Source organism: Schistosoma mansoni (assembly GCF_000237925.1).
Source record: "Schistosoma mansoni, WGS project CABG00000000 data, chromosome 1 unplaced supercontig 0010, strain Puerto Rico, whole genome shotgun sequence".
Taxonomy (NCBI): Eukaryota; Metazoa; Platyhelminthes; class Trematoda; order Strigeidida; family Schistosomatidae; genus Schistosoma; species Schistosoma mansoni.
This window is the reverse complement of record NW_017385987.1, coordinates 3210179-3336399: the sequence shown is the minus strand read 5'-3', so window position 1 is coordinate 3336399 and position 126221 is coordinate 3210179. Positions and strand designations below refer to the sequence as shown.

General features: G+C 34.0%; 3 protein-coding genes and 2 non-coding genes across 5 annotated transcripts in view; 3 read left to right on the top strand and 2 right to left on the bottom strand.

The window, feature by feature from the left end:
* Positions 1-12881: 12881 nt before the first annotated feature.
* On the bottom strand, positions 12882-12953 carry Smp_tRNA_01956_Pseudo_CGA.1.1. Its single transcript has one exon. It is a non-coding gene (tRNA).
* Positions 12954-15681: 2728 nt separating this feature from the next.
* Positions 15682-63473, top strand: Smp_127420 (unnamed protein product; the record flags this gene model as incomplete). The annotated part of the gene is made up of 11 exons (XM_018792027.1): positions 15682-16563; positions 17589-17634; positions 31907-32322; positions 42910-42949; positions 45178-45275; positions 47191-47404; positions 52366-53054; positions 56161-56337; positions 58644-58712; positions 59676-59780; positions 62781-63473. 11 exons carry the CDS (start codon positions 15682-15684, stop codon positions 63471-63473), a joined length of 3429 nt encoding a protein of 1142 aa, XP_018644929.1.
* Smp_tRNA_01272_Gln_TTG.1.1 lies at positions 40571-40636 on the top strand. The gene has a single exon. It is a non-coding gene (tRNA).
* A 9143-nt stretch (positions 63474-72616) lies between the features above and the next one.
* On the bottom strand, positions 72617-88174 carry Smp_127430 (unnamed protein product; the record flags this gene model as incomplete). Its single annotated transcript, XM_018792026.1, has 8 exons — positions 72617-72880; positions 74287-74548; positions 77158-77448; positions 80698-81016; positions 83196-83617; positions 84886-85042; positions 85815-86277; positions 88034-88174. 8 exons carry the CDS (start codon positions 88172-88174, stop codon positions 72617-72619), a joined length of 2319 nt encoding a protein of 772 aa, XP_018644928.1.
* A 27191-nt stretch (positions 88175-115365) lies between these two features.
* Smp_127440 (unnamed protein product) overlaps positions 115366-126221 on the top strand; it is a gene marked incomplete at both ends in the record, with an annotated part of 36203 nt that continues 25347 nt past the window's right edge. Inside the window, 6 exons of the mRNA XM_018792025.1 lie at positions 115366-115417; positions 119605-119742; positions 121377-121634; positions 123286-123537; positions 124293-124576; positions 126059-126221. The exon at positions 126059-126221 is cut by the window's right edge and continues 105 nt beyond it. Coding sequence (XP_018644927.1) covers positions 115366-115417; positions 119605-119742; positions 121377-121634; positions 123286-123537; positions 124293-124576; positions 126059-126221 — 1147 coding nt within the window. The remainder of the gene's footprint in view (positions 115418-119604; positions 119743-121376; positions 121635-123285; positions 123538-124292; positions 124577-126058) is intronic.

Genomic DNA, 126221 nt, shown 5'->3' with positions numbered 1-126221 from the left:
TTTCATTAGTGTTTTCATTAACACTCATGTAAACAAAGTATAACAAATGGTTGTGAATTGTTTACAAAATGTTTCACAAGATACATTGATGATGTATTTTTTCTAAACACCAGATGTTTGTTATGATATTGTTTACTTGAAAAAAATATACATGAAATCGATTCATAATCAATCCAATTCAGGTTTAAGAATGTTACTAGTGCGCAAACGATTTTCGTTAAACCAGAGGCTGCTGCGTTTGTAAAGATTGCGAGATTAACCAAAATCGGCGATCAGAACGAAGAATAAACAACACAACGACAGTACGAGTTAAACTGTTCCAATACGCCTCAGCCCTACTAACTAGAAGGAGAAGACCAGGTGCAGGAGAGGGAAGGGTATATTTTAAAATCAGTGAGTAACGTGAACAAACAGGCACATAACTCGAACGTATATATACAGTATAAAAGTCTCCTTGCGAACCGTCACAAAGAGGCGTACTAAAACAGGGAACGAACCAATGGCATTTAGGGTCCTGCCAAGTGGGAAATACAATCTGAAGGTAAAAAAAGAGCGCTTTTGGAGCGAAAATGAGGAATTCACATTTTCAAAATAAAATTATAAAAATAAGACGTTTACCGTGTGATTTCTGGAAATCTAACATTTCCAACAGTGGCTTAATCTGAAGAACTAAAAGAATTGCAACAGTAAAATATTATTTCATATTAGTTTGAGACTATTTAACATACTGAATTGTTAACACCACTTAGTCGATCACTAAACTTCCGGTCTCATAATTAATATATGTTAACTGTGGAGCAATATGTAAGAACTATTAATAGATTTAAAATTTCAGTGAAATAGCTTTTTATTAAATTTTAATTTTCAATATTCATTAGGTGACATCAATCTCGACAGTCATTTAATAAATAGTATGTTACTTTTTGAAAAATCGTATAAGTGAACCAAATGAAGTGGTATTAGTAGTAAGATGTTTACATGCCAGTGGTATTTGTTAAACATAATTACGACAGATTAATAACTGTATTATAGAAACCCGTATACATTGAGTTAATTCTAGTATGACTGTTTCTTAATTACTGAATCAGATTATTATACATTCTATTTTATCTAAAAGTAATTATTGATGGTAATTTATTGAATGGGTATAGCAAATAAATAACATAATGTTCATAATTAACTTACATTATATAATGCATTAGAAATTCGAAGCTCTGAACAATTCCTTTAGGACTTCAAGAGAGCATAGACTGTACAAGGCATCGAACTCAGGCTTTCCAAGTCTTGGTGTGAGCATGATCATTACAAATTATTGAGCTACAACTTACCAACTCACATTTTAAGCTTGGTGTTTGCTCGATATTACGTTTACTATCGAATCTGACATCTATCTAATTCAAAATATGAGTTAACTTTACAAGCAACTAATCCTCGGTAAACCTTCCTGTTTGCCATGTAGCACGGCATTAATAAATATGATTCCTTGCAGGGAAACAAAGCTCACAGAAGTGCAAAGTTCGCAATTCTGAAGAAACGTATGATCATTGCTGCTTGATTTCTAGACGATCTCCAGTTGATATAAATTTTTGGAAAAAAAACTGTTTTCAGATTGAATGAATATCAACTACTTACTTAAAAAAGCTAACAAACCGTCTTTGTGATAAACTGTATTAGGGTCAGAGATTCCGCTTAGGTGATTGATTATCCAAAATTTCAGTAGTTATTGTCAAGCTTCCAGCTATTTTGTCAGTATAAAAAGTTTTTTGGCAAACACAATGCTTATTGTGGGACTCCTCAGCAGTGCGCATACACGATCTCACCCCACGAGATTCGAACCCAGGGACTATCAGTCTCGCGCGCGAGCTCTTAGCCCCTAGACCACTGAGCTGGCTGGCATCCAACGGTGTTAATGTCAAACTTCAACCAACACACGAAGTTGAACAACCATTCACCAATGTTTTCAATGAGTTGATATCTCACAAAAGACCTGGTTGAACTTCACTGGTCACTGCGCACTGCTGAGGAGTCCCACAATAAGACGAAACGGCCGTCCAGTGCTTTCACGTTTTCCATGGTGGTCTAGCTTCAGTTGACTTATAATTTCAACTATATAAAATTACTAAAACCTTCACAAAACCCTCTTCTAACAATGCTTATTGATAGCTTTTTAAATATTTTAAATATTCCATGGTAAGTTTAGTTCTTTAAATAGTTGTGTGTAGAGTTTACAAACAAATGAATGAAAATGAGTACCATTCTTCGTTTCATAGTATTTCAATAAATGCTACGAGTACTAGAAGAAAACGCGAATTTCTAAATAAATGTAAATAAATGCTTAAACAAAATAGGCTAATTAGTCGCAAAGTGAAAATAAACAAGCTCTCTGTTTGAAAAATAAAGCGTTTATATTTTCATAATATTCAAATTATCTCCGATTAAAATTCATTTTGTGTTCATAAAAACAATTTTGGAATTAGTGAGTTTTTTCCTGTATTCCAACGAGTCTTTACAGTACCATCAACAATATTTAATACTATGGTGAAATGTTAGCAAGATAAATAACTTAATCTCTTTATTGATTTGTATTTACAAAACAATATATATCCTTGAATAAATGATGTCACTTTAGAAGAACAAAGGGATATACAGTTATTACTGTATGAGTTCTCTGTAGACATTTTGTTCAATCTACTTCAAACGTTTTAGATACTGTCAACGATAGTGTACAAACATTCACGTATGAATTCATATAAACGTTCAGTGTTTTTTTTATCAGGCCTACAAAATTATAAGCTATAAAGATATTTTATACGGTTGATAGCTATGATAATTATCCAATAGGTAATTTGAATAACATAATAATTTCCAAAAAAATAGGTCGTTAATACATTTTTCGTTGATAATAAACACATGGACGTAGGTTTTAATCAATTAACAAATCATAGATGAGATATACTTAGAACTTTGATTTCCATTATTCAATTCGGTGATTACTCTCAAACTTAACTTATCCTAACTTTGGAAGATAAATTCTAAATTTATGGTTTATATAATGCTTAATAATTCATATGAGAAACAAAGAGAAATTATCATGGTTGAAAGCATGAATTAGTTGAACTTAGACCACCGTGTGAAACCTGGAAGCACTGGACGGCCGTTTCGTCCTATTTTGGGACTCCTCAGAAGTGCGCATCCACGAACTCACCTGATGAGATTCGAACCCAGGACCTATCAGTCTCGCGCCAGAGGACTTAACCGATAGACCGCTGAGCCGTCATCCGATGGTGTTTATGTCTAACTTCAACCAATCCAGGAAGTCGAGCAACCGTTCACTAATTGTCTTCAGTAAGTTCCTATCTCACAACAGACGTGGTTTGAACTCCAGGAATTGCCTCTTGAAGCAAGTCACTAGTGAGCATATGATTATAATCAGAAGGGGATTTTTTTGAAGATTTAGTATTTTCATAGTTGAATGAGATATTAATTAAGATAACTAAAAATCTTTACTATATATGAATAAGCAACAGGGTTGATATGGTTTTTAAACTAATTATTGGAAAATACAAACCTAATGATCATTATCTTGTAATTCTTCTATTTTAGTATTATACATGCTACACCAGTTTATTTATTCCCATTTCATGCCATTTAATAATTGGTTTATTTCTAAAATAGGCAATATTAAATGAACCAATCATATGACTGAAAGCTTTGGTCACTATTTTATATTGATCTTTTGTCAGCCCATTTACTTGTGCGCCCAAAAATTTTTTTTTATATTTTAAAAGCCTGTCTGTACTGCTGTCAAATAAGATTAGTATAAGACACTTGTTTAGTTATTCTGTTTACTAAAATCTTGAACGAATTAACGATCCATAAACCATACTCAAGAGGAATACATTGGAAATAAACATCTTTGATATTTCAATTATGAAAGATACATATGAAAATATATAATCCGTTGATTTCTGTAACATAATAATCAATAATTTATTGTAAATATATGTAAGTAATTTATAATTATGAATATATGTTTATTTATTTATAAACTTGATTGTTGAATTTGTTTTTTATTTTAAAAATATGTTTATAATCAGAAGGGGTTTTGTGGAGATTTCAGTATTTTCATAGTTAGACATTAACACCATCGGATGACGGCTCAGTGGTCTATCGGTTAAGTTCTCTGGCACGACACTGGTAGGTTCTGGGTTCAAATCTTGCGATGCGAGATCGTGTATGCGTACTGCTGAGGAGTCCCGCAATAGGACGAAACGGCCGTCCAATGCTTCAAAATTTTCTATGGTGCTCTAGCTTCAATTGACTCATGATTTCAACTATAAAATTACTAAAATCTCCACAAAAGCCTCTTCTGATTATACAACTTAAATAAAAAAGCAAACAACACAAATATACAAATTCAATAGGGCTATAATGTAATCAACATAATAATGCAACATTGGTAATTAGTTTATATAGAATATATATATGTATATATACAAACCATTAAAATGTCATATATATAACATGTAAAAAATATACCATCAGTTTGATTGATTACATTTTGTTCACTTTAAGGTTGGTTATAAATACATACAAATGAATGGTAATAATTTAATTTTTTTAAAAATGCAAAATAAACTATGTTTCTAAGAGCGAATAAAAATAATTTTCATCCATTTTGTTATTTAATAAATATGATTAAAAATGATATGAAATCTAAAATTGTAAAAGTTTTTGTTCAAGATTTTAATAAATAAATAAATAGTGTTTTATACAGTTGAGATCATGAGTCAATTGAAGCTAGAGGCGGAATCGTTGATGCGCACTGATGAGGAGTCCTACAATAGGACAAAACGGTCGTTCAGTGCTTCCAGGTTTTCCATGGTGGTCTTGCTTCAATTGACTCATGATCTCAACTATATAAAATTATTAAAATCTCCACAAAACCTCTTTCTGAAAATGAATAAATAGTTAACTAACAGTATTAATTACAGTTAACTAGTAATAATTACAAAATAATTAATGAAAGTATGCTATAGAATTACTAAATGACACCTATACCTTTTTTGTTCATACAGTTTGAATTTGCTTTGATATTATTTTTAATTCAGTTATTGAACAGAAATTACAAATTCGAACTCTTCTTATTAATGCAGTTTGCTCAACAATGTAGATTATTATTAAAATGGTGATGTACAATAATATATTAGATGAATTGTTCGGATGGTTAGGCATTTGAGTAGCATTAAAGTGTGATAGTTTAAGTCAAATAATATCCTCCATTTCGAGAGTTTAACCTGTGTTTCTCACTATTCGAGCAAAATCTTCTTCATTAGAGTTGAGAGTCATCAAGTTTGCGTCTGAAATCATCTATTTTTGTCAATGATAAATATCTTAATGCATAGTTAAATAGTTGGCCGAATACTCAAAATTTATTAAACATATTTCTATAAAGACTCCTCATCGTTTCCAATGATGGTTGCCCTTTTGAAAGACTGTTTCTGAATATATATGGGTAGGACTACTCAAAGCGTTCCCTTACTTAGCAAGTTCATTTTCTTATTCCGAAACTATCATCCTACATATAAAAACGAAAATTCACTCTGTGCCGGTCGTGTAATTAATGGTTTGTGGTGGTATCTGATGGCTTAAATCTATGTACGTCTAGTTATTCAAAAAACATGTTTGTTTTAATCATGTTGCTTATATGATATATACTTTAAAAACAACAAAAGTTTGAGCTATCATGGGAAAACAATTTTACAATACTAATCAGTGGTGCTCACCCTGTAATTAATAGAAATTTATTAAGTTCTTGTAGATGGGACGTTTTTTCGAGTTACCTTTTATTGATTTTCTGAATTTCTTTTAAGATGACATACTTTAGCCTAATTCATGTACATTTCGAGATGACACTTTGAGATGACATTAGATACAGGTGTATATGAAACACCAACAGTCTTGTTAAAAAAAAATGTGTTCACCTGCTAACTTCAGTAGACCGTAGCCCTTTCCGCTTGATACCTTCAATTCAATTGAGTTAAATAAGCCATTACTTCATTATACTACATATTTAAAGTTTTCGTCACAGAATATTCAAACGATTCTTCTTTACTAAAACAAACTTGTTGATTTTGACAATAAAAGTTAAAAGAAATCCTGATAGAATTGTTCATCTCTATCTTATGGATATATTCCCTTACATATGAAATATTGGTTTATTTTTGGGATATTGTAATGAAATGTATACATCGTGGTCTATAAGCATTTCGTTCATATAGTAGAACGAGTAAATACCCATCTCATCACGCTTTTCCCTCGCATTATTCACTAATTGTGTTAATGAACTTAGTTATTGGTAAAGTGGTTTCAATTTTATTCACTTTTTTTAGCAAAACAATAACATATGAAGTTTTAATTTTAAAATTTCTGCAAAATACCGTTACAGGAAATTCAGCAGGTGAAAGTGTTTATCCTACTTTTACTAATCATATTGATCAGTAGAATATAACGGAAAAAATCCTCTCCTTCTCAATATCTATAAAAAGATGAGTTAGAAACTAACATTTCTATAAAATAACATTTATGGACAAACAGGAAACCACAGTGTTACAAACAGGTTTGAACTCTACCATAAGTTATGGAAATGGGTACAATTCTCATCGATTGTGGTCTCTACTGACAACAATCGGTAAAAGTAAACATATAGGAATAACTTCATACTTGTTTAAAAAGTTAATGTTTTTCCGGACGCGGTAGCTTAGTAAATGACTCTGTGGAATTTGATGCTAGAAGAACTGGGTCTCAGTTTGAACACTTATATTGGGACGGAGATATATCATGTTGACGAGTACTAAATCAAATGAGAATCACTTATTGGATTAAACTGCTCCAAACTACACATTGAAGCCTTCAACGTACTCACCCTATGTCAAATCGGCCAGCAGGCCTCCTTGACTAAAACTCTAGAATGTCGTTCGATTAATGTATGCTGTGTCTCCGAAACATGCATATAGGATCCTCATGTGGTCATTCACTTGACCTCACCTCGCCAAAACGGAAAGCCGACGAGATACACCCTCCATGTATCTGGCTCCTCGATGGCCAGTTCTCGTGAACTTGCAGATGTATACATAGCACTGAATACGAGAGCAGAACAAGTGTAGTGAATGAGAACACGAGTGTGGACAATCGAATGTATTTGAGCACAAAATAACAGAATATCTCAGTAAAATCTGACAACCATACGGTTAACAGTTAATTCGCAAACTATTATTCAATTGTCTCAATTTTGACTTGTCCATCGTCTCTGATTTCATTGTTCATGCATTTTAATACTAATTGCGTTCCGTTCCTGTTCGATCTTCTACTAAAATACATTCTATGCCTGACCACCATCATATACTACTTATGTGTATATGTAACTCACACCACACAGGCACTATTAGAATGGATACTCGTGAACAGTCTCCCGTGTGCTGTCCGGCTAAATGGCTCCGTAAGAACTCGGAAGGATAGGGACACACGTCGTTGCCTTTTCGTCGTTTCTGCTTACGCTCCCACTGACTGCAGCCCGGATGAAATGAAAGATGACTTTTATAGAAAACTCTCTGAACTTCTTCAAAAAGCTAGACGCTCAGACATAGTACTAGTAGCAGGTGGATTTAATGCCTAGTTAGGTAGCTAAATCGAACAGAAAGACATTTAGGTGAGTATTTTAGTATCACAACCCAGCGAACAGATAATGGTGACAGTCTGCTACTACTGTGCTCAGACAATCGTTTGTTTTTAGCAAGCACTAATTTTAAACATAAGGAGAGACATCGTATAACATTGCGACCCTCTGCACCAAACCAAAGATGAGCTCAAATAGAACATATTGCCATCAGTCATCGTTGAAGAGGCTCGATAGAAGATTGTCGCTCGTACTGGAATACATGTTTAGACTCTGATCCTGCTTTAATACGAGCAAGAATTAGCTTGCGCCTCACTGGACGCAGAAAAACCACACTAAGAAGATCCATTAGAATTGAACTCAGTGACGAGAAAGCCAAAAGTAAGTTCCAGGAACAACCGAGTTCACATTTAGGTAGTTCTGTAAACGAGGCTGACCCAGATGTTGTTTGGAAAGATATACGAACAGCTGTGGAAAAAACAGTAGCATCTATTAGTAATTTAGACCGAAGGGTTCCAAAAAACCGATGGATTTCTTCTAAGTCTATTGAACTGATCGATTCTCGTAAACTCATCCCATCAGGCTCTGAACACGATGAAGAGCGAAAGAAAATCAGGTCTAGGTTAACCAATAGTCTACGAAACGATCGTGAGCAGTAGTGGGTAACGAAAGCGAAAGGAATGGAAAAGACAGCGGCTGTAGGCAACGCCAGATAACTCTTCATACTAATAAAAGAAACCGGAATTAAGAAGTCAATTGTAAGCGAGACAATCTCGTAAAAAGATGAGACTCTTATCTGTTCTTAGCTCAGATGTTTAGAACGATGGGCGGAACATTTAGGAGAACAGTTTAGCTGGCCTTCAGCTACTCTACAGTTACCTACCATTCCAAGACAGTCTGAATGGAACATTGAAGTAGGCACCCCGACCCTAGTTGAAGTTCAACAAGCTATAGGTAATCTGAAACGAGGAAGAGCAACTGGTTCAGATGGAGTGGTTCCAGAGGTCCTTAAGCATGACGGTCCAGTTTTAGCGATTAAGTTGATTAGTATTTTAACTAAAATCTGGGAGTTGGACGTAATTCCATCTTACTGGTCACAATCATTGGTTGTTCCAATATATAAGAAGAGGTTAGAATCATCTTGTGATAATCATAGAGGGATTAGTTTGACTATTATAGCATCTAAAATACTAGCTTCAATAATTATTGGGCGTCTAACTATGACTGGTGAACTACAAACACGAGGAAATCATGCTGGCTTCAGACCTGGTCATGGCTGCATCGATCATATGTTCACCATTCGTCAGATTTTAGAACACAGGCATGCTTATCGGTGTCCGACAATTATGGTTTTTCTTAACCTAAATGTAGCATTTGACTCTGTGTCATTTGATTTTGGAACCTCAAGGGGTGTCCGACAAGGCTGTCGACTATCTCCATTTCTGTTTAGTTTCATCATAGACATACTGCTGGAAATAACGTTCTCGTTGTCTGAATTTTCAGGAATTGATCTCCTACCAGGAGGTTCACTTATCGACTTAGAATACTCAATTGACATAGTCCTGTTTGGTGAAGACGCTGATGAAATGCAGAGTGTTTTGGTAGCACTGAGCAACAATTCCAGGATGTTTGGAATGCGTTCCTCCTTCTCTAAATGTAAATTGTTGCTTCAGGACTTGCCTGCGTCAACACCTGTAAAGGAAATCCATTCAGAATGTATATATGCCAACTGATCATTTGCATTCCTGAATACTAACTACAGGAAAAATGCAAGCCCTTGTGAATTCTATTCAGCTTTTTCTTAATTTAGAAGAGCAATGCTATTTCAATTTGATTTTCCAGGATTTTATAAAATAATCATATTGTTTTGTTTCATTGACTAATTCTATTAGTGAGGTGTAAAGCAAGAAATTTAGATAAAAATTTATTCTTCATTTAAACTTTATGTTAATGATCAGCTAGTTGAAAGTGTGGTTTATATCAATAATGATAATAATAAAGAATAACACTTGACATCTGAACTGATAAATACACTTGCAAATCAATATTAATAATACTTATCCATGCAACATCATTTTTTGAGCAAACTGATTGTATGTTAAAGATTTCCTTAAATGAATGACGATGATGATGATGATGATGATGATGATGATGATGATGATGATGATGATGAAATGAATATAGGTTAACTATTTAGAAAAAGTTTATTTCTGAGACAAAATAAGCTATCATTATTTGATACCTAAACCTCTTATTAGTAATGTAAATTTGTCAACTAAAGTATTCATCGAAGCTTATAAACTAAAATTCACAGTGAATTATATAATGAGTTATGTTTACCTTAATATATGTAGTGATTCAATACAAAAAATTAACTTTTAAACTACAATGGGTTTATACGTTTTAGTACAGTTTTAGTATAGAAGTGGAAATAACAGTAAAAATACACCTATTACATATTAATATTGACTTTATAAAGAATAATGGATAAGTTATAAGTTGATTAGGTAATACTTCGACAATTATAAACATTCAGCTTGTTTGTATATCAGTTAAAAAATTAATTTTATTTAAAAAGCCAATATCAACATGTGATTACCATTAAGAAAGTTGGCTTCAAATTGTATTAACTTTGTTATGATTGATCTGTGGTATAAATATATCTGCTTCACGATAAATATCAAACACTTACCTTCATAGGGTATTTTTCAAGGTTACTCTACCTTGATGATTATCAATGAATATGTTAATTGCTTGGAAGTATTATAATAACGAAACACATTTTCATATGATAGTAAGGTCATCTAAGCTTTGATAACACAGCAGAACATGACTGAATAGTATTTGTTTTCTTGAATATTTGACCTTAATTGGCTAGAAACAGATAGACGAGAATATGCTATTTTTTGTATTATATGTTTCAAAGAGTGCTAGTGACATATCATTGTTTATTATTTCTAATCATATTTATCAGTTTTCGTGTGATCTGTAAATAAATTACATGAACCTATTTGAAATGTTTCTAATAGTTACACCAGTAAGAATGATTAGTCCTTTTTTATCAATTTTACTCGGATCAATATATTGATTTTTAGGCACTAGAAAATGTTTTCAGTTCATTTATGCTGTAAACACGAGTGAGTTACAATGAAATTGAACTTGACAATATTGACTACAATTTCGTTTATTTTAATGCAACATATCAGATGATCTTTTTACAGTATTAGTTGGAAAGTGAATTGTCATATGAGTTAAAAGATTATTATTATTATTCGAAATACATTCCTATAATATTAATAACTAACTGAAAATACAAACAAACTAACCACAGTAAAAATTTGTTTGACATTATCATGGAATTTTGTAACAATCAATTAATTTCATTTTGAGAAACAAAATAACAATCTTCATAGTTTACGAATCACGAACCAATATTAGTTAGATCACCATTTAAAACCTGGAGTCTATAGACAGACGTTTCAACTGCAGTAGTCCGCATTTGACGAATTGGCATACAGTCTTCACATTCACGACCTTCAATCTCACGCGTAAACGCCTAAACTTTAAACTATTAAGTTGTCATGCAGCGGTGTTAATGTCTAACTTTAATAGATTCAAGATGTTGTCTTACAATCTTGGTATTAATTGCAGCAAGAACAGTGATTACATTTTTCAAAGTCAGTACCATTTATTCTCGTTATTCGAATAGTAGTATATATGATAGTATTTAAATGAGTAGAATAATAAATTTATATTATGCTTTTGGCATATCCATAAACAAATAACTTTTTGAAAAGTAAATGGAACTAGTTGAATGTCAAAATATTGAAAATCTTGTTACTCTGATTAAAACTTAAAATTTTGTTTTAATATCGAACATACTCATTAGAATTTATTGAATGTGTTTTTAAATAAAATGGTGTGATTTATCACTTTTTAAAGTAGTTATCCAGTGTCATCTAAATAACTTGAAATAATGTGAAAACAAAGATGGATAGTGGCTAGTAGTGAAATCCAGAGTACATCCAGCTAACACGTCCCAAATAGAACCACTAGCCACTATCCATCTTTGTTTATAATGCTTGTGACTTAAGGCAATATTTAGACAATATGCACAGTATGCACATGTGCCAATAAGAGACCGATCAATTACAGTCCTAAACATCAATGGGAAGATTCAAATAAACAATACCAAGTGAATTTAATGTGAAAATAGTTAATTATGAGAATAACTATGTATCAACTATATGTTAGTAAGACTAATACACTACTTATAATAATTTCAATTCTAGGCAACTTACCATTATCACATAAATAAGTTTTACTACTGTTGTTTCTTTTGTTTATTTCTAATACCTACATTTAGTTTTTTGTCGCCTCCTGTAGTGTTGAAAAATATTTGTGATGATTTATAAATGAATTTACTCCTGTTAGAGATCAAATAAACATTGTTTCCGGCGCTAATTTTCAAATAATAATTGAAACTTATCAGACTTGAAGGTATCATAAAACCGAACTTATTTTGGATTATTTGAAAATTATTTTCTTTGAAAAAATGTACGAATTATTGCTAACATTGTAGTGAACGCGAACATAGTAGGGGGGGGGGAAACCAAATGTGTTTGAATACAAAATTACAGAATTTTTTAGTAAAATCTGGGATCCATACAGTAAGTACTTCATTTTCAAAATATCCATCAATTGTCCGAGACTTTGTTGTTCTATCGTTTCCATACCAATCACTCTCTATTCTCGTTCTCTTCCCCTCGATGTTTTCAACCTTATATCGTCAGGTATTCCACTTTCGATTGGTGATACTTGCTACTTATATCTATTGATTTCAGTAGCACACATTACAATATAATGTTTGAAGAGTAACTTTCTGAACTTCAACAATTTAAGAATTCCCTTAGAAAATTTGGGGACAAATAGTACTATGGGGAACGATCGTTTTTCATAAGTTCTTTAGGCTCTACAATTATAATTTTTACTCAATCAAGGTGAAATTTACCATCTTCGGTACCAGTGTACAACGGATTAATTCAATATTATCTTATTTTCAGAAGGGGTTTTGTGGAGATTTTAGTAATTTATAGAATTGAGATCATGAGTCAATTGAAGCTAGACCACCATCGAAAACCTGGAAGCACTGGACGGCCGTTTCGTCCTATTATGGGACTCCTCAGCAGTGCGCATCCACGAACCCACTCTCGCGGGATTCGAACCCAGGACCTACCAGTCTCGAGCCGGAGCCCTTAACCGATAGACCACTGAGCATGGCATCCAACGGTGTTAATGTCTAACTTCAACTGATTCACGAAATTGAGCAACCATTCACCAATGTCATCAGTGAGTTACTATCTCACAACAGACCTGGGTGGGTTCGTGGATGCGCACTGCTGAGGAGTCCCATAATAGGACGAAACGGCCGTCCAGTGCTTCCAGGTTTTCCATGGTGGTCTAGCTTCAATTGACTCATGATCTCAACTCTATAAATTATCTTATTTATTGTGAAACAATAATAATTTTAGATCTGTAACTGTAGATGACTGTATAGAAGTTAGTGAAAATGATTGTTTCCTCTAATGTTTTTTTGTTCTTGAACATAATTATATTTTGAAATTAGGTAAAATGAATTTTAGAATAATGTAAGTTATATATTACATGAATGGAAACGTAGAAACTGTAATTTTTGTTGATGTTAACGTTTTATAAGCTTTGCACTGTTACTTACGTTTTTTCACATGGAACGTATGTAGTTTATTTGTGTTCAGTTCTATGATGATTTTTTTCTCATCCTATTCACTTTAAGTTTATTTTGATCTAGATAAGAAAAATGATATACGTGTATCATTCTAAATAGTGATACTTTTGCTTTTATTATATGGCATTTGTTTGGAAATCCCCATCACATTAAAATACAGACGAAAAGAACAAAAAATAAATTACCTAGACTAACCATTTTTTAAGACTTTACATTTCCGTTCTCCCAAACTCCTTTCAAGTTGATTAAAGAGTGTAGTTAGTTCTATCAACGGTTCTGTCCTGATCCATTTGATTCAAATGGTCATATAGTCAAATTGAATTAATTGTTTACAATAATCTATTATATTATTACATATTTACCAAAATCTTTTAATCTCAGAATCCTTCCTACTGAGTAGTTGGTCGAATGGAAGACAGAAAATTTTAGTTCGAAATAAACATCTACAGAAGTTTCTTTTACCTTGGTCGACTTCAAACCATATAAGTTGGTATTCAACTCATTTATAAAATGATATAACTTATATTTCCGTAACTTTATTTTCTTAAAATATCCAGATATCTTTACATTGTTGTTATTACTGCTAGTCGTATGAAGAATTTAATTAACATTTATTCCATTTTAATTAATTTATAATACCTTGTACATTATTTAGTCATCGGTCAAAAAATGTGGTCTGATTTGTTATTCTAGTATTATTTCTCTTACTCTATGTTGTAGATATTTCTTCTGTTTATTATTCTCATAATTCAGTTGTTCTATAAATTTATTTAAGTCATGCAAAAATTCATATTTTATAATTTTAAACAATTTATTTGCCTGAAACGTAGTCATTCTTTTGAATGATCAATATGAATGTATAATTGTAAGACAGGTTGACATTGAAAATAAGAAAACAAAATCCAATCGTTTATTTTTGTAAAAATCATTTTGATACTAAGGAATAACAAATTACTATCTATTTATCATCAATCAAAATAACTAAACAAACATATTGATAACCAAATAGTTCACTATTTTATTTTATAAACAAAATATTTCTTTAAACATTTTATTGGTTACACTTGTTGTCAGTTGTGTATACACTGTAATTTAGTACTTAGAACACGTGATCAACCCATTGAAAGTAAAAAAATGATTAATCTATAATATAGTTGAAATCATGAATCAATTGAAGCTAGACCATCATGGAAAACCTTGAAGTATGATTTCAACTATATAAAATTACTAAAATCACAAACCCCCCTTCTAATAATGATCAAATACTCACTAGTGACTGGCTTCAAGAGATATTTCCTGGAGTTCTAGTGAGAAGCAGTAACCAGTGGAGTTCAGCCAGGTCTGTTAGGAGATATCAACTCACTGAAAACATTGATGAATGGTTTTTCAACTTCGTGGATTGGTTGAAGTTAGACATGAAGGCCGTTAGATGCCGGCCGGCTCAGTGGTCTAGTGGTCAAGCGCTCGCGCGCGTGACCGATAGGTCATAGGTTCGAGGATGCGCATTGCTGAGGAGTCCCACAATAGGACGAAACGACCGTCCAGTGCTGCCACGTTTTCCATGGTGGTCTAGCTTCAATTGACTCATGATTTTAACTATAAAATTACTAAAATCTCCACAAAACCCCCTCCTAATAAAAATCTATAATAATAATAACAACCAAATGAAATCATTCATTCTAATTTTGACGAAAAGATGCTATTTTCGTAATATTACTGGTAAGCTCATTATCGTTCATTGGTTTTATTTTCTCTATGTTCACTCTCATTTCTTAGTTGGTTTACTAAAACAACTTGTAACAAGTGGGTTCCGTTACCGTTTGTTCCAATTCTCTAACTGTTTCTATCAAAATTTCTATCAAATAAATCAAAATAGTTTATTATGAAAAAACCAGTACATAAAGACTACAGCAAAAAGCAATAGTAAATTTAGGTTTGGATAAAAAATGAACGCTTAAAAACTGTTGAAGGTTTACATATTTGAAAAAAAACCGATCAAATTACTAAGGCCATTAAAATTATACTTTCTTCAAAAGACTGTTACATTTTTGAGTTTAATTAGGATTGTGGATGCTTTACTTGATGAAAATCTTCATGTAAATTAAAACTTCCAGCTTAGTAAGTAATGATATTTAATTTAACTTCCAGGAAACTGGTTAGGAACACTAGGTTCGTTAAATCTCACTACAAACCAGACAATTTAATATATGACAGATTTAATTTCATCTTGTTTTAATAGGCTATGTGGGGTCGTGGATCTGGTTCAGCCAACCTAGGACTGAGTACGACAGCTACAGCAAGCCGTAAAACTCATCCTCATACCGTGGTTGATTCAAAGGATAAAGCTTCTGGAAACCGGGGAGATATATCCTCAGCATCGAATTCCGGAGCAAGTGGACAAAGTAGCGTTCATTCGACTGTTCAAAGACCAAGTCACTCTCCTTTCTTTGTAAGTGGAAATGCAACACCAAGTTGTGAACCCCCGGTAGTCATATCATTAGAAGGACCAGCGAGTCCAAATGCGTATGGACAGCAGAGTTCCGAGCCGAAAACCGTACAAACAGTACATTCACGTTTTAGACAGTTTTGGGTGGAGACGTTTGTTGGGGGACGTTCCAGAACGAAATCTGAAAATCAAACTCCTTTGCAAGCTGAGAGTCATAAAGTGAGATTTTCTGATCGCCTAAATGGACCATTAGATCCAGAAATGGACGTCTTACCGCCTCATGCATATACAATAACTGGAGGTTCAAGTCAAGCTGCTTCAATCCTACGACCTTTGGCCGTGTATACTAACCTTTCTGGTCCTCATTCAGATCAAGTATCCCCAGGATTTATCTCGTCTGGTACTGGTAGTCTTCGGCGACTAGTATCTAAAAATCATCGGGGTGGGGTAAATGGAATGTCAATTACACCCCCGGCATTTTCGCTATCCCATCAAAACGATAAATTTTGGTGGTCAAAATCTCCTATTGGACGAAAAGAACGTTTTGTTTCTACCGGTAATATAACAGGGAAAAGTTCGGATGACCTTTATATACATCCAAAACCTTCTAAACTACCTCGTGAACAACCAGTCAGTAGTTTGGAATTTACGACTTCACGATTGAAAAATCCGAAGAAGGTAATTTTAAGACATTTTTATTGAAATAAATCAGCAATTACGTAAATACTATTCGTTTAATATTGATTAAGTTGAAAATATATTCAAATTCCTTTCAGCCAAAAGATAAGTATTATGTTGAAAAATTGCAATGAACTACATTACGGATCGAAAACAGAAAAATAGTACTAGTTATGATAATTACTTAATATTTATGAGTTTATGCCTCCACTTTTTAGTGTTCAATGAGTGTGCGTTATCCAGCATTTTCAGTCACTTTTCTGTCAATTTAATAAAGAGGTGTTGCATATCAGAGTGTGATTTTGACTGCTGATTTGAGCTTCAGATTTACTAGATTTTTCTCTCAGTATGTCAGGATGCGCTACACAAAGGGTGTTCATGGCATACTGATATAGAAAACCTTAGATTGTTGAAAGGAAATCTCCAGTGAGAGTTATGCATTTGAGTCGAACATTTTCTTCCTTCATGGTATGCTCACTTCATTGCGAAAATTTGGTGCTTGGTGCTGATGATAAACCCATCAACGCATAAACATTCACATATCCTGAAATACCAACTCGTACATTGACAACAGCACTAAAATGATGTAAATAGTGAATTTTAATATTTCCTAATAGTGAGTTTTTTCGATTTTCCCTATCATTAATCTTGGATTACTGAGTTTGTCATTATCTTAAGTTCACAGCAAGAAACAAAATGTGGATACTCACTGTTGAAGAGTTCCATACTAAGACGAAACGCCTTTTCATTGCTTCTAGCTTTTCAGTGGTAGTCTAGCTTAGATAAACTAATGAATTCAACTATCAAAATTTTTACGATCTCCACAAACCCTCATTCTAGTAGTTTAGATTTTCATTGAAAAATAAATGTAGCATTACCTTAATACAAGTATTTTTTACCTTTTTTTTTACCTTTGATGCTTGAAGATCTATCATTATCAAATGCAACATATACCTATTGATTTTAAATTCCAATGAAATTGACAGTGAAATTCTTTTTTTCTTTGACACTATTTTTGTTTACAGAACTTTCCTTTGAAAACTAGTTTGGATGTATTACGCAGGAAAAGAGGTTAGTCAAGTTTTTAAAGTACAAGTGAAATCCCAAAAGATATTTTATAGTTTGATTAATCTTTTTTTATCTAAAAATCACTAAGGTCTAAATCAAGCTATTTATCTTATTCAATGTATAAAACAGACAACAATCAAAAAAATGAGGAAGGTAATAAGTTTAATAATACGTTTAAATTGTTTTCAATAATATTAAAATTTGAAAACTGCTAGCTAGTTAATACACATAATTCAATAGTTAATTGAACGTAATCTAATAATTCTTTTGTAAATTTTAAATGTTTACCTTATTTTATAGTTGACATCATGAGTCAATTGAAGCCAGACCACCATAGAAAACCTGGAAGCACTGGATGGTCGTTTCGCCCTATTGTAGGACTCCTCAGCAATGCTCATCCACGGTCCCACCTCACGAGATTCGAACCCAGGACCTATTAGTCTCGCGCGCGAGCGCTTAACCTCCAGTCCGCTGAGGTGGCTGGCATTCAACGGTGTTAATGTCCAACTTCAACCAATCCGCGAAATTGAGCAACCATCCACCATTGTCTTCAGTGAGTTTTTATCTCACGACAGACCCGGTCGAACTCCACTGGTCACTGCTTCTCACTAGAACTCTAGGAAATACCTCTTGGAACCAGACACCGTCCAGTGCTGCCACGTTTTCCATAGTGGTCTAGCTTCAATTGGCTCATGATTTCAATTATAAAAATTCATAATTTTCCATAGTCGACTCACGCTTTCAACTATGAAAATACTAAATCTCCACAAAAACCCCTTCTGATAATCATAATTTTTATTATTTAGAATATTTTTAAAATGTACGCTATTTTTCTATTTGTCATAATCAAAGTTACAACTAAAGTAAAAAATTAGTGGAATTTTAGCATATGCATGAACCAATGGTTTGTCCTATGACCTAGCTGGTTACAGACAAGAATGTCGTGGTAACTCAGTAGGAGAGTACGAATAATAAATGTAGTTTTTTAGATAACTCAACCATATACATTATATGCAGAAAAGATGGAATTTGTCTGGCAATGGAATACAGGACGCTCGTTTCGTCCCTTTCCGGACTCCACAGCTGGATGTACACGCATTCTAGAGCCAGTATTCAATTCGGGATCAGACCCAGTACCATTCACTCCAAAAGCCATCATGTTATTCACGAGTTCTTAAATAAACGAAACGGGCGTTATTGAATCCACTTTTAGCTAAATTCCATCTATTATATGCTAAATTATGCCGTGATGGCTCTATGGAAGCAATTTTCACAGTACCCACATATGCTGACCAAGACCAATCAAATTTCAGTCAAAAATATTAAGAGCGGGATGATCCAATCCATTTCAAATTGAAATAAAACACATGTATTATAATTACAACTCATAACTGTAAAATAAGACATTTATTATAGCTTCATATACTGGTGGGAAACAAGTTTAATTTTATTGAAATTGTGACTCGTTTAGAGACCGACACTTAAGATGACGAGACTTTTCACCACGAACTAGTTCCGTACCATATTGTTTAGCCATTATCATCCATTTTATTAAAAGTATTTTCTGCTTACTATGTTTTCATTTTATTTTTTACTAGTCTTCGTACAAATTCGCTACAGGTTTCAGTCATATTGATATAATTTACCTTAAATCGACCTAATTTCTATACCTTGACTATCCTTATACCATTATCTTCTTACACCTTTTCTTAACCAATCAAAATATCAACAAGCTAATTTCTGGCAAAATGTATTAATTTGTAAATTATATTTATGTATGTCCTCGTCAAAAGTCTAACATTTTGTTATATTGACATACATGATATGTATTCCAAGAATCTAGGGTAAACTATAGCAGAACATTTTATTGATTTACACTTCAACATGTAAAGGTGTATTATACATAAGTTTTAAATTCAAACAATAAAAATAGAATTACATCTCTTTTTACTTAAAGAATCTCGTCAGAATTGTAATTTTAAATTTAATAAACATGTACGTACTGGTTTTTCCATCATGTTCAATATTACTATTGACTGGAATTGATCTTGCTAACGTAAATTTAAGAGTTTATGGCATTCAATGAGAGAGTTCATATGGGTTATTCTAGCTTTCAGACAGACCAATTCATTTATCTTTCTTCAGTCACATTTTGACCTTGTAACTTGTTCACTCATTAACCTTGATTGTTATTATATGATCTTATGTGTGCCAAGTGTTTACCTTGTTAAATAAGTGTCTGTAGCTTATTTTTGTCTGGCTACAAATATTGAATCACGCTTTACCACAAGAAGTTGGCTCACTCTCCTTTCTCACTCCGCTTCGCTTTCCAGCTTTTCATTTTCAATATCTGTCTGGAAAAACGAATTATTTACTTATTTACACCTGTTACCCCTTGTAGAGGAGCATAAGCAGCCCGACTCTGTCCTGGGATGGAAAGACGAATGTTTGAAATAAATTCCTTCAACACAACCCGTGTTCGGCTTCGTATCACCGCCGTCACACAAACGGGTTTGGCATAAGTAATATACGGAGTTAAACGGAACATTTTTGTTCATAGCATATGGTACCAAACATTACAACGGAATTCAAATTTCACTATACCATGTATATTACTTACATGTTTACATTTTTACTAATCAATTATTGTTTACTAAAACTATAAGTGAAAGTCATTATGTCATTTAGGAATTGTAAAGACAGTTTAGAGACCTCATCCCTAAATAAATCATTTATTCTTATTTTTGATTGTTCAATGCATGTCAGTCTGAAGCAAATTTGATAGATGTTGAGCTATGAACAGAACTTTTCAGTTTTTATATTTCAGAAAAAATACTGTATAATAGTCGAAATAGTAGTTAAAAAACTGTATAGTGGAGATAGTTTATAGTCTAGTAGCATGAAAATTGATTGTCCATTTGATGAATATAGAGAAATATAAAAAACAGATGATAATACAGAACTGTGAAGTAAGGTAAGTAGAGAGAGGTGCGAACAGTTATTAAAGGAATGACTAAATATGTTACTTTTAGACATGCGATTGATGGATTATCAACGCATCTGGTGCACATAGATTCCCGATTACGGATTACGTGAATAATCATAATAAGTCATGTGCACAAATTAATAGTGTGATGATAGGTTCAGTAATAAATATTGGAAGAACAAACATTATGATAACATGAACAAATATAATAATATTATAGGTAGGCCAAAACTTGAAAACATAGACTTATAAAAATATCGATCATCAAAATTAAATAATACTAAATGTGTAAATAGTCAGTTCAAGTATACAGATAGTGGAAAGTAAGTAAAAAACTAAAGGGTAGGAACAATTGGTGGTATCATCCATTAGGATTCCCATTGTAAAGGGTGAAATGAAGTTCATGCAAACCTCTTTTAAATACAATATTTGTTCGCTTGAATTTCTACACATTCTACTATATGTAAGGGGCGAGATGGAATTCCATTCAGAAAACTCAAAGATATTTAAAAAATACGAAATATTTCGGTTACACCTACCATATGACTAATATCGATTAGTTGTGACAAAACTGAGCTGCGTATTAGTTATCTGACCCTTCTGATTTTCTTTAACTTGATATTCGACACCAATGTATTCGAAACCTATGTGTTTTGCTTGAGTTACAACTTCAGTTAGTAAAATCAAGGATCTGGACACAAATTTGTGAGCCGATTGCCAAATAAGTGATAAAATGATATCAGAAGGAGGCTTTGTGGAGATTTTAGTAATTTTGTAGTTGAAATCATTAGTCAATTGAAGCTAGACCACCATGAAAAACCTGGAAGCACTGGACGGCCGTTTCGTCCCGTTGTGGAACTCCTCATCATTGTGCATCCACGATCCCGCCCCTGGAGATTTAAACCCAGGACCTATCAGTCTCACGCGCGAGCACTTAACCTCTAGAACCACTGTTAAAATAATAGACAACAAATTTAATTAAAATTCTGATTAGTGAAACACTTGTTTAAAATTGAATATAAAATATTTACAGTTAGTTTTAGATCTTTTGTATGGTAACAGTCAATTTAATCAATACAGAAATTATAAACTCAAATATTTTTAATTTCGCAATCATTAAGATATCCGAAAATTAGTTGCGAAAATCGCGAAAATACCGATGATGGTGATGATGAGACTGAGTTAAAATTAACCTCAAAAATATCTCAATGATTTATAAGTGAGCAGAATTTTCATACTATCATGTACATCGGATTGATTTTCAAAATGAAAACATGATTAGACTTTTCCCTAAATGTTTGTAAAAATCAGTAGTGTATTCACTTAGTATTGTTTGTTTGAATCTTCCCATCAGGACTCAGTAGCTGAGTGGATAACGCAATGGTGTTTGATGCGAAAGGTACTGGGTTCAAGTCGCAGAGTGAATATCAACTCTGAGATTCAGGTACATCCAACTGACGAGTCCCGAATAGGACGAAACATGCGTTCTAGATTCCACTACTAGCCACTATCTATCTTTGCTTATCAGTGGTGTATGTTATTATATATAGTTAAATATATCCCTGAAATTGTTTATTTAAAATTCATGTAATTAAACAATGGTTTTATTCTGATTATTATTTGTTATGTTGTCACGACATTGTTTTATTTTGATTGATATTATATGGGGTTAAATATTTTGTTCATTTTTTAAGGTCATCTAGTTAACAACAAATCATTCACTCTAACAGATATAAGTTATTTCCTTATACAACTAAACAATAATATAGACACTTAGTTATACGGTGACCTTCATGATATGTGTACAAAAAAATTCAGTTTTTCATTTTATTTATCACCGGATATATTGAATTGTATACTTGATTATCCTAGAATGACGTAACCATATAACTATGATTGAATATTTTATTCTTATTTTGATTGAAACAACTAGATATTGTCTGTTACAATATTTTTTTTGAAAAAAATATTGTTTTATTCACTTAGTATTGCTTGTTTAAATCTTCCCATTGATGTTTAGGACTGCAACTGGTCAGTTTCTAATTGGCATATGTGCATACTGTAAGTATTGCTTCGATATAGCTTTAATTCACAAGCATTATAAGCAAAGATGGATAGTGGATGGCAGTAGAATCCAGGACGCGCGTTTCGTCCTACTCGGGACTCGTCACCTGGATGTACCTTCATCTCAAAGTTGATGTTCACTCTGGGACTCGAACCCAGTACCTTTCGCTTCAAACGCTATCGCGTTATCCACTTAGTTCCTGAGTCTTGATAGCCACTTGCTTGTGCAATAGGGTGAAGTTTAAATTCACTTAGTATTGTTTGTTTGAATCACCCCATTGATGTTTAGGATTCCACTGCTAGTCACTATCTATCTCTGCTTACAATTGTGTTTTATGTCGTAAAACTACTAAATAATCTCGATAGTGTAGTAATAAGACGACGATTATCAGAACTATGTGATATATTAGCACAATACATTAGCTTATTATTCAGAGTGATTAGTTGCCAAATTGTTTTCACATTATTTTTATTATTATTATTATCCTTGTCTACTCTAACCCCCCATTTCTAGTCTAATTGACCTTTTAATTTTCATATATAAATGTTCTTAAGAAGTATATGTGTGATCAAGTTGTTCGAAATGTATTGCGCCAATATATGACATAGTTCTGATAATCTTCGACTTCTTATTACACTATCCAAACTTATCAAAGGGACTAATTACTGAATAATCATTTTTTTCTGAATCCAAATGAACATAAAGTTTACATTAAAAAATATATAGAAATTACAAGGATATAAACATTCGTTAAAAAATAATTTTGAATTGATCCATATTCTTGATACGAATTGTACTTTACGTAGAAATTCGTTTTTTTTTGTTATTGTTGTTGTTTTGTTCAGTAACTAACTCCATATTCACTGAACACCGACTCTTTTTTTTATGAAGATGTGATTGACAGATTAGCCGCCATTTTGAAATAAATTAGTTTAAAATCTTTCGTTATCCTATTAAATTGTTTAGAAGAAAAAGGATTCATTATATATTTTATTTAAATTAACATGAAATCAACGGGGTAGTAATATTACATCAGGTGACTATTGAGATAAAAATATTTCATAATAGGCATAACTATTATTTTTATTGTTCCGTGATAATAATCATAACAATGAAACTGTACTATAAAAATGTTCAAACTGTGTGTTCAGCTGACTGATTCCAACTATCACTTATCAGTTATTGTTAAGTAATTTTATTTGAGTTTTATGTTATATCCTGATAAGAATTATGAATGGTAACTTTTATGAACTATTTATGGACAAATATTATACGTACATTCCTAATGTGTAACTATTCAGTAGCCAGACTATATTTATCTATACTGCTCTTATTATAAGGTTTATTTTGACCTATGAACCATTATTATACGACTTGATATTCTTGAGTTACGTCCAATTACTGTTTCACTTATTCACAGCCTTTTTTGGTTAGATCTTGTACAAACGTTACTTTCTATTTTATTGATAGAATGTGGTCTGTTTCTTTTGTAAATAAACCCAGTATGTTTGAAATATATGATTCATATTGTAGAGGCTGTTATTGGTGTTCTGGACTTAACAGTCAGGGTTAATCAGGAAGCAGGATAGATAAAAACTCTAGACTGCTAATACGGGCTATATGTGTCACTGGTCCAGTCGATAATTCACTGTTCCTTAATTGGAGGTATCATTATATCATAGATTGATAGGAGCACAAGACCAAAAGTTATAACATATTATCAAAAAATATTGAATATTAGAAAAAGGTAAACTGAATGGTGCAGTCAGTGTCATTTGGAACTTCAGTTATTGCTCTTATAGAAATATATTGTTTTCACGATCATGTATTAGTTAAACTTCTCAGGGACTTGATAAGTTATGAAATGAGATTATGATTTTTTTAAAATTAGATTTGATTGACGTAAACAGTAAAAATAAGGAGGTTCTTAGGTCATTTGATTAAATTTCATTATGTACTTTATGGGTAAAATAACTCTTAGTAATATAACTGTAGTTACTGTTGATAAAAGTCATTACTATTATCATTATTGTTATTATACCCATAATATGCACAATATTCATTATGGTATGTGTTAGCTAACAGTATACACTCACTCGATTGAAATCATAAAGTAAAAGAAGAGTAACATAGGAAATTCAATTCATGAAATACTTTTTTCATATTGTATCAACTAAATTCCATAAATCAATATCACATGATTCCAAAAATTTGTATAAGAATGAATTTTGTTTTACGTTTCCCATATTAATAATAGAATAACAATAAATTATATATTTCACTGTTATTATTACTATTATTATCATTAACAAATAACAACAAATTTTCTGTTTGTATAAGACTTTATTGAAATTAACTTTTCAATAAACATAATCCATGAATAAATATCACCTGATAGGAAAGTTGGTACTTTTATGTAAGACTACCAAGTTATATTGATAGGATAATCTTATGATCAATAGAATGAAATTGTTTTCAGTTATTTGAAAAAAAAAGATTTTGAATGTGATTTATTGTAATTCATTTAAAGAATCATTGTGTTTAGTTAAAATAAACAGACAATCTCTTTATTAATTAGTGAATAATGAGTAATTATTCATCAGGACTTAATAGCTGAATGGATAACTTGTTGGTGTTTGAAGTGAAAAGTACTGGGTTCGAGTCCCAGAGTGAATATCAACTCTCAGATGAAGGTAAATCCAGCTGACGAGTCCCAAATAGGAAGAAACGTGAGTCTTAGATTCCACTGTTAGCCACTATCCATCTTTGCTTATAAAGCTTGTAACTTAAGACAAAATTGAGGCAGTCCGTACAAGATGGAGACATGCCAACAATCGCAATCGAAAACAACAATGGAAAGATACAAGTAAACAACAATAAGTGAATATATTTTCATCTAGATTGTTTGAAAATATCCATCGCGACAGAATAAATTCATATTTAAGCTTTAAACATTTAAAGACTGATTTATTACATTAAACTAAATAAAGAATCAGATAAATTACTATCATTATGCTAAAAATAACTTGTTCTAGTGAATGGAAACAAAAATCATATTCAATTGATTAACATTTCGCTTTCTGTTGATAATACGTTTATTAAAGTATTAGTAAACTAGTATACACAAAACAAATGTTAATTAACATTTAGATCTTGTTAATTCACGGGATTCTGTTATACACTCAGACTGAATGACTCTTCAAATGATTTAAAATCTACAATATGAATGACCCTGATTTCATTGAATCAATTACGCTTATAACCGATATAGATTTTAATTTTTCTTATTTCTATAAATAATTTGAACTGTTTAACGATTGACGAGTTTTGATATTTTAACTAGCAAGCCGATAATCACATCAGAACTCAACTAATTAAACAATTTGCGTTTTTGTATTTTTCATCTTACCACAATTATCATTAATTATTATATGCCACTAAAAAATGTAACTAAATCATAAGAAAGTATCATTGTCAAGTTCTAACTGACCTTATAAATATTCTTACTCTTCTATTAAACCATATTTTCTTCTTAAATATTATCTTTTGTGACAGATCTTTCCTGTTACCATCCATGCTGTTATTATAATCATTAGTCTGTTATTTGCCACGACAAATTCATCTAGATGTGGTAAAAGGTTGTGGAAACGTGAATCGATGTATACTTTGCCAGATTCAACTTTGAATATGACTGACTAACTGTCATTGTCAGCATATATTTATATGTATTTGAATAAAAGAACTTCATACAGATCCATTAATAATATAAGCAAAGCTTGTTGAATGCTTATTACTATTCAACAATTACTTTTTATTATCATTTTTTCCATTGGAATGTTAGCTGTTTGTGGAGGATCTTTGATCATATAGAAAAGAAGGTAACCTAATATTTACCTGTTTCATTTATTTACTTACTTACGCCTGTTACATCCAGTGGAGCATAGGCCAACGACCAGCATTTTCCAACCCACTCTGTCCTGAGTTTTCCTTTCTAGTTCTAGTTCTTTTTAATTCTTCTCATGTTTGTCTCCATTTCTCGGCGTAATGTGTTCCTTGATCTTCCTCTTCTTCTTTGGCCTTTAGGAATTCAAGTGAGGGCTTGCCTTGTGACGCAGTTGGGTGCTTTCCTCAATATGTGTCCCATCCACCCGAATTGCATGATAAAATCCCTGCCATGGTTGGACTCGATAATTTCAAATAAATTGAACATTGGGTAGAAAGTTAATAATAAATATATTTTTTTGTTATACCCCAATGAGTAGAAAAATTGCATTTCCGACATTTCGTGACCTGATGTAAGCTGCTTCTTCAGAATAAATAAATAACCGAACCAAATTAACATATTTAAATATTACTAAATATTACTTCCTTAAGTTACGAAATGTCAGAAATACAATTTTTCTGCTCAGTGGGATAGAACAAAAAATTTATTTATTATTAAATGAGCAAACGTATCCATCCATTGATTGTGAGTTCAAACCATACGAAGCTAATTGTTTTGATTTTCTGGAAATCGTATAGTGTTGTAGAGCTTTAAATATGGTGTAGTTACGGATCATATAGTATATATATATGGCTTATCCAGATATTCTATATAATTAATGCTTAAATATATATGGAATAGATAGAACTTTATCAATCCGTTTAAAGAAAAGACAACTACACAGGGATGGATAGTGTCTAACAGTGGAATCCAGGACGCACGTTTCCTCCTATTTGGGACACGTCAGCTGGATATACCTTCATCTCAGAGTTGGTGTTGACTCTGCGACTCGAACTCAGTACCGTTCTCTTTAAACGCCATAGCGTTATCCACATAGTATACACAGTACGCACAGTATGCACATATGCCAATAAGAGACTGATCAATTGCAGTCCTAAACATCAATGAGAAGATCCAAGTAAACAGTGCCAAGTGAATTTAAAAGACATGTACATTATTTTGCCTACGCATTGTATATGGTTTCCTCAAAATGAAACGTTTCTGTTTCCCAGAGTATATAAGCATTTAAATTGTTTAATCACTAGTTTAAGTTTCCTATAGAATTGAAATTTAACAATGAAAGCTAGGCGTTATACATATATTAAATACGACAGGATAAGAATAATTAATGCCTACTGGTTATTTCCTAACAAATGACCTTGGGTCGGTCTATTGATTTGTTATTTATGTTTCTCTATTCATTTCGGTTAAAAATAAAAATAAGATTATCAGCGGCGACAATTGACAATTTAATGAGGCGTATTATAAGATCCCTCCCTTTTATTTTTAAGTAACCCTGAAAATCTCTTCTCCTAATATAGTTCGGTGATGTAAATATTATTCCTATCATTCAATAAGCATGACTATCTTTCACCTGATTAATGTCATTGATTTTGCAATATCCAAATATTCTCTACAAAGTGTAGATCCAGTTAGTTCTATCATATTACTAGTTGATTTATAAAAGCATTATGAAAGCTTGTGCATGTCCTAATTGCCTACTTGATAACCTATTCTTTTAATGACTAAACATTCATAATTGAACTACCGTCATAAAATATGAAAATAGATTAGCATAGATTTTAAATTATGCTGTTAACAATGCTTTGAAATTCCATATTCTCATTTCATTCAATTATAAGCCAAATTTTATATTTCGCTAAAAACTTTAAAAGTTTATGCAGCAGTTATTATACTTTGTTGAGATTTCTGTTATATATTCAGTCTCATATTCATACAATAGTAAAATATCTATCGTAAAATACTACTGACGATGTAAACTATCCAACTAAAGTAATTTATAACAAAACGATTGTCAAAATATTTACCATAACATTCTTAATGATATTACTTATATGTTTAGGATACATTCACAGTGTATAATCTAATTCTTCTATGGGACTGGATTAATACGTTTTCCTCATATATCTTTAGATAACATTATTCCGAATACTTCTTCGATTAAAAAAACTCATTCAATTTATTTATTAGACTGATATTTTAGTATGAAGTGAATTGCTTTACTCTAAGACAAATATGAATCAAAAACTACCTTCTAGTTCAATAAGAATTCAAACTAGTAGAATCACGACAGAAAGGATCTGTTGTAAGATGATAGAAAACTTCCAAATACTATCTTATAGCTTATGTGAAAATTTTATTTTATTTTCTTTCTAAATCATCAATTTTATTTTAAATTTCTAAGTGATTTAAAAAAATAATTAACATTTTAATTTAATTTTTTTTGGTTGATCACTTCCGAATTTATTTATTTTATAATAGATTATTTTAAGGAACAACTTTTTGTTGTTGGTTTAATCTTATATAAGTTGATGTTATTTAGTCATGCAAATAATAATTTTATATCATGTGTAAAATTTAACCTTTCTGATTTGATCTAGTCATAAAATATTGGAAAGTTACTAATTAAAATTACTATTTTATGCATCATATGAGATTTGAAATTGTTGTTACAATTATGGATAATGGCTAGCAGTGAAATCCAAGACGGGCGTTTCATTTTATTTTGGACTCGTCAGATGAATGTACCTGCATCTTAGAGTTGATGTTCACTCTGGGGCTCGAATCCAGTACCGTAACCACTATCCATCATTGTTTATAAAGTTTGTGACTTCAGGTAATATCGAGGCAGTCCTCATAGGATGGACATATGTCAATAAGAGACTGATCAATTCCAGTCCAAAATAATAATGGGAAAATACAGTAAACGATACCAAGTGAATGTTGTTACAAGTATTCTTGATTTATTATTTATTAATAATGGCTTTATTCAATACTATATTTAGCGTACAATATAGAATTCTAAACACAAGTTTGCTTTTCTTATTTCTTCATTGATATTGACGATAAATATTAAGTGATCACCATTTAGATATTAATATTTCAGAAGACGACTTCTAAGTAATATTCATTCTTTACAATCCATATTGCCAGCCATCATGATGTCTTTAAAATTGTACATTTTTGTAATTTATATTGTGAAGGGTTGTAAACTTTTCACAAACTAATCTGAATAGATTATACAATTAATTAGCATAATGATGTGTTAAAACAAATAAGAAAACAGATAACTTGTTGAAATATCTAAATGATAGGAACAGGTAACCCAGATATTCAAACAGTCCGCTATGTTATGTTATGTACGAAATTTAATTTTAATTAATGAATCATTCAATAAAATAATTTTATTAACATTTGTTTTAAATTTCGATAATGTAATGAGAAGACGAAGATTATTAGAACTATATGATATATATTAGTGCAATACATTTCGAACAATCTGATCACACATATACTTGTTAAGAACATTTATATATAAAAATAAAAGGTCAACTAGACTGGAAATAGGGGGTAAGAATAGACAAGGATAATAATAATAATAGTAATAATAATGTGAAAACAATTTGACACCTAATCACTTTGGATAATAAGTTAATATTACCAGGGTAGGTTTCTGGAGAGAACAAACTGTTTTTGAATACACAAAGGGGGTTTAAATTTTCTTATTTGAAATTTTTCTATATAAATTTAAATGTTATTAATGATTACATTTTGTAATATTTTATCATTTTTTTGTTTTGATAAATAAGAAATTTTGAAAAAAGTTTTACGAAATCGAAAATTTTTATTATTTTTTATGACTTGTGAGAGCTTTCTTGACTTTATTTTCTTTTCTTTCTGATTTCTTCTCTTATAAGATATACACTGAAATAAACAAAGAATTAATTATACAGAAGGTTAAATCACATTCTGTAGATAATAGTTTAAATGAACAAACCAAAATAAAAATTTCATGCATATTGTGCAAATATGAAACTTAATTATTCCTGTGCTTGTGTTGACATTCATTGTACTTGTTAAATTGAGAGATGTTGAACGTTGCTGAATAGATTGGGTTAAGAAAATATTTAACAACATGAACACTTTTTTATAGTTGAAATCATGAATCCATTGAAGCTAGACCACCATGGAAAACCTGAAAGCACTGGATGGCCGTTTCGTCCTATTATGGGACTCCTCAGCAGTGCGTATCCACGATCCCGTCAGACAAGATTTGAACCCAGGACCTATTAGTCTCGCGCATGAGCGCATCTAACTTCAACCAATCCACGAAATTGAGCAACCATTCACCAATTGTTTTCAGTGAGTTGATATCTCCCAACAGACCTGGTTGAACTCCTCTGGTCACTGCTTCTCGGAAGAATTCATAATTTCAACTATATAAAAAATTACTAAAATCTCCACAAAACCTCCTTCGAACATGAACATTTATCACATATAGAAGAGAAATATTTCGTGGTCGTGTACTAGAAGCATTCAAATCATTCAGTATTTTTTTTCACCAGACAAAATAAACTTGAAGTTAAAAAGAAAACATATTGATTTGGTTGCCCTAGATGTTTATCTGAATAATTTCTATCACTGGAAGATATTATTGTTTCAGACTTTCAAAAATATTTAGTTGTAGTTTTTACATTGCATTTTAGACACATATTGAATATTATTTTACAAAATCCGAATCTTAAAACATTTTAGTTTAGTTTACTGACTTGTGGATTGAAAAACGTTTTCCTTCATTTACTAACAGTTACAAACACTAGTCAATTTTATATTAGACTTCTAAGCGAATGATTAATAATGATGCCATAATATTCATGACATAGAAATCATATCTATATCATTTATCAGATAAATTTGAAACGGTAATTAGGTTATACAATGAAAAACTTTTGACACAAACCTCTTTATTTTAAACTAATTTTAAATATGCTACTTACCGCTTTTATTTTACACACAAAAAATCGAATTAATTTCTTATAAAATGACTTATATCTAAAACTTTAATCACTTTAAAAGATTTGAAATAATTCGTTTAATTTTTGACGATATAAGAAGGTAAAATCGATTCGAAAAATTATGATCAATTCCCTGTGGGGATTTCGATTAGTCTGTTTATGTTTTTATTACATGTCAAGACAATGAAAAAAAAGAATTAAGGTCAGCAACCAAATTGTAGTAGAAACATATGAGGCAAGAAAGAAAAATATGGTAGAAGCAATATAACAGATTTCAATATTGACCTTTGTAGTAATTTGTGTTGACAAACATGTTTCATAAATTAAATTTTAAATAGAAACATTGAATATGATTAATTTAAAATAGTCCACAATCTTGTTAAATGAATGAATATTTCTTTTTGTCATTTGTATTTTTTATTCAGCTGGAAGTTTAAGTGGAAGAATAGTTGACCGAAAAAGTCTAACAATATCTCCTCAACTACATAGAGGATTTATAATGGAGCATTTTTCAAGGTCAGAGGAGAATATTGTCTGTGAAACAGATAAACCACGAATAAAAGCCTTAAGTTATAATGCTAGTGAACCTTCAAGTGCTACTTCAGCTTCCAGTGTTCTAGTACCAGCACCATCGAACGAAATTTCACAGATTTCAGAGAAAAAAGAATTAAAAAGTCATGATCATGGTCATCATCATGGTCATCATCATCACCACCACCACCATCATCATCATCGTCACAGCAATCATGGTCATCATCGTAACCGAGGTCTAACGCATACAATGACACGTGTAGTAGAAAGTAGACGATATCTAATGTTTACAAAATCACTACCATTTTGGGTGAGTTAGTTTATTCATTGGACAGTTCTTTAGTTATAATTTAAAAAGACTAACTAATTTGATGATTTACTCATAATTCAACATTTTTAAGACATCATTCATAAATTTAATTTAGTACCTTTTTATTTTCAATTCTTTGCAATTAATTTCCACACAATGAAATGAATAAACAGACTCAGCTTTATGAATAGCAACTATAATCTAAATTTTTCTACAGTAGTTAATAAAATCATCAGATTCAACTCCTAGTTTTAATGTACCTGGGTGTATAATACTTATGCTGATAGATACAAGCAGTATATAGCCTCAATCAGATGTTAAATGCCTGGAAGCAGAAGACTGAATCAAAAAGGACAGAAAGAAAATCGAAGAGCAATCGTAATAACAACAGAATTAGGGTAATGATGGAGCAGGTGAAGAACAACGCAGAGAAGACGTGCAAATGATGTGTTCGATCATGATTTCCATATTTTACTATGGCATTGTGTAGTTTTGTTTTAAACAACAAATTGGTTTTTCCACTTGAGTGAACATCCACATCATAGTTATGAGCCCTTAGCGACATAAACATTATTTTTCAGTCAGAACAATTAAAATTGAGCGAAGCATTTAGGAATTTGTTACTTAAAATCAAACTACAAGAGGGCTGATTTCTAATTTCAACGTATGTATCATAAGATGTTTTTGAGAGTAGCAAGTTTTAAAATCATCTAATGAGTAATATCGAGGTTCACTGAATAGCAAAACCTTGACATATCATATCGATTAATGAATTTGTCAGTTCTTATGAGATCTGGTGATTGGTATGTATGTTATTCAAGTTCAGCTATTACCAACTCTAAAGTAGGTTATCCATTCCTAAACACATGAACATGTTGGTCTCCATCCGCTCAGAGATGTCGCTACTCATTTGGCTAATCAATCGGTTCATCAGAAATATGATAGTGTCATTAACATTTTCATTGCATTGAATACCAAAATAATATAAAATGTTATTTATTTTAATGGACACCTCAATCAAATTATCATTGAATCAATCACTACTAAATTTTCTTGACTTGGTTACAAACTGTTTTTTTATAGTTATATACTTATCTTTCTTACCTTGTCAATTATAGTGCCATTTATTTTAGTCCGAAGAATCCCTAAAATTATGTATGTTTTTACAGTTTAGTTTATGATAATTACTGATATATGTATGAGTGATTTACACAACTTTTCATATTGCTCTTGACAAAAACAAACTAATATTATGCGGTAACAATAGAATAACTAGGACAGATAATAGTTTTTTTCTTAAAAGGTATAGTGTTTTATAGTTCTTTTCTCCTAAGCATTACGGTAGCTAAATGACTGAAATACGTTCGAAACTTAAGTTGTTTTCCATACGTTAACATAACAGTTAAATTGTGTTTTAGGAGACCATCATCTTAAATTTGTTTACAAAATACTTTTCTCTTGGTATCGGTTATCAGTTTCGTTCAAGAAATATTTATGTAAATAAACAATAGCCAGCGAAACAATTATTGTATCACAACAATAAAAGGAATACTCCAGAAATATTCTTATTATAAAATGGCTGTAAGTGATTCTATAATTATCTTATCGGTTAATCTAAGAAAGGTTCATTACATCGATTGATTAACAGTCAGGCTGAATACAATATTACACGTTCGATTGCGATTATTCCAGGTTATCCTTGCCTTTAAGTGGACGGACTGTAAACGTATCTTCCATTGACTTTACTGAATATTACTTTTGATATCAAATTTACTAATGTATCAGTCTTCTTAGCTGATTGAACAGCAGACTAATAATATCACACTGTCCATAACCAACAAAGTTCACATGATCACTACTAAGACTCTACTTAGTTTCCAACTCCAAATCTAATATCTTAGTGACCTTATAACCACCATACATCTGAAATGCAAATACGCTGTAACTACCATAGTATTTCAGCCAGGTTCGCTTTAAGAACTCAGGAGCACTCCCATATTTATTAGAACGAAATAATCCCAAATTAGTTATCAAGAGTAAAGAATTCTAACAACTAACAGAGCTCAGAATAGTTTTAAAATATGTTTACTGGTAACATATAAAATGTGCTTAGATGAAAATGTTGAATTTTATAGTAAAATTTGCATACAGCTACTATAAAAACACCAGATTTAATTACATTAATAAGGAACACATCGGAAAATATATTAAGATAACATGTGGCCAGTATTTCTGTTCATTTTCTTGTAAATTTAATTCTTTGAAAGCCGTTTTCAATTTGATGAGTATGACCTGATGACGACAAAGTAGACATGATTAGTTATAAATTTAAGGGATTTATGATGCAAAATAAAGAATTGAGTTTATAAGCCATCGCAACTGAGATAAAATCTTACTATGACCACTAGTGTTATACGTGTGAGTATTAATAGTTATCGGGCTTACTAATTTTATCAGTAATAAATATTCACTTAAAAAGATATAATTTATGTGACAAAAACAGTAATTTATTTTGTTCAAACTCTAAGCCGGATAATACATTATGATTTTACACAATTGTCTTATTATTGGCTTTGTGACAAGGACATTTTAATTACTTTCACTGGTATAGTATTACATTTTTGGCTTCAACTCTAGTTGGCTATATTTATGATGCCAATTAATCTAGAATTGTATATTTAGTCAAACAATTATTACTTAATTGAAGTACTGGTTATGAGCGAGTGAAAGAGGGTTCTCATTACCAAGGATGACTATCAAAACTGTGGACATGAAAAAGGAGCATATTAATGATGGTGAGGATTGAGAGGGGGAATAACACTTATAATGGTGTGAGATATATTCGATTTACTCTTTGTGGTGAAGGACTGGACTATCTACGTGGAATGGCCCATGGTTTGGATATACTCATCTAAATATGTTAAACTGTGTCACGAAAATTTTATGATGCATTTAACATTTATATCTATATTAAATTGATGCTATCGCCTATGGATGCTCTCTTTTGATGTATTATATTCAGTCAGGTATTATATTCCCGAGACTATTTTATTGTAGTATTAAATAGTTCTTTTAGGCTGAGAAGTTATCAGAATTCTAAATATATTTGTGTTGCTTACTAACTTACTTACGCTTATTACCCCTCTTAATATGTCGAAAAATATGTAGAGTTATACACAACTTCACGAATCGTAATAAGTTTGTGTAATGATCGAAAGTAAAAGAAAAAATAATAAGTTAAAAGCAGATGTGTGAACAATTATTGATCAAACTGACTAATTGCTTTAAATTATTGATCACTTAAGGAGTAGAAGAGAGATGAAGAAGAAATTTAAAACAAAGATGATAACAACAAATGACTAAAAATTAAAAAATTAAAATAAGGTATCAATAACAGAGTGACTATGTGTGAGAAACAGCAGTAGAGCATGACTCGAATATGATAACAGCTTGACGTGTTGCTTTTATATACATAGCTCAAGTTTAAAGTGATGAACTGCAACTGCCTTTAGAGTAAAATCGTTTAGAAGATATTTGTGTGATATTACTGGGTTTAAAATTGAGCTAACTAGTCTGAAATAGACGTAGGAGATAACATCACCAAGGTATTAGAATAATAATCTGTTATCAAATTCGAAGAAGCACAGTATTTGCTGAAGTTAGACTCTTCATTAGACGTTCAGGAAACTACTTCTTTGATTGTTCGTAAGGAAAACGGACAGTGGGTGAATTTAACAAATTTCACACCATTACAAATGTTATTCCCCCTTTCAATTCTGACCTTGATTAATATGAGCTTCTTTCATGGTCGTCCTTTTGAATGGATATCACTAGATGTATAGACACTTTATAGTCTTGTTCAATATTGCATCAATTTAGTCTAGAACAGTTGATACAGAATATAAGCCGTCTAAACCAAGATATTGAACAAAAATTTCCAACTATTTGATGTTTTATTCTCCAAGCCGGATAGTTTTATTACAAACATTTTATTATAATATTGAACAACACCATCAGCTTCTTTTTCAAATAAAAATCTACTGAACAACAATAAAAGTAATCATTTCAGCTATAAATTCATTGTTCAATACAAAAAAATGAATTAAATGTGACTGAGAAGTATAAACTAAACCACTGCATTTACATATTGTAAATAAATCCATGCTTTAATTTCACTAATTGGCTGTTATCCATCAAAATGTTTTATAAAAATAATGTACTTTTCTTGTACAAATTATTTATAGTTTACAGTGTAACAGTTCTTTCTGTAACTGATGATTCCATATACACAAAACACTGTTGCCTTCTTTTGTATGTACTTATCAACGAAAATTAACAAATTCAGATCTTTATTCACTCTCCAACCTTGTAATTAGATTTAACCTAATGTTTTCAGTAGACTGTTTCATCTTCTACACTGATAAAATACTACTATATATATATATATATAACAACTCAGTCACCTGGTTCTTAGGTGTGAGCCATACTCTAAATGTTAGGGCTACTGATGCATATATATGGATGTGCTTATATTTACGTGTCACCAGCTCCTAACTTTGTATTTAGAACACTATGACTTGCTCGTTCACTTTTTATAACTAGATTATTTGGTTAATATGAATGTATATTTTGAGTGTTACATTTGAGGTTACATTTAAACCAGGACAGTTTTGTGTATTCACAATTCACAAATAAGCTTTGTAGTAAAAGAAAATTGATACATCATTTGCATAACAAGGATAATTTGCTGATATCATTTAAAAAGTGGGCGTATCTTGGTTTATTGTACACAATATTATTGAACAAGATTCATAATGCTTACAATATATCAATCATAATGAAGTGACTAAAACAAGAGGTAGAGAATGAAGTGATTTCACTTTGTTTCGAAGGTTTTTTTTATCTAAGAGAAACCTGGGATATACATTATCCGTAATATGTTTACGAAATTCGGTTTAGTTTAGTGAATCAAAAACAGAACATACATTGAAATTAATAATTAATGAAAAACTATTTACTTACTGGTGATTGAGTAGGAAATCCGAGAGATTTTATACTCAAAACTAAAAAAACACTATAATATAATATAATTTGTGTCAGTCATTATTATGTAGTTTTTAGAATAGATAGATTATGGTTATTATTGAAATCCAAGAAACACATTTTGGTTTATTTTAGATTCGTCAGCCGGATGCTTCCTAGTGTGATATTCACACTAGGACTCTAATAGAATGGTTACATAGAAATAACATGGACTTGATCAACATATGTTGACTATGACAGTTAACAGTGACTTCTCAAGGACAACGGCAGAGTAACTCAAATCCTAAATAATAGTGGTGTAAACATTATACCCATCCGAACTTAATGGCTTGGTGGGTAGGGCGTTGACATTTGAAGAGAAAGTTATTATGCTCTAGTTCCAAAGTGAACATCAACACAGGGATCCAAGGACACCCAGTTAATGAGTTCCAAATAAGACGGCTCTCATGTTCTGGATTCTACTGCTAGCCACAATCAACCTTTTAATAAAAACAATCTTGGCAAAAATGGCATCATCGAGATAATTGTCTCATGATGCAAATATTGCAACTAGGACGGGTAAAAATTGAGTTTTACATATCCATCATGGGAAAAATCAAATTTTCCTTGATAATGATGTAAATAATGGCAATTTTCTTACTTAAAAACTCTGAAATACTCTGTCCGGAATCGGATTGATTAAGTTCTGTAATATGTCTGCTAACTCTATCAAGCTGTTTTTTTCTTCACTTTCATAGAATTATTCAAACGAAATAAATGTAGAATAACGATGTAATGCATAAAATGAAACAGGCAATAATCCTAATTTCGAACTAATTTTATACTGATTTTTAAGGTCATACAAACAAATATAAACAGTTTTTTTGCATTTTACACAGAACACAAAGCCGGACGACTTTTTTTAAAAGTCTACAATACAGATTTATTATTACTAACAAAATCCCTTCAAATGGATTCATTATATAGTTAAAAATATTCAACTATTTACCTTTTGGCTAAAAATATTGATCACCATCTTTGCTACGTTTTTTAATACTATCATGTACACAGTTTATCATTTCAGGATGGTTATAATTATTTTCAATTTTGTACTCAATAATTATAATACAAGAAGTTACTTAAAAACCTTATTATTAATATTCTATTGTAAAACAGTATTGAATAATTCTTAGGTTAAAATTATTTACTTTGATAAGGTTTAAAAAAAACAAATCTAACTTAGGTAGTTGTTATATCGTTGAGTGCGTACGTGCCCTGTTTGATCATATGAACGTGATGATCCCCGCCAACCAGAGATCACTGAATTTATCGATCGGATTAATGATACACAAAAGTCGTATGAGCAGTCTTGAGCACTACTCGGTCCTGCTATCTGCCTAGCCCAGCCAGTTAAGTACAGAACACCAATAACAGCCTTTGCAATAGGAATCATCAATCTCAAACATATTAGGTTTATATACCAAACAAACTGACCACATTGTACCATAAAATAGAAAATAACATTTGTACAAAATTTGGCCAAATGTGGCTGTGAATAGGGGAATAGTAATTAATGGACTAGGGATAACTCAAGAATGGTAAATCGTATAATAATAGTTCATAGGTCAAAATAAAACTCATGATAAGGGAAACGCGAATATGAATAGTTCAGTAACTTAACAATTATACAATAGGAAATATACATATTATATTGGTCCATAAATAGTTCTCAAAGTTACCATTCATAAATCTCCACGGGATATAACAATATAACCAGGTATATGTTTAACACCTTACGTAAACAATTTATTCAAGAATAAGGTGAGTTTAAATTCAAATAGTTTGAATAATTTTGTACCTATCTCCAGTTAACTAACCTTGGATACATCAAACTAGTGAACAGTACAATTTCTTTACGTGAAACACTTTTTCTTCATGTATTAACTTGAAGAAAGACAACTATTTCATTTGTATTGTATTAGTTATTAACCTGAATTATGTAGAGTACAACAACCGTGTTCTAAAGTAGGGATTTCTGATGAGAAAAGCATTATTTATAACACTTGTTGGATGTGTGAAAATGATTTTAAAGCTTATTATACAATTTAAAGAACTAAAATGTATTTGCTTTCTTGAAAACTTGAGAGATGATATTAAGTAACACTTAAAAGAACTATTTGAACGTTAAATATATACAAGACTAACAGTATTATGATTGATAACGTATTATTGTATGAATTTAACTTTTATTGATTTCATTCATTTCTTTTGAACATTTTAATAACATTATATTCATGCCTATGTTAAACATTCTGAAGGCTTCTGTACCTATGTAGAAAGTGATAAGTAGTATTGATGTAAATTTAAGCAAGATCTTGAATCAGTGGGGTGTGGTTGATTGAATTACGTTTTTATTAAGAAACAAAAAAGAAATTAAATTTGACATTTTTGACGTTTAGTAATCACTGACATATTATTAATTACCCATAAAACAAATACTGTATTTAGAAGGACTTTGACATATCTTTTCTACTCAGCATTATCAAGATTGTTCTGTATATGAAGTAATACATATTGATGCTTGATAATATCTGTTCCACTGAGATGATTCTATAAAATGGTATTAGTTAATTTGTAAAATAAACGACCTCAGTATTATTGTATAAAATATCTTGGCTCTTTCATTCTTAAAAACAGATATGTATCATCACATTAAATACAATAGAGTAAGTCATTGTGCAAACAAATAAATTATATATGGAAGATATTCTTCCGTCTTTTGGTCAAATTAATCAACGTTATACTCATAAATATATATATATATATATAACTTCAGTAGATATGATATCAGTTACTATAAAGTAATGCTCGTTGCAAGATATAAAGTCCAGTTGAGGTAGTAAGTCTTAGGATGTGTCTAATAAAATAATAAATGACTTTCATTTACTGAGTACGTTTCATGTAGGAATTAAAACTTTATATTTTATAAACATGACGGTAATAAATATTTAATCTGTTTTTTTTATAAATTCACTTAGTATTGTTTGTTTGAATCCTCCCATTGATGTTTTAGGACTGCAACTGGTCAGTCTCTAATTGGCATATGTGCATACTGTGCGTATTGCCTCGATGTAGCCTTAATTCACAAGCATGGGAAAATTCAAACAAACAGTACTAAATGAATTTCAACTTCACCCCATTGCACAAACAAGTGGCTATCAGGACTCAGTGGCCGAGTGGATAACGCGATGGCGTTTGAAGCGATGGTACTGGGTTCGAGTCCCAGAGTGAACATCAACTCTGAGATGCAGGAACATCCAACTGACGAGTCCCAAATAGGACGAAACGCGCGTCCTGGATTCCACTGCTAGCTACTATCCATTTTTGCTTACCATGTTTTTTTGATAGTTTTTGGTAAAATTAAAATGTCAAGCATTAAGCAGTAATTCTCCTTGCATCTGAATTCAACAATAATATAAGTATTAAAGTCTATAATTTATGGAATTATAAACAGATTTTTCTCAATTGTCTAAATGTAAGTGTGTACTCATTTTCAACATGTATGATAGTTTATCTGTGATAAACTGATGTCTTTGATAGCAACAAATTCGCTAATCCTGATGAACAAAATTTTATGACAAGAACGTAGATTCATTTATTTACGTTATTTTCTTAGTAGTTGTTTCAACTAGAAATAATCTTAAGAAAAGAAAAAAATTGATTGTTCATGTTAAAAGCAGCTTATCTACATACAATTGTCATGTATTATCATTTTACGTGAAATAACGGCCAATTACTTTATTAAATTACAGTATAATCACTCATTCAGATTCATTCAATCAGGAATCAAGAAACATTTTATGTACTTCTTGATAACTACATTTTAAAGTTGAATGGTTTCTTACGACTTTTTTTTAAAATATTAGACAAACTTAATTCACAATGAACTCCAAAGTATATGAATGATAAACATTTGCTCTAGTGATGCCGTGTTATACAGTGAAACATTAATTTTTATCACTGTATGTTTTGTTCATCACAAATTGTTAATCAGTTTTAACTTGACTTCGAATAGATTTCAGTTATCTTTAGTATTCATTGCACTATGCCAACTACTATTGTCCTGATATAGATATGGTTGTATAATTTAACAGTTTTGTTAAGTTTGGCCTAATCATTAGATCCTTACTTCACATTTTACTTTATTCATACCTAACTTCGTTAGATTATTATTCTTCATAATAGTAGCTCGACCCGTCATATGACTGCTAAGTTTCTTGATTTATATATCTAGATGGTTAATAATCGAATCTTTTAGGTTTTACCAGATAATGGCAAACATATTATATGATTTAAATGAATAAATAGAACCTTAAATAATGATTAAGTAACTGTAAACCTAAAGGAATTACTAGGTATGGTCTAAAACTTTAGTTATTTCATCTATCAAACAGGGATACAAATTGTACCTTACTACAATCCAATAACACAAATACTATAATACGCATAGATTTGTTCAATGAACCTTATGATGAAATAATTATGTTGGAGATTAGTTAAAATACTTAATGGGTTAAAATTGATGGGTTACAAACCGGATATTCAATCAATAAAAGTAAGCTGACTGAAAAAGTGAATTATGTTTTCGTAGTTTCCTCACTGTATTATACTTCTTCAACAATATCTTCAAACCCTAATCTTTCACATAATGCTTATACTCTTACTACTTCTACCACTATGGGATTTGAATCGACAACTTCATCTCTGTGCTAATGTGGTATGGCAACTCGAACTGATGTACGTACGTACGAAGTTCTACGTTGTGACTGACTGACTGAGTTTACTCATGTTTCCTCCATTATAACATTAAAAGTATGGGGTTTGTGAAGGTTATTAAATCCTGTTGATATCATAGATCTACCTCAGTGAGACAACTACTGGAAACCAGAAAGTACTGGGCTTGTGTTTCGTCCTATTATGAGACTCCACAACAGAGTGTGTCCAAGATCCTACCACAAGGGATCAAACCCATGACCATAGGTCTGGCGTGTGAGTGCCTAACCTTTGAAACGCTGAACCAGTATCCAACAGTGTTGATGTCTAACTTCAGTCAATTTTTACGATATCACACGACTATTTCGTATCTGCCTTGCACTCGACAGAACTAAACCCCACTGGTGAAAGCTTCTAACTGGAACTTCGGAAATTCACTCTCGAAGTTAGTCATCAATGAGTACATAATAGCAACAGCATATGGGAACTAAACAGTTGTCCAATGATTTCACTCTTCAAATGGTTGTCTAAACAAGGTTGGTTCTTATTCTTAGCAATATTAAAAAATTGGTTTTAGATTATAATTAAAAAAAATCCTTTGTTTAATGATAGTATTAAAATAAAATTCTATTATAATTCCCTTTTCTAACATGCATAATCCTTTTAATCTTTTATTCACATGTTTGATATTCAAAATATGTTTGCCAATTCATTGGTACTATGTTTGTGCAAAAATGTACTTACATTCATGGTTCGATATACTAACAAACGTACACAATCAACAATTTACAGTCAGCTAAGCAATATATGGAAACACATGGAACAGGAATGGGTAAGAAATTATTGATTATGCAAATTAGATGCATCAAAAGAAAAGATATTTCTGAATTTTGTTTTCTTGAATCTGAAAGTTTTTTTTCTTAATATCCAGTCAACTGACTGACTGATTGATTTACACGATGAGTATTTTATCAACAAATAGGAAATCAAATATTATGAAGTGATCATTATCTCAGTCATTGACTTGTTTCATTTTATCTATAAGGTTTTTATGTAATTTCTTTCAGTATAAACAAAATTGAGTGTTTGTTTGTTTTTATCATTTAAAGTGGATAAAATGAAAAGCTCAAATTTATATTTATATACTACCATAGCAAGATATCAAAAATTTCTGTTACTTATTCTTAAGTGTATTTATACATATGAATGCTTGAAACGGATTAAGACTGCTCATTTATATTCAGTTTATACAACGTAAAATTCATCTGTCATATAGCTTCTTGTTTCGTTCAAAAATATGTTTATTATCTACTACAAACAATCGAATAAAATCTATTGCTATTCGGAGTTAGTTCGATAATACTTATTCTGACAAAACGTAATGTCTTACAACAAAGTTGAATTCAGTATTGAGATGAGATTGTGGTCGGAGGTAGTTGACAAAAAACCCTGAACCTAGGTTTAGTGCTATTTGGCGCTCAACGGCAAGATGTGTCTGCTATCAACACGGGATTGATACTCTCTGATCAAAAAATTGTAAAGACAGCTCATTGCTGCAGAATGTTAATCGAGGCCCAAGTAGCTCAGTAGTAACGTCACTAACTGTGAAGATGGGTGACATATGATTGAATCTGTCAGACAGCATCAGTCCCCTCAAAATTATATGTACGCCTTGCTAAAGAGCGCCAAGTAGCACGAAACCTAGAATCAGGGTTTTCTGTCGACTATCTGCAATCACTATCTCATCTCAACATAGTGAACGAGATATCGAGTCACCTAGATCAGTGGCCACATTGCAACTTGGTCGATAGAGTTTGAACTGCACTAAGAAGGACTTGATACACGTGATATTGATCACTATCCAGTGATCAATCAATTGTGAATCCAGTATCAGTTTAAAAAGCTAACCATCAATCATAGTTGTAATTGAAGATCGATTATATTTCACTTTCTTAATTGTTCTCACTAATCACCTAACTTACTGGTGCTTCATTATTATCAATGAATACACATCATTGATTCTAACTTCTCTATCACTTTTATCTACCAAAATAAAGTTTACTAGTACTCTTGGTAATTATTAGTATAGGGTTAAAATTTAATGTTTCAGCACAGAACTTGATTAATTTGCCAAAAACGTTGCCTTTTAACAATTTCCGAAATTTCCCTATCTTAGATTTATTTTATAACCAAAAAAGGTTTAGGATTCAAACAAATCACTATGTAGAATGAGCTTAAGTATTCCTTAATAATGAATATACTTTGTTTTTTATCCATTATTTAGTTGAAATATTTAATGTGGACTTTCTATTCTAAACTAAAGAAATGCCAAATTATTGACTTTTAATGAAAGAATTGTTTAGTAATGATGGTCCTGTAACAAGACTAAAAGGTTATATATTCTGACCTAGAGGTAGTTTATATTTATATGTAAACAACAACCGAAAGCTGTCCAAATTAAGTAGAAATGATAACACTATCAACTTTTCGAAAATGTCCATCTTTAAACATAAATTGAAATTTGTCAATATGTAGTAGTAACTGAAGGTGGAATATCTGCCAGCAGAAGATTAAATTAAAGAGAACAGGATAGGAAACAGAAAGCAATTGTAATAACAACAGAATTAAAATAATCATAAAGTATGTAAAGAACAGCTGAAGGAAGATGTGCAAATAATCTTTTTATTCATGTCCTCTTTAATTTGAATACCATCAGATTAACTCTGATTATATCAATGAATTTTAGGTTTGTTTTATTTCTCTATTAATATTATCAGACGGGGTTTTGTGGAGATTTAGTATTTTCATAGTTGAAAGCGTGAGTCAATTGAAGCTAGACCACCATGGAAAACCTGGAAGCACTGGACGGCCGTTTCATCCTATTGTGGGACTCCTCAGCAGCGCGCATCCACGACCTCGCCTCGCGAGATTCGAACCCAGGGCCTATTATTGTTTAATCATTTCTATTTGATGGAAAATATTTCAACTTGTTTATTAATAAACTATCTTACAGTTATAAACCCCTTTTTTAACATTCTATCTATTTTCTTTTATTTATAGGTGAATCAGAAACTTATGCTATATTATTTCAGCATACACCTTGTTATGATCTGATACCAGATAGTGCTAAACTTATATTATTAGATAGTCAATTAACTGTAAGTTGTTATTATCTATAATCTATTATTTACAAATAGTAATTGATACATTTACGTTATATTATTGCAAGTGAAAGGTTTAATAAGAGTCATATATAATTTGTAGTTATGAGTACTTTTGTTTATATTATGTTAATATACAACTAACAATTAAATGAATGTATAAGAACTTTCGTCTAAATTAGAGGGAATAGTTTCATAGTATTTGGGCGCCGAGTTGATGTAAGACATTAAATAAGAATAATATATTTGTAAAATCTCAGCGAATGAATTTGAAGTAAACCCAACTTTTCGCTTGGCAAGGAAATATTTCCTTGAAAAAGCTTGGACGAGATTGCCAGGCGAAACGTTGGATTTACTTCAAATTCATTCTCTGAGATTTTATAAATATATTATTCCTATTAAATGAATGGAAAGTAACTTTCCTAAAATTGTATATAAAAGTAATATCATTTACTTAATTAATAATTATTAACATTCAGAAAAACAAAAACTAATATTTCTCGGAAATAATAGACAGTAATAATGTGGTAAATACATTTTTAACAAAATTGACTAAATGTGTGAAAATTATATTTGAAATAATCTGAGCGATTGAAATTGAAATAATTCCAACGTTCTACCACTATGGAATTTGAATCGACAACTGCATCTCTGTGTTAATGTGGTATGGCAACTTGAACTGATGTACGTACGTACGTACGAAGTTCTACGTTGTGACTGATTGACTGATAGGGACTAAACATAAAGAATAGAAAATGTTGTTGCTATACTTGAAAGTTTGAATATACATGAATCCGTAAATTTAAACTAGTATACTTTTGAAATATCCCAGTGATAAAATCATAGGATATATCATGTAACACTCATTTTATGTATGATAGTTAAATACAACAAACAAACAGGTGCATTTGATTCTCATAGTGAATAAGTGTAATTTTTTACACAAATGAATGAATAAACTAAGTAAATATGAACCTTTGATACTGTAACAACTCTAATCTGTTTGTATTTTTCTCAGGATGACAAGTATTAAACCAAATACTTATTTGTAGTAAGATAGTGAACTAACGAGCAGAAGCCAATAATCGATTTTCCAGTACATACACTAAAAACAATACATATTTTAAAGAAATTAGAGAAAACAATAAGGTAAAAAAAAAGTGATACTGCGAAAATATATAACATTTTAAAGGTCCATGCTTGGGTTAGAAAGAGACTGAATCACCTAACCTAGAACAGCACATAGATTATAACGGTAATGTTGGTATCTGACTTGATTTTCTTCTATTTGCTATTTACTGTTGGTGAACTTTCCAAAGAACTTAAACTGTTCCATACAACACTAATTCATAGTAAATATTTTTATTTATTACGGTTATACTTCACCAACAACAAACAGTCCAATGAGTTACTTTTGTGGGATTCTTGTACAAATAAAACCCACCGTGATTCGTAACTGACATCAGCTGGCGTACTTTACAAATTAGTAAACATTAGTCATGTATGTAGTCCTAAGATGAAACACCTCAGAAATGGGCCTTCTCAACCATGAGGCAAATCAATTCTCTGACCTTCGAGTGTTGTTGCGAGCAATATGCTATTTAGTAGCTTCCAAGTGCATTCAAAGTCATTAGTCTGTGTTACAAATTTTATAAGGGCAATGATGAGACAGAGTAGATCTGCATCATACATTTTTAACAATCTTTTCAAAAATATACCTATCAAGGCATCTCATTTTCAAATAAATTCTATCTCTTCATTGTTCTATCAAAATTTCATGGTTTTGTCAAATTTTGATAGAAACAGTTTTTAGTAATCAATCACGTTATCAATAACCAGCAAATAAATAAACTGTACTTTTAAAATTTATCCATAATTTTATTTTCTTTTTATTTATCGCTTTGTTTATCAGATAGGTAAAGCATTTAAGGCACTTATTTACAATGGTATACGCGCTGCTCCAGTATGGAACTCAAAAAATCAAAATTTTATTTCAATGCTTACTGTAACTGATTTTGTACAAATGTTAAGCTACTGTTGGAATCAAACTGTACCATCGAATATTGCTGAATTGAAAAATATACAAATTGATGATGTGGATCAAATAACAATACAAAAATGGAAAGGTAAATTTATATCTAGGAAATATCAATTTTTTAATAATCTTGAGTAAAATGGAAATCTGTTAGACTGATTACTGACGTCAACATGTAGTTAACGAGATCTCAAGTGGGAAGAACCAATTTATTATTTCATACAAAATTGATAAATATCTTGGTAAAATATGAGAACCATAATTTAAATACTTCGTTTGTAAATCTTCCATTGATTGTCCTTTTCATTCTGTCTCTTTCTTTCAATTTACTATTGCTTTCTATTTCCTTCAACTCCATTTTCTTAGCTTTACGCTTCCAGCTATCAAAAGTTTGGTTAATGTTACAGACTACTTATGTCTGGATATATAAGTAGCATGCGCCACAAATATATGTTAAAATGTTTGTCAGAAATAGTTAATAAAAGAATGAACGTATATATATATATATATATATATATATATATATATATATATATATATATATAAAGCAAATGCTACCATTGTAAATAAGGGATCGATTGATGCTGTCCAGCCCTAGTTTTAACTTTCTGTATCATTTATTGCCCAGCGTGATTTACTGGATAACAAAAGATCTTAAAGTTCTTTAGCGGTTATCAGTTAACGTGAATTAAATGATTTAGGTCTTATGATGTTAACCTTTTCTCATTTTTAAAAGAACTAATTGTGCATACTACTGTTAACTTTGAACTTGAAGTAAAATAACTCTCAGATGCCATCTACTTTACAATTACGATTATAAAACTTACTGGAGAACCATTGTGTTTAACGCAATGTATTTTTTGCTGGAACCTTGCTAATATTCTTCTAGATCTACCGTTTATAAATAATATATTTTCAGTTCAGTAGTTAAAGGTATTTTATTTTAAACCGTATGTTAATAATCACTATCTAACCGTTTTTATAAACAATTAGTTTTGAAAACATATTTGTTTATCTATATCGAAGGTCATATTTGTAAGGAAATATTTATCAGTTCATAAAGGATTATTGTAGAACTAAATCGCATGTTATATCTACATGTGATAAACGTGATTTCAAAGTCATTCTTCTTATGCATATTATGCTATAAATGACTTTATGAATCTATATACATATAGCATTAAATATGTCATTTCAACAATAAAATATTTACATATTGCAGCCTGAAAAAAACAAGTGCTTTTTCAGTATTCGTTCTTGATACTTGGTATAGTTGGGGTGTAACCCCAGTTCTTAAACTATAATGTTATTTGTCAGTGTCAAATTGTGGAAACTTATGAGTTTCACTAAAATTATGAACCCATCAATGATAATTATCATGTATTCACTAGGTAATAGCTTTGAGAGGGAATTCTCGGAATTCTGATTTAAAGTTGTAACTAGTAGGGTCCAACTGTGTCGAGTGTGAGGCAGTCACTCAACAAAAACAATGTGGCATGATCGCAAAATATCGTGAATTATTTGAAGTTGGACTTTAACACCATTGGATACCAGATCAATGGTGTAGAGCTTAAGAGTTTGTGTATTTACACCAAAAGTCCTGAGTTTTATCCCGAGTATGGGATTGTAAGTGGGCACTGCTGAGAAGCCCCGTACTGTGTGGAAACGGCTGTTCGATGCTTCCAGATTTTAAATGGTATTCTAGGGTAGACTGAAATAGGCTAATATAAACAAGTGGAAATGGATGAAAATCAGAACTGTAATGCAGTGGATATTAGCTAACTGTTATAACCATTGACGCACTCACCACGAGAATCGAAGGTTCCAAATTTAACATCTCACTAGATGATATTTTGCATTTTTATAAGATCTCATTGAAATTATGAAACAAATGTTCAGTTTTCCTTCATTGATAATGCTTTTGTAGTTAAAATAAACTATCATCAATTTATAAGCAAAGATGGATAGTGGCTAGCAGTGGAATCCAGGACGCGCGTTTCGTCCTATTTGGGACTCGTCAGCTGGATGAACCTGCATCTCAGAGTTGATATTCACTCTGGGACTCGAATCCAGTACCTTTCGCTTCAAACGCCATCGCGTTATCCACTCAGCTACTGAGTTCTCTATGAATTTCCTTAAAATGATCATCAAGTTAAAACTCAAATTAAAAAAATAAGATTTTGTTTGCACATGGAAAAAGGATTTAAAACTCACTCCAGATAATATTTAGAAATAAAGACAAAATTTCAGAGATATGTTTATAAGTGAATTTGGATCGAATCAGCCAAAACTGATAATACTTCTGCTATTATATATCATCCCAAAACTATTTTGTCTAGTATATCATATTTTTTATAGAGTTGAGATCATGAGTCAATTGAAGCTAGACCACCATGGAAAACCTGGAAGCACTGGACGGCCGTTTCATCCTATTATGGGACTCCTCAGCTCTATAAATTACTAAAATCTCCACAAAACCCCTTCTGATATCATATTTTTATTCAATTTAGTGTTTGTAAGAGAAAACTAATTCAGATTCCAAACACTTCGTTGATCATAACAATTTTGAAACTATTTTATCACTGAGTTTTGTATATTCTCCTATATATTTGTTTATGGTAGAAACAGTAGTGAAATAGTGAATCAGAAATGTTGTAATCTTAAAAATTGCATTTACCAACTAATAAAGCCTAAAAATGTATCCATAGAATGTATGTAGATAAATTTAGGCAAATCCAATCATAAAATAATTTTCAGATATATTAACTGTTAAATGAATCAGACAGTCTATACGTGTCTATTATCTTTACTAATTCATTCACTCGATGATTCAGAACAAAAGTTATAAACAATGTAGTTACCAATCTACAAAACTCAGATTTTTGTAAATCCTAATATATTATTACTTTGATTAGGTTATTAGTATTGAATAACGAGACATCAGTAAAAACAATCTTGTTTTATTCTTCATTCATCGGAAAATACAAAACAGATCATTTCGTTTGCAAAAATAAAAAAACACATTCAAGTTTCTTACCTGTATCCAAATAAACTAGTTATGATTATTATTATTATTTAAATACATAAATATTGGTACAAAGGGGATATATATGCGCCGCACAAATCTCATTTGATTTGTGTGAGGGCTCTGATACTGCCCGGGTGCCCAAACCAAAACAGGTGGGGGCCACACCCGGAGCCTTCGACCTAAAGGTCTAATCCACAAGACAGTGGAGCATCGTGAGGAGATACAGTCCCATGGTAGCCGGTGACCAACGATTGATTCATACGCCATTTGTTCCTTCAGGATACTGGAGCCCATGTGCATCATTGGGTTGGAATCAGGGTTTTCCAACTGCCCTAGGTGAACTTTCCGTGTCCAGTAACCCGGTTAAAGCGCCGGACATTCGCTTTTCGTCCTCTCACTTTCGTAAACAACACCCCGCCACGAGAAGGTAGTGAGTAGGACTTCCCTGGCAGAGACTATATACGCGTTGCCATGTGAGAGCATTTCGAGAGGCAGAGCAGACTTTGCCCACTCTCAGCCGTACTAGGGCATTTGGGGGCAAAAACTAGTTATGAAAATGTTCTTGTTTCAACCTTCGCTCACATATCTATGCAATCATATAAGCTGTTTCTAACAAGCTTGTTAAAGATTTTCTGCATCCTTAATGCAATTCATATTTCTTATGGAGTTCGATTTTCAGATAATGAAGAAGGCTTTTAGCTCAGGTGGACGATTTTCGTAGAGTTACATTCTTTTAGCTGGATAATTTAACCGTCACGCTTTAATTGTTATTTTAAAAAAACATCATAAACAAAATTCAGATGGAAGTCAGGTATTCGGAGTAGCATCATTCACTGATTAAGGAAGTATGAAAAAAGTCACTAAGGGATCGAACAATGTAAATATATCAGTACCGTAAGTGATCAACCACAAACTCGATCTACACTGTGATTATAAATATGATCATGATACTAGCTGTAACTAGCTCATGGACCTAACAAGTTATTCGATTATTCGACTATTGGAGCTAATTGTTCAGTAAAACTCAAAATGGCACAGTAACAGATGTTTGCTGAACTCAATCTTCACTTTTCATTATGTTTTCAAATCAAATAGCACTTCCGAATGATACATATTTGCTAGGGTTAATAGCGGTCTTGTTTATTTTACATAACGTCATATACAAACAAACGAGATTATATCTAAGTGAAATAGCTTAGATAACATAAAAGTAAGTGATTACGTAAATCCTTTTCTCAGTATGAGGTTGTGGAAATTGTTAAGTTTTTGATTGAGATCATGAACTGATTGATGTAGGACCACCATTGAAAACCTGGAAGCACTGGACGGCCGTTTCGTCCTAATATGGAGCTCCTCAGCAGAGCTCATCCGCGACCCTGCACATGTGATTCGAACCCAAGACCTCCGGTTTCGCTCACAAACGCCTAACTTCTAGACCACTGAGTCAGCATCCAATCACCGTTCAGCGCTTCCAGGTTTTCAATGGTAGCCTAACATCGATCGATTCATGATCTAAATCCTTTTAGTTAACGAACAATAATTTTTAATATGATATTAAACTATATTACTGGAAATGATAGAATGTAATTTGTTTGAAATCTCTAGAATAGTGTTAACTAATTATGATTATCACCATTATCTACCAATACTTGCGCTTTCATCAAGAAACATTACCCACCCTACAGTGTCATGCATAAACATCAACTGTCCGTAACCAGTTTAAATCTTATTATTGAGTAACATATTTGTTTATATTAGTTTTGATCTTCATAATATAATGGAAATCAATTCTTTACATACAAAACGAATATAGAATGCAAAAAAACTATCGGTTTATAAACTCTATACAGTTATGAGTGATAATAGTTAAAAGAATAATCCTATAATTAGTTATTCATTCATTTATACTTTTTCAAGGCCACACGTGTGTGGTTATTCAAAATAAAAATGCTTCAAATAAATTTTATAATAATCATTGAAGTTAAAATGTCTGAAAAAAAAATATATATATAATATTTTTTCAGATATGCTCATAGCCGACAGGACACATCGTTTATCATTACAAATTACATCGTCTACTAGTAAAAATGTGGACAAATCAATGAATAAATTGCATACTAGTATTAATTTAACATCATGGCCACCGTCAAACAATACATCATCGTCGTCATCAAGTTCACGTTCATCATCTAGTAAAGGTGATAGTGATAGTAATAGCGGTAGTAGTAATGACAATGGGAGTGATAGTAGTAGTAGTAGTGGAAGTAGTGGTAGTAGAAGAAGCAGCAGTCGTTCTAGTACAAAGTCATTGTCCTCAGACCTTCCAGTAATACAATTATCATCTACCATGTCAAATCAAAATTTGTCTGACAATACGATAAAATGTACATTAGACGATGGTGAAAACAATGATGGAGATATGGAAATGAGAATCCAATGTGATAACACTTCTATTAATAAAAACAATCAAATATTATGTTTTCTGAATAGACCAATACAGAATATTTTTCCCTCACGTTTATTTATCTGTGATCCAGAAGAATCTATTTTTAAAGCTTTACGATTATTGTTAAGATATCGATTACATCATTTGCCAATTATGGACTCACCTTTTGATGGATGTGGTAATATATTGTATGTACTTACTCAACGTAAACTACTTATGTATATGTTTGAAAAATTGAATAAATTGCCTCAACCAAGATTTTTACAAGTAAGTTATCATTTTTAATACTAGTTTCTTTTTTTTAATTCTTAGAGTTTAATTTCAATAATGAAGCATAATTTCTAGCCAATCGAAAGTTAATGACTAAAACTCTAAAGTGTGACAAGGTGGGTTCAAATTGAACCAAGTCCTAAATAGATCTTCAATGATTAAAACTGAAAACCACAGAACCTAGATAAGTGTAACTTAATAGTTAACAAAATACTCTCATCACTTAAATCAACTTTCTTATTCCCCAAGTAACTTAATTTTAAAAGTTAGTTATAGAACATAAAGGGTATGGATTAAAAAATATACTGCTTACCAACTAATTATCAGTTCATGGAAATTTTGTTTTTTTTAAACTAAAGCTAAATGTGGACAATCATGATATCTTTCAATGAGATCAAGCATAGTTCTAAACAATTGTTGTTATTTTCTTCTAGTTGGTTGACAGTTAACCAATAAACACTTATCTAAATGAATGGCTCAAAGCAAAAGAACAGTTTCTTGTAGATTATTATTCATTCTAAATGAAAAGTTAGTTATCAAATGTATTGATGCAGTAAAGTAATTTTTTAACACATTGTTTATAAATCTGTTCAAACGTAAATATACAAAGAAAGTCTAATCTAGAGGAAAGAATAGGTTACCTATCTGTATTCATTCATGGTTTGAATAGTTTCCTGTTTGTTTACTGAAGCGTGAATATTGTTCTAATGGCGATCGATTTTCCGTTAAATAATTACGCTTGATTATTCTACTACTGAATTCTCATGCATTAGTAAATCAGTTTTTTTGGGGGGGGAATTAAAACTCTCTTAACATTAATTGAACTTCCTGAACATTTACCCGGTTTATAAATCAAATTTAGCGAGTTTAATTAACTAAACAGTATGTGATAAAAAACCTGACTATTATAGTAGGGTTTTTACCCCAAAATATCCTTAAATGACTTCTTAAAATAATTATTCCGTATTTACAAAGTCCTAATATGTATCCATGGACTACTTATTGATAGATGAATATTCATAGACCACAAACATTTACATAAACGTTTAATTAACTAGGAAGTTTACTTTTTTCGAGAACACTGTGTCTTTGCTTAACTGTATTTGATCAATATACTGTCGATTTAATTGTCAAGTGTATTTGAAGCTATTGCATCTTTTCCACTGAATAGATCAGTTATGAGGCTTCCATAACCTTCGTTAGAAAATCATCAACATAAATGCTTCCATCATCATGAAGTCAGGTGTATGCTACTGCTACCACTGTGGTGTATGTAAATAGTCGATACTTCATGATTATATTTCAGTTCATAAGGAACAGCACATGTAGTATGTATTATGTAACAAAATTCAAAAATTAGTACATGAAAGTTTCTCATTTTGCGACAGCTGTTCTTTCAAAAAATGAGATGAATTACACCAAGCAATAAACTATCAAATAGTAAATAGAATTTTGTTAGTTAAACATGAATAAAATTGAAACATGAATATCACATTCTATCCAGGTCAATAAAGATTAAGTAGGATATACTTTTAACATCTGATAAAGAGATATAAGTTATCGACTATAAATGAATGATTCAATATTTATGTATATTTGTTACGCAGATTTTATCAATTTGAATCATCTGGAGAAATAGTTTAGATTGGTCATAAAGAAAAGATCTCATTTTTATATAACTTAATAGTATGTAGCATTTTATTAGTTGTCTTAGCTACCTATCGTTACTTATGATTCATAGAATTTATTCGAAGCTTTTTTCGTTCACTCAGATTAAACAAGAAAATGTGGCAATGAATAATTGATCTTCATTGTTGCTATCCTTTTGGTAAATGTTAATTCGTAGCAAATTTCCACTTCCATCTCAGATTATGATTTTTGAATCTTAAAAACTTAATGCTTAACTATTTAATGCGTCTGAAAGAAAGTGTTTAGATAATGTTAGCTACATTTAATAACTCCGTGTTTCAGAGTTCACAGTTATAAGTTTCTCTAATACTGAGATAATTTGTAATGGTGGATAACACATGATCATGTTAGATGAGCAAAGGTAAACAAATCAATTCATGCAGTCACTGAATGTATGACTAAACCATGTCAAGAGGTTCAAATTTCTTCTTGGTAATTCATGATAATCATAGCTGATAACCGAATATGTTGAGTGAGATGACTGACGGTTTACTGTGGTATGCCAGTTATGTTCATTCTATCTTTCTCTAACTCTTACATTCAAACTATTATTTCATAGAGATCATGAACCGATCAATTTCAGAACACCATTCAAAATCTGGAAGCATCGAACAGCCGTTTCCACACAGTACGGGGCTTCTCAGCAGTGCCCACTTACAATCCCATACTCGGGATAAAACTCAGGACTTTTGGTGTAAATACACAAACTCTTAAGCTCTACACCATTGATCTGGTATCCAATGGTGTTAAAGTCCAACTTCAAATAATTCACGATATTTTGCGATCATGCCACATTGTTTTTGTTGAGTGACTGCCTCACACTCGACACAGTTGGACCCTACTAGTTACAACTTTAAATCAGAATTCCGAGAATTCCCTCTCGAAGCTATTCACTAATGAACGCATGATTATACACTTTTTTTATATTTCATTTCTCCTGAACGAACTATGTTCTTCTAGCTCGACGTTTTACTATCATTTATACTCTTTTCACTTTATTCTTATTACGTTTCCCTCACTACGGTAATATGAATTGTAGGAACTGTGTTTGATAGATAACTTTGGTCACAATTCACAGTTTTATGGACAATCGATTGAAATCGCCATGTGAATTCTTACTAAAATCTCCACAAGTTGTGATAACAAGTAATTAACTATGTTGCCATGTGAATGTAAATGATCTAATAAATGTTCAAAACTTTTCCTCACTGGTTTTTTTAAAGTCTCAACTGAAATGATAAATCAAAGAAGAGTTGAAACTGATTAACCAAGTATATTAGAATTCATGATAACATATTTTACATTACTCCATGGCAAAAAGGAACATTTTCATAGTAAATGAATTTTTTTTATTTAGATATTTATAAAAATCGACTTGATTTCTGTATTGTTTCCTTTCACTCTTTTAATTTAGTCAAGTTTAATTGATTTGAATATTGGAACGCATGGATCCATTTTATTAGTTACACCATCTACTCGTCTAGCTGATGCATTATTATTATTTCAAGAGAATTGTGTAACTGCTTTACCAGTTGTAGATACAATAATTAATCGTCGTTTAGTTAATATATTCTCAAAATTTGATGTATTCGTAAGTATAACTTGTTCATTTACTTTTTATATGCTTGTACTTTATTATTATAATATTAACAGTAAATTCAATCTGTACATTAATATTCAGATTACCAGTATTATTTTAAATAGTGAAGGAATATATAATATTTAGAGAACGAATGAATCATTTTGTACACTATGATGAAGAATAGAACAATCTTTGTAAGATTATTTTACTTTTTACATACATTTTAGGCTTATGAACTTTTAATTTGGAGATTGTTTCATAAATTACTTTATACAGTCTTTATCGGGCTTAGATATTGTTATAGTTTATAGATATATTATTATTATTGTCATGAAATGTGGATAAAAAGTTGCCTTTTGCAATATGAATAGATTCTTCACAACAATGAATTTGTTTCACTTCAATAAATGAAATCCTAACTAAATATTTAAAAGGTTTCCTTTTAAAGTGGAAACCTTCACAAATCACCAGGATAAACTGATATGAAAGTCATTTTATGAGTTTTGTAATGAAGATTAATTAAAATCACCTAGAAGAGTTTGTTTATTCTTAATATATTCATAAATATCATAAGCAACAACAAGCGGATAAGATTAAGTTAAAGAAGAGAGCCATAGTTCAACTAATAAAAACTTCTTCAGATCCTTACTAGATAGAGTTCTGGGAACATGAACAAAGCAACTAAATACTTGGTCTACTTGGATCACTACGCACGTGTCATAAACAAGATGTTAATTTATATCTGAATTATTTCACTGGTCACAATCCTGTGATATTGTTTTACCCAGACTAAGCAATTTCGGCTATTGTCTAGTGTTTTAGGCTTTGGCTAATTATATGCTTCCATCGGCAAAGTTAACTTTGAGTTCAGCTGAGAGACATCTCCGATGCTAAAGAGTGGAAACGAAATAATCAGATTCCAGATGGTGATTCTGAAATCTGTCCCCGAACTTCATTCATTTTTAAGACTTAATAGGATTCATGAATTATAGCTGTTAGCTCATGAAGATAACCATAACCCTGATTTCTTATATTGATTCCTGGCTCCAGCTTCTGATTTTATTCCTACACTAATCCCAGACACTGTTTTTTTAGCAGGATAAATGGTTGAGATTTCGCAGTCATTGCTATAATTTTCTAAAGCCATCACTATAATTAAGTTCCACCAATAAATCCTAACACCTATTGCTCCAAAAAGTATGCCCTTCTTCTATTACGGTTTTCGACCAGAAATAAGAATACTGCAGGCAGTAGTGCATTAGTATCTTTTGTGTAAATCAATGCGTACAATAATATAGATTAATTTCCTGGTTCGACATTAACATGAATATAAAGTGACAATTTAGGCACAACTACTCCAAAGTGAAAGAAAACGGAGTTAAAAGGGCAATGAACAATTAGTTATAATCAAGGAAAGCTAAACTGTATTGTAATAGTTAATGACTTCACTGAAAGTCTACCATAAGGATAATCGAGAAACTTAATAATGCAATTACTGAATAATTATACAATAAAAATATAGATAATAATAAACCATGAATTAGTCCTGGAAATTATACTTTTTCAATATTTGATCAACCACAACATGGTAAAAAAATAATTTAAATTAAAGATTAACCAGTGAGAGAGTGATAAACAGAAATATAGTAGATCTTTAAAAGTTACACCTTTTTTGACACCTATTTTATCTAAAAAAACGATAAAAAGAAACGTGTTAGCGTCACACAGAAATTCCAATTTTCTAGCTAACAGTTGCATTTTTAATTCCTTGGTATTGATATGAAATGAAGGAAATCGATACGTAATGTAAAAAAAGGATCTAAAACGATTTATGAAAGTGATCAGAAGATTATCAGTAGCTAGTATACATATAATAGTCTGTTGTTCATTGAAAAAGCCTAATTCCTGAAACTTGATGAACGCCTTGTATTTTTTTAAACAAAGTTCAATGTGTGTTGAATCATTTATTATAATAAATAATCGCTTTTATTCAGTCATTAAATAATAATCCATAATTCATTACTTAATAATTTCCATCAATTCACGTTATGTACTAAGGATCACTTAACTTCTTCCATGAACATTCGGTTGATTAACAAATATATACACAAAATGAAAACAAGAGTCAGAGTGATGATTGGGTTTTTGATTCTGATATAACATCTGTTCACTTCTACAAAGTCGGTATTGGGAAGTGATAAAGGTAACCTTTAAATGCACACAAATGTCAATATTGATTCGGATTTCTCTCTTAGACAATATCTTCTCATAGTTAAAGAATTCGATTGTGTTCATTTCTGATTGTTTTTTTACAGACCCTCGTAATAAATGGAGCTTATAAAAATCCGAACTTAACTATTCAAGAAGTACTTGACATATGCAAGGTAAGTGATGATCTACACAACTTATAAATTAGTTCATAAACATCACAATATCTTATTATCAAAATAGATTGATTGTGTAATTCACATATGTGATGGGTCGAGAAGCAGAACAGGACATACTTTTACCGATTAAAATGTTTATTCTCGTGACCTACAAAGAACAAAATCCCGAGAAAACCGTTACCTAAATGAATTAGCTGCTTACTTGTAGATGCGAACTCAGATAAGTAGGAAAAAAATGCTCATCGTGAAAACATGTTACACATAAACATGTTATAGGGTATTGAGGCAGATAAACCGAAACTTTGAAAGTTAATCTGGGATGTTAATGGTTTATGAACTTATGAAAACCAAGGTAATATTAACTGTAAATTATAGCAGTAATTGGTAACTACATATCAAATAGAAAGATACCATTTTCATCTCATTTATGTATCCTCACATAGAAGCACTAGTATTTCAGTGTGCATATATCATAAAATAAGCTTTGATGATCATTACTTTATGCTTCAGTCTTACTTTAATTCTCGTCAGCCGACGTTAATTTCACTGCATTTCTATTATGCTTACGAATTATACCTTAACTTGAAGCTGCAAAAAGCATGAGTTTGTACACAAGAAATACATGTTGGTTTAAGTCATTATCAAGGTTAAAATACCGAGTAGCTGCAATTTTTGTGTAATGTAATTCTTAGTTTTATGTACTTTCTGTATATAACCTGTATATAGCTACCTGTGTATTCTAAGGGTTAGATTGTCACTGAAACTGAACAGTGAAATGTAGTTTGAGACTTCTAACTTTAATGTTAACAATGGCTAATGGTAAACTAGAAGTAAAAATGTATTATAGGTGGGTGATTTATACTTAACTATGTAAATCATTTTATTACAATGTATTACGTAGCTTTAAAGGAAATATAAATTATACATATAATTTCTGATTATTTTTTTTCAAATTTGCAGACAAACACTAAATCTATTGATGATACACAAAAGAAACCACCTGTGGAAATATGTCTTGCATCAAATAACTTACTTTATGTAATGGAAAAGTTAGTTAAAACAGGGGTAAGTTGTTTAAGAATCGACTGATAGTAGATCATTTGGGTATAGTGTTGTGGAAAAGTTATCGATAATGAGGAAAATACAAATGTAAAGATTAGTTTACCCGGCGATTTCGTTTTTTGAAACTACAATTATACCAAAGAAAAAGATATAAAAACAAATTGTATATGAGGGTGAAATCGTATTGTGTGCATATATGTATACTGATCCGTCTCAATATTAATGATTTCAAAACAGTAACAGTATTTTTGATGTAACTTATTTAGTGTAAATCTAAAATTCTACTCAGTTAATAGCAGACAAATTGACAGGATTACTAAGTTTCGACTATTCAACAAATTTCGATAGTATAATAAGATGAAGATTATCAGGACTATGTGATATATTAGCGCAATACATTTCGAACAATCTGATCACACATATACTTGTTAAGAATATTTATATATAAAAATAAAAGGTCAAGTAGAATGGAAAGGGGGGAGGGGCAAGAGTTGACAAGGATAATAATAATAATTAAAAAAATAATGTGAAAACAATTTGGCAACTAATCACTTTGAAAAATAATCTAATATTACCAAAGTAGGTTTAAGGTAAGAACAAACTGTTTTTGAATACACAGAGGGGGTTTGAATTTTTTATGATATTATTATCACTCCAGTAACTATATTTCATTTATGATTGTTGTTTTATGTGAAAATTATAGTGATATAATTTGTGTGCATGTTAAATTAATTGAACTCATGATCATATAGAGAGAGACAAAGAGAGAGTCATGAATACTTGATAAACTTCATTTATTTTAACATAGATTTGATAAAATAAGGTTTATCAATAAATGATGGCCAACAAATAAACAAACTATAGGGAAGATACATCATCCTGAAGTAAATAATTGATGTACAGAAGGAAATTGTTACATGAATTGGAGGCGGTGATCTTTTGTATATGTATAAATGTATGTATATACTTTAGTTAATATCAGTTGTTTGTTTAGATGGTTTGTTGGAGAATGGAAACTGGTTAGAAAGAAAATTGTCAATAATTTTTCTTACTATTGAACGTTGTGAAACTCTTTAAGGATTTCATTCAACCAGATTACTTGATAAATATAAACAGAATATAAAACAACAAAGTTTTTAAAATAAAATAAATTCATTCTATTTGATAGTTTCACATTAGTTTCATGCAGCTTAAAATTACAATTATTAGTATAATTATCAGAAGGGGGTTTTGTGGAGACCTTAGTAATTTTATATAGTTGAGATCATGAGTTAATTGAAGCTAGACCACCATGGAAAACCTGGAAGCACTGAACGGCCAGGTCTGTTGGGAGATATCAACTCACTGAAAACATTGGTGAATGTTTGCTCAATTTCGTGGATTGGTTGAAATCAGACATTAACACCGTTGGATACCGGCTCAGCGCTCTAGAGGTTAAGTGCTCGCGCGTGAGACTGATAGGTCTTGAGTTCGAATCTCGCGAGGCGGGATCGTGGATGCGCATTGCTGAGGAGTCCCACAATAGGACGAAACGGCCATACAGTGCTTTCAAGTTTTCCATGGTAGTCTAGCTTCAATTGACTCATGATCTCAACTATACTAGTATAATTATAAACAAATGGTTAATATTACATTATTTTGTAAAGGTTTACACATTCATCTTAATTGTGTGTATTTATACATTTTGTAATCTATTTTTCTAATCATTATAAATTTTGTTACTTTACGAATGTTTGTCTAAAAACGCATAGACTAAGTTGTATGAAACATTTGCTTATAATTATATTAATAATTATAATGGTAGACTGTATGAAGCTGATAAAAAGTTGTAAATTAGGATGAATTCATTTCAATCTACAAACATTGTTATCTTTTTCTTAATTGAAAGATTTATAAATTAGAATATAAATTCTTCTAATGTTGAATGTTATCAAGTTTTAAGTATAAATTAGTTTGTTTAGGTTGGTTGATTTAGTTGCAAAGTTTTTACTGTTGCTCTGAGCAGTATTTTTAGTGGATATTTTAACTTCATTTTGTCAAGTCTATACAACAGTTTTACTCAACTTTCATAGAGTTCTATGGAGTTCTATTTCATTATTTTAATCACTTAGAATTACAATGGATTTTTGTACAATGAAACTTTTTTGATTTTACATATCACTTGAATGTATTGTGAAAAGTGATGGATATGATGCGCTACTTATATCGACATGATTAGTATGTGACGATAGTCATGATTAGAATGTCTGGCAGCAGAAGGTCGTGAACGAAAGAACAGGAACAAAAGCGATTGGTATAAAAATGCAGGAACAATGAATTCTGAGACGATTGACTAACATTTTGCAAAGGAAGTATTTACTGTATGATTCTCAGATTTTATTAAGAGATTACGTAATTTTATGTTCAAGTATATTTGGTTATACCTACCTGTGTTCTCTTTCACTAAAATGAATACTTAAAAAAAGAACATTTACTAAATAATTAGGGAATATCTCTAAGATACAACTGGATGCATTTTACATTTACTAAACGGTAATTAATTATAGATAACTTAATTATGTAAAAAAAATAATAGTTGTCACTGGTTAGTATGAATACAGTTAACATATTATCAACACTATCTGATACAGTGATTATGAAAAATTTCAGCTTTTAAATAACAAAAACTCTTTCTTTACCATCATTATAACGGAAAAATATATCTACTGAAACTCTCTGAATAATTTATTATTAGAAACCGTTGACTTTTATAATACTATTTGAATAGAATGGTCATTGCCGAAATTCTCTTTAATCTGATTAATACTTAAAATATTTAAAGAGATAATTTATTCAACAAGCTCATCAGTTTGTTTATAAATAAAACTAATCTATTATTACACAGCTATGACAAATGGATTCAAAATGATTTATTTTAAGACAAACATTTGAACAATGTTACATTTGATATAGATTTTTTAATGAATTACATATTTCTTATCAATTCTTTTTTTTATATTTTAGTATCGTAGTCTTGTAATTGTGAACAATACAAATGATTATCGTGTAGATGGTATAATTAGTTTATCTGATGTATTACGCTTTACTGTTTTACAACAATTACGTATAACTTCGTCAAGATTACAACCACCATCTGTAGCTGAAATTGTTGATGAACGTGATGAATTAAATCAAAGTGGAAAACAAAAGAAAAAGAAAAAGTTAAAAAAAGAAAAATCACTTGATACTACTAATTTATTATCGACTTGTTCATCAGAAACAATTATAAAGAGTAATAATAATAATAATAGTAGTGATAATAATACTAATAACTCGATTTCATCACATGACACACCAACTATATGTACATTACATTCAACCCTTTCTAATACTACAGTAAACACTGTTATTACTACGAATACTACTAAAACTCCTATAACTATAACAACAGTCACTGGAGGTGTTGGATCTAGCCCTGAGCATATAAATACTTCATCTAGTCACAATATTACTAATAATATCAAAATAAACAAATCTATTAAACCTGTTAAATTATCTAATAATCAATTAGATAAATCAAAAATTAATTCATTAAAACTTGATAGTAACAATAATTCCATCAATATTAATTTAATAACAGACAATAAAAGTAATAATAATAATTTATGCTCTGATCAAATTATTCCATCAACAATTGTATCAGAAAAGATTACTTAAAAACAAATTTTTTTTAATAATAAATAATTATTGATTTATTTTTCTTTGATTGTTTATTGATTATAATAAAACAATGAAAAATTGAATTGGAGAAAAAAATTCGCATTTTTTTTAAAATTATCATATAAACATTAACATAATAGAAAGCCAATACACATACACACATACATATATACAGATACACATACATATATACAGATATACATACATACATACAAATATATATAAATACATACATAAATTCTGAATACAAATAATCAAGATTCAGTGTAATCAAAGCTTTTTGTTATATAGTTATGTATATACTCATATCATAGTAACCCAAAAAAAAAACATGTTTATGACAAAAAGAAAAACTTCTCTTCTTTTTTTTTAAGTCTTATTCATCGGCTTTATTTCTTTATTATACTACAAAAACAACAACAAAAATAGTAATGAATTACCCAAGTGGAAAAATTTATTTTATCATTGAAAAATAACACAATTTTTTTTTAATGATCAGGGATAATATTGATCCAATACACCTAAAAAAACGGTTGAGATTGTTGAGTTTACCGATCAATTTTATTCAATATGTTTATTACTAAAATAATAATGATAATAATAATAATAATTGGATATCATCAATATTGTTATTGAAAATAATCTACTCAAGTCTTTCACGATTATGATCTGTTCAATATATATATGTGTTTGTATGTTCATGCCTATTTCTTTCGATCATTATTTTGCACATAATAAATCTGAATGAAAAAAATGAAAAGAAAAAAGAATGTAAACGATCCATGTACAAACAGCATATTATTCAAGTTCTTACAAGAATCAGATAAAGAGATAGACAGTCAGATAGAGATAAACAGAAGAAGAGGAAGTATTTCTTTTGAAAAGCGAAGAAAAATTGTATCAATTATTTTATTTTTTATTTTATCGATTGTTTTTCTTTCCTGATTGCTTTTCGTTTGTTTGTTTGTTTATTTGTTTTTTCCATCCCATCAACTATGCCCTTTCTTTGTTGTTCTCCTAAAAAAATTCACGTCATCATTATTATCGCTTAACTCCTATCTTCTTTACCATTGTAGATGTTGTAATTGTTATTATCGTTATTATTAGTACTATTATTATTATTATTGTCTTGATGTTCTTTCAAATTCAGAAATCTTAAATCTTATGGTTCTTCAAAATAAGAGTTGTGTAATTTGTTTTTTTATCCGATTGTTCTTTCTGATTATGATTTCATTTTTTTCGAGGCTTTAATTCTTCAAATATATTTAATTCTTCATTGAGCATTTAAAGTCGTTTATACGAGATCTATGAAATTAAAATTAGTCCGACTAATTCAAGGGTAGATGCAACTATCGTTAAACAATTACAAATATTGTTAAAATACGACAATAATATAGTTTTAAAAATTGACATCTACTACAGCAATTCAAGACTAAGGATATAAGATTTATAAATGAAAAAAACGTTAGACATGAATAGAACAAAAACCTTCTTTACTTGTTTGAATGATCAGTAACTTCCTGTTTCAGTTTCAGAAAATGATTTCCCTATTCAGTGATAACAAGCTGATGAATTGAAATAAATTTTTTCAGTGTAGTAGAATCATTGATGGGAACAACTAGACGAAGGGTAAAACTGAACTTTTCTTAATTAGAAAAAGGACCAACGTATATCTTACTATTTCTGTCATCAGTAAATTTGTCGAATTCTGCTTCTTCATTTTAGTCTGTTTGGATATGTGGTTGGTGAATTTGTCACTTAAATGTAAACAATAACATTGTAGATACACTTAACTTACTACTGGCTAAGGTGGTTCAGTAAGATTTCCCAAATGATTAGCTAGACACAGAAATTATTATGGAGTATTAAATTTATACATGTTATGTCGATTCATTATGACATTAAGTCAACATTGTATTCTTCATCGAAATGTTTGAAGGAAATTCAGTATGATATTTTCTCAGATACTAAATAATTCAGAGATAAAAAGGGGTTTTGTGGAGATTTTAGTAATTTTATATAGTTGAGATCATGAGTCAATTGAAGCTAGATCACCATGGAAAACCTGGAAGCATTGTACGGCCGTTTCGTCTTATTATGGGACTCCTCAGCAATGCGCATCCACGATCCCGCCTTGCGACATTAGTGACTGGCTCCATGAAGTATTTCTTGGAGTTGTAGTGGGAAGCAGTGACCATTGGAGTTCAACCAGGTCTGTTGTGAGATAGTAACTCACTAAAGACAATGGTGGATGTGTCATTCAATTTTGTGGATCGATTGAAGTCAGACATTAACACCGTTCGATTCCGACCGGCTCAGTGTTCTAGTGGTTAAGTGCTCGTGTGCGAGACTCATAGGTCCTGGGTTCGAATCTCGAGAGGCGGGATCCCGGATGCGCACTGCTGAGGAGTCCCACAATAAGACGAAACAGCCATCCAGTGCTTCCAGGTTATCCATGGTGGTCTAGCTTCAATTGACTCATGATGTCAACTATACAAAAGTCAGAGGTAAATTGATGAGTCACATTAGGGAAAAAATCAATTTATCACAAGTTTGAAAGTGATTTGTTTACTTATAAATTTTGAAATACCGCAAATTATAATGTTTATAATCATCTTTACTATAAGTTGATGTATATGTAATTTAAGTTAGGAATTTAAAATCACGGTTTATATTTACAGTTTGATTACCAATAAATTATGGTGCTTAACAAATGAAGTTGCTATGAGTCTATCTACATCATCGAGACGTTTTAAGAGTTCAAGGAGTGGTTAACTGTTATATTTGTATATAAAATAAGTGATAAATTTTAAATTTTAAATAATTCGATAAGAAGACAGTTTTCAAATAGCACCCATCTTTTCATTATACATTGTCCAAAGTTATGAAACGGACTTATGTTTTTCAACTACCTAATCGGTTAAAAAATGTAGTGTTTTGTTTGCAATAAAATTATCTCTCTGACTTTATACGCTTTAATAATAAACTGAGCCTTATAGGAAATGAACGTTTTCCAGATAAACATATTCAAATGTCTAAAATATTTTACTGTAGCTTCAATTTTATTAAATCCGGCTGTGTTATTGTTAATGGTCAATATTTGAAAATAGATGAAGGGAGCATAAAGCCTCTTTAACGGAATAATTATAATGAAAAGAACAATAATTATAGACGAATTATCATGAGAGAAAGATAGTAAAAACAAAACAAAAAAGAAACTCCAGCATGGCTGCTTCTACAGTAACATAATATTGATGGTATCTTGAAAAGGAAGTATAGAACGTATTTGATTCGAATAGTATTAATATTTGTTTTATAACATCAGATTTAATCTGTAGAATTTTTAGCTAAGATTCATGTTGTTGTTACACAGACAACACAGATATATGGAACATTCCGCAAGAAACGAAATCGAACTGAAAAATTAATTTTGATAAAGTGGACAACTAACTCTATCTACTCATCTCTAATCAGAACCTACTGTTGACTTCAACAACCCTAACACACCTATTTATGTTCAAATTCCACATAAACGTTAGCCATATACATATTTTTCCTTAATTTGCATTATGAAATTGATCTTATATAAACCATAGTTGAAAACCAGGAAGCTCCAGACAGTTGTTATGTCCTAGTATCTGGCTTAGCGAACGTCCTTATACTATTAATATACATAAATTTTGGATAGGAAACAATAGTAATCGTTCTGGTATGTCAAATAATCATCCAAAAATGAATTATGTAGTTTTGAAGTAAAAATACTTTTTAATTAAATTGACACTTGTTATGTTAAGTTAGCAAATATAAATAGGACGGTTGTGAATTTTCTAATGACTTTCGTGGACTAATGAGTTTGCTAATATATTTACTATATACACAGAACAATCGACAGTTCATGCAAATCCCTCACTCATTTTTACTGACGAGAACACAAGAAAGTCTAGTTAATTACCTCATACTGTGGTGTGTGCTACTGATGTCGACAGATAGAAGTAGTATGTAACATCAATTGGAAATGAAATGCTTGGCAGCAGAAGGTTTAGAAGATCGAAAGAAGGAGAACGAGAACAGAGAATTATTGGTGTGGAAACGAAGGAACAGACAAGTTTGAGACGATTGACTGACGTCTTGCAAATGAAGTATTTACTGTATGGTTCTCAGGTTTGAGATTCTCGGAATCAGCGAAACCATTGAACCCAAACTGGACAGCAAACGTTAAGTACGGGGAAGGTGCTGATGTACTCCAGTCACGAAGGGGGAAATGCTCCCACACACTCAGGGAGTTGCTCTAATGCTGTCCAGAGAAGCACGAAATGCACTTGTAGAATGGGAATTTCATGGATCCAGAACTATCAAGGCATCATTCAAAACAAAGATGGAAGGGATCACAATGAATGCTATTCAGTGTTATGTACCCACCAATGAATGCACAAGCAGAATTCACTCAACTAGACGAGGAAGTCAAGAGGTGCACTAGAGTTGACAAAGCAAAAATACATGGAAGAACTAGAAACGACAGAGGAAAAAGCTTCAAGAGAAAGAAATATCAAGCAACTATACGACACGACGAAGAAACTGGAAGGGAGATATAGTAAACCAGAGAGACCAGTCAAAGACAAAGAAGTCAATCACTGAGATTCAAGAACAGGGGAACAGATGAGTAGAATACTTCGAGGAACTGCTAAATAGACCAGTTCCATTGAATCCATCCGACATTGAAGCAGCACACACAGACCTCTCCATAGATGTCACTTCACCAACGACCGAAGAAATCAGGATGACCATCAAACAAACCAAGAGTGGGTAAGCAGCAGGGCCTGATAATATACCAGCTGAGGAACTGAAGTTGAATTGTTAATTACAAAGTTTTGTTTGCTGATTATATCAGTTATTATTCTCATTCTGTTTTATATATTTGATAAGTTGTAATTACCACCTATTGTTTTCATTTTCGTCAAAAAAACCGCCTTCCATAATTTTCACCTATAAACTATTTTACCTACCTACTATTCATATTACACTTCACATTATCAAACAATGTTGCTATAATGGAAGTTTTCAAACACTATTAATGACGCTACTAATTACACAATAGATAATTGTGTTAAATAACTTTATATATTAAAATAAGCTGTAGGCGATGATATCGGAAAATATTTTATTTTACGAAACTATGCTTTTTGTTTTTTTCTCAATGACGCTATGGATTTCTCTCATCACATTCTCTTTATATTTGTTAGAATGGAAATGACAAAAATCCTTCGTAATCAAAAAATATTAACCTATTTTTTAATATTCCAGCGGGTGAAAAATTGAATTTCTGACGTTTTGTAGTTTAGTGCCAGGTGCTTCTTCATAGGATAAATGCGTAAACCGCAAAGACTGAAAATTATCAGCGAAAAGAAAAGTGATAGTCTGCAAGTTATTTTCATATAACATGACAAATATATGTGCAATCAGACTGTCCAAAATGTATGGCACAAATGTACTACATTTTTCAGATCAACTTCATCTTCTTGTCGTTCCGTTAAAATCAAGGGAGAGCCATTTAGCTTTTCCATTTAGATTTAAACCAACAATCAATAATTTCATAGATCTTAGTTTAATAACTATGAGTCTTATTTTTACTCTTATACTATTCCTGCTAGCATCATTGGTACAAAAAGACAATGTGTTACGATTCATAGCACTGAAGGAGTGGACATGAGAACAGTTATTCGAAGACGTCAACGGGTTATTGAATGTAATCCTCATATTTCATGTTCCTCTGTAAATTCAAAATCTATACGCCAAGCTTAAAATGAAATGAATGTAGAAATGGTACAAAATATAAGATAACGGACCATATACTGACGAAAAGTTACGATAGAATGAAATAACATAATGGTATTTATACTTTATGAAGCACAGACATGCAATCAATTTTCTCAAATAAACTGAAAATGATTGCTTTCACGCGTTATTAATTATCTAAAGCTATACATGTTTATCTAGAAAGATGGATATTTGTCGTGAGTCTAATATTAACTTTCACGTGGACATCCAGATTAATACATTTTGTATATTGAGCCTTAGGTCGATTTTGCATAGCATAAACTGTAACTTACAAATTTTGTTAGCTTTGATAAAATCAAGAAACATGACATTTTTGATGGGAATGGCGACTGAAAATTATACTCCAGTGCCTTACTTCATGGAATTATTAACTATAATCCACTTCTCAATATAAATCAAACTCTATATAGCTTAGTTTTATTTACAATTGATTAGATAAAGATTGATGTTCCTTTTTAAGCCTTGTTTCCATAAATTTACTTTGGCAGGAAACATAATCTTTTGGGAAAAAAAGTCAGAACACGAAAATTAAGATCTATTTCTATTTTGTAAAACGAAATGAATTTCATTTCATTTTTGCCAAATATTTGAAGTAAATTCTTAGTGATTAAAATCACAAACGTTTAGGTTATACTAGTGACTGAAGCTTTCCAGATTTGTAATGCATATATCATTATCAATGAATCATAGAAAGTGACAATTTAGCGATTAAAGGGCTTAACTTTTAACCAGTAGGTCACAGGTTTAGTTAATTCGATGCACACGTATGAGATAGTATCATCGATCATAGCACCTTGTGACTTAAGTTGGCAGGAGGTATTCGGTAAGAAACCACGGACCTAGGTTTCATGCTGACTGGCACTCATCAACAAGGCCTTCCTTCGGCCATAATGGGATTGATGCTCCCTAGGGTGCTAGGATTCGTGTCACTCAGCTTAACGGTCTAAGACGTTATTATTAAGCTATGCAGGTAGTGACTGATGACATATCATATATTTACAGTTGTTGATCACTGACTTGTGAATAATCAGCATGTAGCATGCATAAACCTGTACTTGACAAATGAGTAGCATTAATTTTTCATCGTTATTATTTGACAATACATTATTTACTCATTTTTAACAACATATCCATAAATAATGCTACTTTGTATACATTGTCGAATATCATAACATAATTACTAAATTTCACGAAATATGAATTCATTACAATCTCTCAAACTTTATATCCTTTCCCTCATTAAGGTTTCTATAATAGAAGGAACTAGCCGTAAATTTCGATAATTGCTATGATTTCCTGACCTTATCCATTATCATTAGTTCTTGGATTTAAAATTACATATAAGAGGAAAATTAACTTATATTTAAGATGGTGGTTGGGATTAGTCAATAGGAAACCCTGGACTCAGGTTTCGTGCTACTTGGCACTCGTTAGCAAGGTGTACCTGCTATCTTGAGGGAACTGGTGCTCCCTGATGGATTGGATACCGTGTCACCCAGCTAGTGGCCACTTTGCAAATTAGTCGATAGCATTCGATATGCACTAAAAAGGACTTGACACACATGACATTGATCACCACTCAGTGACCAATCAATTGTAATTACATCTCAGTCCTACAGGAGGTTGGTCGCGGCCCGGATAGCTAAGTAGTAACGTCTCTGACTATGAAGTAAGCAAAATTTTCGATATTCACATTTTTTTCATTGAGAAATAAACTTTAGCGGTCAAAGCTGAAAAGCTATAAATTATATGTCATGTTACTGAGACATATATAAGCAAATACAATATAAATAATTACTCGACTTCACCAGACAAACGTAATGAATTCGTACAACTTATTTTACAGCTGTACCACCTAAGCCCTATATAAAACGATTGATCCAACGAAACCTATTGGAACAGGTTATAAGCAGGTTGAGGAAGCCAACTAAGACGCTAGCTAGGAAAGATTCTTTTTAACAACAACGATCAGTGGTAAGTTGCAGAGACCAATGCAGGAACCATGTATAGTCGAAAACGATACAAATTCACTAAAACTTGTATGAAGAAAGCTATTAGAGAATCACCCAAAGCATATGGATGCAGCTACTTAAAAGAAATTTCGAGAAGCGAATGAACTAATAACTAGTTCCCCTTCATTTTTTTCATAACAGGGTGGGTCAGTCGATATTCCGGACCTTTCAGAGGATTACTATTTCCAGCAACCAAGGTACTCAATGACACAGAAATTACATTCATCACAAACTGATTTAAAATGTTGACCTAAGTAGTGTCTACAGAAGAAAAAGATAGTTATACTAATTAGGTTTTTACTCTTAACCTATTCCTTATATATTCATCCGCCAACCATTAGAGCACACAAAGGTAGGCTTTAAGTCGCACAGGCCTCTCACATCTCGATCGTATCAGTTAATGAAGGTATACAAGTAGACTAGTCTATCTCATTGAAATATCACATACAATCTAATATTAGCACCAGTTACTCGCTGATTATAATATAGGCAAGCACTACTTTAAATGAACCTTTGATAAAATAGCCATAGGCATTTCGTTCTCAGGAGAGCAGTGGAATATATCACCAAAGTCCTAAATGAAAAGGAGTTAATAAAAGTCAAGTTGTACTTTTATACTCGGACTAATATTTCTGTGGCTACTAATAACTCAACTGAGATAACTCACTAGATAAACAAAGCCATAAACATTTGAACAATTAACTTCCTATTGTTAATCTACGTACTAAAATAGAACAGTCCCGAAAAGCATTGGTTTTCTGGATACCTAAAAATATTGTATTCACTACTTATCACTCATCAAAGCATTATTTTAATTAACCAATACCTAATTCAGAATAGTTTCTTTCATAATAATGATATTAAATAAGTAGTAATTAAATATATTATAATTTAACTAGATCACGAGATGTCTTGCATTCACGCAATGCATACGAACTTCTTTTTCTCTAGTGCATATGTGATCTAAAACTAATAAGAATGATACGAATCTAGGATTTCAAGATCATTTAAAAATTTACGTACAAGGTTAGATAAAAATCGTAGTGAATATGCGAATGATAAAAATATTTTTGTACTTGTGACTAAATTCAACAAGCGACTGAGTAAAATACAACTAAATACTCAACAGTCGGTTGACTGGTTCCCTACGGTAGGTAAAAAGGAATATCTAGGATTCTTTTCAGAAGACATTCAAATAATCAGACTACGCAAAAATACAAACTTCGAGAATGGATGATCATTTATCTGTAAGAATGAATGTAAAACAAAGATTATAAATATAATTTATGTACATCACAATAAAGGTAATATTTTGTTCCGATTGTCTTTTAATGGACGCCAAAATACTGGGCATGCGTATCGACCATCTGTGATTCTCGGCAGAAATCCAGGAACAAGCCAACCAGTTTGATTTTTCAAAAGTTGAGTATCATATTGAACGTTTAGTTTTTCATTTAAAACACTCAACGGAGTCAAATTGTCCAAATATGTTTCAGTGAGATGTAATTTTGTGTATAGTTCTTTATTTTCACGAACGTATTTTACAGCCAGTGGATACTAAAACATTTATACATACGAGGTTAAAGAAAATGAATTTTTCGGATATATATATTCAAACGGACTATTAATTTCAATTGTTTGATATTTGTACGAGATAAACTTGTTAGGGCAGATAGCTTTAAACCATTATGCTATCACTACAATTAAAATACACATATCTTGAAACGATTTAATGCTCTTTCCAGCTCGTATCAACAATAAAAATCTCGAAAATAATAAAATCAACCAGGAAATGCAACCTAATTTCGGCATGATAATAAAAATAATCTCCAAAACAAAGGTTTACTTTTCTTGACTATCTCCTGTAGTTAAAATAACCCATTGTGTCACTGAATAAAAATAAAGAGAATTGAGCAAAGAAAATTTTTGTTTGCGGAATTCTTCTTATCTTTCCTATAGATTACAAAAAAGAGATTTTCACATGATTCCCAGTCGTATATAATCACTATTTTTGGTAATTTAAAATTTATATGCTTCAAATTTAATGTATTGGGAAAAAGTGAATAAAACCGATTTCCAATATGTTAAGGTCACTTTCTAATAAAATTCGGAGTAATAAAGATTTCGATGATAAACAATACTTTGATTTATATCAGTACTTTCATTATAATAATGGTCCTGGGTTCGAATCTAACGAGGCGAGGTCGTGGATGCGCACTGCTGAGGAGTCCCACAATAGGACGAAAAGGCCGTCCAGTGCTTCCAGGTTTACCTTGGTGGTCTAGCTTCAATTGGCTCACGCTTTCAACTATGAAAATACTAAATCTCCATAAAACCCCTTCTGATAATAATGATAACATAGAAATATAACAATATGATATTAACATGTAAGTTGTGTTCTGTGAATCGTTTCAGTAAAAACATCTTACTAAAGTTAACTTTTTATTACACGTTTATGATTAAGACTAACTGAAAGTATCTTTACTGGTTCCAGAATAGTATTTATGTTGACGCTTATGCACTAATCTAAATATACATGGTTTAAAGGGATTGGGTGGTATGAGTCTAAAACAGGTAAATTGATGAATACGTATTAATTTTCCACTTTTCCTTTAGACTTTGAGTTTTAGCACTGATCTACAATTAGAATCCTTCGATTTTATGTTTGGCTTCTCACAGCGTGATATGTACCATTAGTTAAAATCCTTTGATTTATAACCTGTTAATTTACCCACTTCTCCCTGATGTGAAGTGTAACAGCTTCAACCGATGAGCATTTATTACAGTTTAGGTCTTTTTATAACTAGCTTCCCTGTCTAGCTATATAAAGGACGTTATTGAGAAAAAGTAAGGGCAAATTTTTGAGTAATCAGACTAACCGGATAAAACGAAACTTAATAAATGAACCAAAACAATCTTAAATGCCTTTAATAATAACAACAATAATAATAAAGACATCTTACTTTGACATGATAAAGTTGAAGAAGACAAGCTGTCCAAGTACTATCTACAATTTGTATTTCTTTAAGATTACCAATGGAAATATTGCAACTAGGATATTGATTTCGTACAATATTTAATGTTTCTTCAGTTAATGGGGGAGCGCAACAAATACGTGGAGATTGATTCAATGAAAATTGAACTAAATAGTTTATCAAAGTGGGAAATATTGATCCATGCAGAGATTTAATTGTTTCATCTGACAGATAACTACGTAATTTGTCCCTATTTTTAAAAAATTAAAATAAAAATACTTTCATATTACAAGGAGGTTTTTTGTAGATATTATAGTAATTTTAGTAGAGTTGAGATCATGAGTCAATTGAAGCTAGACCACTATGGAAAACCTGGAAACACTCGATGGTCATTTCGTCCTATTGTGGGACTCCTCAGCAGTGCATATCCACGATCCCAACTCGCGAGATTCCAACACAGGAAACATCAGTCTCGCGCGCGAGCACCTGACCGATAGATCACTGAGCCGGTATCCAACGGTGTTAATGTCCAACTTCAACCAATCCTCGAAATTGAGCAACCATTCATCAATAAACGTCTGGAAAATTTCATGATGACGTGATTTTACTTACGAACTGATATAATACAAAGTTATCTTCGTAATGTAATCATAGATAGCTTCGTACTATATTTTTCAAAGAAAATTTTCTTGACTGGAATGTCTTGTTTCTTTTTATGGGCATGCAGTGATAACCAAATTTGTATTATCTAAGAGAGACACTACTAAATGTTTTATACATTTTCAACAAAGGGTAATATCTGTAGTAAAATTGTGAGACCGTCAATCAAACGCATCGTAGAACCTGGCATATGTACATAGTCTCAAGTTGCCACGCTCCTATAGTAAAATAAATGGTAAACAGTTTAAAATATTTCAACGGGTAATGGTAGAGGTCAGGTGAACTTAGAGGTAACCTCCCAAATGTTACAGGGAGTTAGTGATAGAAATTACTGTCAAGTTCAAAATATGTAAGCTCCAAGGTCTCCAAAATTTTCCCACACTTCAGCTCCCTGCGATAGGGAAAACGACGCGAAGTTGGAACAGAAGCTTTCTTCGAAAGTTAGTTTATGAACAGAAAACATGATTAGATCCACTTGGTATTATTTATGATAATCTTCCTATTGATGTTTAGGACTGTGATTGATCAGTCTCTTATTGGCATACATGCATACTGTGCGTATTGCCTTGATTCACAAGCATTATAAGATTATAATACCTGTGAACAATACCAAGCGAATTCAAGCTTTACCCCATTGCACACGCGATTGGCTATCAAGACTCAGTAGCTAGGTGGATAACGCGATGGTGTTTGAAGCGAGTGGTACTGGGTTCGGGTCTCGAAGTGGACATCGGCCCTGGGATTTGTGTGACTCTAACAGCCTGGAAACTCTTAGAAGAATGTGAAATTTAGTGAAATAACGGGTAATCACCTTATCAGCGTGACACAATCAGCCGTGTTTCTAAAAGTTTCACAGGAGTCTTCAATGGATGGTGATTAAACGAAATTTCTTTGTTCTCTCCTGGCTTATGATGACTGTATCGAGGAGTTCTTGAGGGTTGTTTTCCGGGGTTCATCTGTGGCTTAAAGATTAACAGATGCGTCTGCTCTTCCATGGTGGTTTCCTCATTCATTCCTTAGCTCTTGTGTTTCCTAGACTGCCGTTATTGGTAGTTTTATTTAGAACCTATTTATAAGCACATCTAATGGAAGAGTTGTAGGAACAGTATCCATTATTTCTTGTTCTTTTATGTCTATAGATCCGGTTTATGTGTCCAGTCCATACTCCAAATGATCCTCATAAAACATACAACATTGCCAATTCTTTAAACAGTCTTAAGCTCCCATCGATTTTTGTCGTGATATGACAGAAACGCACTCTTTTATTCATCTGAGACAAGATGAGTTATAATTTTTTAATCTACCCAATAATGATAGCATCTTTATCTAAACAACTATCAACTTATACATGTTGTCGTATAACATATTACGTAAATCCACCCCAAAGCATCCGTGATATACTCAGTACTGGTTATGAGTTCTATCAGTGACTGATAAATTATCATACTGTCACCGAAGCAAACCTAAACAAGTCCTATATAGAAAAAACAGTAGACAATGGGGACCTCGACTATAAAACTCTATTACTGCTTTATCTATGAGAAACAATGTAGGCATGGTAATAGTCCAGTTTTGAGTTTCATATGGGATAAATGGTGCTCACTCTTGAAAAGTTCCCAAGTAAAATGAGGTAGGTTTTCAGTGCTACTCGTTGTTTTCCAGATAATATGAAATCCACAACCAAAAAAATATTCGCACATAATTTTCATTTAAATTTGACCAGAAAGAATAAAGAACACTAAGTAAATGCTAAGAAATACTACAGTATAACAAGATCATTATGCCTGAACAAAATTTCCACCTTCTGAAATTTCTGCAATATAAAAATTTGATCGATAGGATTTGGTTAGGACTAAGGACTGGGAAAACATGGCATTGGCTACTATGCAGTGATGAATCAATGTAAATATCTTACTCCTACGGAAGGTCAGTAGTGACCCAAATAGCTCAGTGATAATGTCACAGATTATGAAGCTGAGTGAATCAGGCTTGAATCCACTAGGAAGCATCCATTCCTTTAAGATCGTAGGTACACTTTATTGGAGAGTACCAAATGACACAAAACTTGGGTACGAAATTTCTCAATAACTACCTCAAAACACCCAACATTAAAATAACACATCAGCGAAATATGTTGGGTGAACAAACAACGAACAATGAAAAATAAAAGTAAAATAGCCAAAACAGATGATTATTTACCATAACCACATTTCATTGTATTCCATCCCATGAGAACTGAATTCAACATCCATACTAACCGACACATCATCAACATCAATTAGATTTCTCTCTGATCCAGTTTTCTGTTCAGTAGGATGAAGTAATTCTCTTGTTAGGACAGTAGTTAATAGACCAGCACAACGACCAGTTAAAAAATGTTCTCTTTTACTAAGGGATTTGTCACTATCAATAGAATTATTAGTAGCGAATTGATGGAAAAGTTGCGCCAAGAAAATTATCACTGGTGAAACAAACAATCGCGTTGATATACTAATATTATATATTCAAATAAACAGAGAAAGTGAGAAATAAAACTTAGATTGCATTCATGACAAGAGATGACAAATAGTAGTAACTAGGAAAATATGTGAGTATTAGGCAAATATGAATTTGAATCTATATGTCACATTGTATGGACACATACATATACATTGAAAACGAGGTGATGGGAGAAATAAAATCTATAAATGGATTGTTGCTTTGAGAAAAAAAGGGAGTTTGCAATCATCTAATACTGAGATGGTGGAGAAATTTGTGCTGATGATGTCATACAGAAGAACGAGGAAAGCTCCACGACCAAATCATCCAGCTCAGAGAACAAAACTCCATCAAAATCACCTAATAAACTAATTAAAATTGTACAATGTATAAACTAAAACCGGAACGTTTTTGGCTTAATTATCTGAAAATCCAATACCAGGTTGAGGTTATATGCATCCAAATTATTTAAATGGAAATATAATATAATTTGGACAATTGGTTTAAAACCCAATCATCTATAGTCCCAGCCTCAGGCAGATTCCGAAATAATATGACAATCATTCCATTCCATCAGTGACAAATATCTCACTCTCAACATGAGAACTTGGAATTTAGTCACATTTCATCATATAATAGGTGGTTTGTGGAGTGTTTCTAATATGAACAGCTTTATACACGGACTGACATAAGGTGAAAAACATAGGGTCGCGACGTCTTCTATGGGATCATAGGTGTACACTTTGGGCTTCTAAATTATGACGAGTGCTCCCTAGACTTCAGTGATTTTCAGTATGACTTTGTGATATGAATTATCTTTAGATCAAATAAATCCTAAGCAACTACATAGAAATGCTTTGAAAGAAACTGTTAGCCAGATGAAGCGAATAAAAGACCAAAAGACAAGGTTAAAAGAAAATGTGTGCATTCATCTAGTGTTTTGAGTTTCTAAAGTATTGCCAAAAGCTCAATATTTATTGTTGATACAATATCTTTGTTTAATACAACCAATATGGTGGACCTCCTGGCAGGAGATCAATTCCTGAAAATTCAGACAACGAGAACGTTATTTCCTTGGTCCATGAGATTCCCATCCTATAAGTGCATTTTGTGCTTGTTTGGATAGCATCAGTGGAATGCCTTGTCTATGTGGAGCGTTTTCATCTAAATGGCCGGAGTATATCAATAGCTTTCCTGAAGCTAGTCTTTGTTGTCCAATCTGCGTCCAATGTGTTTCACTGATTCCAAGCACCTCCAGGTTGTATATCCTCATTTTTGCAGCAATTAGGATGGCTCTCCCAGTCTCCCACATTGTCCGGACATTCCATGTACCTATAAAAATTGTTGCTCTGGTTGTTAGAAGGTGCATAGGCGTCATGACTTCCGAAGGAACTCAGCTTTCATCATGAGACATCATAACTCTTCTAAATGAAGACCTTCTAACTCCCAGGGCAGAGTTTAAATAATTTGAATTATTTTTTCTGGTTAGCGTTTTTTAGCGAGTTAGTTTTCTACGGGATGGGGTCACTAACCCTATGCCCAACCCCCCTCCTTTATCCGGGCTTGGGACCGGCAGTAACCCTAGAGGGGCGCCACCTGCTACGAGTACTATATCTGAGTGTGTAGCTTTTAAGGAAGTTCAGAAAGTTTTCTGTAAAAGTCACCTTTCACTTCATCCGGGTTGCAGTCATTGGGAGTGAAGGCAGAAACGACAGAAAGGTAACGACATGTGTCCCTGTCCTTCCGAGCTTTTATGGAGCCGTCTAACCGAACAGCACATGGGCGACTGTTAACGGGGATTCATTCTAATAGTGCTCGTTCTGCCCCAGTTTTTAGTGCTATGCTTAAACTCGCCAGTCCACGAGAACTAGCCATCAGGTAGCCAGATATATGGAGGGTGTAACTCGTCAGCTCTCCGTTTTGGTTAGGTAAGGTCAAGTAAATGACCACATTAGGATCCTGTGTGTGTTTCGGAGATACATTGTACATCAACGGCACGAAATTCTAGGGTCTTAGCCAAGAAGACCTGCTGGCCGATTTGACATAGGGTACGTACGTTGAAAGTTTCTATGTGTAGTTTTGAGCGAGGTTTCAGTAGATTTATGACAGTATTTAGCGCACTAGAATCGTCGGTCATGATGACATTTGAGGAGGAAGTACAAAGTTGATAGTTGAGGTAGGAGGAATAATAGGAATTGGAGAGGGAAATTGATTATGAATACAGTAGTCTTGAGTGTCGTTAGAGGTATGAAGGCGGTTATCACTTCCCGGTTTCCCACACAATGGAAGGGTTCTTCTATATGTACCTGAAAATGGAATTTGGTTAGAGTTGGTCTTAGTAACCTGAGAGCATGACCGCAGTGACCAAGGCACAACTTCTTCAGGCCAGTCACACACGACCTTTTTGTGGTAACTTTTCTGTTAGCCCTGTACTTGTTGAGACCTTACCGTCGGAGACGGAAACACGTGGGATAAGGCAGGGTGTGCATTTTTAGGGTCGATCTTTTCTAACCCTACCCTTTCTTTGTAGGAAGGCAGCATCGCTGTCATGCTGGTTGTTTAAAGGAAACGCCTTACTGCCGTCACATCCCTGTACAATCAGCAGTATGACTTTGCCCTCGAACCTTGGGTTTGCTGGTTTTAGTCTTACCGCTCTTCAACCGACCTGCCTGGCATTTTAGGACCTTGAGGAACGATTGTTTCAACCAGTATAGCCCAATCGGTTCATCACGATAGGTAAACCCAACCACCACGTCAAGGTAGCAGCAATGGTCGGGGGTCGGAATCCGAACACGTTAACCACTAAGTCAGTGAAAGTTAGCTACAAAGGTGTTATGTAGGTATCAATTATCTAGTCACTGCTACACTAAAACAGAGATAAATGAACTAGTGAATGAAATTACCTACAATGTATTCTATAGGAGAGGGCAACTAACTCAAAGTCATCAATGTTAGCTTGCATTGGGATTTTCATACAGCAGGAATACGTCATCTAAACATACACTAATTTTATCAGAATATTTCAAAATATACGTATAATTTCGAAAAAATTTGACATAGAAAGATAGATTTATAGAACACTGGGTAGATCTAGTGATTACCACTTAGATTCATATGATTGGGTGGCAGATAACTATGAGACAACAAGATAGTTAATGATGGGCAAAATAAGTTGATAAATTATTTAGCCACATAATATCTTCTTAAAATATATTAGTTTTTCATCTATTAGTATTGATAGTAGCAACAACAGAAACTTACTCTACATTCCATTTAAAACGGTAAGGTGACAGCAAATACAAATCAAATGAACGTAACCAACAGCTGATTTCATGGTAAAACTCTGTTGTCGCGTTAGATGGACCAAAACATGATAACTGGTTAAACCACAGAGTGACTAAACGCTCTTGAGTATTCTCTGGTGGCGGCCATAAAAATGGAGAGTGATGATTTGCTGTTGAACATCTAAATGAATAATATTCAATGTATGTGAATAGTTCAAAAGCTGACTGATTGATTAGTTGAATCCAATAGAATATTTGATTATTCAGATTACCCTTTGTAGAGGGATCATTGATTCCTAAAAACAAACGCAGAGTATAAAGTAGGAAGAAAATAAATCGATCTCTTCTTGACTTTGATACAAATACAGCGTAAACAGAATTTTTAAAATTACAGCTGTGAGTGAGCTATCATACAATACTTAAGAAAGGCAAACATTAGAATGTATGCTGCAAACAAATAAGATGGTTCGAACACTAGATTGTTAATAGTTAAGTAACAAGTCTCAAACCACTTACCCTATTCTAGTTTGGGGATATTTCAAACCACTCAGTCGCATAATCAGACGGATTGATAGACATTAGTATTAAGTTTTATGCTACTTTTGTCTATTTAGCTACCCAACTGCGAGGTTCAATCATAACTATTTCGCTAACGATCAAATGGCTAAACTTTGAGGTCCACCTCACATGCAACCAGAAAAGAACTGAGATAATGCATCGAATAACCGAATCCAGGAGAAAAAGACCGTAAGGAAGATTACTTACTTACTTAAGCCCGTTACCCCCAATGGAGCATAGGCCAACGACTAGCATTCTCCAACCCACTCTGTCCTGGGTCTTCCTTTCTAGTTCTATCCAGTTGTTATTCATTCTTCTCATGTCTGTCTCCATTTCTCGGTGTAATTTGTTCTTTGATCTTCCTCTTTTCCTTCGGCCTTCAGGATTCCATGTGACGGCTTGTCTTGTGATGCAGTTGGGTGACTTCCTCAATGTCCGTCCTATCCACTTCCAGCGCTTTTTCCTTCAACTGGAATCTGGTTTGTTCTCTCCCACAGTATGTTGTTGTTAATAGTGTCTAGCCAACGGATCTGAAGTATTTTGCGTAGACAACTGTTAATAAACACTTGTATCTTCTGGATGATGGTTTTTGTGGTTCTCTAAGTTTCCGCCCCATACAGTAGAACTGTCTTGACATTTGTATTGAGAATTCTAACCTTGGTGTTGGTTGACAGTTGCTTTGAGTTCCAGATGTTCTTCAATTGTAGATATGCTGTTCTTGCTTTGCCGATCCGCGCCTTCACATCTGCATCAGATCCACTGTGTTCATCAATGATGCTACCCAGATATGTAACGGTTTTTACATCCTCCAAAGCTTCTACGTCAAGTGTGATTCGATTAGTGCATGCTGTATTGTATCTGAGAGTCTTGCTTTTCCATTTGTTTATATTGAGACCTACTGCTGCTGAGGCTGTTGCTACATTGGTCGTTTCACTGAAAAACATACTATTTACACACTTTTTCAATTGTGCTTTAGGTTCACATCAACTAGTCCAAAGATTTTGCACCTGTTCAAATACAGTTAATACTGCTTACTAGTGATACATGAACCGAATATAACTGAATAAAAAGACCCTCTCCGGATGTAGAGATAAAGCTATCCGATCTCTTAAGTGGTGATTGAGTTACATAGCTATGAATGTCACGAGACTTGATGTGAATAGTTCCTAATTGTCAAAATTATATAAACGATTTATTTGGTAATGTCTAATAATTAAGTGTATATTCTGAGTGTTTTTAGTGGAAGTCCTGTTAAGACTTATAGCTAACAGAAACAGAAACAGAGTTACGAGTATATAAAAAAAATAATTCAATTTTTAAAAGCTTTTTTTAATTTGAAAAGTCTTTTGATGGAAAACATACTAGTTTCGATGTACATTGAATTATAATAAAAACAATTTTCAAACCTATTAAATCTCTTTTCACCTGGCCTCTTGATCAGATAAAATATCCTGAAGTAACATACTATTATATTGCATCGGATTGATGTTATACGATTCAAGGAAGTTCCTTGGAACGTCCTTCGTTTCCACATAATGCTTGTAAACACTCACCGACACAACCTATAATATCCTCTACAAAGAGTTGTGATCAATTGATACAAACACGACATTCCTAGTTAGTCGATAATATACTTAAACTAGTTTCCAATCAACAAGGTTTGAACAGTTAGTAGTAGTAGTTTTGCAGCCAGGAAATAAACTTGATTTCTGTGTTAACGAGGCTTTTTGATTTTGAAATATCTCAAATGAAATAGTTTAGAATGAAAAACTGAATGATTTGACTCTGAATTTTCAGAGCAGTGTAAGTTATCTCAGAGTTTCAAGCATAACTAACTGATGAATGCTAATAAACACTAGTTCAAAGGGATAAGTCAGTTTACTGCTTAAAATTATCAAACGGTTATAAATAACCTACTTCTGGTAGAATTGGATGTATCTATTGTAGAATAACCAATAGAATCAGTTGTTGAAATTGAATGACCATCGTCAATAACAGTTGAATCATCATGGTCATCAACGTTATCAATATTATTATTATTGTTATTATCACCAGTAACACCAGCATTAATAGCATTTTTCAACTGACGTTTCAATTGTTTATTTCTACGTTTACGTTCTTGTTTAAATTGTTTACTAGTTAAATTAACTGATTTTTGTCCATTGGATGAGTTTAAAAGAAATGCATAATTTCCAATTTGATTATTTAAACTTTTTTGTGACTTTTGTTTATTACACTTTATGTACATAAGTGATAGAGAATCAGGAGATAATTGTAACGGGTAGATTGAATAAAATTTGTCCAAAAAACGCTCCAATGATGTAGATAAATCTGGTGAACTAAAAATAATTTTTGAGTGAATAACACGAAAAAAGTAATAATCATTCAAACAAAATAATTCTTTTTAAACAAAAAAAAAACAAGATTTTCAAATGAATATTCTAGAGGAGTATGGAGAGAAAGAAGACGTCATGCACACAAGCAAACATACAAGCACTCAAAGAAGATTTCATTTTTAAAAAAAAAAGACGAATAGGATGAATGAAACAAGCTTTGATCTAATGAGATTAAAGGTCTATAAAGTTGCTGATCATTTTTATATCAACTGTAAATTTGATCTGAGTAAGATTGAAGTGGTGATAAAACTTGATGCTTAGAGGAACAATGAATGAATATCAGTCTATGACGAAAATTGTTTCCAAGATGATAGTGAAGACAATAATCACTGTCTTATTAACGAAAAAGCAAGAATGAAGACAAAGTGATCAAAGAACTATCCAAGCCAATCAACCTAAACGTGAAATAAGGCCGGCACATCTCAAATTAATGAACAAAAAAGAAAATTAATACAAATATGAAATAAATCATAAAAACCAATTATGACAATCAGCGAAGATGGAGGTAAAAGCAAATAAAGATGACGAGTCATCTAACTGAACGCTCGATTAATTTTCTTAAACACTTCAAATTATTTGTTTTTATTTATTTATTTGAACACATAAATATTGGTACAAAGGGGAACCGAAAACATATGCGCCACACAAGTCACTCGATTTGTGTGTCGGCTGTGATACTGCCCGAATGTCCAAACCGAAGCAGGTGGTTTTCTTAGGGAGCCACACACCCGAAGCTTTCGACCTAAAGGTCTGACCCACAAGGCAGTGGAGCATCGTGAGGAGATGCAGTCCCACAGTGGACGGTGACCAACGAGAAAAACTTTTGATATCTGATTTCATGTTGATAATTCCGTGCTGTGCTAAACATTGAGTGTTGAATTAAAGGATTATACCTGTAATCTTTCTCCTTTCATTAGAACATCTGATTTTTGTTTTATTAATTTTTTTAACTTACATTATAACTTCCCACCATCATCTGTCGTATAAATAAATGTTTGAATAAAACAAACATAGAAGTTTATTTAAGTTAAATTAATGAAAAGTTGAATTAGTGAATGAAGAGTTCCGTAACACCAAAACATACATCATAAATTAGATAGCTATTAAATTTATTTCCTGTTAAATTCAATTCCTAATAAAAATTTTAATCAGACATGAAAACTTAATTATTTTTTAATGACTCAGGCAAATAGTAACACACTAACACTCACATTTCATTTACATCCAATCTCCAACCGGAATAATCATGTTTCATACTAGAATGAGAAGTGAAAAAACTAACTTCCTTTGTTTCAAAAACAACACGCAAAGCACGAAGAAGGTAGTACAGGCTGCTTAATACTTCCCCATTCGGATTTTCATTTAGTTCTATGTAAGAAAGAAAGTTAGACAAAACGTCGTATATATGCTGCACTTAAAAAATGATAAACTAGTACTTGTTTCTTAAAAATGTAACTTATGTAGTGAATATAGGCTTGTGTAATCGATTTCCAGTCACACTTTGCATGAAGGTTAGAAATACTACAAGCTTAGTGAAAAAGAAGAACGTGAAACACAGTTCAAACCAGCAGCATACTGGATGAAGTAACGAAAGACAAATTAATTTATCTACTAGGTACTTAAGTGTGAGTCACACTCTCGGAGTGATGGCTAAAGGTAATAGTCACCTGCCCAAAGCGAAGATAACAGTGGGAATCGAACATGGGATTTAATGGCTAAAACCTGAATACTTTGACTATTTAGTCATCGCTCAACTTTTTCCTAGGAAACATTTATAGTGAAGATGACCAACAAACAACAATGAAACAGATCTGAATATAGAAACATAATGATATACTAACAACATTGTTTAGACATATAAAATGTTGTAGACAACTTATTTCCATCTTGTTTTTCCTATAGTTCATGATATTCTCCAAACCTACCTTCTATCTTGGAGAAAAGAGAAGGCAAGATAAAAGTCTTGATATATTGTCTAAAGGCACCTTTAGTGAGTGGGTACTGTCATACAATTTTAAACAAAAGGCATTTCCAAATTTAAACACAATCTTAGGTTTTATCTATACATGATTTAAGCTTCACTAAATATGTCCCGAAAATCTGAGACGAAATTTAAGCAGAAAGATTCATACTAACTAACCATCCAATAGAACCAAGCCTTCACCAATCAAGCCATGTATCATAACCTGGTCATCGTAGTCCTCTTGACACCAGGTTGGAATATAAACAACCGAAGAATTGTCAGAAATCTTTCCGCTTGTAGAACTCCTTTGATTCTTCTCATTCCGTTTATGCTGAGAATGTTTATTATTCACAACGTTTTTAATTGAGGAAGGGAATGGTAGAGACTGTTTGACAACACTGAATAAACCAGAATCAAAAGTACGTGATGTAGGATGGAAATCAATCAACTCCTTGAGGTAATATCCCTTCAAAGGGATATACAGTTGAATATATTGGTTTGAAAAATACGGTAAACAGTATAACCAAGGATGATGACTTTGAGAATAACTCAGAGATACTGTATATTGATTATCTTTCAAATAAACCATCGTAGTTCGAACCAAATATGCACGATACTTCGATAAAGTTTTGAAAGTGCGCTGCAAAACGTTGAAAAACAAATGTAGAGACCCATTACAAAGTCTTATAAAAAACGGGCATATATGTTAGTTTTCCACCTCATTTCACTACTAACCTTTTGGTGGGAAATGATAAATATTTGCTTGCTGTCCAACAAGCGGCAGTTTCTAAAAACCTTCGCACATTTTAAGCTACTTATGAGTAGTGTCCACATCACTACAAAAAACCAACGAATAGATTGGATGTAAAACGTGGTTTCATTCCAAAGACATCTCGAAAGAATGTACAAACGTACCTCATACAAAAAGCAAACACCATTTTTTCAACCTGGCACATATATGAATTGTATCAAGTTAACATAAGTGATACGAGATTAAAATAACGAGATGGATTACAAGAAAAATCGAAATAATGTCGTAAAAATGATAATAAGAGAAGTCAAGGGCTGAAAATATGGTCCGAAAAGGCTGTTGAAAGGTATATATTGAAGGAATACTGGAGTTCAAGATCGTGAATGTCACTGTGAACGATGCCGAGCCATGCCATCCAAAGTCTTCAACCACTGATTGAGGTTACCACGAATTCACCAGCAACAATCAAAAAAGTTAAGGAGACCACAGTCGATACTTTCAGTTCTCAACAGAATATGAAATAACACAAGGTAATTGATATTCCCCTACACTATCCCAATACTCATAAATAATTCCTACATTCGTTCATTTAACAGCCTTTTCATATAGCAATATTAAATAACAGAGTTTTGTGAGACATCATATAACGAATGGTGGAAGTACATAATTACCGAGGTATTTCAAAAAGACCACCCCGCAGGCAAGTTTCATTTTCATATTTGAGTATGGTTAGATTCATGTAACATTTTGTGTTCATGCTTTTCAATTTTCTGTTTGTACCTATACTTCATTAACTTAAAGTGAGTAGTTAATATAATCTGTAACACAATGAAATAATATCACTTCGGTGAAACTTATGATTTATTGATACAAAATATTCTTATCATACATTATTCTCTCTCACCTAGATACACTATTTGAATATATATATTTATCCTTTTATTTATGTGATGAATGCACTTCATAAATAGAATTCTTTTAACTGTCATCCTATATTCTATACCAAAACTGGAACTGGCTATAGAAAGTGTGTAGCGTAGATAAAGGATTACTGCTCGATTGATATACTGGAATTTCACTTGTGGTATCTAAAATAATGTATGCGAATAACCGGTTCAACGTTTTTCGAGAAATTTATTCAGCATCCACTCCTGTTTACTAATTCGTACCCGATTCATATTATTCTACATATTAAGTGAGTTCTGATATGTAATTACATTATTATCTCTCTCAACTTATGTTAATCATATTTATCCTCACCATTTATCTCACAATTTCACCTAACGTATAAACTTATTCAAGTCATCACTTCATATTAGTCATCCCAACATTGACAATTTTATTTTACTTTGGATTACATACGATCCTAAATGTACATGCTACAATTTAAATTGATATACTTTGCTTTGAGCCTGATCAGTTTTTGGATTATTAATTTGGAAATATAATCGTAGAACCTGAAGAGAATTTATTGAAAAATAGATTCTTCATTTATATATATATATATATATATATATATATTCAAATTAAATAATTTGAATCGTAAACAGTTTTCTTTTGTTAAACATTCAAAAAAGCAAATATCTCAATTACTTTTCACCTTCCTTATACACAACTAATAAAACAATATTTTAAAGAGACATACATTTTGCCTTAAATTATTGTAGCATTGAATGATAAGATGAGAATAAGCTCGAAAACGTATTGACTGCTGAAGTGAATCGAAAACTCCTGAATAAACTGATTTTTTTCGATTGGATGGTTGGTACAATATGCTCATAGTCATTATTAACCTACAATGCAGACCAAATGTATAAGCAGACAGGTGGCATCCGAAAAATTTCCAAACTAGTTCATTTCTGTGTAACAGATTGAGAACAACCTGATCCAATTCGAATATTATATCCGATATCTTTGGGTGCGTATATGCTATCTGGAACATATATATATATATTGAAAAGTGGAACAATGTATGAAAGTTGGTAAATAATGATAGATTGGAAAACAACTCATGAGAGTAAGTAGCATAACTCTTACCATTATGGAAGGAGTAAATCATAATATTCGCATGAGAAATTCTGTAATTCACTAAACGTAAACAATACTAGGAAACTTCACATGAAAAGCCAAATTAACAACTGCCTACCGACTAAAACCAAGTGCGCAAAATCGCTTTTTCACCCCCTTTTATCCCCAATTTGTGTAACCTTACTTTTCAACTTATGCAGCAGCTCGCTCTTGGTGGAAAATCTGTCCTATCTAAACGATCTCCAGTCACTGTCTGGTTGAAAGTGAACGCTTCCACCGATTATGAATACTGAAGCAGTCTTTCTGAAACCACGTACGCCGTTCAAGCTGGCTTCCTTCAACGTTCGCACACTAATGCAGATCAGACAACAGATAGGGCTGGCTATGTCTTTGGAAGGTCTTAATGTTGACGTTTGTTGTCTATCCGAGACCCGTATTCAAGACTCTAGTGAAGTACTACAAATTCGTTCTCCATCTGTCGCCTCGAAAAGCTTGTTTCACGTGCGCTTATCCGGGGACCCTGTGGCATCTTCGTCTGGTCTTGCTGGCGTTGGTGTCGCATTAAGCGCTAGGGCTGAGGCAGCACTAATCGATTGGATCCCCATTAACAGTCGGTTATGTGCTGGTAGATTAGAAAGTTCCATCAAAGTGAGAAGAAATCGGCGTGAGAATCGGTGTCTTTTCGTCATCTCCGCCTATGCCCCGACAGATTGCAGCCCGGATGCAATCAAGGATGAGTTTTACCATCAGTTAACAGTTCTTCTCCAGAAAGCGCGTTCGACAGATATTGTAGTACTAGCCGGTAACTTGAATGCACAGGTCGGGCGTCTAGGCACAGAAGAGAGTCGTTTAGGTGGCCGATGGGGACTTGTTGGTCTCAGGACAGATAACGGGGACCGTTTGCTGCAACTGTGCACAGACCACAACCTGTTTCTGGTCAGCACTAACTTCCGGCACAGTCATCGCCGGTGTGCTACCTGGTGTCCTCCTTCTGCATCCCAAGCCTGGACTCAGATTGATCACATCGCGATCAGCTACCGCTGGCGTGGTTGTGTACAAGACTGCCGCTCCTTTTGGAGTACTTATCTGGAGTCTGATCATGCCCTGGTCTGCGCCAATCTCACCTTACTTTTCAGTGGCCGAAGGATTGACCACCACCAACGGATCGATGTTAGTAAACTGGCTGCAACTTCTGTTGCAAGTAAGTATCGAGCGGAGCTAGCTTCTAGGCTAGCTACCATCCCACTGAAAAGTATAGATGAGCATTGGTTGCATCATCACGACGCCATGAAAATGGCGAGTAAAGCCGCTTGCGGCTTCGCGAAACGTCCCGCTTACAAGCACTGGGTTTCTTCTGGCTCCTTACAACTAATGGAAGCCCGTCGGTCTACTCCGGGTGACCGTGAGTATGACCACAAACGAAGGCTGTTACGTAATGAAATTGGGAAAAGCTTGCGTAAGGACCGAGAAGCCTGGTGGTCGGAGCGTGCTAATGAGATGGAGGCAGCAGCTGCATCTGGTAACTGCCGGAAGCTCTTCCAACTCATCCGAGCCACTGGCAGCAAGAAGTCTGGTGTGAGTGAAACAATCTACGAGGATGATGGGATGCCAATCACTAACATCTCTCGACGTCTTGGACGATGGGCGGAATTTTTCGAAGGGCAGTTCAACTGGCCTGCTGCTCCGGCAACATCAACCAGTTTGTCCTGCCCCCCATGGCCGGTGACGACTGGTCCACCAAACGAGGCGGAAGTCCGCAAGGAACTCCAACTCTTGAAACGTTACAAATCACCGGGCCCAGATGACTTACCTCCGGCTCTTTTTAAAGATGGTGGTGACTTTCTGGCTAAGGAACTGACTGAGTTGTTTGCAAAGGTTTGGGAGGAAGAAAGTGTTCCAACATCATGGAATGAGTCGATAGTCGTCCCTATCTTTAAAAAGGGTTCACGTTGTTCCTGTAATAACTATCGGGGGATAAGTCTACTTCCGATTGCGTCCAAACTATTGGCTTCTATCATTCTTCGTAGGTTGTTTAAAACCCGAGAACGATTGACTCGCGAGGAGCAGGCTGGTTTTCGTTCTGATCGAGGATGCATTGATCACATCTTCACCCTCCGCCAAATGTTAGAACACCGTCATACTTATCGCAGGCCAACAATCGTAATGTTTCTTGATATCAGGGCTGCCTTCGATTCGTTGGACAGGACTGTTCTCTGGGATTGTCTATTGAAGAAGGGTGTGCCTGAGAAGTTCATTAACATCTTAAAGGCCCTGTATACGAACACCTCAGACAGAGTGAGGGCATACAACCACCTTTCTCCCTTGTTCCATTCGAGCAGTGGGGTTAGACAGGGTTGCCCAATCTCACCATTCCTCTTCAACTTTGCCATCGACGACATCCTGGAAACAGCTCTGATGGATGTAAGTAATGGCGGTGTGGATCTGCTGCCTGGAGAAAAACTTCTCGACCTCGAGTATGCGGATGATATTGTCTTACTGTGCGATAATGCCCAAGGCATGCAATCCGCACTTAATCAGTTGGCAATCAGTGTCCGCAGGTACGGTATGTGCTTTGCACCCTCCAAGTGCAAGGTACTCCTACAAGACTGGCAGGATTCTCATCCTGTACTCACCCTAGATGGTGAGCAGATTGAAGTAGTTGAGAAGTTCGTGTATCAAGGTAGCTACATAAGTGCTGGTGGGGGCGTGAGTGATGAGATTGATGCACGTATAATGAAAGCCAGAGCGGCTTATGTCAATCTGGGTCATCTTTGGCGCCTTCGTGATGTTAGTCTGGCTGTAAAAAGTCGGATCTACAACGCGTCGGTGAGAGCAGTTTTGCTCTATGCTTGTGAAACCTGGCCTCTCCGAGTTGAGCATGTTAGACGTCTCTCTGTGTTCGATCATCGTTGTCTCCGAAAGATTGCTGACATCCAGTGGCAACACCATGTTAGTAATGCAGAGGTTCGGCATCGTGTGTTCGCGCGCAGAGACGATAATTCAATTGGTGTCACCATCTTGAAACACCGACTTCGGTGGCTTGGACATGTTTTACGAATGTCGTCCCAGAGACTTCCACGTCGTGCATTATTTGCCGACTCTGGGACTGGTTGGAAAAAGCGGAGAGGAGGTCAGTGTATGACATGGTGTCGTGGCATGAAAGAGAGTTGCAAAGGCCTAGCTTCTGTTGGTCCTTCACGACTCCCTGGCTGGGGTCCGAGAGATGGTGCAACACAGTGGCTAGAGACGTTATCAGATATGGCTCAGAATAGAAGCCAATGGCGGTCCTGCTGTAACCTTCTTCTACTTTCTTCATAAAGAGTGGCTATAACTATCCTAACTGAGAGAGCTCTTCTGGTTGTACATTCAGTTCCCCCTATCACTACTCTTCTTTTCTTTTTTTTCCTTCTTTTATATATACGCATCTTCTTCCTTCTCCCATTCTCATTATTTTGTGTGGCGCATATGTATCCGGTGCCCTTTGTACCAATATATATGTGATTAAATAAATAAATAAATAAATAATACTAACATCACAGACATGACAACCAGACCAAGCAAAACCATATTTTGGGATACAAATTTTTATCCGTCACCCAGAAATATTAATCACTAGAAAAGGTAAAAAAGAAGTTAGACCGTAAGTTATTAGGACAAATATACCAATTATGCCTAGAATTATTTAGTTAAATGAATTCAATCGCTTCATGAATAATATTAGTGTTTTGACTCAAAAGTGAGGAAAGTTTCATGGGGTTGAGCCTAGTTACACAATCACTGTCACTAAAAACAGTAGACTAATCAAATTTGAGCAAAGTGAATATCCGAATAACTGACCCATGTCTTTTACACAAATCAAACGTTATTAGAATGCTGAGGAAAACCAGCTAACATATGATCACAAAAGAAAAACAAACCTAACATATTACAAGGGAATATAAAAGTGATAAATTGGCGAGCCAAAATCATATATAATCCTTGCATAGACAAGTAGAGTGGATATACGAACATTATCAAAATTCATAAACTTACGTGTACAATCTTAACGAATAGTTGGCAAATCTCATGGCAGAAACGAGGGTCATCAACCCGTCTACAAAATCGCCCAAGTACGAATATTAAGTTTCCTATTTGAATATCACACCCCGTATTTACGGTAGAACCCAACAGTTTCTGTTGTCCATCGACTACTTTTGGTATAAAGTTGCTGGATAGAGATAAAACATTTTTATCCAAAAACGGAATTGTGGTTATTCCCTTTGCCAGTGGATCCAAGAGACGATTGAGAGCCCGTAAAGCGGACTGGCGAAGAGCGCTATCTTCAATGTTCAGTGAATGGATGGAACTTTCAAAGATCTGAACATTGGTTCCATCCCCTTGTATCTAGGTTATTCATCATATATAATTAATAACTGTGCACACCTTGCTAATTTCACGTTCTTTAGGTAGGATTATTCTCTTCTTCTGCAAATTGATTACTGTCTCGTTGTGGCATTTTAATTTTCGTCCAACTTTAACTCGAACCTTTTGAAAGTCTTTTTTACTTTTCACCATAACTTTAAACAAAAGAATAGTTGACGATAATTATAGACACTTCAAGATATAAGTTGAAACGATCGTTTTCAACTGGCTTTCAATTATTGTCCCTAGTTTCATTTTTTACGAAACTTACCTAGTCTGATCAACTAGCGAATGCCAATGGCTTTCAAACAAATAGTAAATAACAGCTATATATGCAAGAATGTGGTTGCTCAGTTTTAATGACTCACCAATTACTCGAAATGAAATAAGATGGACGTATGATGAAAAAAGCGCTCAGATGACTTTTCGATAAATCTATTCAAGATAACTTAGACCAAGACTTAGTACTTGCCATTTACATGTCCATCGTTTAGTTGGAATCTTAAGGGTAAACAGACATTTACTTTCTAGATGTAACTATTTTTGGAAAAACCATGGCAAACAGACAAAGGAGAAAGGTATATGGTTTTGACAGCTTCAGTTTAAAGTCAATAGTAATAAAAAATACTTGGAATTACTAGTCTAAATTAGGGACTAATACATAAATTAAAACGTTCTCACTTTGACGTTTGTCGTATACTTACCTCAGTTACATGAAGTTGGGATTCCTTTTTAGTGACTACAAAGAAAAACGGCTGAATTAGTGCATTTCATATTCCATATAATAGTGGAAAGTGCTAAACAATTTGTTGGGTTTCTTTTCTTTCTAGGCCTCTAATAGGAGCAATCCTGCCAAACGAAAATTTTGATAAGGCTTACGACTGAACAAACAACTTGAGCAAGTTTGTCGGTGTCTGACAAGCCACAAACATCAATTATAATAAACAAGTTACTGCATGGTTACTTCCTACAGAAACCTACCTCAAAGACAAGTAAGACAATCCAATGCGTAACTTATCGTTGTCAAAATACGTATTCGCCAGTGACCGGCAAGATGCTGGTATGGATGTAAATGTGTTTTATTATTTTTTTAAGAACTAATGCATACAGTGTTGTTATCTAGAGTATATCTAGCTAGTTACTTAAAGAACAATTGCTAATTTATAACAATAACTACTGAACGTACTTTAAACCTACCACGTGATTTGGAAATTCGTCAACATCGTTCACTAAATTTTGACCCACTGAGATTTGCCTTTCACTACGGACCGACACCACATACAGTGAAGAGAGCTTAAAATACATACACTAGTCCTAATTTTAATTATAGTAAACCAACCAATTCCCATTACTGTCTGATGACCAACCTAAATGTATTGAAACCTGAAAGTACTTCGTCGCCAAACTTTCAGCTCAAATATAATCCATTTTATATTATTTCCGAAAACCTGTATGTATATACTTCACTGAACCACAATTTGCCTTTAACTTTAACAGTGACAATTTTTCAAACCCTACTATACTCGTTTCGCAATCAACAATTAGTAAACTCCATGATCTAAACAACACTAACTTTACCTGCTAAACACCACGGTACCGAAGTCTATTGAACATTGGCTCTTTTTCTTTCAAAATTCCATAACACTTACTAACACTGATCCGAGAACAAAAGGTAAAATTAACGTTTGTGTCCTTTACAGGTATAATAAAGTGCTCAGAATTTCCTTAATAAGTTAACTGAAGACATACACACCACTTGTTTTAGCAGTGATTTGAATAGTTTTATTCCTGTAAATCATAGGAATAATGTTTGTTCATAACTTTAAAACTGCTGTGCCATCATTCAAGTTATCATTAGTATTATCAGCAACCATAATGACTGTTATTCGTGTGGTGGGAGATAAAGGATATTGATGTGATGTGTTAATTTAAGTGTAACAGTAGGAGGTTCTAATTAAAGCAGATTATCAAGCATTTAAAAATATGACAAGTCTAGCTTATGTATACAATTATGATCTTTTCTAGGCATAAACGTTTGTGTTCGGTCTGTCTTAAAAATACATTTTTATGATAAGTTCATCCTGTTATATATGTAGCGGAAAATGAACTCTTAAAATAAACAGTTCCGTAAGTTTTGACTTTGATCCTGATCTCATTAGCTTTACTAGACGCGCTCGAGAAACCGCACCAGATCATGACTGGGTACGTCATGCTACTCACCCCTCCCAACCACTGGTCAGCCTAGATTATACATTTCTTGACACATAAGTTACCCAGCATATATATCTTTGAACCTTCATTTCCGGTTTGACTGGCTCTGATTTCTCTGGTCATAGTGTTATGGACAATAGAGTTGTCAAATCCTGAATAACTGCTATATCTTTAAATCTTTGGTCCTCGACAAGGTTGATGTTGGTATCTACCTACGATTATATTCCTTTGATTGTATTGCTTCCATTTTGTTACTGCCTGCTTGAAATCGACTGTTTTACTTCCCTTTTGGTCATGAAGGTTGCCACATTGGTTATCTGTCCTTTGTTTGTGCTTGCTTCCGCTGATTGGTTTGAATTGTTCCTTTTCTGAAGTACAGTACATTTCCCGCTTATTAGAAATACCTATATCCTTGACGATCCTCAACATTTGGTTTAATTGTTATCGTATAGGTTTAATCATTCATCTTTGAGTGCGTTAAAATTACCTACCTCCTTGGTTGGAACATAGTTATTCGGTGACAAGTGATTAATATAGTAGTTCCTAAAATTTTTATAATTATTTTTTATGTTTCTGTTGTGCCCATTTTCGGAAATATTATTCGATCGTATAACCTGTTTCTTGAGACTGTTAGGAGTGTTAAGTAATGTATATCTTTACACTTATTTTGTATAATACTAGAATCACGCTTTTTACTGAATACTATGTTTTGGCTCATCGGCTGGTGTGTATTTCATACTGCATGACTTGGTCGTGAAAGCCACAATTCACGAACATCAATCAAAATGGTACCATGGTCTTGAAGATGCCAAAGATATTGTAGTTGGACAACACTTTACCAGCATCACCTTCAATAATCGAATCGCGCCCACCCAGCGAATTCAGAAGTCAGACTCAAGGGGGTTCGAAGATATATTTGATAGGTTATCAATATATCGTGGATCGACTGACCTAATCTGGCTAGTGATTGCAGGGGATGTTGAGCACAGTGTCTCCACTCGTGATCTGGTGCGGATGCATGCGCCTTCAGCTAGATGAGTCTATTAAAATTAATGTGGTCAGCGTCCAATGTCGAAGACTTACAGAGCTATTTATTTTGGGGATTTATTTACCGCTGCAGTCTATATATAAATTCCCTTTACATTTCTGGTTTGGAATAAATATGGTCCATGCAAATTGATCTTTGACGATCATTCTCTGCAATTATTTAGGACTTTCCTAGCACCATTCTAAACTAATACTGCACAAGATCTTATTCTACAGTTAAACCTTACTGCATTAAGGAGTTATTTCCTTATTGGTTTATATTTTATTCATTTCATGATACATATATTAGCGTTAACCCTTTTTCTGTTTTCACAAACGTGATTAATAAATTGTTTACATGTTTGACCTTCCTTTCCTTCATTTTTCCCCCTTTTTCCTTGCTTAAAGTCAATGTGATATTCTTCTAAACTTCACAGAACCTGTTTAAATATGGCAAATATTATACAAATATCATTGAAGCCTGTGTACAACTGCATTTTTGAAAAAACTCGAAATAATTTCTTCACACTACTCATTTACTGATTAGCTGTTTGTGAATAATAGTAACATATCAGTTTATCCTAGTTTTTTAACTGTCAAATCTGAAGATCAAATATCAAATTGAAAGAGGTCACTTGTTATTAACCACACAATCTACGACTAATCCTTTCAGTAAATTCTAGACTCATAAGGAAAAATGTAATTATCCAGAAGCCACATAATGTTCTGCAGTAAGCTTTATTTTCGTAAGTTTTATACTTTGGTAGATGAGTTGAAAACATTGGATAAACTCTCGATTGCAGATGCACTGAGGCTAAAAGTAAAAGGCCCAAGATTCAATGTAAAAAAGAGAGATCTTTTTTCTGGAAGACTATGCGACGTCATCACATTCAATAAATTAGCACCAAAGAGTCCATCTAACCCTAGTTAAAAACACCAAAGTTAAGTGCTAAAGAATAGCTGAAAATTCACGCTAGTTTTCATTTGAATGCCGGAAATAGAACTGCGGACACTAGCAATTCGTTCAAAATTGGGAACTAATAATAACGCCTGTATTATTTACCCTTCAGCCTAGTTGTGTGACAAGATTCAAAAATCCTTGACTTTAAATTTTTAGAGGATAGATCAACCAAAGCACTCTTCACATCGTGATTGTTTTGAGAACCCATAATTTCATTATTCTTGGCGATTGTTAGGAATAATAACGGAGCCGATTTTCATGCATATGTCATACAACTCTATTTGGACCTAGCACATAACAACAGAGTAATGCACCGTCCCACCGCCCTTATCAGACCAGGCAACCCAAAATCATGAGAACTCCATCAAGGCATACGACAAACATAACCATCATTAAAAACGTACAAGTACCTACAAAAAATTGTCTACTTAAGATGCTGAATGTTCATTCACTGGAAATCATTAACAACAATCTATCGTGGGAGAGAATAAACTAGCCTCCAGATGAGAAGAAAATTAGGAAAAGGCTATGAAGTGGATAGGACAACATTGGAGAAATCAGCAAACTGCATCACGAGACAAACTCTAACTTGCAATTCTGAAAGGAAACAGAAGAGAGGAGAATCAAAGAACACACTTCTCGGAGAATTGGAAGGAAAATTGAAAAGGATGAATGGCAGTTGCAAACAATTAGAAGGAATTGCACAGAACAGAGTTGGATGGTGAGTAGCCTATGAAACCTATGATCCTCCACGATGGATAACAGACGCACGTAAGATAGCCATTGTTAAGGAATCAATATGTTGGTACTAGATTCTCATTCGTTCATTTCAAAGTTCAGTTCATTGGTCGTCCATAATTTGGTTTGTGGTTTCTCATGACTGATTTGATGTAGAGAGAGAAGAAGCACATTGAAAGTTATGTTAACTTTTATCAATAAACTCTATTTTTGTAGGTTTTTCTGCTCAGTGACTGTTCGAATTATTATTACTGTAACCAGTTGAATTAAGGTTTTCTGGATAATACAATTTATTGTGACTACAGTTGTTTTCATTTGCTATTAGTTTCCGAACGACTGTACATGTGTATTTTTTTTCGAAAACTTCGACATCTCTGTTGAGCCACAATAAACGGGTAACAAGTGATTCAACAACCCACAAGGGCAGGTTCGCTTATGATTCCACAGTTGTCCGCAAAACTTAATTACCTTCAAAAAGGTTATGTGTAAGGTCCTTCATGTACATTCATTGTGACCGTGTGTGAAAAATCCCTCCACGTACACACTCTCGCAATTTATTATTTTTGATATCTTCATCTGTACATCTCTTTAACCTCTCCATCCTAATTCAGACAGTAATAGTTTTATCTTGTAGTTATTGATTTTCTTACGTTTGTTCTGAACTACGTCTGCGTTATTTTAATAGAATTTTGTTTGCGACGGCCGCCATGTTGGTTCGTTCCCTTTTTTGATCTTGTTGTTTGAACCCGTTGAAATCATGCGTTTCTGACTATGAGTTGAGGCACACTTCTAGCAATGGAAATTCCCAATGTCGTGATATGACAGGATATTGCCTTTGAAACAAATTGTTCGATATCTACCCAGAAAACATGGAATAACACCCTCATATAATTGAGAATTTCCATTTATTGTATTTGGTGACCTTCTTACATCGTCTGTCAATCCATCTAGTTGGTGTAATTTGGATTTGATTGTTGGTTACATAACTAAGCCATACTATTTATTTACGTTACTATATGCATTCAAGCTAATCGAAATTTAAAACTGTCCATTAATCAGGCACCACGTTTTGGATTTCGGCTGGGCAAGAACACGCCTGTCTAAACTAACCTCAACAGTTATTCCTCATTACAAGCTACACCATATGTCACTGATCCACACCGAAAGTGTGGAGACGCCATGAACAAAATATGTCGGGATAATGTCTAATTCCGTTATATTGAATGGAAAGCAAAAGCTTTATATGAAGTGTGAAAGTTGCGGTGACATGAGCATGATTGAAAATACGGGAACCAGATAGTACTCAATGAATGTAAAACTTTCTGTCGGGAAATTCGCAGAACACATTGGATTCAAACCAGTAAAGCCAATTACAGAGGCTTGTCAACAGTCAGTACTACTATTATAATATTTCAAGATACACAGATTATAAGCTCCATACTGTTAAAGCACAGTAAGTAGAATTTGTCTGATGAGATCTAGTGACAGTCTGGGTCACTCATAGGTCAGGTTACACTGTGAAACAAGGTCCCAGCAGAATACCAGTGATTTATGCACATGTAAGGAGAACATTCACTGCAGAAATGAGGGAATAATGTTTATAAGGCAGATAGAGGTGTTTCAGGAATACAAAGCGCATAAACAAATTTGTCAAGGACAAACGCTATGAGGGCATATTTAACGAGTTTTGAAGCCATATATGATGCACTCATCACTACCACTTATTGAGGATCAAAAGAGTGATATGAGGCTATAGTCAGGGAGGTTGGATCACTTGAATCATTGGCTTTTTTGCTCTTAACAGTGTCTGATTTTCTGGGACATGCCAGCACATTTTAACTCCGCCTGTAACTCCTCCGGGGGCTACTGCCGGTCCCAAGCCCAGGTAAAGAAGGAGGGTCGGGCATGGGGTTAGCGACCCCATCCCGTACAAAACCAACTCACCGAAAAAAAGGTAACCAGAAAAATTATTCACACCATTTAAACTCTGCCATCGGAGTTGAAGGAATAATTATGACGTCTCATGATGAAAGCCGAGCTCCTTCGGAAGTCATGAGGCCGATGCACCTTCTTACAACCAGAGCGACAATTTTTATAGGTACATGGAATGTCCGGACAATATGGGAAACCGGGAGAGTCTTCCAAATTGCTGCAGAAATGAGAAAATACAACCTGGAGGTGCTTGGAATTAGTGAAACACATTGGACGCAGGTTGGACAACAACGACTAGCTTCAGGGGAACTTCTGTTATACTCCGGTCACGAAGAAAAAATGCCCCACATATACAAGGAGTTGCATTGATGCTGTTCAAACAAGCACAAAATGCACTTATTGGATGGGAATCTCATGGATCAAGGATCATCAAAGCCTCCTTCAAAACAAAGAGAGAGGGCATTACAGTGAACGTCATGCAATGCTATGCTCCTATCAACGACTACGATGAAGACGCTAAAGACCAATTCTACGATAGGCTGCAGTCAATCGTCGAGAGGTACCCAACAAAGTACTTGACCATTCTGATGGAAGATTTCAATGCCAAGGTTGGAATGAACATGATATGAAGACATCATAGGACGACATGGACGAACTGAGAGAAAGGAACGAAAATGGTTACAGATTTGCAAACCTATGTATCTTCAATAAACTGGTCATAGGTGGCACTATATTCCCCCACAAACGCATTCACAAAACCACATGGACTTTACCGGATCGCACTACACAGAACCAAATCGACCATATCTGTATCAACAAAAAGTTCAGGAGGACGATGGAGGATGTGAGAACCAGAAGAGGAGCTGATATAGCATCCGATCATCATTTGCTAGTCGCCAAGATGAAATTAAAACTTAAGAAGCACTGGACAACGGCGCGGACAACATCACAAATGTTTAATACGGCTTTTCTTCGGAATACTGACAAACTCAACAAATTCAAGATAGCCCTCAACAATAAATTTTAGGCTTTTCATGATCTACTCAATGGAGAGGGAACTAATGTGTAGAGCAACTGGGAAGGTGTCAAGAAGGCAATCATTTCAACATATCAGGAGGTTCTGAGTCACAAGAAGCACCATCACAAGGAACTGATCACTGTTGATACACTGGATAAGATTGAAGAAGGGAGGAACAAGAAGGCAGCAATCAATATCAGATGAACAAGAGCAGAAAAAGCCTAGGCACCAGCTGAATACACAGAGGCAAACAAGCAAGTGACGAGGAGCATCAGAACCGACAAACGTAAATATGTGGAAGATTTAGCAATGACAGCGGAAAAGGCTGCAAGAGAGGGAAACATGAGACAACTGTGTGATACAACAAAGAAACTCGCTGGAAATTACTGAAAGCCAGAAAGACCAGTGAAAAGCAAGGAAGGCAAAGTAATCACCAACAATGAAGAGCAACGAAACAGGTGGATGGAACACTTCAAAGAACTCTTGTATTGATCAGCCCCACTGAACCCATCCACCATCGAAGCGGCACCCACAAACCTCCCAATCGATGTTGGCCCACCAACAATTGAAGAGATCAGCATGGCCATCAGACAAATCAAGAGCGGAAAAGCAGCGTGACCAGACAGCATTCCAGGAGAGGCACTGAAAGCAGATGTAGCAGCGACTGCAAAGATACTCCACATTCTCTTCAGTAAAACTTGGGATGTAGAACAAGTACCAAGAGACTGGAAAGAAGGACCTCTGATCAAGATACTGCTTCTCAGGAGGAACATTTTGAATTTATTCTTTTTCCCGTCTACTATCTACCAAGAAATCCTTATCGATTTTAGGGGAGGTCCGGCAATTCCTGTATTTTCCAGCTCCAAGAGCAGTCTATTATTTGGTACTCCGTAAAATGCTTTGCTGGAGTCTATACGAATAACACCCACTAACTTCCCATCTTCTAGAGCCTCCACCCATTTCTGTCTTGATATAGCGAGATTTTTTGTGCAAGAGAAACTTCTTCTGAAACCATATTGTTTCTGTTCGACAAGTTGTTGGTTTCCACGAATGTCATGATGGTCTTTTGATTATTCTTTCTAGCATTTTAACTACAACACTGGCAAGGCTTACAGGTCTGCAGTTTGATGGAAGTTGTCTTGATCCTGTATTGTTTATTGGGATGACGATTGCATCCTTCCAGTCCGTAGGCAACTCACCTTGGTCAAGTGACATATTGAATATCATAGTCGCTGGGGAAGCAATATATTGCTCGATTATTCCCAAGACTTTATGGTTTAGTTCATGCAGTCCTGTTGATTTTTCCGCTTCTCAAGTGCTAATGGTCTTAAGTATATCGTCTCGATCGAAGCCCACAGTGAGCAGACGATCTTTTGACTCTTTATTGGGATCTAGTTCTTCTTCTAGAAGAGACTCCTGAGTGAAAAGTGTACCGAAATAGTTTTTTATATTCTCTGCTTTGTCCTGATCATCCTCTTTCATTTGAACCCCATCCCCTTCCGTAGTAAGTTTGAGAATCCGATCCTGAGTTGTTTTTTCGGTAATTTGTGTATGAAAATAATCTTCTAGGCTTTGCATATTTTCACTGAGCTTCCCGACCTGTAGCATTCCACCGTACGTGCTGTTCCAACGTCTCTTCTTTTGTCTCAGTAAACATCGAATATTCCGATCTATCCAGAGATGGCCGTGCTTCTTTTTCGGGACTGTCCAGGGAATGAACGGTTAAATTACTTGCATGTTTGCCGGATATGAGTTCATGCCTCTTCCATTGATGTCCCTGAGTCAATTATCCAGTTTTCAGCCCAGACTGCAGAGTTGATCATCTCCATGTCTGCATTTCATATGTAAGTACGGATCGTCTCAACTGCTTGACAGGCCATCTCAACCATGAACGTGAAAAAGATGGACAGATGATAACTTCTCCCTAAAGGTATCTGACTGACATCATCACCGTGTGTGAAGTTTAGGTCTAAGAGAGACGAGGAGTTTTGTAAGTAATATTTCATGTAATCTCTAATGTGCTGGAATAAGGCCGGGGCCTTTGTGGCTTTTAACAATTTGCAATGTGTTTTCATAACCCTACTTCTCGGTTTCCTCAATTTATAGACGGTGCATTAAAGTTGCCTACTATAGGGTTTCTACACCTGTTGAGCCAGGATTTAAGTTTACTTATTGGGAAGTAATCCGCTAGACATTCTGGGTCGCGGCATATTACAACTAATTCAATATTGGCAGCACACAAGTTCATATGTCCCTGAGTTGTGTGAGACTGTCATGACAGCTCGTTTGATCAAGGTGTTTTTCGTGTACAGACTAACACTACAACTCCTAAGATTTAGTCCATCAGCCCTACTAATAAAAGAACCAAGCACTACCAACGTTGACTATGCTTCTGAGGTGGCAATGACATCAGGGTTTTCTGTGTTCACCACTGTTTTGAACTCCGCCATTTTATCTTGCATGCTGCGAGCATTTATATAACACACCTCTAATTTTGTGAAGAACTTTCCCGTTCCCCCAAGAGTGGTTTAGCGGTCGTTTTGCTCCTAACTTTTATGGTGTGGAGACCTTTAATTATGTTTTTTTCACCGTAACGGCGGCGCTCATTTATTTCTACCTCCACCAATCGTCTCTTAACATGATCAAACAGGTTGAGATACTCACGGATATATGTTCCGGATTCAGTCAGTTTGAGTGAATTTCCCAGTAATAAGTTTCGCTCTTCAGCAGAAGCGAAAGTAGCTTTCAGGAGGTGGCTTTTCTGAGTGCTTTCGGAAACCACTCTATGTCCTATTTTATAAAGCTTATAGATACTAATTCCTGCTACTGTTTATGGAAGTGACTTTCTGATTAAGGGTTCAATGTGGCTTAAATCTCGTTCAAATCTAGTTTTCGGTTCCTTTTCGGAGGGCTCTTCTAACTTTTCAGAAACGACTGACCACTGGGTGAGGTCCGTCTTGACAAGCCGTGAAGTTTTTTATTTTAAAATCTTTTTATCCCTGCAGTTCAATTCGGCATCAGACGTACAGATCTGGACCTGTTCCCTTAAACTTTTTAGGCGTAACTGTGAGCCAATCAGTGACCTTATTTAGTCCCTTAATCAACTCCTCTACACCGCCCAGGCCTTGCTACTCCATAGTTTATTTTTCGTTGATATGGTAATCCGGTGTCGAAACTGTCGACTCCCTATAAATTATTTCTTAGAAAGCTTTTTTTCTTGTATCAATACCTACATCTTTGTGTTTGTTATCCACCACGTCATGAGGTTCCTACTTGATAGTTTTATTTGAATACAAAGCCGGATTCATGGTTACGCTCGCTGCCTCCTCAAGAACTGAAAGCTATTCATCTGCTATTGGCTGTTTACCTGAGAGAGTCTTCATATGTTCAACGGTTGAGTCGCCTTAAGAATCAGCAGAGACATTGAATGGCAGTATTCTTTGCACATCCAGCGTGATGGTGGCTTGCAACACCTTTTATATTGAAGATGCCGCACGTATTTGGAGTTCGACAACGATTCAACCAGTAACACCCTCTACTATAAATCGTATTCACCAAGTGAAATCAGAAGTCAGACTCAAGGGGGTTCGAAGATATATTTGATAGGTTATCAATATATCGTGGATCGACTGACCTAATCTGGCTAGTGATTGCAGGGGATGTTGAGCACAGTGTCTCCACTCGTGATCTGGTGCGGATGCATGCGCCTTCAGCTAGATGAGTCTATTAAAATTAATGTGGTCAGCGTCCAATGTCGAAGACTTACAGAGCTATTTATTTTGGGGATTTATTTATTGCTACAATATGCAGCCAGTGTAATTCAGTACACACGTTGTGATACCACTTGTTGCAGTTGTCACATTATACCCCATCCTCTACCAGAAAGAGGCATATGGGTCTACCATAATGATGTTTCGCTTGCCCCATTAAAATTGTTAAGTGATCTCACGGGCAGAACCACACAAAAAATTATTGAGGAAAAAAGAAAAGAAGACTAATCTTTACACCGTATTTTTATGTCTTTAAAGGTGATAGACATTAAACACAAAAGGGCGAGACATCTTTGTCACTTTAACTGAAAAACCTGACTAAAATAAACATAAAAGAAGCCTTTACCTCCTAGAATGTAATCAAAGCCTAAAGACTTACTCGACGAGGGGAAGTACCAGTGCTCTTTTTAATTTCCTGAGATTGCAATGATATCGGGACTGTCCGAGTCAGCTTAACGATCAATCTTCGTCTTTTCACTCAGTAGGAAGTTAATTCTGTTAGATTTGGAGTTCACAAATGCATATATATATATATATATATATATATATATATACTACTTACTGACATTGTTACACAAGATTGTTATTCATCTAACCACTGTAGGGATTTACTTCGTTATAAAAAAAACCTAACGATTTAAAAGAATTTTCGTCAAGCTTTACTGAGAGCGTTTCAGGCATGGAAACCTTCAGAAAAAAAGCAAGTGTCTGTTTTTCTAGATCAAGTTTTGGTTGGTTGTTGAATACACTCAAAGTGACCTTGACATTTGATCGATGCCTCACGATGGGAGCGGTATGTTATTCAGGTGCAGTTCATCGGTATTTGTCCTTATTAGCCACCGTCTTAGGAAGTAGACTGTATTTCTGACTCCTTCCCCCAGTCTTTAACTTGAGACTAGATGTTCAAATAAGCCACTAGTAATCTTTTCCACTAAAATGAATTGCTAAAATTGTACTTACTACAATGTGAGATAAATCTCACATGGAATATCACCAATACATATATATATATATATAACTGAAGTGTAGTTAGATTTTTAGCAATATTATTTTATCGTTGAACACAAACTCACCACTCGCCGATAAGGTGAGAATGAATGGTGAAATAATCTGATAGTAAAAATGTTGCAAGGGAGAATTTTAAAGCTTTCCCCCATTATTATTTTTTTTACGTGTGAATGTGCCACCAATCATATCCTTGTCGTATCTCATTCATGGTTTTGAGAAAAGGGCTCATATAGACAGTACTCACAGTTAACCATATATATTAGTTGCTTTTTGACTTCTACATCCTTTATACAAGTGTTTTATGTGCTCCTTAATCAAGTGTCTAGATATGCGCTTCATAGCTGTTTCACAAATTTTGGAGATAATCATTAAAACAGTTCGGATTTTTATACATGCTACAGGCCAAATACATTTATCTCCATTCACTGATTTACCGATGGAGTTCATTTTATACCAAGAAGCATCACGTAGGTTGCCAGCTGATAGTTAAATCCTCCTCATAGCCTCAGTGAAAATACATGTTTTGTTATGTAGTGCGTTATTGAGAGTTTGGGAATGCTAGTTAGTAATCGTGTTGGTTTAGTTCGAGACAGTCAGTTATCATCAAAATAGTTTATTTATTTACTTTAGCACATAAATATTGGTACAAAGTTGCACCAAATATATATGTGCCGAACGAAAATTGTCACCTCATTTTAATTGTGTGAGGGCTATGATACTACCGGTGGTTTTCTTAGGGGGCCACACTCGGAGCCTTCGACCTAAAGGTCTAATCCACAAGGCAGTGGAGCATCGTGAGGAGATGCAGTCCCATGGTAGCCGTTTTGTTCCTTCAGGATACTGGAGCCCATGTGCACCATTGGTTTGGAATCAGGGATTTTCAACTCCCCTAGGTGGATCGTCCATATTCACCAACCTGGTTAAAGCGCCAGACATTCACTTTTCATCCTCTCAATTTCGTAAACAATACCCCGCCACGAGAAGGCAGTGAGTAGGACTTCCCTGACAGTGGCTGCATACGCGTGACTGTGAGAGCACTTCAAAGGCAAGCCCTCCTCACTCTCGGCCGTACCAGGGCGTTCGGGGTCTAAGTGATCGTCAAAATAGAGCCCGACATGCTTGTGCGTTAGCTAAATTCTTAAATGGTATTAGCAAAAAAGATATAATTGATGGAATATGCAACGATAAGAGTCGAAATAATCTAGTAGCCAAGAACATGTGAGGACTCAACATTGAGAATAGGGCTTGAAAAAAAGTGCCGAGATGCATACGAAGGAATACTAAAATTTGAGACCAACAGAAAGATGAAGAGTAAGTACATCTGCGTCATTGTAAACGATTCTGAACCATATCACTGAAGGTGTTTAACCATTGGTTACAATAATAGTTTACATCTCACATGACTCAGACCAACAGGTTTTATTTATTTATTTAAACATATAAATATTGGTACAAGGAGGCACCAGATATATATGCGCTACACAATACAATAAGAATGGGAAAAGAAAAGGGGTTAGATGCATATATAAAAAAACAAGAGTAACGATGGGGGAAACTGAAATGTACAACCAGAAAAACTCTTTCAGCCATACGTAATACATGTCCAACCGGTTCACTAACCTTACCTGAAGCCTTTAGTCTAACCTCAACATTCCTCATTTCGTGATCCCAACATATACAAGTAACCCATGAATATCCACTGATTTTGAAGATTACGTTTCACGGCTACCAATTAAAATAAAACAAACTGTTGCACAGTATATGCGTTCTTTGGTTGGCAAACAGAAATCTCCCCTGCTCCATAGATAACGTGAGTGGACTTTAGCCAACATAGTTTTCTGAATCCTTATTGAAATTTTGTCGGGTTTTGTAGTCAAACTGACTGAAATATTAACTAGAGTTCTAGAACTTACGTAATCCCATCTGACGTCTCAGTTGCTGATCTTCCAGATTTTAAGGAAGGAATAAAATCTTGTGATAACCACAGAAGGATCATTTTTACTAATGCAATGTCTAAAATAGTAGCCTTTATATTCAACCAGCGTTGCTCGTAAAGAGGAAATTGGGGAAGGATAGCTGGTTTTAAACCTTTACTTGGATGTGTAGACCAATTATTCACCCTTTGTCAGGCTTTAGAGACAAACATACGAACTTTCAGCGATGGTATTGCTTGTTGACCGATAGTTCTTATTGCAGTGTTTGTTATTGGAAGGTGTACCAAAGAAGCAAATCAACATTTTACAGGCTCGCTACCCGAACGCTATTGGTTGAGTCAGAGTTTATGGCGAGCAGTACCTTTGTTAACTCAAGGTAGTGTTCGTCACGATCCTCCACTGTTCTCCTTTTTAAACTTCGTCATGGATGTATCTAGGGAAATCAATGGTGTACATGGGCTCCAGTATCCTAAAGGAACAAGTGGCGTATGAATCAATCGTTGGTCACCGGCTACCATGGGACTGCATCTCCTCACGATGCTCCACTGCCTTGTGGGTTAGACCTTTAGGTCAAAGGCTCCGAGTGTGGTCCCCTAAAAAAACCACCTGCTTCAGTTTGGGCACCTGGGCAGTATCACAGCCCTCACACAAATCAAATGAGATTTGTGTGGCGCATATGTATCTGGTGCTTCTTTGTACCAATATTTGTGTTTAAATAAATAAATAAGAGAAACCAGATTTTCTTTACCTGGCTTTTTAGGGAACGATCTATCAGGAAATTAGTTTTTCGACTTAGAATACTCAAACAACAGTTCTCTCTGGCGAAAAAAGTATATAAAATGCAGTCTTCTGATCTCCTTGAGAGACAACGTAAGAGTATTTGGGATCTGTTTCTCTACCTTTAAATGCAAATTTTTACTTCAGGACTGATCTACATAAACGTTTAAGCTAGTGATAGGTGATAAACTATCTTAGGACGTCAGTCAGTCAGTCAGCTACAACGTAGGACCAGGCACATATATGCATCGGTCCAAGTTGCCATACCTCGTTAGCACAACAAGATCAACACCGGATTAATAGTAGTTAATTTAGTGTTGGTAGTAGTATATAAATTATAGGTTGTATATAAGGATATAGTATAGGAAGGAAGAGAGATATGAAGCAATTTTAGTCTCAAGGTTTAAGGGAAGATAAAGAGTGTATACACCTACGCCATTGTGATCGATTCTGAGCCATGTCACACAGAGTCTCCAACCATTGGTTACGATAGTCACGCGGACCCCAACCAGGTAGTCTGCATCTGCCAACATGGCTCAGACTAGAAGTTAGTGACTTCAAGCACTGATGCCATGTTTTGGTTTGGCCGCCCCTAACTCTCTTCCAACCGTCCCCAATACTAGTCATCATAGCGCGTCGTGGTAATCGGTGTTCAGGCATACGTAACACATGGCCCAACCATCTCAGTCGATGAAGATTCATCACCTCATCAACTGATTTACCATCGTTCCCTAATACCCTGCGTCTAACCTCACTATTACTTACCCGGTTATCCCAGCAGATGCGAGCAATATTTCTAAGGCATCTGTGGTCAAATACTAGTAACCTACGAGTATCTTCTACTCTTAATGGCCATGTTTCACAGCCGTAAAGTAGAACAGAACGAACTGCTGCGCAGTATACTCGTCCCTTAATTGATAGACGGATATCTCGTCTACGCCATAGGTGACGTAAGTTGGCAAAAGCCAAACGAGCTTTTTGAATCCGTGCAGAGATTTCGTCAGACACCAACCCATTAGGGCTGATCAGACTTCCAAGATAAGTGAAGTTGTCGACGCGTTCGACTACTTCACTCCCTATCCTTAGTTCGGGTGTTGACGCAGGCCAGTCCTGGAGTAACAATTTACATTTGGATGGGGAGAAACGCATCCCAAACATCCTGGCATTATTACTGAGTTCCAACAGAAGACTCTGCATTTTGCCAGCGTCTTCACCAAACAGGACTATGTCATCTGCGTATTCTAAGTCGCTTAGTGGTCCCCCTGGTAGGAGATCAATTCCTGTAGATTCAGTCGAAGAGAGTGTTACTTCCAGCAACAGGTCTATAATGAAGTTAAACAAAAACGGGGATAGTGGACAGCCTTGACGGACACCACTTGAGGTTGTAAAATCATATGACAGTTCGCCATAAGCTCTTACTCGACTAATAGTGTTCGAGTAAAGAGCCTTCACAAGGTTTATGTACTTCTCAGGTACACCTTTCAATGACAGACACTGCCACAGAACCTCTCGGTCTACAGAGTCAAATGCTGCTTTCAAGTCAAGAAAAACTATCATTGTCGGACGCCGATAAGCGTGTCTGTGCTCTAAAACTTGACGAATGGTGAATATGTGGTCGATACAGCCACGACCAGGTCTGAAGCCAGCCTGATTTTCTCGTGTTTGCAGTTCACGAGTCTTAGTTAGGCGCCCGATAATTATTGAGGCTAGTATTTTAGATGCTATGTTAGTCAGACTAATCCCTCTATGGTTATCACAGGATGATTTTAGCCCCTTCTTATATATTGGGACAATCAGAGATTGTGACCAGTCAGATGGGATTACGTCCGTTTCCCAGATTTTAGCCAGAATATTAGTCAACCTAATCGCTAAAATTGGACCACCATATTTAAAGACCTCTGGAGCCAATCCATCAGGACCAGCTGCTTTTCCTCGTTTCAGATTACTTATAGCCTTTTGAACTTCAAGTAGGGTCGGGGGGCCTACCTCAATGTTCCATTCAGGTTTTCTGGGAATAGTGGGTAGTTGTGCAGTAGCTGAAGGCCAGCTAAACTGCTCCTTAAAGTGTTCCGCCCATCGTTCTAAACGTTTAGGTTGAGAGCAGATAAGGGTTCCGTCTTTTTCGGAGATTGTCTCACTTACACTTGACTTCTTAATTCCGGTTTCTTTTATTAGTCTGAATAGTTGCCTGGTGTTGCCTACAGCCGCTGCCTTTTCCATCTCTTTTGCTTTCGTTGCCCGCCACTGCTCACGATCGTTCCTTAGACTTTTAGTTAACCTAGATCTAATTTCTTTACGCTCTTCGTCGTGTTCAGAGCCTGATGGGATGAGTTTACGCGAATCCATCAGTGAAATAGACTTAAAAGAAATCCACTGGTTTTTTGGAGCCCTATGGTTTAAATGACTAATAGATGTTACTGCTGTTTCCACAGCTGTTCGTATGTCTTTCCAAGCAGCATCTGGGTCAGTCTCGTTTACAGAACTGCCTAGATGTGAACTCAGTTGTTTCTGGAATTCGCATTTGGCTTTCTCGTCCTCCAGTTCAATCCTAATGGGTCTTCTTAGTGTAATTTTCCTGCGTCCATTGAGGCGCAGACAAATGCGCGCTCGTATTAAAGCGTGATCAGAGTCTAAACAAGTATTCCAATACGAGCGACAATCTTCTATTGAGCCTCTCCAACGATGACTGGTGACAATATGGTCTATTTGAGTCCATCGTTGGTTTGGTGCAGGTGGTCGCCATGTTAGACGATGTCTCTCCTTATGTTTAAAATTAGTGCTTGCTAAAAATAAACGATTGTCTGAGCATAGTTGCAACAGACGATCACCATTATCGGTTCGTTGAGCCGGAATACTAAAACACCCACCTAAATGTCTTTCTGTTTGATTTAAGCTGCCTACCTGGGCATTAAAGTCACCCGCTACGACTACTATGTCTGAGCGCTTAGCTTTCTGAAGAAGCTCAGAGAGTTTTCTGTAAAAGTCATCTTTTACTTCATCATGGCTGCAGTCAGTGGGAGCGTAGGCAGAAACGACGAAAAGGCAACGACGTGTGTCCCTATCCTTCCGAGTTCTTACGGAGCCATTTAGCCGGACAGCACACAGGCGACTGTTAACGGGGATCCATTCTAGTAGTGCCTGTTCTGCCCTTGTACTTAGTGCTATGCCTACACCTGCAAGTCCGCGAGAACTAGCCAACGGGTCGCCAGATACACGGAGAGTGTACTTCGTTGGCTGTCCATTTTGGCGAGGTGAGGTCAAGTGAATGACCACACTGGGATCCTGTATGCGTGTTTCGGAGACACAGCATACATCAATGGTACGAGATTCTAGAGTTTTAGCTAAGGAGGCCTGTTGACCGATTTGGCATAGGGTACGTACGTTGAAGACTCCAATGTGTAGTTTGGAGCGAGGTTTTAGTAGACCTGGGACAGCGTTTCGCGCACTAGAATCGTTGGCCATGGTGACACTTGAGGAGGAAACCGGAACAGGAAGTTTAGTGTTGAAAGTCAAGGTAGAAGGAATAGTAGGAAGTGAAGAAGGAGATTGATTATGAATACAGTGGTCTTGAGTGTTGTTAGAGGTATGAGGGCAGTTATCACTTCCCGGTTGCCCACACCGTGGAAGGATTCTTCTAGAGGTACCTGAAAAGGAAATTGGGTTAGAAGTGGTCTTAATGACCTGAGAGCGTGACCGCAGTGCCCATGGGACAACTGCTTGAGGTCGGTCACACACGACCTTTTTGTGGGTAGTTTTTGTGTTAGCTCCGTTCTTTAAACGACCTTACCGCCGGAGACGGATATCCGTGGGATAAGGCGAGGTGTGCATTTTTAGGGTCGACGTTTTCTAACCCCACCCCTCCTTGTGGGAAGGCAGCATCGCTGTCATGCTGGTTGTCTGAAGGAAACACCTTACTGCTGTCACACCTCTGTACAGTCAGCAGTACGACTTCGCCTTCCGACCTTGGGTTTGCTGCTTTTAGTCTCACCGCTCTTCAACCGACCTGTCTGGCATGGTAGGACCTCGAGGAACGATTGTTCCAGCCAGCATAGCTCGATTGCTTCATCACGATAGGCAAGCCGGACCACCACGTCAAGGTAGCAGCAACGATCGGGCTTAGGACGTCGACCATTGCACTTATCTTAGAAGTCTCATCAGATCTGGTGGGTTGGTGTTTCCCTTCCACTCATTTTTAGTAATGACAACCCACTACCATCTTGAGCTCGAGATAATCAGGTAATATAGTTAACGTCTATTATTTACCCCTTAAATCTATGTGTATGCAATATGACATTGCGTAAGTATCAGTGCCCTTTAACTGGGAGTTTTTAAACTTTATTACAGAGCATCTTCTTGATCTAGTCGCTACTTAACTAAAATATCTGGAATGTATCGTCCTACACATGTTTTTGATTGTTAAGGTAATCTTTAAATTTATAGTTGATAATGAGAAATAGTGTAATGTGACTTAGTGCTAACTGCTCACGAGGTCCTCTTCAAACTTATGAAATTGGATAGAGGGTTATTAAAAACTCAGTGATCAGTTATATGCACAAATGTCCGGCGCGGGTATTTGGAGATAAATGATAGTTGTATATATCCGTCCATCTCATTTGATTAGGTTTAGCAGGTACCTTGACCGATGTCATTTTTTCAAAGATGTTTCACGCCTCAAGTGTATCATAATTACTTAATATATAGTTATTAGCACGATAATTAGACAGTACTATGCATACAGTACAAAGTACTTTATACGAACTTAGAATCCCCCTAAAATATGCTTTTCTCATCTCGAAATCTGTTACTTCGCGAAATTATTGCGTTGCTAAATATTGCGTATTGCGATAGGACTACACGAAATTCTACCGATTGACCAAATTCAGATATCCTAGTACGACCCCAATACTGTTCCCCAAACTCCAGTAAATCAGAACACAGCCATTAAATAAGAATCGTTTATGGGGTATCAGAAGCAGATCAAAAATGATTTAGAGACGAGGCATATTTATACAGTTAAGATGACTATGAACAGTAACCAATGGAAAGAAAGGACACGTAAAAGTTATAATTAGGACAATTAAAAATTGACCAATGGGAAAACGACATGTAAAAGTCATAGGACAACTGTAAATAATGACCAATAGAAAATAACATGCGAATTATGTGGAGAGTCTGAAAACATACCACTTTATATTCGAGATAATTTTTGGGATATTCCTGTGAATGTCCTAACACCTCCCCTTTTTTGAAAAATGCGGAGGTGATGTCCGGACTTTAATTTCTCCGAGCCTCTCCTCCCCCACGAAATAGTGTTGGATCCTCAGATGCCCAAGTTACCATTAATGTGACACCATTTAAAACACGTTTGTCGCATTTAACAGCGAATCCATTAGAACTGACTAGGTCGTGAGGATCGGCAACATTTGATTTGAGGTCAGGATTTGATTCTGCAGAAGAGTAGTCATCGGACTTATTGCGAAAATCACTGGTAGGTTGTGGATCACAATGATAAATAGCGTCCATCAAAACTGCGCTAGGTTCCAGATTATCATTTGATACATGTAACACATTTTCTGGAAAAGCTTCAGAATCTCGATCATTAGATTCGATAGAAATTTCTATTGCAGAATGAGATTCGCTCGTTGTACTGCTCGATATGATCTCTGATTCTTTGTGGGCGGTTAGTGCGACAATTTCATGGGCATTTAACACGGCATCGTGTTGATGAGAGCTGAGAGCGTCACTGTTCGGACCTACTGATTCAGGGATAGTGGGGTTTGAATCCACTACCGGGCATGTTTCTGAAATGGATAGTGATGGACAACCGGGCGTGTCTTACGAGACTGCTGTTTCGTTTAAGTTGCAGCTTGTCGAGGGTTCATGGAGGCTGCGATCATTTGCCAGCTCTGTGTGCAATTCAGAGATTAATCCATCCACTTCCGACGCATATGCGAAGCACTGGTGACCCAGAAGTTGTGTGCGTAATTTGACCATGAACTCCAAATGTCGGTCAAACAGCAATTGTAATCGATCCGAAGGGAGCGTCATTTTTCACTTTTTTTTTTGTCCCCGTCGCCAACTGTTATGTCGATTATACTGGAACAGGCCACGATGTGTATTAATAGTGAGTAGCTCTCTTGATTCTTCAGCCACTTCTACTTGTAGATAGGCATCAGCAAGGTCCAGCTTCGCAAAGAACTTACCGCCATTCAGCATAGTGAAAAAATCTGCCGGGACTGGCAGCGGGTAGTGATACTGTTCTAGGGCTGCGTTGAGACCTGTGGAAAAATCTGCACATATTCGGATCGTACCATTAGCCTTCTTGATAACAACAATGGGTGCTGCCCATGCGGAATAAGAGACAGGAGTAATAACTCCTTCACGTTGAAGGCGATTAAGTTCTTCCTCAACTTTCGGTAATGCAGCATATGGTACTGGTCTCTTCGGACGAAAAACAGGTTTAACCCCAGGTTTCAATCGAAGCGTTGCTTTCATGGCTGAGCACCGACCCAAAGCAAGCTGGAAGACGGTCGAAAACTTCGTAATTAGTTCCTTTGAATATGCTTCCGGGTCATGGGGTTGCTTTACGAGATGATACACGGTGTTTAACGGGACGTCCGCTAAATGCAGCTGGTCAAACCAATCTAATCCAAGTAAATTAAGATCAACCGGTGCAATGTAACATACTCCAGTGAATGTCGAATCGCGAAAAGACACTTCACAATGTAGTTGGCCCAACAAACGTAAGTAATTACCGCATGCCGTACGAGGTTTTCGTGTTGTTGTTACCATACGTGGTCTGCCCATTTTAATCCAAGATTTTTGTGAAAGAATCGTCACGTGGATGGGAGAAAAGCGCTTACCAGAGGTTCGCTTCCCACAAAAAACAAATTCTAGCAACATATTTATATTTAATAACTATCTTTCGTGATAGAATTTCCCAATCTTGTCTATACCTGTCTAGATGTTTCACGTAAATCAGTTACAATGTCGTAAAACGAACTATTTCGTCTGTTGCTCAATTTACTAACAGCATTTAGATAACTGCTACTCAGTTAAAAAATTTATCAAGTCCAAGACTGTTTAGTTTTTATTTCTAGTATCATTGTGGTGTCACTTTTATCCTAAATCTTAGCAGTTGGTTTATGAGATTTTTTTAAAACTTTAGATTTGATGGAACGTATTCGGCAAATCGTCAACCAACAGAAGTTACGTTGCTTGGATGGTAAGTAGTCTAAATAATGTTAACCTCGTAATTAAGCAGCGAGATATACAACTTCAATCATGTAAGATGTTATATCCAAACATCTATGAAAACATCAGTGATATTTATCGGCGACTTAAACCAAAATGTTAACAAAAGTCAGAGTACTTTGATAACAATTACTGAATTGATAGATGCTCGGAAACATCTCATCAGTCTCGGAACACGATGACGAGCGAAAATAACCTTAATATAAACTGACAAAACATCTGTGAAATGGTCGTGAGCATCGGTAGGCAGCAAAGGCAAAAGAGATGGAAATGATAGGGACAATAGGTGATAATCGACAGCTTGTCAGACTTATCAAAGAATCAGGTATTAAGAATTTGGGAGTTATTAGAACCATTTCGGAAAACGATGGAACAATGATCCACTCACAGGCCAGGAAATTAGAACGATGGGCGGAACACTTACAAAAACGATAACTGGTCTCCAACTACCCTTCATTCCCCCACTGTTACCAAACAACCTGTATGAAATGTTAACATAGGTCACCTGACACAGTAAAGCTGAAAAACCATAATCAATTTAGAGTGACGGAGGTCAGAAGGTCCTGATGGGTTATCCCCCAAAAATCTTTAATGTTAGTGGTCCAATTTTAGCACATAAGTTGACTGAAGTTCGCTCGCTTACAAGGATATCACTATGTTTCAGAATTTATAAGTATACAGTGATTTAGACAATTGGACAGGTTCGTTCAGCAGGTCGCACGCAAGAGTCGTCCTTTCCGGTTTATGGTTTACACTTTTGCCCTTGCAACTTTCGCGATATGAGGTTGAGTGTGGTTCACTCATCCAAATAATAAATAACTTTTGTTAATTTGCACAAATATCTGCAATTAGACACAGCCAGTTATGCTGAAAGTTGTTCAGTCTACTGATAATAGATTTAACAGGTTCACTTTTATGTAACGTTTGTGACCAATAATGTACTTTGTATTCCCTTAATCATTTCAAGCAGGTTTCTAATCAATAGTCTTGATTGATTTACTTTTGTTTAGCCCTACTCCATATTTTTCGAAATATCCATTCGCGTTCTTAAAGTTGTGGGTAGTCCGTTAGGCAAAATATGCAGACGCAACTTCCATCTCATCAAGTGTGTTTTGACCACGTTGTGCATAGATCTCTAGTCGAACCATTACATCTCAAACAAATCTAGGTACCAGTTAATAGCTCATTTTTAAAATAAAAAGCCAATCCACAATCTCACGTTATCATATTCACATTCTATAATTTTTCTTTAAAACGCACAGTATATGAGTATAGGATATACAGTCAGTGACAACGTAGAACTTCGTACGTACGTACATCAACTCGAGTTGCCATACCACATTAGCACAGAGATGTAGTTGTCGATTCAAATCCCATAGGATATGCACAGTAAAACCGTTTTAACTCCAGTTTTATAAAATCTTATGTTTAATTATTAATTCTTGATCTCGGAGCCAAGTCATCAGTCCGAATTACTTCGCCGTAGTAATATTCTCAATTCTTGTTGGAAAGCTTAAAAAAACTGAAACTGAATATATAGATTTAATTTTTGAGTGGTATCTAAATGAAACATATATCTTTTCGTATATGTTAAACTATGAAGGCTAGCTGTTAACTTGAATATACCTTCAAGTTTGAATTGTAAATGTGATTATCCTTTAACTGAAATTAACAAGAATATTTTCTTTTTTGAATCTGATAAGATTGGGATTTGTTCTAAACGAATGGTTGTAGTTTGCATATTCGTTGAACAGGCCTGTGATTTGCCTAAATTATTCGATGCTATGAAAAGCGTCTAGTTTACAACGATCGTTAAAAACGTTGGTAATTCACAACTCATCCCATCAGTTTCCGAACACGACGAAGAGCGAAAACAAATCAGATCTAGATTAACCGAAAGTCTACAGAACGATCGTGAGCAGTAGTGGGCAACGAAATCAAAAGCGATGGAAAAGACAGCGGCTGTAGGTAACACAAGACAGCTTTTCAGGCTAATAAAAGAAACCGGAATTAAGAAGTCGATTGTAAGCGAGACAATCTCAGGAAAAGATTATACTCTTATATGCTTTCAGTTCAGACGTTTAGAATAGTGGTCGGAACACTTCAAGGAGGAGTTCATCTGGCCTTTAGCTACTTTACAATTACCCACCATTCCCAAACAGCCTAAATGGAACATCGAAATAGGCCCTCTAACTGTAATTGAAGTTCAAAAAGCTATAGCTAACCTGAACTGAGGAAGGGCAGCTGATCCAGATGGATTAACTCCAGAGATCTTCAAGGATGGTGGTTCAGTTTCGACGATTAGGTTGACCAATATTAGCTAAAATCTGAGATCTAGATGTAATCCCATGTGACCGGTCTCAATCACTGATTGTCGAAATATATAGGAAAGGATCAAAATCATCCTGTGATAACCATAGAGGGATTAGTTTGACTAATATAGCATCTAAAATACTAGTCTCAATAATTATAAGAGGCTTAACAAAGAGTCGTGAAATGCAAGCACGAAAAACCCAGGCTGGCTTCAGACCTGGTCATGGCTGCATCGACCAGATATTCACCATTCGTGAGATTTTAGAATATAGACATGCTTATCGGTGTCCGACAATGATGGTTTTTCTTAACTTAAATGTAGCATCTGACTCTGTAGACCGAAAGGTTTTGTGGCAGTGTCTGTCATTAAAAGGTGTACCTCAAAAGTACATAAACCTTGTGAAGGCTGTTTACTCGAACACTACCAGTCGAGTGAGAGGTTACGGCGAACTGTCATTTGATTTTGCAACCTCAAGTGGTTGCCGACAAGACTATCGACTATCTCCATTTCTGTTTAGTTTCACCATAGACATACTGCTGGAAATAACGTTCTCGTTGTCTGAATTTTCAGGAATTGATCTCCTACCAGGAGGTCCACTTATCGATTTAGAATACTCAGATGACATAGTCCTGTTTGGTGAAGACGCTGATGAAATGCAGAGTGTTTTGGTAGCACTGAGCAACAATTCCAGGATGTTTGGAATGCGTTTCTCCCTCTCTAAATGTAAATTGTTGCTTCAGGACTGGACTGCGTCAACACCTGAACTAAGGATAGGGAGTGAAGTAGTCGAACGCCCTAATGGGTTGGTGTCTGACAAAATCTCTGTATGGAATCAAAAAGCTCGTTTGGCTTTTGCCAACTTACGTGACCTATGGCGAAGACGAGATATCCATCTGTCAGTTAAATAGGGGGGATACTGCTAAGCAGTTCGTTCTGTTTTACTTTACGGCTGCGAAACATAGTCATTAAGAGTAGAAGATACTCGTGAGTTGCTAGTATTCGATCACAGGTGTCTAAGAAATATTGCTCGTATTTTCGGGCGTCATTGTGTAAGTAATAGTGAGGTTAGACACAGGGTATTGGGGAATGATGGTAAATCAGTTGATGAGGTTGTAAATCTTCATCGACTGTGATGGTTGGGCCACGTGTTACGTATGCCTGAACACCAATTACCACAACTCACAATTCTGACTAGTATCGGGGATGGTTGGAAGAGAGTGGGGGGCGGCCAAACCAAAAAGTAGTATCAGTGCTTGAAGTCACTAACTTCTAGTCTGAGACACGTTGGTAGATGCAGACTACTTGGTTGGGGTCCACGTGACTATCGTAACCAATGGTTGGAGACTCTGTGTGACATGGCTCAGAATTGATCACAAGTGTGTGTGTGTGTACACTCTTTATCTGCTCTTTAAACCGTGAGATTAAAATTACTTTATACTTTTCTCTCTACGAACTAATTCTTTCTCCTTGTATCTTATCCTTATATTAGAGGTCTTTTTACTACCATTGAAGCAACTGCTATGAATTTGGTGTTGATCTTGTTTTGCATATGAGGTGTGGCAACTTGAACCGATGCATATTTGTGCCTGTTCTTACGTTGTAGCTGACTGACTGACTTATGGGAAATTTACGTATCTTTGCTACCGCGGATGCACTATACGTACAGATATTCTCAATTATTTGTCTTTATTTCTACTCACGTCTTCGGACCGCCATGTAAATACATTCGAAATGTGTATTTAAGTATAGATCTGGTAAAGTTTTCTAGGATTGAACGGTTGCTCAACAGCTTTATTTGGGAACTACGTTCTGACTATTTCTCATTTATTCCTTTGATTACACAGAAAATAAATTGAACTCATCCTCAATCGCTGGTTTAAATTTGGATGATTTGATGGGTGATAATCACGATAAAACCGAAGTATCTAGCAAATTTGTCACCCGTAAAGTTGCTGAAACTACTGCTCCATCTCCTTATCCAGGTAAGTGAAATGAAAGCATCATTTTTTGAAAAGGCTACTTTTTTCATATTTAAAAGAACAGTATTCTGTTTTACTAGTCGCTCCACGTATTTGTTAAATAATTGTAACGTTCAGCTTTTGGCAGTTTGGCGTCTAGCCTGAAGGTACCTTGTGAGCTGGGGAAATGTGAGAAGCAGTTCGTGAGGGAATCTAGAAGAGGAACGAGAAGAGAAAAAGTGAGCCGACGACTCAGTCAGCATATTGAATGCACTTACATTTAACAATGTAAACAATGGACAACAAATAGAAATAGGACGGATATAAAATTAGGACAATTTGATAACGGAAACTAGGAGTTGGTAGCGTAGGGTTTCGAATGTGTTACATGATAAAATTTTGGGAATATATATATATCAAAACAACAAAAGAAATCCGTTACGTCGCTGATGAAGAAATCAAACCAATTTACTCGGTAAAGTCTCTGGAAATATAATTTACTTAGATTGAACAATCCTATGATGATTTAATATTGAAGAAAATGAAGTGGTTACTTCCCAGTGTTTGTAAAGTTCAAGTATAACAAGTGATATGAAGGCTAAAGGAAAATCATAAGAAAGTGGAAAGGCAGGGTACAATGTCAACAAAGGTTTGAAAGTATCATAGCAACGTGGGTTGATGACTCGGATATTAGTACGAACAATTAGTTATGTGTAGGCACAAAACACTGACTTTAGTACAAAATTAATACCGCTAAAGTAAAGTAAATTTGAGTTTATTGAACTGAAATCATAATTACTAGGTTAGGTAGAAATAAAAGAGCTAATCGAAGATATATTTATCAGCACTCAAACCGCATCGTTGTTTTTCCATAAATACAATACTTGTGTTCTAAAGACGATTATCTCTGAGACTTTCGGTGGACTCAAATTATTCTGTTTATTTATCATTCGGACGACCGTCTTAATTCCTTCTATGTTATTTGTCAAGTAAGTAACATGTAACAGAGCTTTTGCTGTTCTGTAGTTTCTTTTAGTCACCGGGTAATCGCTCTAATGTGTAAGAACATAAAGTGGAATAAGTGAAAACCTTCGAAGAGTTAGTCTGGGTTTACTGTACATATCTAAATTAATAGACACATAAAGATATGTACACCGATGTTTTTCTGAATTATCGAACATCGTTTCCCATATAGTAACGTCAGTTTCACCGTCGTAAAGACTATGTTAGGTACTAATGTTTTTGAGTAGTTTCAATGGAGATTGAAACATGTTGGATAGGTGCAGGTGAGTCTAGTTAACTTTTTGCAACTCTTTCACAAAGCTCACTAGCTCGTAAATTTTTTAGGTAGGCATTCTTTAGATGATATTTGTTGAATCATAACACTTCTGGTTTTTCCAAGTGCAATTTCTAGTTATCGTTCCATTTTTTGTGAAATACTTGATTCCATAATATGCAACTTATTGTCAACCTAATCATGAGTTTCGATATTTCAATAAACTAATAGGATGAGTTTTTGTCATGGCATTCAATAAACGCATGGTGAACTTACGTTCTAAAAGATAGAATTTACTTTGTACCATCGGATTGCATTTTTATGGCGCTAAATAAAATCATGTTTGTCTATTCAAAGCATCACCATTATTTTTATGTAACAGGGTTTTCTACTGTCAGTGGAGATCAAAAGAAAATATCTACGAATGATACATATTTCAGCACATGTAAATCTGATGCAAAAGCCAATATTTTAAAACGTTTACATGGTACAAGTCCAACAAATCCATGTATTAGGCACGTCTCTGCCAAAATTACACGTTCACAACACGTTGATTCACAAATCAATACAATTCCTAATAATGTACATGCCTGGCGTCAGGGTAAAGAACTTATTGATAAATATCTTGGAACTTCATCTGGTTAGTGTTTGTTTATCTTCAAAATTATGGTTTATTTGTAAGATATTGACTCACTTTATATATCCGAGCACATTCATATTTTGTTTTATAAACTTGATACATACATAAAAGCAACCGATGATTTCGTTTACTCTATTAACAAACCATTCTTTTAATTAAACTTTCATTATCATATTACCTCACAGTTAATGGAGATTTTGCAAACAGTTCAGGATTTCTGTCCATTATTCATTAAGGAAGTTACATGTTCTTGCAATAAAAGGGAACTCAAAATAATGTAAATGGTATGTCCATCTATCTGTCGTTTGAATGGGTCAGATAATGATTGTTAATCAGTCAGTGCTATCCCAATCGATAGTGGCTATAGAATATATTGACATATTTTGGAACTACATCTCAGCATGTCACTTGACAAAACTAGCTGATAAGTCGGTATAAGAAGGCGAGTTCACGTTTTCAGAATAATAAATGCCATGATTCGTCATTTTTGTATATCACAATTGTAGACTCTGAAAATGATACAACACTAGGATGTATGTTAGATATCTGTATAGTATTTTTAACTGGTAATTTTATCGTATTCTCATATTTGATAACAACGAGCAATGACTTAATCGATCGCAGTGAGAATGACAGAAAATTAATTTTTCACAACCGCCTGCGACACGTAATCACATATGGAGGAGTGATTGGATAACTTAGTTGATTAGTTATATCTGTCGGTTATAGGATACCTAATTGTATAATATAATGAATTTATTCACGTATTAAGTTACTGATTAGTTTATGTCAAATACTACTCATTCCAATTTATACAAATCCGGCTGTAAGTAAATAATATAAAAAGTGATGTATTCATGTATCATTTTGATTTATTTCGGCAGTCAAATAAGTCCGTATCAGCAGTCTTTGTGTTCTAACTACGCGTCGTTGAATTCGGACTTTTCAGCACTGAGCACAAGTTAGCTAAGCATTTCACAGTCATAACAGCTCAGATGCAATAGTATTTAAAAGTACAGACATAATTTTGAATTAGTTAGCTTGTATCGAATTATATAGTCGGTTGCGTTAAGTCATTTAATGAGTATTTCATGGTCAGCTTCGTAAAATTTCTTTTGATGACCATCCTGGTTCAACTTTGGGTGGTAAAAGAGCTAGTTAGAAAACAACTTGACAAAATCAAGACTTGTTACGTCCTACATAAAGGTGGTGAATTTATAAACTAAAGTTTGTGGAATGAAAATGAACAGTGCGATGACCTAGCATATGCACTGGTCACATGTATTTACATCTCCACGTAGACATTAAAATGATAGACATGTAGGCAGCGCAAATATAACGACACAGAACTAAATTTCATATAGCTACACTTTACAACAATACGTAAACAGACTGTTTTATTACATTATTTATGTTTTCTTGGATATTTTACGGCATTTCATATTTTTCCATTCTGCTCTGGAATGTGACAGATCAAAACGGTTCGCTAAACTGGCAATCAATCGCATAATTTGGTTTCAATTTGAGATGTTTGTTTCATAAGAACATATTTTTCATCGGTCAGGCTATACAATAATAATCAACCATGTAATATATATATATATATATAATATTTGTATAAAAATGTTAATTTCATAAATTTCCTCCATAGAGAGTATTGATAAACATGGGTATAATGAAGAACAATCTCCAAAATTAGATCATTCAAGCCCGTTGGGATTTGATGCAGTCATTGATAAGAATAATCCAAAAATATTAAATTTAGACCAAAATGAACCGAAGAACACAGTAAATACTGACAAAGCAAGCAAACAGATGGTGAATGCGCCGCTTGTCGCTTCCAAGTCTGGTAAAGGTCTATTTCATTCAATTAAGAAAAAAAATGAAGTAAACAATCATTCAGGTTTGTCAACACTTTTTGGACATGCTTCGCATGATCATTTTAACGCCAATTTTACACCTTCATTTAAAGTGTTTGGAAAATGGATTACTAAGTCCCTTAATTTCAGTTGTTGATCGGACTGATTTATTGGGATTTTTATCAAATTGGGACCCAATTGGGATTTTTATCAAATGAAATGTTTTAATAAGTACTAAGTTGTACGTTATGGGGATAAATGATAGTTGGCTGTTAATAGTGTGGTTATTATCTTACGTAAGTGATGTTTTTGAAGCATTACAAGTATGTTTGTTTGCAGGTATTTGGTGTAAGTTGTAGTGTAATGTCAGGGGTTATTGCCATTTGCTCAATCAGTAAGTATATTTTAGCAAATATAAATTTTTTAAGGAACTAATTATTCTTTTTAGTATGCCAGGGCAAATGTAAGTTTGTTGTTTTTAGTTTATTAGTTTATGTGCAAGAACCATAGTTGTCGTAAACGTGGCTATGTGATCGAGTGATCATTTTTCCAAAACTCTTTGACCTATTCTTGTGCGTAGGTTAAGCTACTAAGGTGCATGGGTTTTTAGGGTGGTATCAAAATTGAACATCTTTTATTAATCTGTTATTCTACGCTACCAAGTTATTCTACTTGACAATAGTAAGCGAGATATTTACTAGGAGTGCATAAACTTAATATTCGTATCTTATCAGCGTTTCTGCATTTATGCTATATCTAAGTGATTAGTCGAATTTAAATTTTATTTCCTCATTTTCAGATGCTCTCGGATCTGTGCAAAAAGATATTCATGGCTGTCCTACACCTAGAGCTCATCTTAAGGCCCTGGTCCAACAACAAAGGGAAGCTCGAAAACAAGAGCATAAACGGCAACTGGAAGCCGAAAAAGAGAAGCGTGAACAAATACAACGTAATCTGCAAGCAACTGCACTAGCAGCAGCTGCTGCTGCGAAGTTACCTGTCACTTCGACCAAAAAAATGTCTGAACATTCTCCAGTTATCCCTGTATGTTTATTTCAACCGGTCAAAGCACCTGTATTGACGGTATGTTTTAGATGCTTTTATTTATTTATTTATTTGAACACATAAATATTGGTACAAGAGGACACCAGGTATATATGCGCCACACGTTTTATATGTTAAAGTCTATGAAAAGTGTCGGTTAGTTTTATGTCTGTTTCAAACCATCGAATTCACTTTTTTGTTTAAATAATTACATCAATTTGTTTTTCTAAACATAATTAACTCCATCGGGCTTTTATTTCAAAAAAGTTCCCGTCATTTTAATTTGGGTCGCTCAACGTTAGCATGAATTTTCCCACATTTAAGAAAAGCCATATTTTACACATAGATAGCGAAATAACTCGAACTGAAGCAAAGTAACTGCTAGGGAAACCTCAAGTTATCTAGCTTTTATTCCCAAATGTTAGTTCCTTTCTTGTATCGATAACTTCGGGGTACCTTCTTCTAATTCATATTTCTGGATGACCTTTGGTGTTTACTGATCGGTCGTTTTCGCTTTTAGTCTGCTAACTTTTCCATATCCCAAGGTCGTATTTTGTTGCTGTGTATACAGAGTTGCTCTACTTTAATTTGTTCATTGTCGAACATCATGTTTCTTTGCGATTCTGTTACATTTTTGTTCCACAGTTCAGGAGGAAATGTTGGAGTGTTGTATGTCAGTCGTCGTAGCATCGAGTTTGCAATAGGTTCTGTTCGTATTATAATAATCACGATCATTCGTGACTAGAAATCACTGTACGCTCAGCTGAACCCCAATTATGTAGTTTTTTGTAACAAGATCCCCCAAATCTGCATATTTAGATAAGTTTTTTTATTAGTAGAAACCTGTAAATATTAGAGAATATAATGTGAAATAGTAATTATTGTTTTTACATGGTGGGTTCTGATTATTTACCAATGAACAGTTGTCAAGCATAGTCACTCATTCTATTGAGATAGTGGGTGTTATTCAGAAAAATGAAAATGAGAAATATCAATAAACTGACAAAGTACAGTAGCAGAATGTATATTTGAAAGGAAGTTATGCAGAAATACATGTAAAATTTTTAGAGAGAATTGTGCAAAACAGTGCATTGATTAACAGATAGTCATTATAAGATGGGATGTATTACTTTATCACGTTCGAACTTCTAAATTATCTGATAGAGGATCGACTTATTATTATGTGGTAGCAAGAATTTAAACTCATAGTATACCTCAGTCTTAAAATGCATTTACTCATTCAGCTGTAGTATTGCAAATGAACTTTACTGACAAACTTGCTATCCTGCGTTGGTGGTCGTTATTTCAAAAGAATAAAAAAACACGTTCCATGGAATCTCAATGTCGTAGCACTCATTCGGTAATTTTAAATCTGAAATCTTTCTACTCGTACTATGTAGTTTTTTTACGAGTTTAACAGTTTCATGAACAATACCCCTACAAATATGGTGTTTTTTATTGTCTCGTTTTCGTACTTATTATATAGGACGTGTATTTAACTAAATGTTTATCCTTTTACAGTTGAACTCTTATTCTTCGGAACGAGAACAAAAACTGGACGAACTTCTTAGACGTGAGATATCAACACCAGAAAATCAAATTGCTGATATTATTCTTCCTACGTCTTCCGACCGAGATTCCATCCATTCTTCTTATCGAGATTTTATCGAGACTATAAAAGTTA